Source organism: Neopsephotus bourkii, unplaced genomic scaffold, assembly GCF_033783945.1.
Source record: "Neopsephotus bourkii isolate Nb327-2 ecotype Australia unplaced genomic scaffold, CSIRO-AGI_Nbou_v1 NB_1107, whole genome shotgun sequence".
Taxonomy (NCBI): Eukaryota; Metazoa; Chordata; class Aves; order Psittaciformes; family Psittacidae; genus Neopsephotus; species Neopsephotus bourkii.
In genome coordinates this window covers 307548-449588 of record NW_026901594.1, presented here as the reverse complement: position 1 = coordinate 449588, position 142041 = coordinate 307548, and the positions used below count along the sequence as shown (strand labels likewise).

The window sequence follows — 142041 nt, the reverse complement described above, 5'->3', positions numbered from 1 at the left end:
ACTGGCCACAGCCCATTGATCCAGTCTGCCCAGATCCCTCTGCAGGGTCTTCCTCCCCTCCAGCAGACCAATGCTCCCATCCAACGGGGTGTTGTCTGCAAACCTGCTGAGAGTGTATTTGATCCTCTAATCCACATCAAAGATAAGACCTTGGTAACTTTGATTTACTATAAAATAAAGATATTAAACAGAACTGGTCCCAGTACTGAGCCCCAGGGAACACCACCTTGACTGGCTGCCGACTGGATTTAACTCCATTCACATCCATTCTTCGGGCCCAGCCACCCAGACAGTTCTTTACCCAGTGAAAAATAATGAGCAAGCAACGAGCAGCCAGTTTCTCCAGGCAAATGCTCTGGGAAAGGCTTTGCTAAGGCCCAGGTAAACAACAATCACAGCCTTTTCATCATCCACTGAGCAGGTGACCTTGTCATAGAAGGAGATCAGGTTGGTCAAGCAGGATCTGTCCTTCATAAACACATGCTGACTGGGCCTGATCACCTGGTTGTCCCATATGTGCCACTTATGCTACTGTAAATACTGTTCTGCTATAGCTGGGTGTACAAAGCAGGCTTTCTCCATTACAAGGGAAAGGTTAAAAGTATCCTGTGAGTGTAAAAGTGGTCCTTTGTGCAGCTAAGTATTGTTGAGGCTATTAGTAGTGTTTGAAATTATTGCTTTCTTTGTGAATAACCTTGTTTTCCTAGGGTTGCTTTCAATGTTCAGTATGATTTGTGGTTTGGATTTTTTGTGTGGTTTTTAATTTGGGGGTTTTTAATACCTAGAACATTTCTATCACATGCTGTATCTTACTGCATGACTATACATAACTAGTTCTCTTCAGGAAGTCATGAGGACCTGTTTATAGATGGCAACAAGTGTCCTGCCATCTGTCAAAACAGCACTGTGGGTTTCTTACTCCTGTCTCCTTTAGAAATAGTTTGGTCTGGAAGTGCTGCCTCAAAGGCTATTTTAATGCATACCAGGGCTTGATATAGGGCAGAATTTACTGAGTAAATTCAGGAGACCCCAGAAGATATTAGCCTGGCATCCATTAGGAGAAAGTGCACAGACGGCTATGTTTTATATAGGCCATACCATTTGCGTAGCCCAGTGATTATTTTACTCTTCACATATCTGCGTATATTCATCTTCAGCCGGGAAGTATGCAGACAGCACAGAGTTAAAGTTTGCAATGAAGCTAGGACCATAGGACAAAAATAATACCCAGATGGGCAGAAAATGTATATGTCTGTGATGGCTGACTAGGACAGTCCTGACAGTTCCCTTTACAAGCTTTGTATGGGAAGAGTGACTGTGTGAGAAGTGCCTTGATTTTACAAAGGGATGGATGTGCAAGTTTGACAGAGATCTGAATGCTTCTGTTTCCTGACATGTCAAAAATATTCTTTATAAGAGAAAAAAAAATTATTTTCAATTAACTTTTATGTCATAGGTTACAAATCTACAAGTGTGTGAGTTTGGGGGCTTTTGGGGGGGGGGGGAGGGGCGGGGTGTTGAGACAAAAGCCATAGTAAGGGTCAAAAGAAGACCCTTCTTACCAGGATTTATCCATTTGTATCTCATGGTGATCATCCCAGCATACACTTCCTTGGCTTAGCTCCTTGGGGTTTGTTTACACAAGAGAGTGGCATCATATAAAATATATATATGCATCTAGGTAAACCACTGGAAAAGGTGACATGGATGTTCTTATTACAGTGTAAATGAGGATGACTGTGTCTTCAGCTCCTGAATTCTTTTCTGAAGACCAACATTTAACTCAAATTGGCTTACAAACATACAAGTTTAAAAAAAAAAGGAGCAAAGACATGCTGAACTCTCTTGTCTCTCACTGATTAAAAGTTGTGCCTAGTTGAGTTTATTAAAAACTGGTGGATCTGCTTTACACTGAAATAAGAGCATCCAGTCTGATTAAACAGGTGCTGCTTACAATTTTACATGTTTTGGCTACCTGGAAGCTGCCTGGAAGCAGCTCAGACTGATGCTGGCAGAGACAAGACATCGTGAAGCTTGCTGCTGCTACATGACTTTTCTCTGGCTTAACAAAAGACTCGTCTAAAAGGCAGAGTTGAGCATATTTTTCAGCTTGCAGTGAGGGAGCCAGACCTGATTTTCGTGTAGGAAATGGTTTGTTCACAGTGCAAGGAGGCCTCATTGGATGAAAAACTACACTTGCACAGCATAAGCAGTGTGGCCTGAATCTTGCCCACATGTTTGATTTAAAAGAAAAAAAGTCCCGTTAAAGGGCTGGCTAGTAACTTTTTGTTCTTGCAGGGGTCTTACCACTGTGGCCAGTGCAAACCAGGATACACAGGAGACCAAATTAGGGGATGTCAAGCTGAAAGAAGCTGCAGAAATCGAGCCCTCAATCCATGCAGTGTCCATGCTCGTTGTATTGAGGAAAGGAGAGGAGAGGTGACATGTATTGTGAGTTCATGAATTCATGCTTTTTTACAATGAAAAATAGCCTTTTTTAGGCTGGAACCGGGAAGGTCTTTGTGTTGGGTATTTTAACTGGATCTTAACTGGGCACACTAGCCCAGACCAGCTATGAATATAACCAGGCTAAGTCTATCTTGCAATTGCTTCCTTCTTGCAGCATCTCTGTAAGGCAGCCATGCTCATTTACCGTATTTACTGTGTCTATACAACTAGATTTTTTGGGAATGGCTTTTATAGACTTTCTATAGTCTCCTCAGAAAGACTGTTGAATGTCACCCTACAGAAGAGATCACAAGGACAAATTCCTCTCCTGGTGCTCATCTGCATAGCTGTGGGATCCTCTCCACACACCCAGTGTGCCTGTACTTGCCTGATGACAGAGATGATGTTTTTCTAAGTGAGACCAAGACCACAGATTCTAGACGTAGGTAGGCTGTACTGTGCTTTTTAGCCATGGAACCAGAGGAGCACCAAGTGGCACATAACTTCCGTTGTAAGAATCTAACTGAAGTGTATTACTTAGTTTTTCCAGCTTGCAGGGCGAAACAAGAGACTAATCCTGTGTCCTAAATTTGGATACAGTGCGTGCTTTTGCTGGCACTTGTTTTGGTCTCATTTTTAAGTACATCTGTTTCAAAAAGAATCTGGGATATTTCAAGTCCATACTGTAATGGTAAGATAGCTAGAAACTTATGTTAGGCAAGTCCTCATCTTAAGGAGAGGACAGAGTCTGACATGCACTTCTATGCATCAATCTTCAGTTACAAGACAAATTAGGCGTTAATTTTAAACAGTACGAAGCTAACTGGCTAAGAGAAACTTGCATGCAAATGCACTTGCTTTGCTGATGCAAATTTAGTAACTGTCAGCGCAGTTCTATCTTAAAACTTCCTCCAGTTGCAGACATGTTCTTGAGATACTGAACAAAACACAGTCATCCCATTGAGCTGTGTCTAGATATAGACAGCTTGAAACAAAAGTTTTCTTTCCACATTTTTGAGAGTGGTGAAGTGTATCTCACTGTAGTTCAGTGACTGTCCATTCCTGGTGTACATTTGTGTTTTCAAGACTGTTGTGGGGTTCTCGAATATTGCTGTAGTGTCTCATTAACTTTTTGGTAGTACTACCATGGTGTTTTATTGATAGTGTGGCATTGGCTGGGCTGGTGATGGTTATATCTGTGGAAAAGATGTTGACATTGACGGCTACCCTAACGAAGAACTCTCATGCTCTGCTGAAAACTGCAGAAAAGTAAGAAATTCTTTCTTAATCCTATAATAATTCAGAGAATGAAGGGGTAAAGAGGAAGAGCGGAAAAAACATGATTAGATGCATTAACCTTTTTTCAAGGAATTGAATTTATCTGGCTAAATTGTTTTAAATTTGATTCATTGATTAATTAAAACAGTAATAGAAAAAGTCATTGAAATCATGAAGGCATCCAGTTTACCCATAGAACACTAGACAAGTCTCATTTTATATCTAGGACAATTGCAGATTTGTCCCAAACTCTGGACAAGAAGATGCCGATGGTGATGGGATTGGAGATGCCTGTGATGATGATGCAGATGGAGATGGCATTCCCAATGAACAGGTGCTGTGTATAGATCTGGGTGGGGGAGTCTGTGTAAACAGTAGGATTTCACCCTACTGCAATAGGCAGTGATTTTGAAATGTGGGTCACTACTATTTGCCAGTGATTATCTCATTCATTCAGAGTAAGCAGCTGTCTAAGTCTTGTCTTTTTCTTTTATAGAATGTTCACTATTACAAGACCTAAAAAACCCAGCCTGTTTCACGGAGCCTTAAATCCCTCTGTGGGGATTTACTGTTGTATGCTCCATTGTTATATTTTATCATTGAATTCTAGAGCTTTTTGCATTCAGAACTTGTGTTCTTGTCACACTTTCCTATAGCATGGCCTTCAGGAACATTATTTTTGTTAGTGTCTTTTTAAATAGTAGGTTGACCACACATATATTCCACGAGGGATCCAAGCCCCACGCAAATTAATGGGTGTCTTGCCAATTGCTTGAAGAAAGCTTTGGATCATGGTCTGAAATTGAAAAAGGTTTCCATGTGGGTACACTACCACACAATGTATCAGAGATTAAAATCAGACCATAAAAGCTCTTCCGTGTTCACCCCATACCCTTACAAGCCCACTGTGGTTCTACATGAAGATCTTTCTGTGGTATTGCTTAGCGCACTTCCAAGATAGACAAGAGAACAGTCTATTCAGATTACAAATGTCCATGTGGAGCTAGGACAGACGGGCAATCACAGAAGGTCTGCCCCAGGCTGTTCTGCCACAGAGGCCAAGCCTAAATTCAGGTAGCTTGAAGCAACTGGTTTTATTAATGTTCTACAAGGAAAGATGTTAAATCCTCCTTTAACTGTAAATCTGTATGCAGTTTCAAGACCTTTGCAACCAGTAACTTCTGTATTGTTGCTAAGCTGGGTTCTGCATCCATGGGTGCAAGAGGGTGAGATCATGAGTGTGCTAGATGGCAACGGAAAGTTTACACCAGTTTGAAATAAAGTCTTCTCCATGTGCTTCCTGGTGGTCTTAAGAAAGTCAATAGCAGTTTGTCTGACAAAAAAAAAAAACCAACAAAAACAAACAAACCCCAAAACAACAACAAAAACAACTTGTGCATTTTTGTGTCAGAAAGTCATGTTTTTCAGTGTTTCAGCTTTGGTTTGGGTCTGTACCAGAAGGGGGCAGTGTACTTTCACTGAGAGCATGTGACAAACCCTGTTAGGGTCCCTGAGCTACAGCTTTTGAGGACGACCATGTAAGAAAGCCAAGGCACCAAAACAGGTTACTCAGTTACTCACTATGGACAAAATGAGAACCAGAAGTCAAAGTTATAATTAAAGCCTTATGATCTGCATGTTTATATTTGCTGTTCCCCCAGTGTGATTCAAAGGAGAGCTTTAAGGGACACACGAAATCTTATCTAGAGCTAATCACAGAATCATAGATTGTTTTGAGTTGGAAAGAACCTTAAGATCAAGTTCCAATCAACCTGTCATGGGCAGGGACGCCTCACCCTAGACCATGTTGCTCAAGGCTCTGTCCAGCCTGGTTTTGAACCCTCTCAGGGATGTTCCTGTTCCAGGATCTCAACACCCACACAGTAAAGATGTCTTCCCTATATCTCACCTAAACTTCCTCTAAGTATAAGCCCATTACACCTTGTCTTGTCACTGCAGTCTCTAAAGAAGAGTCCCTGTCTGGCATCCTTGTAGGCTCCCTTCAGGTACTAGAAGGCTGATATGAGGTCTCCACGCAGCCTTCTCTTCTCCAGGCTGAACAGCCTCAGCTTTCTCAGCCTATCTTCATATGGGAGGTGCTCCAGTCCCCTGATCATCCCTGTGGCCCTCCTCTGGACTTGTTCCACCAATTCCATTTCCTTTTATGTTGAGGACACCAGAACTGCACACGATACTCCAAGTGAGGTCTCATGAGAGCAGAGTAGAGGGGCAGGATCACCTCCTTTGACCTGCTGGTCACGCGCTTTTTGATGCAGGCCAGGATACAGTTGGCTTTCTTGCCTACGAGCACACACTGCTGAGCCATGTTCAGTTCCTTTTCTCATCAATCAACACCCCAAAGTCCTCCTCCGCAGGGCTGCTCTGAATCTCTTCTCCACCCAACCTGTAGCTGTTCCAGGGATGCTGTAACAACAAGTGCTGGACCTTGCACTTTGCTTTGTTGAACTTCATGAGGCTGGCATTGGCCACGTCTCAAGCATGTCAAGCTCCCTCCGGATGATATTCCTTCCCTCTTGTGTATCAACCGAGCCAGACAGCTTGGTGTCAGCAATATTTACATAAAATGGAAACTACTCACAGTAATAATTTTTTATGAAAGTAGACGTAAATGTAAGAGTTTCACAAATCCACAAAAGTAGAAATGAAGTATTTGGGACCCAATAATTCATGCCTGATTTGAATCTGTGTCTCTTGCAGGATAACTGTGTCTTGTTTCCCAATGTTAACCAGAGAAATAGTGACCAAGATATCTTTGGAGATGCCTGTGACAACTGCCGCAATGTTCTGAATAATGACCAGAGGGACACAGATGGCGATGGGAAAGGAGATGCTTGTGATGATGACATGGATGGAGATGGTTGGTCATTCTTCACTTCCAGCTTCTCTGATGTTCTTGAAACTTGCCCAGAATGTGCCATGTGTTAGGAGATTTCCTCTCACCAGTTGCATTGTCTTTCCTCATGAAACCTGTGTTTGCACACCTTTTGATTTGCATTAATATGCAACTTTTAGCCTTCATTGGAAGCTCCAAACACTGTAACAGATAAACCTAGCCATGGTTTATGTGTAAGTTAGGGTCATTAGTCATTCAGTAATTCTTTAAAGGTACAAACATGTCCCAGAGTACTCAGCTGCTGCCTATCCCAGATGCTGAAGAGCCACATAATTTGTATTGCTGTAGGAGGCTTAAAAGAAGTAAAAAAATCACAACCCTTCAAACATAACTACAAAGGTGAAATGTTCGATCTTCTAAGCAGTGAAACAGACACAGGATAGAATGAATTATATATAATTAATGAAGCGTGTGTGATGGGGTTGAAAGCTGTTCTTTAGCAAGATGTTTCTAACTTCTGTTAAGTGAACAGATGCACACATAAGAAGGCTCTGCTGTGCAGGTTTATAATGTTGTTGCAAGATGAACTAGCTGCTGAAGAAGAATAGTGTCTTTGCTGTTCTTGATGTTTGTGTTGTCCAGTAACGAAGGAACTGTTCTTAACTAACATCTTGCTTTTCACTAGGTATTAAGAACCTTTTGGATAATTGTCAGAGAATCCCCAACCAAGACCAGGAGGACACAGATAATGATGGTGTTGGTGATGCCTGTGATAGCTGCCCTACAATCAGCAACCCAAATCAGGTCAGCAGGCACAAGGCAAAAATATCCTCATTGAGTGGGAGGTACTTTTGAGGTTGAAAAACAAGATGAGAATGAAGCGCTCATGCAGGGTGCTTACCTTTTTAACAGTAGGCATTTGGGTAGGTTTTATGGAGCTTCAGAGTCTCCTGACAACAGGAAAAGGGAGGTACCAGGTGTATTATCATAGTTTGGGATGTTGTTAGCACTTTTGCCCTGGCAGTATCTTCTGCTGGCATGCTCTGAAACATGGGCGTGCTCCAGTCCCACAGAGTCCAATGCCAGACCCAACACAGTGATGTGATTTAGTTCTACTTGATATTTCTTTATTTAGGACAAAATCCCAGTGTCCTTATTTAGTAAAACTTTTCATTGCTGCTAGGTGAGAACTCAGTGAGACTTTTCATGTTTGGAATTCTGATTGAGCCCCTTGTGACAAACAAAAATTGCTGGAAACTTTATAGAAACATAGTAGATTTTCAAAGCTGCTGAAGACATCAGCTGTGGTTAGAAATGAGGGATACTTATTTCCAGTAGTAGATAAAATTTGCTTCAACTACTCACCTTGCTTGAGCTGCTCCAATCAAGTTTAACCCTGTTTACTCATTGTCTGTTGGTTTTGTTCTTTTCTTCTTCCTTTAAATAAACTGTCTTTTTGGTTAAATGGATGGTGCAAACAAGAACATATGTTTTGTGAAACAAATGTTTTTCCATGCTTTTATTTTAATTGCATTTGATTTGGTTGTGTTTTGGTTTAATACTGCCATTTTAGTAGATACTCTCAGCAGCTGATACTGGAACTTTCACTGTTTCTTTTTGCAGTCAGATGTCGACAACGACCTGGTTGGAGATTCCTGTGATACCAATCAGGACAGGTATGCTGTGTTACGGCTTGTAACAGCAGCAGGGAAGGGGAGAGGCCTGTCTTGAGCTGAATCAAGCTCAGACTTCCTGGAGACCTTTAATCCCTCAGACTAGCCTGAATTTAACTCCAGTACCTCCTCAAAGAGGTGGTATTTCAGAAAACATTGTTAGAACCATCAGCCTTGTTGTGTCACTTCCCTGCAGCAGTACAGTTAAGAGCTTTTCACCTTCAGCCCCATGTTCACACAGGCTTCCTGCAAGTTCCTGTGGAAGTGACATTCAGTGCAGTTCTCGAAAGTTCAGAACTTTAGTGAGGTAAAAGGCTTTTTTCTTTTCTTTATTTTCATTCCTCTTTTCTTTCTTTTTCAGTCCAACAGGAATTTCAGTTAAGGGCTGCATGTTTTCCCGTAAGAATCTGGTGTTCCAGAAACAGAATTTTATTACCAAGTGTAAAATAAAATAAAAAAAGATTAAAAAAAGATAAGTCCCTTTGCTTTAGCACAGCAAGAGTGACAGTGCTCCTTTCTGGTTTTACACACCCTGGGCATTCACAGGGGCATGTCCCGTGGCAAACTGCTCACACCTGCCTGGAAGCAGCTTCTGCATCACCAGCATTAGGGGTGACAAGTGCTCCCCTGCTCTCCTTAAATGAAGAAGAAAGGGAAGTGATAAATCCTGTGCTGGCACAGCATGTTGTCAGCCACAGGTGGCTGGTAGGAGCTACTGCCTGGGATGATAAGTGCAGGGAGCCCACTTCCTGGCCTCCACAGGGAGCATTCCCAGTCTTGGGCCAGCAGCTTCAAAGGGCCCCAGCTGAGAGCTGCTTTAGGTAGATACGGCCTTGTTTTTTTTCTGTTTTAAAAAGGGACATGGTTCCTCTTCCTTAAACCTAGCTAATATGTATGAAGCGTTTCCTGATAGAAACACTATAGTTCTGCCTGAGGTTAACCTTGCAGTAAATGTATGTGCATGGTCCTCATTGCATTTCGTCTTAAGAATGTGCAAACACGAGTTGCTCTGACGTAAAATAAAAGTACTTTTCTTAAGCAGTGAAAGATAGGTGGGAATATGCATAGCTGTAAACCGCAGCACTGCCCTAATTTGGCTGCATGTTACCTGCTCTGCCTGGGTTCAGCATAAAGCTACTGAAAGGAAACATGCCTGCTTATGACCAGGAACTATTTTATTTATGGTGTAAGACACATGTGACTTCAGGCCATTTTTTTTGCACGGATGCACTTAACTGTTAGCATGGAGAAACAATGCAGCCACCCCATAACCTCCCAAACTCTTTTCCCATAGTCTGTCCTCATTCCTTGTGACTCTTTACTGTAACCAGCTGATGTTGGGGGGGTGCTTGGGAGCTACAAACTTCTCTGTTTTCTCTTTGTGCAGCTCGCCTGCTGGACTGTAACGTAGCAAAACTTGATATGCAGGAGGGGGAAAGTGGTGCTTGTTTTTAAACATGTCTGATTTCTCATGTTCCTGCAGAGTCTTCCATAAATTCTTATTCACATTCACACCTACCTGCATGCTCATGAGCACCAAGATACTTGTGGACAGCATGTCTGACAAGGGACACCAGCTGTTAGTACTTGCTGTCTCCTGGATGCCTTTGATTGATGACACTGCACTTGTTGGGTGTGTCTTACATGTCCTTTAGGAGTGGATGTCATTTGAGATCTTGGGCTTTGGTACCTTTTCCCACTCCCTGTAAGGTTTCTTTTTCTTGCCTGAGTATTTTTACAGCTCCAGGCTTAGTCTTCACATTCCTGCTGCCTTATCTATGGTCTGTGTTTGCTGCTTGTCTCCTTGCTGTTCAGCCACCTGAGTGACAAGAGGTTGTGGTGACCACTGGTCTGTTTCCTGTTATGGCAGGCCTCCAGTGCAACTCCTACTTGAGTACTCATGGTGTCCTCCATGCAGAGGCAAGAGCTGATGCTGGCCTGCTGTTTCTTTTCGTTTCTTTGCTCGTAGTGATGGCGATGGGCACCAGGACAGCACAGACAATTGCCCCACCATCATCAACAGCTCCCAGCTGGACACGGATAAAGACGGGTTAGGTGATGAGTGTGATGAGGATGATGATAACGATGGCATTCCTGACCTCTTGCCACCCGGCCCTGACAATTGTAGGCTGGTCCCCAACCCAGGGCAGGAAGATGATAATGGTAAGATGGGCTTTCAGGAGCCATTTCAGTGCTTAGGCACTGCATCCTTCCCCAGGCACTACACATGTGCACCAGGATCCAACACAGTCACTGCATCTGCATACACTAGTGCCAGGAGGGAACCCAACACACAGGGGCCCTTTGGCCCAGGCACACGACCTCGAGTCCCCTCCCCAGGCACTACAGCCATCAGGGCTGAGACTCCAGCTGCTTCTCAAACACCTTGATCCACCCAGAGGTGGCTACTTGCTAAACCATAAACCTTTCACTTCTCTGATGCATTCAGGTGATGGAGTTGGGGATATCTGTGAGTCTGATTTTGACCAGGATGCAGTTATTGATCGGATTGATGTGTGCCCTGAGAACGCAGAGATCACCTTGACAGACTTCAGGGCCTATCAGACAGTGGTGCTGGACCCAGAGGGAGATGCACAGATTGATCCCAACTGGGTGGTTCTTAACCAGGTAAAAATACATCTGGTCTTTCTTACCTAGCTGAGAAAGATCTTTTGAAAACCACAGTAAAACTGTCTCTGTAATTGCTGGACCTCTGGTAAACAAGTGGAAAGTGGAAGCTGTTGGTTGTCTGACTATTATACAGGAGTTATAGCAAAGAAACATTTTTTTTAGCCTATGATAGCTTTGGTGCTTCTAATAGTCTAAAATAACTACAGGGTGGTCAACTTTTTCTGGGTAGATTTCACTGATGCCAAGAAGGCAAACACAAGACTTTTGTGTCACGCTGTTGAAGTATTTGTGTAGCAAACAGTTTCATGAATCCTTCCCAAAATTTTGAAAGTCTGACCTGCTGTGTAGCAGAGCATTTACTCTAGATGGAGTCCAGTAACTGTTACTTATACTAACAAATCTTAGCCGCCAGGAGGCTAATGTGTTCTGAGTCACAGGGAATGTGCAGTTTGTTCCCACTGGCAAAGTCGCTGCCAAGCCAGCTGAGATGTATACACCTTCCTTAACCCAGTCCCAGCAGTCAGTTTAATGCCAAATTCCATGATCAAACTGTACAAGCTAAGTGTAAGAAAAGCTCTCTTTCACCCCAGCCCTCTTTCTGACATCCCACCTGCCCTGTGCTGACTTCTGGTTCAGTGATTTGCAGAACCAAATTTTGCAGTAGGAAAGGCAAATCGTTCCTGACTCAGGGCACACAAGCAGTATTTTATTATAGTCCTCATTGTAATTCAAATTAATTATAAATAAATATATAAATAGATTACAGAATCGTAGAATAGTTAGGGTTGGAAAGGACCTTAAGATCACTGAGTTCCACCCTTCTTGCCTTGGGCAGGGACACCTCGCACTAAACCATATCATGCAAGGCTCTGTCCAGCCTGGCCTTAAACACCGCTAGGGTTATAAATTAGTATTATAATTATCATTTCATATTATATGTTATATTTGTATTTACATGTTTAGATATTTATGTTATTTGTATATTATAAATATATAATATTATAATTTATTATTTGTATTATGTAGACTTATAAATATATACAAAATAAATTAATTAAATTAATTAATTACAAGTGTTATTGTGAGCAAAGGGAGGAGATGAGTGGAGGGAGTGCTAAAGGGAGGCAGAAGGGGCTGCCAGGTGTAGCCGGTTCAGCTCATCACAGACACCAACCAGCCTAAATTTACTCTTACAGGGCATGGAAATTGTGCAGACTATGAACAGCGATCCTGGCCTTGCTGTTGGTATGTACCTCTTCTGAGGTTCAAGTTTCACAGCAAAAAACTTAGAGCATGTGGATTCATTTTCATTAACCCATATGTGTCCCTCAGGTTACACAGCTTTTAATGGTGTTGACTTTGAGGGCACTTTCCATGTGAACACTGTGACAGATGATGACTACGCTGGCTTTATTTTTGGTTATCAAGACAGCTCTAGCTTTTATGTGGTAATGTGGAAACAGACTGAACAGACGTACTGGCAAGCGACTCCCTTCAGAGCTGTTGCAGAGCCTGGCATTCAGCTAAAGGTACTGGTCGTAGCTCCTAGCTGGTGACACAGCAGTCACCACAGCCTGGCTATGCCATGCTGCCGTGGGTTGGCTGTGCCACCAGACCATCTGACTGCTGTGGGCTAAGCCATCATGCTGTGCATTGACCAAGCCATCACTGCACAGTGGCTGTTCTGCGTCACTGCTGTTGTCTCCCTGCAAAAGGTGCAAAACTGCCACATAGCCCTTTCAATAGCAATATTTGTTAAGGAAATACATCTGCAGTCTTGCCCTTGCTTATCAGCTGGAGGGTTTAGTCTCTGCTCTCATTATGCTCTGACTGTAGCTGGTCAAACTGCCTCCTTGTCCTTGGTTTTCCATGCAAGCAGTGGCTCCAGTTATACAAAAGAAGTTAGGAGCATGTGAGCAGGAGGGAGGGTACTTCTGCAGACCTGCTCCCCATTACAGAAGAACTTACAGCTCCTGAAAATCACATTTCTCTGTGATTGGCATTGGCAAATTGTATTTCTGCAGGCTGTGAAATCCAAGACGGGCCCTGGTGAGCACCTTCGCAACTCCCTCTGGCACACGGGGGACACCACTGACCAGGTCAGGCTGCTGTGGAAGGACCCCCGAAATGTAGGGTGGAAAGACAAAGTCTCCTACCGCTGGTTCTTGCAGCATAGACCTCAGATCGGTTACATCAGGTAAGAGAGGAAAGGATAGATATGGTGAGTACAGATACATGTCTGCCTAAACTGTCGTTTCTCAACACCTAATTCAGACAACAACCTGGGAACTTGTGAGATGTTCGAGCTTTACACTGATGAAGCCTTGTAACAGGCTAGACTTTTGAAATTCAGCCAGCAATACTTTTCCTAGGAAACATAATTCCAAGTTATGCCTGTTTGTAACCTGAGTTTTATGCCACTGGCTGTTGTAACTGGTTACTACCCTAGTAAGCCCTTTTCTGGCTTTAATACCTTGTTTTCCAAGCTACAGATGGCCACTTATCTCAAAAACAATGCATTTCAAAATTTCTTAATTTTGATCCTTTAGAGTATTTTTGTTGGAATCATGATAGTTCATTTACAGATTCTGGGATAACAGAATTGGTAAAAGTTGTCCACTTAAAAGGCTGTGATCCTAACTAAGATCAGTAATTATTGTGACATGATAAATCTGACATTACATGGCATATATTCAGAAAGTTTGTCAAAGCTGTGTCATGCACGTTATTTATTTTGTTATTTGAAAAACATAAAAAATTCACCCCTCAGGAAGAAGCATTTCACTGCACCATCCAGCTCAGCGGGAATTATACTTGTAGATCAATGGCAGTGTTAAAATGCAAAAAAACCCCAACCATAAACTGTCAACATCAGCTCAGTTTTGCAGCACTGTAATAGAACAGAAATAGAAGTATGTCAGTTGTTCAAAAAATCACTGCCCTGCAGTTGAGATGCAGTAACTTGATATTATAATTATTCCAGTTTTCTGGCGCAGAGCATCATCTTCATTGGTAATAGGAATGAGCATGTTTGACTTTCTGCTAAAGTGGATTATGAACATTTATTCTGTCAGTTGTGTCCCAGCCACAGGGCAGTTGTGAATAGATCTTGGGTGGCAACTTTTGCTTAGTCCAAGCTGTTTGTGAAGCTGCTTCACAAGCAAACATCTGCCTGTGGTTGCAGTCTGATTAATGCCCCCTGCAACTGGGAAAGCTAGCGAAGTCAGTGTCACAGTCCTTCAGAAATTAAAGGCAGCCAGGCCTAAAGCGAACCTCTGCCAGCTCTCTGTCTACATCTTGCTGTGGTCTGTTTAGGCCATTTGCCACAGACCATAATGCGTCTAGCAAAGGTTTTCTGAGGCATCAAGGAAGCATAGGAAAAAGTCACACTCTCCCACAGAAATGTGAAAGACAACAAGTTCTATTCATTGTACAGATGCTTTTGAACTGCCTCAGCAAATCAGGAAATAAACTCAGGAACATAACAGGAATTGTCGGGGGGGGTGGTGGGTGTTCTTTTTTTATAAAAAGACACAGGAACTTTCTTTCACTTCACTACTCTCTGTTTTCTTGCATGTCAGGGTCCTTGTCCAAACAGGGTCCTTCAGGCTCATCATCTTCTAAGTCACTTACCCAGTACCCCAGAGGCTGAGGACTTGGTGCAGGCAGCGTTGCAGCACCCCAGCTAGCTCCAGCATGGTTCTGCTGAAGCCCTAAATGCAGGGCATGTGCTGGGGAGCTGGCAGGGCTCAGCTGTTCCCAGAACTGCTTGGGAATTTGCAACAGCTAAATGCCAGATCATCAGAACCGTTCCTGGAATTAATCACAGTCACATTTTTAAAGAAACTCACAGTGAAGTTTAACATTCAAAATTGTTTCTTTGAAACTTTGCCTATTAAAAAAGAAAAAAGGTTTAGCTTCAAACTGTGTGAGACAATAGCCATCTGGCCCTCTTCAGCTGGCCTAATCTGGTTCTCCCTTTCTCCTGTAACTGTTGACTGTGGAAATTTTCAAGAGTTAAAGCTCTCAGCCTGACTGACTACACAAAAAAGTATTCCAGGGCTTTTGTAGGATGTGTAAAAAAAAAACCCCAAACCCACCAAAACACCCTCCTTGCCTAGCTCTTGACAGCATGCAGCATTGCTCCAGTCTCCAGCCTCCAAGAGGAGCTATCTTAGCTTCTTTTTCTCCTATGGAAGGAGGGAGAATACCATTTCCAAGGCTGGAGCCACCATCGATAATGAGATTACTTTCATGAATGTTGCAGCCCTGGAAAAGACATAATGGACCTTCTGTTTGCTTTCATTAAGGGCAAGATTTTATGAAGGCTCTGACCTAGTGGCAGACTCTGGTGTAACCATAGACACCACAATGCGTGGAGGACGGCTTGGAGTTTTCTGCTTCTCTCAGGAAAACATCATTTGGTCCAACCTGAAATACCGCTGCAATGGTAATGCTGCTTTTACATCATTTTAGCTAACAGCTAGCATAGCAAATGACCATGAAGTAGTGTGGTAGTGTGCCTGCTGGATGCCATTTTGCATCCCTTCCATTGGTTTTCATTCACAAGTTATTCACAGCTGTGAAACACCTCCCCTGACACCAGCAGCATGCTGCAGCCCAGCCAGACGGGAACTGACACTTCACAGCTGGCCTCCCAGAGCAGTCACTCTGCTGCAGAGATTGTGCCAACTAAGTAGTATAGCTATCATCAGAGAATTAAATACATTATTTAAAACCAACCAACCGTGAGCTGTACACACACAATATACATTCTGAGGCCATTACACATGTAGGATGCCTTGAGCTGTAAATACCGCATGAAAGAAATCTGGAAAGCCACTGGGATCAGTCACCAGGCATCAGTGTCACACGTGTATTTGTTGGTTGCTCCTGTCTGTGGGAGGACAAGATCATGAGATGTGCTTTGTCCCATGGAGAAATCCTTCTCAGAGTGTGTCGGAGCATGCTGGCTTACCCCTCTTGGGGTCAGAGCCTCCCAGTTTAGCCCTAATCTCCCACTGTATAGAGTAACTCAATCCTTGGTCGCTCACACAGAAGCTGTTTGTGTCATGACATTTCTGCCCTGGCAACACTACCTTGCTGGTAGTGAGGTTGGAGGGGCTGCCCCACTCTTCTCAGCATCAACCCTTAACTGACCAAAGCAGCCTTCAGAAAACAAGTTACCAGCCAAGTTGGAATAGTTTCTCTCTCTGCTGTCTGTGGATCCAAGAAGCCAAGACCACGTCTGGAGTGGACACAGCCACTGCACAGCCAGACCCTGGCTCTGTGGTGTGTTCCAATGATCGACCCTGGTTCCTGGGCACTCAATATGCTTATAGCTAGTGCTTGGACATCATGGTTAAACAGGGAAACTTGTGGTGCTTTCTGTTATAAATTACTTGATAAGAGTCTGAAAACAGATTCATGTCTGTGGTTTCCCAGACATAAGTAATTTCCCAGCAATCATGTTTCAAAGCTGCTGCCGAAGCCGTAGATATTGTCCTGGCAGTGAGCAGGTAGTGACTTTCCTGCAGGCACTTCAGTAGGTCAATTAAACCCACTCAGACAAGTTTCTGGAGTCCCCAAGCATCCTGCTTTCATTTTAGAAAAAGCTTAAAAGGAATTTTCAAGCCTCAAAAAAGGTCAACAAAAAGCAAAGAACTTGCCCCTTTTTGCTGTATACTGTGTGTTACTTCCTTTTTGAGTTTAGTTACCTGTCCTGCATCAGGGTGGAAATAACCAAAATAAAGTTCAGGTTACGCAGTTGAGCTTCATTGTTGAGGCTCCATCTTTGGCTGCAGCTTTAGCTCTATGGTTAGCTCTGTGGCTCTCCAGATACAATGGGAGCTGGCAAAGGCACCCTGCAAATTCAACACTTCCAGCAGAACTGTAGTCGCTCTTATGACATTGACCCACCTCCAGCTTACTTCACCAATGCTGAAGTGGTTTGCTTCTACCAGCTGCTATTGGTCCTTGAGTTAATGTTTCAGTCCCTTCTTGTGGCGTGGGAAACCATTACTGGGAAGTTGAATTAGGAGCCATGAGAAACAGAGACGCTGATGTAGAGACATGTCTGGGGTACAGAGCAAGACAACCACATTTTCTGCCTTTCCAGTCAGCATTTACTAATAAAAATATAGATGTGGAAGCCACAAAATTTTTGGATGGAAATGTAATTTGAGAGCTGGTAGTGCTCCATTATGGGCTGGCGCCATAGCATGCACTGTCTAGTTAGCCTCCCTCTGCTTTTCAGTGGTATACAGCTAAAACTGAGAACAGTCCCTGTTCATTCTTAATGCATAAACAAAAGAGAAGGCATAGTACCTAAAGAAGAATGTGCAGGTAATTCATTAATTGAAGTGCTCCCTTGTTTTGTCAGAAAAGGATAAACTTTTGCATATTTTCCTATTTTCAGATACCATCCCAGAGGACTTTCAAGAATTTCAAGCTCAGCAATTTGGAGTTGGGGATATTTAAGAACAAGCAAACTAACACTGCTATTGCAAACAATAAACCAATATATTTTAAATCCTTATATGATTGTTGTTGTTGGAGTGCACACTGCAGCTTGTTCTCATTGATGTGACTATGTCAGACTTTTTTTTTGTATAAAAGTAAAAATAAAAAGGAGACAAAATAGCCTGGAGCTTCACTTGTTTTTGAATTTGCCCTGAAATCTAGGGAGCAGCATGTAATGGGGTGACACGTGGTTTCTCAGCAAAAGTTTGAATCTATTGCCGTTTTGGATTTGATGTTAAACAGGGCGGGGAAGAAAGTGCGATTTTGTCTATCTGGAATGTGTCAGAAACAACAGGTTGCAGCCAGTCACAAAGTGGTTGGGAGCAGTCTGTCAAAGCCAAGGGCTTCTTAGTACCTTTCCAGTCCTGCTAGGATAGTTTTCTCTCCTGTAGAGCAGTTAACTCCTTTGGCAGACCTTCTCTAAGAACTCTATTAGACCTCCCTGCCCTCCCACTCCCAGGAAACTGTGAGTAACACTGTCACATCCTGTAAAAGCCAAAAAGCTGACTGCAGGGCATTGTATTCACAGCTTATTACTTGCATGTGACTAAACAAAAAAAAGGACATAGGGAGATAAATATAGAGTCACCTATATAGTGAAAATGATCCTAATTTTCACATATGCAAAGCCAGGTTTTGACCTGCTGTCTGCACTCAGAGCACTCTCTCAGCAGGTACTGCACTCATGAAGAGTCACCAAGTTAAAAACCCAAACCACTGCATGAAGCGTTAGCAACCGTTAGGAAAGGACTAAAAAATAAACAGTAAAAAAACACCCTATCACAATGCACCCTGTAATTTGAAGTATAGAAAGGTGTTGGATACCATGTGATTTCTCCTATATTCTTCAAACTGAAGTGAGGAAAGGGAGGGTGGGACAAGCTCCAAGGACAGCTGAAGAGAAGGATATTGCAGCCTCTAGAGTAATTGCTTTAAAAGAGACAATGGAAATGGTATTTCAGCAGGTGGGGAGTACGGTGAGGGTTTAGAAAATCAGAAGTAGCCCTGAGGAAATGAACAGCTGTGGCTCCTTCCCAGCATGAGAGCGCAGGGAAAATGCGGAGTTATCAGGTGAGTGCATCAAAACAATAGAAACATTTCCCGTTCTCAGTACAGTAAAAATACCATGGTGCTATCAAAGGCTTGGGCTCCAGGAAGAGTTTTCACTCAGGGCCTGTCCACAATCCCACAAGGGATCCCAGAGTCACAACACTGGAGCACTCGTCTGGCACAGCACTTAATTGTGAAAGGGCCTCCAGTCCTCCTTGCCCCTTGGCTTCACCAAACCCAACCTCACTCACCAGATTTTCAACCGAGGACTGGAAGGCTAATTACTTTGGAGCAACACAGAGGGTATTGTCACATTATGCTTAGAATATGAGAATCACAGAGTCACAGAATCCCAAGGGTTGGAATAAACATCTTTTTCTAGCTGAACATAGGCTGTAACTGCAGTATTGTTTGTTTATGAAAGAGAACACAGACTATGAAGCAAATTTCTGTTTTCCTTCTCATGCACTTGCATTTCATGGGATGGAGCCGCCCTTCACCAGGCAGAAATGCTCTCCGGATGGTTTGGGTGCAGTCTGAGCAGGAGCGGTTTCTCATTCTGTGCTGTGTGAGCCTGCTGCACACACATCTTGCACAAGTCTGTTCCTCACAGTGGGTGTGTGAGATACATAGGAGTGATTCGTGTCAGCAACCTAGGAGTCCTTGTCATCATTGTACTTCGGGTGGAATCGAAAATCCTTGAAATCATTGTATCATGTGTAGAATGTATAAGAATGATCAGATTATGATAGATGTTCCTGTCAATACAAGGATGAAAGAGAAGAAGAAACAAAGGAATAATCCTTCTTAATCAAACGCTTTGTTACTTTAAGGGGTACTTTGTTTAACTACTTGAATGTCTCAAACGTTTTGCTAATTACAGGGGTACTTTGTTTAACTGCTTGAATGCCTTAAGGGGGTTAGGTAACCAAGAGATACATCCTGTTACAGGATGAGGTGAAACTTGTGTATTGAGTAAGTAACTATATAAGAAATGGAATTTAGGGGGCTAAGATGGTGATTAAGCTTGTGACAGACATCCCCTGTTAATGTATTGCCAAGGAATTCAATAACTTTTTAAGAAGTTCTTCACCCAAAGATAAGACCCGAGCAACAGGAGGAGAACAATGAAAAGGAACCACATCGATATTCAGGTGAAGGAGACAACAGGATTGCCTGAAACCCAAGACCAAGGAGTATAAGAGACTGTACCCCAGAAATCTCAGTGTGCATCTTGGGTGGAGCAGAGACTCCCCGGCGCACCCAGCGCTGCTTGCTTATTGCCTCTCGATATTAATCAATTATAATAAAAAATTAATTAAATCAGATCATGGTCAAGATGGAATCTTTATAACAGGTGCCACAGGCCTGGCCCACCGTGCGCTGCCTGCAGCTTGTGCTGGTCAGAGCACACAGCAGCTCCACCAGGAAACATCTGAACTCCTGCCAGCCTCCGAACCTCCACCCATTGTGTCCTCTCCCATGGCTGGAGGCTCTCCTCCTGGTACAGGGGCTGGGAGGGAGCACCCTGGCTGCTGGTCACATCAGTTTGCTACCTTTGAATGTGGCCATTCCCAGGCTCTCTTCCAGTCTATGCCACTCCCACTGGAGACTGGAAGGAAGGAGGCTCTTGTGCTGTCAAAGGCAATTGCATGAAGCTGTGAGCTTCTAACTTCCCCCAGGAGAAAACACACTGCCTTTGTCAACCTGCAGCCACAGAAACCAGTTACAGCTCAAGCAGCCTGAGCTCTTCCTTTGTTTCAGAAGGTGCTGTTGGAACATTACAGCAGGCTGCCAGAGCTCACTGTGTGTTGTGTCGACACACCGACTGCTGGAACTGAGGAACAGCAAGCTGAGGAATAGCGAAGTCCAGCTGTTGCAGACAAACATTTGCCCCCAGGTCATAGTCTGGGCTTGGGAAACCTCCTGCCCCTCACCTTCCCATCAGAGACAGTGCAGTCCTTGTGTGTGTTTAAACAAGCTCCTCTTGCGCCACCACCTCTTTCTGGATGATTCTGCAGCACAGACGTAGCTCCATGTGTGGCCTCTGGCAAGACAAGATGCTGCAATCCTACATCTTTCAAACCCTATGTGTAGCTTCCCCTTGCCCCCACCACCTGCAGAGCAGAGCCGAACTCTGCTGGAGAGGCAGCTGCAGAGTCCTGGGACTCCTGCATCAGGGTCTAACGTCTCACCACAGGTTAACTGTTTCCTGCACGTTACAAACACTGTGACAAACACAATTCAAATGCTTCTGTTCTCCTGGTTTTAAACTCCAGGGGAGAACATCCTGCCGTGGTGCTGCAGGGTGAGGTGAAGGTAGGGGTGGGCACAACAGCGGCAGGCTGCTGAGCAAGGACTTCTTGCTCTCACAGACCCTTGGCACTGCTCAGGAGCCACCTGCACCATGGTCAGAACACAGAGCCTGCCACTACGCGCACCAGAGCTGCATGGAGAACAGCAGCCTCCATTCCACCCTATGAAACTTGGTCAGCAGCTTCTCATTGCCACAGGGAACCCATGTCTTGGTGTGGGTCTATGACACAGGCACAACCAGCCCCAGCAGGCAGGCTGCAGCCAGCCGACACTGGTACAAGACTGCAACAGCCCAAATGCGGATGGCAGGAAGCAAGGGCCGCAGGGTGGTGCAGGGAGATGCAGCACTTTCCCTGGTGTGGATCTAGGTGTCTCATTCAGCTGCTGTCCACGCCACCACCCAGGCAAGTGAGAAAACAAATGAGAAATCCTTGTTTCAGACAGCTCCTTGGGCTTCAGCGCTATCCTTGGCCTGGAAAATATTCTGTTTGTGCTGTCAGAGGTACCCGACACATCTCAGAGGTCGATTGTACAGATGAGTCTGTGCAACCTGTCATCTCGTGAAGGTCACGCTCTGGAGGGATACAAAACCATATGGACAGGGAAGACATGTAATATTCCATAGGCCAACATTTTCATTGCTAAACAATGTCCCAGTGTAGTGAATAAAAATGATCCATCAGTTTACCTTTACTGCCTCAGAAACTCCTTACCTCATATATTTGTATATGTCTCAAGTTTCTCCCAAAACAAATGGACTTTTCAATTTTTACACATCAGACCAATTCATTTCAAATGTAAGAAAAACTTTATTGGTCCATTAAACATTAAATCTATAACAATACATTCACTCAGTATACAAAAGGAAGTGTTCATAAAAACCATTAACATGCTTTAAAAAAGGCAAAGCTGTTGACTATTTTACAATTAAGATCTTAAAACTCTGACGTCTTTACCAACCCTTAAAAGTCAAAGTGTTACGATTACTACAGATCACAAAAACTCACAAAAAAGTTAAATAAACGAGCAAACCTCCACTTCCCTGGGCTACAGCTTAATAAAATAAAAAAACCCCACACTTACACACCAAAAAAGTTCCCTTGAGATATTAAGAACCTTGTAAAAGACTAATTAAAATCCCCTCATCGCTAAGAAAATGCGTTTACATTTTGACTACTTTGCATCCAGTTTTCGAACATGGCATATACCAGACTGGGCACCACTCCTCGTGGCAAACAAAAAGCAGACAGTGAACCCGTATGTTCTCAGTAACTGTTTTCTCACCTTGCATATGGCAAGTTGAACAATTTTCTCTGGAAGTCAACGCTCCTCGCCTTAAGTCTGGCTGTATGGATGTCCAATGACACCTAAGCACCTGGACGTGTGTTGGTTAAAGAAGTAAAGCCCTGGTATGAGTTAAAAGGTATTATTTCCCCATAGCTTTCCAAAATTCTTGTTGGCTTCACACCGAGGCTTCTTTGGCAAACGCGTGGCTGCAGTGGTGCACCCCACAGCTCTGCTGAGCAAAAGCCCTGGAAGCTTTCAGCTGCTGGAGAGGTCTCAAAGCTGATCACTATGGCTCTGAAGAAGTCTGTGCAAATGGCTGCCCAGCACAGCACTGGGAGCTATTGGAGACTGGCACATGGGGTTTGTATCTAAATAAATTCCACCTTTAAAAAATAGCATTATTGAACAGGTGGGAATGAGTCAAAACCAGGTTTGATAAAAAAAAACCAACCAACAAACCAAATCAAAGCTGGATTTAAGACCCCCTTGACATCTACAGAATTTCATCCAGCATTAGAAAGCATGCCAGTCTCCTGAAGTTTCTACTTCAAACCCTGCTCAGTGTGCCTGCACCCCTGGCAGTGTTCAAAGCCAGGCTGGACACAGCCTTGGTTGACATGATTTAATGTGAGGTGTCCCTGCCCATGGCAGGGGGAGGGGGGTTGGAACTAGACGATCTTAATGTCCTTTCCAACCCTAACTATTCTGTGATTCTATCCCCATCCGTGGGCACATGGGCATTCTGCCATCAGGATGTTGAAAACACAGAGAGACACCAGTTCCCAAGTTATGTATTCTGTTACAAGAACAAAAAGCCAAAGCTTTCTAAGCACTCTACCCCTGGCATTCCCTTGTACAGTCATGTGAAATGCTCAGTTCAAACTACTGTTTACAAAATTGAAAACACAAAGTAAGATGTCATGGCACTCATTGTGTGTTTTCCTCCCACAGGAACTCACAGGCCATTTCAAAAAACTAAGAAGCAGCTTTCATAGAGAAAACTGATCCATATAATCAACTATGATCCTTGACTTTAACACTGCAGTTTGTCCTGCTATAAAAGGAAAGGATCAACAAGACATAGCAAAGAATTCTTTGCTAGATTCTAGCACCAAAGACATCCCACTTGACAGGAAGCAGAATGGGAGTGAAGCAGGTTTACAATGCCTTTTAAAACAAACTAAGGAGAAAAAGGCAAATAAAACAGGGAGAGACAACCAGCAAGCAAAAGACATTGCTTCTAAAGCCCAGAAGGAAAGACGAGAGCAAAACTGTAGCTTAAGTTTTAGCTTAAGTCTGCATGGAGACTTAAGCTCGCCCATCTAGCCACACAGGTACAGTCTCATGGTATCATGCTTCAGCAACTTATTCAGGAGAAAAGCCTAACAGCTGATAGCAGAAAATCTTTATAGCATGTTTTAAAACCGTCAGTGGATTATTCTGTTACCAGTGTGTTCACAGAGATGCCCATGATAGCGTGGGCTGCTAGCCAAAGTTCGAGCAGTCTGTCTTCAGCTCCAAAATGTTCCTGATGCACTGGTCAAAACCAGAGAACTGTTAAAGAACAGCTTTTTTTCACAAGTGCAACGGTTACTTCATTAATAGGAACATCCTAGCCCAGAAATGGCCACACCAGTGGCCGATGAAGCATTTGTACGTGCACAGTTTATAATCTCAGAGCGCTTCTACATCTGTAAAAAGGTGCTAAAACACAAAATAAATAAATAGATAGACATGTGGCGTTTATGATTCTGGGGGGGACAAGCCCTCCTTCTGACTATGCATAGATTAGCAACACTGAATTACCCATGTCAGATGAAAGTGGCCCAACCCAGCCACAATTTACCAAATTAGCTGGGCAAGTACAAGCTTTTTGAACCCCACAGAAATGCTTGAAGTGCAGAGCTAAGAATATCACAAGCGTGTAACAATACTGATATGTGATCACAGTGCTGTTCCTTACTGGGCATCCAGCTGCAAGGGCTGCCTGCACGCTTTGAGGAACTAGGTGGTAAGCAGCAAACAAGCACACTCATCTGCTTTCCAAACATTTGTAATGAGGTTTTATGGTATCACTTATTAGTCCACCTGTCTGGATTCAGATATTTGCTCTCTGAGTCCATCCCACTGATTTTACCCCAAATAAGAACTAGTCACGATTGCTGCTCTCAGTTGCCTTCAAAACCGTTCCAGTCTCAGACCGTGCAGCAGTGAGGCTCCAAATATCCTTTCTTATGACAGACAACTTGAAAAAGTAGAAAAGTGCTGATAAAATTATTTCACCTTCCCAGCATAACTAACTTGTGCCAGCAGTTGGCTCTTCCAAGAGTCCAGTACACGACACTGCAAGTATTAACTAGAGGAAACTTAGTACAGGACACGTTCTCTACTCTTCCTGTGTTTGTAACAACAGCTTCCTCACTTCACACAGCCCAAAAATACTAGGAGCCAGAAATGCTGCTCTGCTTACGCCTGAGAATTCAGTGAACAATTATGGCACAAGGCAGGATAGACACCAAGCAGACACCAACCACCTCAAGCAGAGCAGACACCTGCACTTTCAGATAAGGGGAGAGAAAGTTAACTGTTTACAGTTTAAATGTAAATGCAAGCAACAACTACTCATTTACTTACAAAAGCATCAGGCTATTTGTGAGTCTTCCCAGTTCATCTTACACTGTGCAGTAGTATCTGAGACAGTCACCCCTAAGAGGTTTGTCAAGCACAGATTATTTTAGTCTTCCACATGCACCGTGGGTCTGACTTCAGTCTTGTATACACCAGTGTAATGCACAAGGCAGTATTACCCAGTCACAGGCTCAGTTCAGGTTTTCCAGTTCCAGTGCCACCTGAATTATCAGCTATCACAGCAATAGGTATGAAGGCACTTCTTGAGAAGGTTTTAAAAGCCCAATTGTGTAAGTTGTTTGGAATCTATGAACTGGGCATCTGAATCCTTGACCCTTGCTGAGGATTTTGTTAAGTAGTTGCACATGGAAGTTCACAGTACAGATTTTACAGTGAATGGTAAGGCTGTAACACTTGCCTGGCCAGCAGGAAGCCATGCCTGAGGATCTAGGGGTGTTGAACACCCAGATGCCAACAGTTACTGATTTGTTAGAAAGGCCTGTAGATACACAGCTGGATCTGGAACCGCAGGATGGACAAACAGGTCATCACAGTTATTTTCAGGGTGATTTCCCACAATGTTTGCTCAGAAGTAGACAAAGCAGTGTGGTCAGGCACTGGTCCATTCCCACCCTACCTATACCAGCAGATCTAGATGCTTAAGGTCAATAGTGGAAGGAAATGATGAAGGAGCAACTCAGTGAGGCAAGTGCTGTGTAAAAAGAATGGACTTATGCCTCACTATGGACTTCACTCTTAAAACCCTGTTTCCTCTGTGTAAAAACTATTTCCTTACATACAAACTATAAAAAAATTGAGCACAATGAGGTGCAGGAAGTCCCCATGCAGGCAGATACTGCCTACATAAAATAAGTCTTTTTGTAAACAAATAAGAACATCCAATGGCCAAGATATATGTTAAGGTCATCCACAGTTGTGACTGCTATCAGAAAACAGTTACCATTCCCTTCCTTATAACCTGACATAGTGCATGCCTTCTTCTGCAGAGCTCCTTGCCCAGATTGTTCTGTTAGAAAACACATTGCTAATTTAAAAACAAAGTTTAGTTTCTCATAGTACAACACACATGGCAATAGAAGTTAACTCCTGGAAGCCTCTATACTTTAGGGAAAGCCTTTACTAAGGGAGGAGCAAGAGCCTGGACTGTCTCAGCTGCAGCTCACAGCTCTAGCACTAGATCAAGATTGTTTGTCAGAATAACTGCTGTGAGTTAGGTAGGACAACTGTTAGTCATCATTGCACAGCCCATAAGTTCTTATCTTAGAGATGAGATAAAGGCTTCTATATTGACAATGTGTTAACAAAGGCCCTCTTCTGCTGCAGAAGGATCTGTGTGGCTGGACTCTAAATGCAGAGAGACACACTGACGGGCCCCCATGCTAACAGAGCTCTTGGCAAGATTAGGAACTTCCAGCAGAAGCAAAAGGAAAGGAAAACCACTCTGCTTTCCTCTCCAGAGCTATTTGTTGCTCTTCTAACTCCACATTGAAGCTAAGCTTCAACAGCTTTTTCCCCCTAGATACACACAGGAAGAGCAGCAGGGGAGTCACCTCTGAACAGACTCTTCCTTCCCCCAGATCTCATGACATGTATTTTGAGGCTTCTAATCACCAAGGGTAAGTGGTGTAAATACGCAGAACTGCAGATCTGTAGATTTTGTTTGAGGCAAGAATACATGGGATTGGGAAGATCGCATCCTTAGCAAGCTCTAAGCAGGACAGAAGCCTTAAGATAACCATAGCAAAAAGGCAGCTAAAATGGTAATGAAAGCAAGAGCAGAACTGAGATCTGTTGCTTTAGGATTACTCTCCAGGTGTGCATCAGCAATTATTGCAACAGATCAAATAAGGCATGCAAATATTTTGGCCACCGCCCTGGCCTCTATTTTGTGCTTTACTTTGTTTTGCAGAAACTACTGGTACTTTTAAGGCTCCTTCATATATCAAAACAATAACTGCTATATCTGTTGATTTTGTTTATATCCTGCACATTTCACATTCTGTGTATATATATGTAAAGAGAAAGAAGCCAAAACCTCTAAGACTAGCATAAGTCATAAACTCACCCCATTGGAATGTAGACAACCAAACTAGGTTCTATCTTATTCAGCATTTAGGGCATCTGAGCTGTTGTCCTACCACCCTATTGTCTGCTTAAAGCCAATGAAAGTGATACTGTACAGTTTAATATTGTCAAGTCAGTCATATGTACTAAAGCAGCTGCTGTTACATTTGTGTCTTCTGGTTTTGTTTTTCTGATTGCTCACCCCACTGCTTGGAATAGAAAGTCTCCAAAAGAAGTCTAGTCTCCATTAATGGATTGGTTGGCTAAGTTCCACCCCAACAGCAAAACTAACATCAACAGAGGAGTATAAAAATACAGCAGTTAGAAAGAATACTTTCCAATCAACATGCAGGCAGAAAAGGAACATGATGCACCACAGTCCTTTTCTGACCACCAACGCATTTAAAATATTATAAAATTAGTAACAGATACAGAAGTGAAGATCCTGGGAGATCTTTAGACACAAGCTGAAACAGCAAGGTAGGGAAGTAAGTGAGCACTCCACTTTCAAATTTGACAGCAACTGGCAGTGCTCATGTAATTAGCGTTTTGCCAACAGCAAACATCCTGAATAGAGAATGTACCATGTCTTAAATCCTGGTGTACTACATTCAACATGCAATTTAGGAGAGCTGGCAAAGCAAAGTTGGACAAAATTCAGTTTAAGAATTTTTGTATAGAAATCCCCTTCTGTTAACCACTGGACCAGATCTGAATTGCATAAAATATTCAGGTGCCTTTAAAACTTATAACAGAATAAATACTCTATTATCATTGATACATTCCTTTCTCAATCTAGGTAGACAATAACTTAATATATTTAATATTTATCTAAAGAATTTTTAGTAGATGCTTTGGCAATCAAATTCTTACATATTCTCTATTTCTAAAGAAGTATTTAGTTATGTTTCTGGAAAAAATTATCTGGATAATACTTACAAGAATTATATGCTGTATAGAACAGCAGTCCAAATCATCACTGCAAACTGTAAAGGACACAGTTAATAGAAGAGTATGGAAAGGAATGTATATTTGCTAGAAGATATAGCCAACATTCACAGGAAGGAAGAAGATATATCTGCACCATTTTTTTTTTTTCTTGCCAATGAAGCCAGAGAAAGATTGTCAGTTATTTGAAAAGCATTTTCTTACTTCAGTTTATGCAACAACTGTGTTTCCTACACCCCACACATAAGCATTACAAAGATTTAGAAGAGATTTGTAATCTCTTAGGTAATGCTTGTTCATGAAAATTAACAAAGGTAAAAAAAAGTCTTCAATCATGTCTTTAGTCAGACTAAAAACTCACTAACTGGTACCTTATGATAAATGGGGAAATAGGTGTTTCCTCATTACAAAATTACTTGTATTTTATTTGTAACGGGGTGGGGGGAGGAGGGGAGAAAAAGAAAAATACATAAACACAGAAAGACTTTCTGAGCATTCACACTGAGAACTCTCTGGTTGGGCAACAGAGTGGAGCAATGAGAGTCCACAAGTATAGGCAGACGCAAACCCAACATGAGGCCATCTTAATCCAGAAGATGGACCAGGTTCCGGTGAAGAACTTTTCAATCTGAGCACTTTCATAACTGTGAAAGGAAAAACAAACAAAAGCAATAAACTCACTATTCATATCTCAGACTGCGTATCCCCTGTTTTTTTCAAATGGCTCACAGACTTCAACTAGGTTAACCCAGACACAAAACAGGGGAGAGGAGCCCTTTGTAGAGCAATACCTTGCACAGGAGTCACCCAGGAAAGACTCAGAATGTCTCTTCCAGCTTCTTAATTGAGAACAGGAGACACACTAAAGGCAGAAGTTCTGTTCACATCTCCCCTCTCGGTGCAGAGGACCGCTAATTAATTAATTATTTCTCATCTTTACAGAAATATACTTACTGGAACCAGTGAGTTACTGTCATCATCACGTAGAGTGAAGCCAAGAAGAAAACAAAGTGAAAGTAGGCATAACTGTACACCGTGCCTTTCTTCTCATCATAAATCACAGACTGGCCTCCCCTTTTTTCAACGTGCTCTTCAGCATCAGCTGTTAAGAGACAGGAAAAAGAAAGATTTTGCAAATTTGATGAGGAATTAAAGCAACAGCTGCCTTCACCAAGAACACAGCAAAATATCCATGTTGTGTTTTAGGAAAGAATGAATACAGAGCAACACTGTCTTTGCTTTCAGGGCATGAATCTAAGCCTTTAGTAAAAGAAACTGGACTGCCACTGAAAACCACCTCCTATCAGTTTTCTGGCCCACAAGCTAGTTTTTTAGCATTTGGGCCTTTAAAGTGCTCTACCTGCACACACAATACTCTTCTGGCAAGTTCAAGCTGATAACCCTGATTGTATTAAGTCTGTAAACAGGGCACACACGTCCCCGTTCATTCCTGAACTGCAGTCTATGCAGAGCTGCTGAGCCAAAAATCTAGCAGGCAATCACACCCAGAAGCATGCAAAGAGCAGAGATTACTCTTTGTATGCTGCAGTAATGAAACATCCTTTAAGAAATTATTAACTAGCCTGCTGTTTTAAATGGTATTGTTACATCTCCTGCTTCCTTCCCTAGCCTAACTTTGAGCACTTCAGCTGCTTCAGTTGTATATGCAATAGCACAAGCAGGTCTCCATCTGCAGCTGTGTCCTTACTCTCTTGGCTTTGGTCTGAAAACTGTGAGTGAGGTAAACTTTGTGGTGAAAAATGTAATTACCGTCTCCGTCAGGCATGCAGCAAAAGCAGCAACGAGCTACCTGTGGAACAGACAACAGGAAGGGTAAGAGTTGTGCTACAGCAAAGAGGCAGAACAGTTGGTAAAGGAAGGTCTGTTATGTCTAGGTTACAGGCCCTAATGTAGATAAGTCTAGTTTGTATTTCGAGCCAGGACAAAACTCAAATTAGGATTTGCCAAGTAGTTCATAACAGTTTCTAAACTTTGGAAAAACCTACTCCATAAGATTCTGAACAAATTAACTATTCTTTAAGGATTACTCCACCCATTTTGCATAACTCATGGTCAAACACAAGCGCAAATACTTATGACAAAATGGGGGAACAGCTATACTATAGCAGTTGCACATTACTAGTTCAGAGAGTACTTACCTCTTCAGACTTGCACTTCAGTGCTTTTTAAATAAAAATATTCTCTACTGAAATGAAAGGGTAAGGAACTTCCAAAACCTTGCCACATGGGTTGGAAATCAAAACCACACAAGTGTAAGTCAGAAATGTACTTATCTTTGCAAGATTTTGCTGAAAAGGAGCCAGAATGAGTGCAAGCAGAATAAGTAAAATCTGAAATCTGGCTTTACTCCTTTACATAAATGAAGAAAGGAAAAGGAAAGCTGAAACTTACAGTTCTTGTGTTAAGTGGTAATGTAAATGGGAAAAGGATGCTGAACATCCAATAAATATAAGTAAGTGCATTTTCTGCACCATATCACAGTGCAAGTCAGCACCTTCTATATTGTATCACCCACATTATTTGTCCCGATAAAATCCTACTCTGGGGTTTATTTTGATTGTGGTCTGATGAAGATAATGAACTCTGTTAGGAAAATTCCTTTCCCTAACTATTATATCAATTGGGATTTATAATATGAAAGTGTATTAACTTCATTTACTTGTATAAGTTCACAGCATATACTGCAATGTAATGATGTAGTGGAGTTCTACTGGAGGCTTTGGTAGTGTTCATGCTTCAGTAAAATAAACCTCAGGACTGCCCAGCCCTGGAAAGGACTTTGCTTCTTGGAAGGTTACAGCTTGCAGCATATAAAATACCCCTGGACAAGCAAGATAATGCCAGCATCCTAGCCCCTCCAACATATCTTTGAAACTCTCCCAAGCATCCTGGATAAGTAACTATTGCAAGACTGATTCCAGGGATGTCTGATCAATAGACAAGAGGCAAGAACACTGTGGAAACAAAGTTGGTTTGTGAGGTTTTACTATGACTAGTAAAACCCACCACACCCAGTGGTGTGGCTGATTAGTCAAATAGTGCTACACCTGAATGCTTGAAGGGTATGGTAGGAGGACCCTGTGTAAAACTATTTGGGGTGCCCCAATTTGTCTGGGACACCCCATGTGCCTGAATAAATATTGCTTTATTTAGTGCATGTGGAAGACTAAAAATACAGTAATTCTATACTTTGTGTTCTAGCCTCTTTCCTTGATTGGCACAGGCCAGTTGCGAGATTTTGTAAAATGCCCAACTGATACCTACCTTGGAGAAGTCCAAACACCCTGATAAACAGTTACTGTGCCTGGACAAGATAAAAGGAAGCCATGGGACACTATATCCTTGAAACAGCAACAAAAGTAGACCAAAATGTGGGAATCAGCAAGTTTTGAGAAACATAGTAACAGATAACAGAGCATATGCAAGAACCGAGTTCATCTAGTGAACACAGTGGGGGAGACTATCGAAGACCACCAGAGGTCCCTGGATGACCGGCTAAGAGACTGTGTGCACATGTGTATAGAGATTGTATATATAACAATAATGAGTTATAAGAAAATTATGAATATGCCAATGGTTTATTGGAAAAGTAATGCATATGTATGTTTTATCCCAACAAAAAACTCATAGTTAAACTGCCATGCACGCACGTTAGGTGGAGCGATCCCCTGTGTGTCCAATGCTGCAATAAAGGATGCCTGCTTTCTAAAACTCCAAATTGAGTCTTAGAGAGTTCTTCGACTGAGTTTCACAGTAACACAATAATGAGATAGTAAGCTTTTAAGGTAAATTTTCCAATGGGAACATCAAATGGCACTTTTTAGCCTGCATATCCATGATCAAATGTACTCAGAGGTTCACAAACTCATAAAGAGCCAAAAAGCTTATTCTTTTCTGAGTCTGGCTGAGTTTCAATAAAACCTTTACTCTGCACCTCTTTCTCCTACTGTGCCAAGTCTCACCTACAGCCCCACTCAGGTTGCACTCATATGCTGAAGCAATGTGACTTAATTGCAACCTCTTAATCAGTTGTAATTAAGTCCCTGCATACACAGAGTGAGGAAATTAGTAATGCCAACACACATACTGCTAGCCCCTTCTAATGCTTATTTGTCTTGAGCACACAGGCAGACAGACCTTTCTACACCACAAGCAACTGCAAAGCCACATTCAGGCTCCTGTCCAGAAGACAAAAGCCCTTTGCAACAGGGAAGGCAATCAGAGTGCAATTAGTGGCTCTTTACCAGTCATTTCTTTATGTTCATGTTTGGCGGCTCTTGTGCCCCTCTTTAAAATCAAACGATCTGGAAATAATGCTGTCGGCAAGCACTGGGGTGGTGAGCTGCACCTTCTGGGGAAGGGACACACCCAGAGCCCACTGTGTCATCCACCCCAGCCCCATTGCAGCTCCTGCCACAGGAAGGTTAAAAGCAGAAGTTAAAACTGCAGATGTCAGTAACATCAACAGCAAGAAAGCTACGGATTCATCCTCCAAACACACACACACACTTTTGGAGAGTGCCACTAGCAAGCCTAATCAAGGGGCAACTGTTACACAGCAAAACACTACTCGTTTCCCAGTGTATCCTGGGTGTTTCCAGGATAAGGTGGCCAAAGAAAAAGGCAGGTAGAATGAAGAAACCGGTCCTGCTGAAACAGGGACAAGAAACGTAATCCAAGATGAAATCATAGGCAGAAAGACAGGAAGTACTTATGTGTGGAAATAAAAATAAGAGATAGGATCTTGGGATGACTCAGTTGCTATGAGAACAAAGGCAGTAATTACTGAAAACAATCAGGAACACCACCACTTCTTCTGATAGCTTCCTAGCAGATTTTTCCTTTAAATGAGAGGACATGAGCTTGTGTGGGGCACAGAAAGATTTACAGGAAGTGTGCAGGTTGTTAAATAAACTACAAAAGCAGCAGATTATTTGAGTACATAAAGGCATCTCCATGGGACGAGCAAGACCTGCAGAACAGCCAATGTAGGCAAGTATTCTGGTATGAACTCCAGATATACCCTGGTTTGGTTTGGTCTAGCAACCAGAACCTGCATGCTATGAACAAGCTTTTGTTTTCACCTAATTACAGGTTACTTAGCCATGAAAAAAACAGCAAGAAAAGCACATGAGGAAGCCTGCACAGAAATCCTGTGGGAGGAAGCAAGAACTCACTTCACTTTCGGGTGTTCCATATATGCCCCTCAGTGCTTCTGAGCTTGCACGTGTTGTTGAGGTCAAACTAGGAGCAAAAGAAGATAATGTCAAAACCCTCGGCACAAGGATAAGCATAAGCATGATTTTGCAACACCACAGAAAACATAAATAGTTACTTCCATGCCTAAGCTAAGCACTTGCCTGGATATAGCATTGAGCACTAAGCATGTGAAAAGTTTGTTCTGCGTGACAGCCAGTCACTGGCCAACTCAGGCTGAATCATGAGTTTAAAAGTAGGTCACTCCTGAAAGGTGGTGAATTCATCACAATCATACAGCAGCAAACAGCTAAATGCTCCAGTTCAGAAGAAATCTCCCCTGCTGTGCACAACCAATGCTTTTATGTTAACTTTACAGCTGTCACTTTGGCTCAGCATTACTGTAAAGGCTTTCTGGCTAAGGAACAGATCACTGGCAGCAGTTAGATTTCAAAAGTAAACTACCAACAGTGTACCAGTGGTCAGAAATCACTTTCTTGCATGAATGTACTTGTCTGGGGGGAATCATATCATCAATCAGGTTGGAAAAGAGCTTTAAGATCGTTGAGTCCAATGCTTTCTAGTTCCTTCTGAGAATAAACATTTCTTGCCTAGTCTTCCCCTTTCAGAATGTGTAATGCAAAACTTCCTTTACCCACAGGGAGACGTGTTAATGCTTTGCTGCACACACTACGCCTTAGTAAGCAATACTTCAAAACCTTCCCCTTGAAGGCCTTCTTACCTACCTGGCTACATGGTGCACTTCCCCTGCAGGCTATGTGAAAGTTGTCTGCATTCCTGAAATACCTTCCTGAGGCACTGAAAATACTATTCTAATGCAAACTAAACACATGATATCCATATTTTTCGTATCAGAATTAAATGGAACACATGCATATTTGACAGCATAAGAATAGCTGTGCTACCTCTTCAGAAATTCTGGTTTTCACTTCAAAATTACAAAGGAGTTTCAGTATGTGAATTCTGAAGTGGACTGATTCAGAAGCAGAACCTGCTCAAAAATCTGCAGCAGACAGGCAGTGCTGTTTCCTGCTAACCTGCACAGCCAAACAGGCAATACAGGTGACAACACATCACCTTTCAAACAAAAGCAACTCCTCACCTCCCCATCCTGAAGCATGACTGAATTTATTGATGTGAGCTGCAATGATACAAGGTGAGCATCACAGGTGTATCAGCACAAACAGATTTTTTCTGGATAAGGAGATCACTGGCAAATCCTGATGGCAATACTGTACTCATCACTTGCTCAAAGGAAGCCCCAAACCCTCCCAGTTTTGTTAGTTTGAAAAACCCTCAAGGAACAGTCTTAGCCTCTGCCAGAAGGCTACATAAATTTCAGGTACCTTTTCAGATGGTCATAACTGCATAGAGTTTTTCTTGCAGAAACAGTAAATTCAGAATCAAACCACCCTGAGACTGTTTGAGATCCTGGACACCTGGAAACTTTTTCCCCTCCACCTCTAGATGTAAAACGCTCTATTTGGTTTTAATGAAGTGTATTTGTTTCAAAAGTTGTACTATCTTGTTGAACATTTTTGGCTAAAACATCTAACCATTCTGAAACTGGGGAGAATATGAATCTTCCAGCTGAGTTCTCCCTGCTATTTTGTCTGCATGAGGCATGCTATACGCCTTCTCTAGTTAGACTATGACATTGCATTTACATTGAGGTAATTGCAAACCCCCAGACTTACCAAGAATATAAAATGCAGCCAAACAAAATGGTAGTACCCAGGCCAGTAACCAAGTTTTCATCTCTGTGTAGGTCTTGACTAAATTCAGGTACACAGATTGTGATGTTCCGATTGTTTTCATCCAGGACTTCACAAAAGAAAACAAACAAAAAAGTACAGTTAGCAAAGCTCATTTCACTGCATTTCAAAGTAGTCATCAGACTGAAGGTATTCAGCAATGTATCTTTATTAATTCAGACACTGGTATATTTCAGTTGTTTCTATCTTCTAAAAAGTTAATCCAGAAAAAATTACATAAATCTGGCGCAGCATATTCTGTGTTTCAGGCAAAATAAAAATGCAGCTAAGTAGTGTACTTAAATTTCTTGTTTGATGAGAGCAGACAAACAAGGAAAAAGACTGGTGAACTGTGGAACAGGAAGATGGAAATTTACCACCATTTCATCCAGGACAACGTATAAGACCAAGGTAGTAGAGTCTCAGGACCATAAATTTCTTTGGCAGCAGAGGTGCCTTGAGGACAACTGTGAAATTGATACTCAGTGAAAGAGATGGTGTGTAGTTTCCCTGTTCCCAGATGCATATACAGAGGCCCAAAGAAAAGGAGATGCACCACTTACAGGCAAGATTTTATCTGAACATCTAAACAAATACTATTCCTAGGTCCCTGAAATGCAATTAACTCCTTGTTCTAAGGTGCATCTGGCTTTTTGGTGCCTGGAGTCAAGGCAAGGCAGAGGCAAGTCGAGCATCACCACAAAGCAGGAGATGACATCTACACCTTATTTCAAATCAAGAGCTTTTGGAGCCAATGCTGTTTCAGGCAACCTGTATTCCTATCTCCTCTTTTCTCCAGCAGCCATACTGCACAACTGGTTGTAAGAGCAGAGGGCAAAATGAAGTAAAGGCTGCACCTCAGTTAAAAATAAACTCAAAGCCAGTATCCTGACCTGCTGAGGTAGGACTTTGCATGGCCCCACAGAGCTGCACAAACAGCTTTATCAGCAGACAGCAGGGAGAGCATGGAGGTGGGAGCAAAAGAAGGGACAACAAGCCTTGGAAGGCAAGATGGAACATCGTGGCCAGAGATGTGTAGAATCTGCTACCTGTCCATCAGGGACACCTCTGCAGCAAGGCAGATCCACTGTTTAGGAGAACTTTTAGCTAACTCTGGCACCACAAAGCTAAGGCACCTTGTGATAAGCACAGGTTCAGTACACATTACCTTTTGTTTGCCCATTCCTTCTTAAGACATTTGCAACTCTGCTTTTTGGGTGCTGTAAATAAACGCTTGTGGCTTTCATTTACTTCAGGCCTGGTTTACAAAGTGGCTGAATGGCAAGAAGACCAATTTGAAAGTCCCTCCTTGAGGAATGAATCAACATTAGATAAATTCATGGCAAATCTGAGTAACAGGCCATCGACACCCTAGTAAGTGCCAGCACCCCACACACTGTCCAGCACATGCCACTGTAAAAGCTGGGAAGGCCAATATGAGAGTCCTTATCACACAGACAGGGAAGAAAGGAACATCTCATAGAGGATGACAACCATGAGAGTTCTCTGACCAGAGAAGATAAGGAGGAGCAACTGATTCAGGAGGTCTGAGAGAGTGTGCTTGATGCGTACTCTGACCAATGCAGTAACCACACTCGCAGTACATACAAAAAGAATCACAGCATTCATTTAACCGCTGAAAGCTTTGTCTGTCACAAGCACAAAAGAACACAGGGCCTATGATTTAATACCACACATCGCTTTCTTTCTTCTCTTTTTTTTTTCAACATTGTGTCAAGTCTTGTGAGTAATTCAGATGCCTTCTAAATTAACTTCTATGTTCATTCAAAAACACTGCTTAAGCTCATTAAATAAATCTTCCACCTAAATACTGTCTGTCCATCTTAGCTCTAGAAGACATTCTTGTGTGTGCCTGTGCCTATACAAGTTTGAGAGAGATTCTTTCCCCCATCTCTCCCCTTTCTTTTTAAGAGGTGTCTATAAAAACTTCTTCCTGCCAAAAGACTTGTTTTCTTCTAGTTACTATTTCAACTATTCCAGTTGAGCAATAATTAAAGAAGGGTTCAAATTAGCATTACTAATTTGAACCAGAAAAGTCTTCTTCAAGTGAAAAGAATGCTCCCTGTCTAAATGGGTGAATGTTAATGTTAACTGGGAAAATGAAACTTTGACTTGTGTTTGTAATGTCCTGTTGTTTTTTTGTAGCATAAAGAACTTAAAACTCCAGGGAGTTTCCTTCTCCTGGTTTGCAGTGCCAACGGTTAGAAGGCAAGTCAAGTAGAATATAGAAACTGTGCTGAAGAACATCATCTCAAATAACTGCAACCTAACTCCAAGAAGTCCTTTCTCAGAACGTCTTCTTTCAAAATGGAAGATGAGTGGTACTCAAGTTTTTGCTCCATAAGGAGTCCACAGCTAAAGCTATCTAGGGTAACAATTCTAGAAGTGATTTTAGTATCAACTGTGATGGCCAGCACTTACTAAGCACTGGGAACCTAGTAAAATTTTTGATGGAACTGATCACACAGCTTCTTCCAGCGGCATCTAAGAGCCATTTGTTCCAACTCATTCCCCATGATGTGACCAAACACATTATATATTGTACGAGAATATGCACTTGCCATACAAGGAATAGGCTACAAGACTCTGGGAAATCTGACGGTAGGAAACAGGTACATGGAGAGTGCCAATCGCATGGTTTCTCTGCTGCCAGAATTATTTCTAGTGTTTGCAGTTTCTTCTGCATAGGCCAGAAGAAACCAAAGCCAGCACTCCAATATCCCTAATTTTTTAATTCATGTTTGTTGAATTATAGCTTTTAATACATGTCTAAAAGAATTTACGTAGAGCATTACATAACTTACTAGTTTCTGGTGGCTTGCTGGACAGTGCAGAGAAAGTGAGGTACATGACATAGCAGCTTATAACTCCTGACTGCAGCAAACCAGAATGGGGCTGGCCTTTACAACAAAGAGGAAAACAAGTTATTTTTGCAGACAATTTAACAAACTGAAAAAGAAATTCATATCCTTTAAAGAGCAGCACACCAGTACCCTTCAGAAGTGTATCTTTCACGTTTTATGAAAAGAAACGTATCTTTCATGGTTTAGAGCCGTTCATACGTTTTTAAGTCAGTTTAGATACACTTCCAGTGGCATGTAAAGAAAAAAGAGTATCCTTTCGTTCTGATGGCTGTTTTAGAAAGGCATTAGATTCCCTGAAAGTAGTGAATCTCCCTTCTATTCTCACCAAAAGCACCAGCTTTCTAAAAGCTATTGACATATTGACATGACAGTTTTATTTGCCTGTAAATTTTGTGTTGAAGTAACTCAAATTACTATTTCAAAGTCCAATATATGCAAGATAATAACAGCGCACATATATGCTTCATATACTGAAACATAAAATACTCTTGTCAACTCCTCCAGGCCCAAAATTTACAGATGGTAAACCCCAAGCAGTCAAAAGTAAATGGTGGATGAGTTTGTAAGCTATTACTCAACTGCTATCACTGCAAGAGTTGTGTAAGCTCCACAGCACATTACCAGCATAGAACTTTTTTCACACTATGCCTGCCTGATGGCACACCCAAAATGTCTCCCACTTTCCTAGTTTTAGCAGTTGAGCTGATGACCAGCAACAGCACTTCATGGTGTAAATAAAGGACAGGGGCAAGACCAGCATCAGCTTTGAACTATCTTGAGACTTTCTGCCTGGACACAGCTCATGTCCCCAGGCACACACCTGTGGCAGCACCAGAGATCCAAGAGGAAAAACAGATCAGCGGACTCACGATTCTGGACACAGGGTGATATGGCCACCAGTGACACAAAGAGGCACAGGCCACCGTGAACACCAATCAGGACTTTGTTGTACATGCAGCCCTCTGAGTGTGTGTAGAAAAGAGCCATGAGGACCAGGGCTGCCACAGCAATGGAGTACAGCGTGAGAGTGACCAGAGCAAGCAAACCATTCCACATCTGCTTGTGCTTTGCACCTGCAGTCCTGCGGAGAGAGAGAGACAGTACCTTATCTTTGTCTTCCCTTCCCTAAAAGAATTAAATTCTAAATAACCGAATTGCTCATATCCTCTAACACAAAAGACAGTTCTTACTTTCCTGAAATGTGTAGGTCACTACATCAACAAGGCCCTTCAAGGTTCCTCCCATGAAACAGATGTAAACATTCCTTAGCATTAGTGTTTATCTTCTGTATTATCATCGCCAGCTGTTTCTGTAATTATAGCCCAGCATGACTCCTAGACCTTCCAATCTCTGGGATCAACCCATCAGCACATCTCAGCCAAATACTCAGGGATTTCCTCAGTAGGAACTCAGACTGTCACAGGTTTAGCTAGCAAGCAGTGCTCTTCACACAAGGACAGCAAAGGCATGTTGTTTGGCATGGCCTCTCCTCTGCTCCTTGCACCACCTTGACAGTTTTACCACCCCTTCATTCAAAAAGCCTCATCTCCATTTGAGTCTGTCTCACCAATCTCCCTCAACTAAAGCGCAGTTCACCTTGTATTCTTCTCTTCACCTTCCAGACTCCTCTCGCAAATATCATCAGTTTTTTAGGAGCAGCAACTAAAAAAGCTGTTTTGGCACAAAGGGATTTTTGGTGCACAGAAGGTGCTTGGTTTTTTTTTTTTTTTTTTTTTTGTTTTGTTTTGTTTTGTTTTTTTTTGCTTATTGTTATTTTGTTTTGTGCAAACATGACTTATTTTTAAAACAGCATCTAATGGAGGGAGTGCTAAAGTTAAATGCTGCCGCCGGAAAAGAAAAGCAGCTACAGGAATTAGCCATAACAAAATTGTTTGATATAAGGAGTTCTCACCTCTTCCTCCTTGAAAAGAGGTATATAACAAGCCAAAGGTTTGCTAAAATTCTTTCTTAGCAGTCAGTACAATAACTGGGACAAGAGAGGCCTGCAAAGGTTTGTAGAGGAAGAAACGAGAAACAGAAAGGATGGAGGTGGAGGCTGGAGCTCTTGAATGTATGTGGGAGGACAATTTAAATATTTTAAATTTATGACAGGCTAAGAGCTAGGAAGGTAATAGCAAATATGCCTGAACCAGAAATGAAGTTAATATCAAAATGGGGTATATGAGGGTTGATAATGGAATCTTTCATATACAGATGAAAAAAGTTGAAGAGAAAGTAGCAGTTCTCATGTCAAGAAACAATAATAAAATGGATGTGCATTAAAATGAAACAAAAAAAGCAGGATTTACCAGTTTATATCACTGTATACAGTTTCACTGTTACATTTTGCAAACCCAGTTTTATCCTCTTGCACCACTGTTTCTTAGCAGATATGTTTTCATATAAAATATAAAACAACTTCAAGGTTTTTGCACGCTAACATGCTACTGATTATTGGAAGCTAAGCAATTCCATTTAAGAATAGATCAGCAGAGTGGAAGTGAATAAAGACGAAAGATGTGGGGAAGGAAAAAGTGGATGAAGCAAAGGTGACCAGCTCCAAACATTGAAATGAAAGGGTCTTCTTTCAAAAATTACATCCATGCTATTTTTAAATTCCTTGTTACCAGCAATGTAATGTTGTAGAATTTTATGCAAATAACTACTTGCCCAACACATACCAATTTTTATTCCATTTGTGTGTAAACTCAACGAGCAGGATGAGCTGAATGGCAATGAAAAGGAAACCTCCTGTTGCTCCCACGTAGCGCCAGGCTGCAAAGCAGAGGCAGAAAATAGGTCAAACTGCAGTTGCCTTTCCCTTGAGATAAAATGGAATCACTGTCTATGCAGTGAAGCTGTGAATGCTGTTTAAATATCTCAAGCCCACAGATGTAGCAGCAGATTTCAGCTGAAAAGCCAACTCAGCTAACTGAAGATTAGCTCCCTCATGAATTCAGCCTGCAATGTGCTTCACTTTCAAAATAAGCCTGTTAGGACACTTACTGAGTTTCCATAACCTAGGGAATTTTTGCGGAGACTATGAGTTACTATATTCAGACAGAAAATACTGAAACCTTTATTTGTGACTGGTGGCGTGAAGGCATTTCACAGGAATCTACACCCTGAAATTGCAAGGTACTGGAACACAGTACTATAAAGGGCAATTTCTTTCCATCCAGATTCCAGTACCACAGAAAAACAAAGGCGGAGCTTAACTATTTACAAACGCTGTCCCGAGCCACTCCAAAGAAGACTGGAACACTTGGTATTCACTTTTAAGAGAGGTTGTTTGACTACTTAACCACTGACCTACATATACTGTATTTAGGTAGCTGTTTGGATACTTCAGACAATAGATATCTTATGTACAACATCAGATGTGTCTGAGGAAATACAGGTACTTATTTAAATGTTTAGTTGCTTAAACAGCTTGTGCAGCATGCTATGCAGTGCATAGCCTGTACATAACTCCAGGTATGCAGCTGATTTCAGATGACATCTGTAAAACTTTAATTCAGGGTCTGACTGTTTATCAGGATGTACAGCCTACAGCTTCAGAGAGAGAAATCAGGAGGCAATTTCGGGAAGAAAGCTTATTATGCTGTATCTCCACTCTGGGTTAGGCTGGTTTCCCTTTGAGAAACAGCATTCCTAACCAACGTAAAAAGTTCTGCTTTCCCTTTTCCCCAGATGCTTCAGTTCTTGAAGACTTTTCAAAATGAAAAGGGTCACTTGCAAAGATGATAAGCAGTCTTGCTTGCTTATGAGTACAGTGCATTGCACAGTGCATCTTTCTAATCCAAACAGTAATTAGATACTAAGGACAAGTACATATAGCCATCCTGTGACTTCATGGGCGAGAGGAACAGGGATAAGGAGATCTTCACTTCTGGGGCATCTAACTGAGCCAGTACCGAACCATGCCTGTCTGGTGCCAGGGTGCCTTCCAAAACTAGAAATGTTTCAAGGCACAGCATCCTCAGCAGAGCATCCCAAAAAGTCTAATTTTACCTTCATGCATTTATACCACCAGTCTGACAACTAACAACCCAAATTCTTTCGCAGCACTGCAGGTTTCCAGCAGCAAACACCAGCACCCAGAAAGGCACTGTGCTCCTTCGAGAAATGGCACCTCTCCATAAAGACAGCATGAATCTGGCTGCTGCGCTACTGTAGAGCAACATGAAAAACATGAAAAGACCATCTACTTTCATGAGAAGACCATCTACTCTGTACACAGTTTCCCTCAAACTTTGCTTGAAGAACCATGGTCACATGAATGAAGCAGCGCTACAGAACAAGGACATACCATTGAGGAAAGTGTCCTGATCAGGAATGAAGAATGCTCCTGAGCACATTGCTGCCAGAAGTATAAGTTTAATCAGCCAGAATCTAGACAAGAGGAGAGGAGGGGAAAAAAAGTCATTTGGTTACAACAGGCATTAGAGGTCTTCAAGTCAAGTATCATGAGAGAAATTTAAAGTCTGAGATTGAACAAAAGAAACCCCCCTTTGATGACTGACTGATGCTTTAGTTAGTTCTCACTTGACTGCATTATTTCTGACAAAAGCAGTAAAATCAGCTTTCAGTTTGGGTTGGGGTTTTTCTGCTTAGTGCTACATCCAGCTGGAAAGCAAGCAACACAAACTCGTAAAGAGAATTGGAAATTAAGCAGTCAAATAAATACTCACCCATTATGAATGTATGCACGGCAGCTTTTGCTGCTGTTAATTTTGATGGTGAATAAGAAGAACAAAAAGAAGAAACAGGCCATTCCAAAACAGACTTTGTACACTGCAGAGTATCCCACCAACTTCTCACACATCTCACCCGCCTGAATACTCTTGCACATCTGCTTGTAGAAGGGAATCTGAAAAGCACACATGTTACAAGCTGTTAGATAGGACACAGGGCTCCTTGTAACCAAGCATGTCTACATCTGCCCACCACCACCTTTTCATTGGCTTCTTTCTTAATGACCCCCTGCCTGGATTTAAGGTTCAAGAGATATAAATGTAAAACACAAAGGACCGGAGTTGTCTAGAGCCTCCAGTCTCAACTCCCTCCACATGCCTTAGGGGTACAGGTCCATCTTTCTTTCCTTTACTGCCCATCCCCTCACCCTAGGGACCCTCTCCCACCTTCCCATGCTTAACAGAAGACTTTGATTGCTTCAGTAATCAAGGAGGGACATGCACGGGTCTACAAGGCAGGAGGTTTTGGCTCATGCTGCCCTCCATGGATATGTAGACCAAAGTACACCCGAGCGGCACAGGGGCAGCAACCCCCTCCACTCCATCACAGCCTCTGAAAGGGCGTTGTGCCAGCTGCCCTGATTTTGTTTTAAATTAACAGAGAGGCAGGAAAATTCCACCTTTCTGTTGACTCATTAAATATTTGCCTTTGAGGCCCTACTTTTGCCACAAGGGGAAAGCAAACAGCTGCACCTTTTGGCTTCAGTCTCACAGGCAGACATGACACTGGGTGCTCAAAAAATCAGGTCTGTGTGGCCAAGACCCACTCCTGTGCGGTGCCTTCATGCAGACACCCCCCTTGCAGCCAGGGAGCCACTGAGCTGTGTAGAAATGCAGGCATTTAATTAGAAAACCACTGTCAGTTTCTAAGAAAAAGCCTCTGTATGCTCACAGGTCTCAGCTGAGGCTGGTGAGACCAGTCGAACAACACACCAAACCCCCTGGAGCTGACTGCTGCTACCTGCACAGGTCACTGGAGGAGAGAGAAGACATGTCTGCCAGGACACAACATGTAGAAATAAGTAACTTGGGCAAGGGAGATGGGAATCAAACTTCAGAAAGCATTCAGCCAGGCCACATTTTGCTCAGGAAAAATATGCAAAGACTGCGGGCAACACCATCCTTGAACATTTCTAAGAAGACAGCAAAGATAGCAGACACTGCTTCCCTCAGCAGGCAGGTCGGTACACAAAACCAGGACAGGAAAGAACAAACAGGACTCAAGAGCAAGTGATCAGGCAGTTTTCCCAGCTGGGCAGAAAGAAAGCTGAGATGAAGGAAACAAGGGGTAAACATGTAAATTGCAGGCTTTCAGCCACTAGGCTCTGTAAGCCTGCTTCTGTCAGCAGGGTATGCAACTTCTCCTGACATGCCAGCAACCCAAACCAGTCAGGAGCTCAACAGCCCTCTTGCAGCTTCCCAAAACCAGCAAGTATTTTAGCAGCTCACAGCAAAGTTAGGTTGCTATGCTAAGGGGACCAAACATAACTACAGTTATGAGCTGATTCTATATGGGCTAGAACCAGCCAACGAGATGAAAAGCAGGTCTCAACACAGCTGTGCGGTGTTACAGGAATGGTTGAATCCTGGACCACCCTAAGATGCTCTTTCAGGAGTAACTCATAGGTGAGCTGCCACCGCGTGAGAAGCTGGACAGTAAATGAGGAGCTGTGGCTAACTTGCATCCAAGAGTTTTTAGAGAGGTGCTGAGAAATTGCCTGGAGCAGCAGGCTTTTCCCAGGTCTTGAAAGGCTATAAACCATCAGACTGGGCAAACATGCCAGCATTCAAAACAAGCAAATGGATTGACTGGAATAATTAAGAGACCTATCAATGCCACAGCAAAGCCAGGGCAGGCCAAGAGGCCGCAGCAATGCCAAGGAAAGCAACTGGCCTATAAATTAATGCTTTCCAGTTCTTTGCTTATTATAACATCAGTCAGCAGAGACTACAAAGACATATAATTATCAAACTAACAGTATTTCTGAGAAAATTGGGGATTTGTCTGATATAGATGACCAAGGAGACAGATTTCTGCAATATCTGTACTTGGAACCAAGAAGCATTTTGCTTGAGACTTACAGAACAAAACAAAAAACACCTTGGCACCTCATTAATTGACTAAATTACAACCAGATCTTTGTGTAACCATAAATGGGCATCTTCTTTAATTATGTAGATTTCTACAGATGGGTTTTTGACCCTATATGTTCTTTTCTCCATTTAGTAGTAATTTCTTTACAGATCTGGCTGAGAGAAAATGGATGGATTCACAAGAACAATAGCTCAGTTTGTGCCTACACAAGCAACAAAGACCTCAGCTGTCATGTAGTATGCACAACACTATGCAGTAGCAAGTGATGACCACAGGAACAGTCTTGTGGTATTGAGCACCCTTTTTGAAGACCCATGAACCTGAAGGAACAGAAGAATAAAACCAAACTCTTTGGGACCCCAGCAGATAATAAGCATGAGCACAATGCTGAGGACAAAAACGCTGATATAATGAAAAGGGCATGATTTTGTGAGAGGATGATCTACTGCTGGGAACAATTTATCAAGGCTTATGTGACTTTTTCACTGAAGGTTAAAAGGACTAGGTTTTGGGAGGTTTTTTGTTGGTTTGGTTTTTTTGTGTTTTTTTTTTTTAAGTTCTCTGTCTTTGAAATATGTTCAGCTGCTGAACAGCTTGCCCAGCCCATGTGATTTATCAGGCTTACCAACAGCTGGGTAGTTTTGCCAGCTGTTAAATCATGGATTAACTATTTGCCAAGCTTGATATAGTGAAATATTTACTTTAAAACTTTAAAAGCAACATAAGCTAATTTTTTTTGGCATCTGAGTAGGGGACAAAGCATTCTTCCTGCAGAAACTCAGTATCTGCTCAGATAACGTAAATGCCACCATTGCTGCACAAGCAATGATGTTATCATAGCAACGTCAGCAATTTCCTGAGTGCAGTGAAACCCTTTGAGATGATAGCAACACCTACAGAAACAGGGACAGGCAGCCCTGAACTTGCTTTCCCCTCACCATGAACTACTGCTCCCCAAAATAAAGGCAGTTCAAGAATCAATCCAACACAGCAGCACAATGTGCAGCCTGAGGCTTGCTCACTTCTGAGCTTGGGTCTGCCTGCACCCAAGCTTGTGAATGCAGGAGCGCAGGAAATAGCATCGGAAGGGGAATCGGAAGGAAGAAGTGTGTAGAAATGGGCCTGAAGAGCCAGAACAAAACTGCTTTTGTCTGAATGTCCTCATCCAACAGAGGGTGGCAGATGTGGCAGAATGTGGCAGATGAACTTTGCTATAGAAGCAGAGGAAGCATGAAATAAAATCTGTGTAGGTGGGGAGACAAGGGCAAAAACACATGCTTTCTTGCATCTTGATGATCGTCTTTTCCAACCTGGCTGATTCTCTGATTCTCTGATCTATGGCTAAATTCTCATCAGAAATACGCAGTGGGCATCTGCACTTAAAAACCCCATTTTTGGTAGCAAATTTGAATTTTAGCATACTGTAATACAGTTAAGGTCCAAGACATAAACCTGGCTAAGGAAAGAAGCCTGAAACCATGCTCTGCCAGAACACAAAGCCATCTAGAACTGAAATGTTTTGACAAAAGTGAACTGGTTGTTACTGGGTTTGTTTTCCTGAAAACATCTTTCTTAATTTTCCTTTCATTATTCAAGTAGGACCCGGATATTTTCAGTGTAGAACACTGGTTTTGCAACAGGTTTAACAGTAAAAATTTAATTAAAAAAAACCCAAGACACTACTTCAAAAGACCAAAACAATTCTCTTCCTTTTCTTCTCTCAATTACCCTTTTGAATCCTGTCAAATTCAAGGATTTGCTTCAACAGAACATTTTTTAGTAAAGCTGTATCTGTTGGTTTTTTTAAAAACCCAACAGAATTACTGGAAAAAGAAAATTATATATGGATATATGCATAGAAGCACTTCAAGTTGGATGCTGTTTTGCTTCATTTTGGAACAGAATCAAGTCTAAACCATTTTGTGTAACTGAATATTGGTCTTTTGTGTGTTTCTGTCCGCATTAATGAGGCTCTCATGTCTTGACTGGTGCTCTACCCCATCATTTGGCTTGATACACAACCTTGCTCCTCTGAAATCTATTCTACACACCACTATCCAAAATAGTTTCCTGGTCAAAACTACCCACTCCTTCCCTACTCCTCCAGTGCCTCTTACTTCTTCCACAGAAATCAAACACAAATGCCTTAAGTTTCTTCGGACATTTTTCAGAATTTAACCCTTTAGGGCTCTTTTGGTGTCCCATGGGTGCAGGAACAGCTCAGGAGAAAACTCCCCCCACAAAAGACAAGTGTCCAATATTTAAGGCCCATCACAAAATATGATGTCCTTAAAATCTTGCTGATTAGACTAGGAACTAAGGTTTTGAAATGATAACCAGGTACTGCGTCCTCCCACTGACACACGGATTCATCTGCCAGCTTTGGTGAGAATGTGGAAGCTGAGACCCCTGTGACAGGGACTCATTTTTCCAGCCACATTGCAGGGCACAGAGAGGTCCCTAGCTCCAGGCTGGGAGCTGCAGAGTCTGGAAAACTGTCATAAATGTTTTTTAATAGACAGAATGCATGACCATGGGGGTAGATTAATACAACAAAACAAACACAAACATTTTTTTACAAGTCTATTTAAAGTGCCCTTAAAAGATGTACATCCACTGCTGCTTCCTCTCAAAATAATGCCAAAGGACCAAGTGCTACAAGAAATACTTTTAAACCTACTTTAGACTTGGGAATTTATAGCTAATCAACCAAAAAAAAAACCCCTCTCACTGACAAGGGGGAGACTTCTTTCATGTAACATCAGTGTCCTTGAACTCTAAACTGGTAAAGCAGACACATGGTTCCCTGCCAAGATGATGGCTCCATAAAGGACTGCACTAAAATTTTATTTTTTATTTTCATAACAATTTTAAAAATCTTATTAAAATTAATTAGAAGTCTGTCTCCTCTCAACGAAGAGGGTTGAGGTCCTAGAAGCATGATGCACTGTGTTTGCTTACAGCCCAGCTTCAGGACTTAGGAGTGCTCCACAATCCAGCCAAAAGCAGGGGAATCAGTAAGTTCCCAGCACTTTCAAAACACTTTCAAAGCACAGTTCATCACTGGGAAACTGAGGACTGGTTAGTCTGAGTAAATATTTCCAAGGTGCACTCTATTACACCTGGGCTGAATTAGTTTCAGGAGTCTTTGAACTTTCAACAGCCCCAAATATAATTATTAAATTAGAGAGCAGATGAAGAAAGCCTACTTTCATATGGCGCATTTACCATTCAAAAACATCAAATGCTCTAAATTAAGAGGGTGATTATCTTTCCACTTCACACTAACAGCTACTTTGTGCTATTTCTTCCCACACCATGAACTGGAAAAGAAATTTGGCAATACTGAAAAGGATGTTGTTGAAGGCTTCCTGAATCACTTTTCGGTCGGATAAAGAGAGAGTATTTTTTGTTAGGGGTACAAGCTGCATTAAAACCACACTACTGATGGAAAATGACTTTATGAAATTTGTATATGAGCACGTAATTTGTCTCCCACACAGTTGAGTTCCCTGGGTTATTCACTTTTTTGCCAAGCTAAGCATCCAGTAAGTCAAAGTAATTCTTGGCAAGCAAATTCAGCACGCACATGTTGAGCAGTCACAGCTCACAGGCAAGCATCATGCCTGTACTGGGTACTCTTACAGGGCTGTCAGCAACTGCTGGTAGCCAGGGGTAAGAAGGTGGTGGCAGAATAACTCAAGCAAAGTGCTAGTAAAGGAAAGAAAATCAGGACAGAACATACAAAGAGGAAGAAATGGGAAGAAAGAAAGGTCAATGGCAGCACAGCACAGAAACCCTCGAACTAGCCCTACCATAAGCCTGCTGGTTCATCTGTGTTGCAGCCACAGGGTGCAAACACCAGCTTCTGGATCTTGAATGACGAAGAGCTAAGTGTTTCACAGACAACTGCAAGTCAAGCACAGAAGGTAAGCTTGACCAGCAATTGGTTAAATGAGGAAACAGCCTTAACTGTGCACCCACTGGCACTCGGGTCTTGGGAGGGTAACACAAAACAACTAGGTGACCTTCTTAGTGAGGGAACCATTCTGAACCTCCAGGGCATGCACAGCCTCGAAGCAGGCCCAAGGGTGAGTTTGGTGGAGAAACTTCAAGAATTAAGCAATCCAGCCATTGTTCCCTCTACTTAAAGGACAACTTCTCTTCTTATAGTTTGTAGGGGACGAGAGAGAGGATTTGTGCTATTGAGAGCAGCTTGGCCAGCTGAAGAAACCAAGCCAAAGACAAGGTACATCAGGTCCAGTGTGAGAGTGCAAGCAGGCTGCTGAGCATTTAGCTTAGGAAAGACTCTGAAAGAAAGCTGAGTTTTAAAAAGTAATTTTAGCCACAGCTCTTTCATGCTTTAGAAGCTTTTTAATTAAAAAGACAATTAGAGATGAACAATATCTGCTGTGGTTACAGCCCTGTGAATAGGATGACTCAACACACACTGAAGAAAACCCCTTGTAAAGGATCTGCAGTATTATGCGTGGCAGTAGTCTGTCACGCAGCACCAAGAACACAGAATTAAAATTATAAATGTAACACTTGAACAGCTGTTTTCTAATTTGATACTTTTGCTACTAAACAAGTTGCCAGAGGTGAATTCAATGTTGGACTGAATTGATTTGTTCTACTATAACATGTCCCCTAATGGGCTTTAGTGACACTACCTGTGCAGCAAACCTGGGGAGGGCTCACTGCAGTTCAATGAAAGAGGAGGAAGACTGCTTGTCCTGTGTCCCTTGACTCTTCATGTTGTGAAACACACTCAACAGGTGAGGAATTGACAGGAAGAGACCCATTTCCTCCCAGGGCAGCAGTGGGTTCATCTCTCTTACTCACGTGCGTTTTCATCTCGTTAGCTACTGTTGTTGACATCATGACACAACAGATGATAGTCACCAGCATGAAGTAAAGCGCATACATGAAGCGGGTGCTGGTTGACTGTTTGATCTTGGGGCAGCATTTGCAGCACAAGGAACAAGCGGCAATACCGCAGCAGCAGGCCAACTGGAAAGGAAGACAAAAAACACAAGTCATTCCATCACCCCCTTTAGGGTTCTGTTGCAAAAGTCAGTCAGGGAATCTGTGAGACTTCCTGTAAAACTCCAGAATTTCTTAAGTCCTCTCTTCTCAGCTGAGCAGCATTTAAGTGGAAGCAGATTGCCTTGTTTATCAGAAGTCACTAGGTTGAAGCACATAGGTTTCTTTTTTTCCCACACGTTAAAGCTGAGTGAAGAGGATGAGGAAGAATTGATCCAGATTTCTTAATCCTGCTCTTTACTGTTGCTGTACAACTGGTGGTCCTGACATGTTTCACCCAGCAGAACAGGAATTGCAATGGTAAATCTCTGTTTTCTGCAATACACTCTCCCTCCTCTGTAATGATAAATCTGCACAAGAGGGGCACAGACCCCCAGATTGTTTACTTCTAACATAGAGACAAAACAATTTGGTTTTTAAGACAAGCTGGAGGCTTTGTTTCAAAACAAGCTGTGCAGATCCATTTCAATTCACCAGAGCCATACTGTCCTTTTTAGGTCCCATTTCTGGTGCACACACAAACAAAAAACTGTTTTTTTCTTTTCTGTAATTTCTGATACAGAACTTTTTATGCTACCAAAGACTTTGAGCAAATCAAAGTGAACAGGAAAACTGCTGGAACTCTTGGGAAAACTTTCAGCAACACTCTGGGATAGTGGTCTGAAGGCTTTGTAAACAGACAACAGCTACAAAGAAAGCCAAACAAACCCAAACAAACAAACAATAAGCTACATTAAAAGTTCTAAATATTTTGGGCAGTAGAGAAAGACTCTGGAAATACTGGGCTTGCTGTGAACAAAGAGAGCTGAGCTTGAAGGACCCAAAATACAATGGCATCATCCTGTACTGAAGAAAGCAGAAGAAAGACAAATTCACAGTTATTTAGACACCCTTTGCAAAGGTGAAAATGGTGATCCCACATACTGGGTGGCAAGGGAAAAAAATCACAGCTGCAAGGAAAATAACAGCAAATCACACTTCAGCTGCTACTGTCTCCAGTGTTTAATCATTATTAGAGACAGAGTTCCTTGTGTATTTTAGTTCTTTTTACTTGCAACTGAGAGTCCACCAAGTCAAAAACCACGAAGCACAGCAAAAACCACGTAATTGCCTTATTCAACAGGGAAAAGGTACTGGATAAATCCTACAAGGGCTCTATCTTGATGCTTATTATTTCCTAACTGTTAACAGTATCATTAACTTTCAAAGAAGCTGGATTCACCTTCCCTGCCTTCTACATTTAGAAAAGTCATATATAAAAATATAAGCCTTATTTTTATACATAAGGCAGCACTGTTCTTGGCCAAGCCAGTCCTTGCAATAGGCAGCAGCTTCAAATGGCTCATGTGCTTACCTCAGCACCCGTGACCACAGGAGACAGTTTTGGACATCAGCAAGCAGCCAGGAGCAGGGAACCCCTCTTCCAGGTCTCACTGTTGCCAACCCAGAGAGACCTGGGCCTGCAGCACCCCCATTTTTGAGGGTCCCACTGTGGCTGGTGTGTAGCACAGGGGTGGTCTGTGGCCAGTGACAGGGACTCAAGAAGATCGAGGTTGCTTTTTCCCAGTGTTTCCTCATCCCTCAGAGGGACCATGGATCAGAGGATCCCCTGCTGTCTACCAAGCAACTGTACAAGAGGGATGGGTTTCCTTAGCCCTTGACAAGGGATTCAGAATTCACAAGTGCCACATTTGAGTCACCCAGACAAACTTTGCTGGCTTGTATGTGCCTTTTTCCTCCCAGGACATTTCCTCTTCCACCACCAATGACTGACCCAGAAAAGGGAGTTTCATGTGTCTGTTTCCAGACACATATCTGATGTAAGACCACAGTCTCACAACCAACCTGGCTGATCAAACATCATTTGAAGAAGTGTCTTGAAAAGACTCCCAGTTTATTGTTTCCTTGCCATGTCTATCTGCCACAACACCCAAGATCGGGCTTCCTCCCTTCAGCTCTGCAGAAAGCATGTGGCAGAGGCCCTTTTCTCTTTCAACAACAGCTCTTGGGTTTGCAGGAGACATGAAACAGAGAGAGTCCAAGCCTGCTCCCACGCTGCCCTTCCCTCCATCCACTGCTGGATCTCATGCCAGCAGAGATAGGGGCCTCAAAGCACACAGCTGCTAAAACTGCTGCTGCTGCAAAGCAGAAATCCTCCCCAAAACACACAAAGCTCCAACTGTGGGGAATAAACAGAATGGGCTCATGCTGGCACCAAAGCTGGAAATTGATGTGCATAAGCACGTCCTGCAAGTATACTTTCAAAATAGAAGGCAGTGCTGGCAGAGCGGCAATTTCATTTTTTATAGGTAGTGAAATCGTTAACTTTTACAGCATCAATACAATTCCAAGAAACAAGATAGCTATGGTAAGTTACTGACTCAGCAAACAAATGGAATAGTAGCATTTCAAAACAAAAGTGTACCAGAAAAGTATAATCCATCCATTCCAGAATTGGGGGGGGGGGAAATAAAAAAATTAAGATTAAAGGTCCTTTCAGTCTGTACCAGAGAGAGCCAAATATCCCACAGCGAACTTCAACTGCTGGACACACTTGCCATAACGCTAAAAACTACAAACTACAGCACAGAAGTAAAAAGGTATGCAGCTTTGGCATTTGTAAGGGAAACATTTTCCTAAACCAGGCACTAGAGAGCTCTGCCAGTGAAATCCCTTTTGCATCCAGCAAAGTGTCTGCTATTCCAGTCCTGGACATGCTATTTAAAGGAACAAATACTTATATAGAATATATAGCTCAATTTATGCATTGTTCCACATTACTTGGAGAGACTTTAATGATAGTTTCTAATACTGAACATGTACCCTGTAAATTGGCAATATTTGTGAAAATACCAGTGTCTTCATCTTTTTTCAGCACTCTGAATAGCCACGGAAACCACAGAAAGTCAGTTAGGTTATTCAGCCACAGTCCCAGACTGGGTGTTTTGGGGGTTTACCCCCTTTTTTTTCCTTTTTTTTTTTTTTTTTTTCCTTTTTTAAACTCTGGTCATGACTAACTACATTCCATAGCGGGCCACCATGAAATAAGCGTTATCCAAAAAGTAAATCAAAACAGTCTCTGTCCCAAAGAGTAAGATACTGGCCCCAAACCACTGCCCTGAGAGGGTGACAGGCTTCAAAGCCTGCATACACAAGTTCTCTGTTAAGAAGTTGCAGTCAGCATGCAGCTAAACTATACAGCCACCTTTCCATGGGCATGGCCCATCTCGCCTTGCCTCTGCCTTTCGACTGCAGAGAGGGTCTGCTCAGGGGCTCAGGACCCACTGGTGCAGAAGTGCAAGCCAGTAACAAACCCTTCCCACGTCAAAAAAGATGGCTGTGAAAAAATGCAGCTAACATCACAAATCTTTTACAGGTTTAGCTATCATTAAACTAAAGCTCCTCCAAAGGATGCAGAAGGATCCCATCAGTGGTTTTCAAGACACAGACAACCCAAGGCCTGTGATAGCTGCCCTTAGGCAGGCCTTGGGAACCCTGGTCTGTATCTACAGAGCTTCCAAGGCCAGAGTCCCCAGGAGTGCAGGGCAATGGCATCTGAAGGCCAGGCTTCTCTTGTAGGAGTCTCATGCTGCAGTGGGTTCTGGCTTCATCTTTCTCACGCAAAAGCTCTCAGCAGCCAGGCAGCAAGTACAGCCGCCCCAGCTTCACATCCCCTCACCAGGTGAACACCACAGTCTGACAGTCATTACAAGCACTACATGAGTATTTATGCTTCTCACAAATACCTAGGATGAGCTCACACTAACTCACTGCATACACCAGCTGCCTGCTGTGCTTGGTGCTACCCTTTCAGATATCAAGGAGGGTGAAGTGCTAGCTTGCCTGAGATCCCGAAACTTGAAAATCTAGTTAGTGTACCTGAAAGCGGACTGCGCCATGATGCGCACTGCCCGGACGATGGGTGACCTGACTGGTTCCACAGCAGCAGCTGGGGAAGGCTGTGTGGGGAGCGTTCCTGAGGAAAAGGAGTCAAAGCGCAGCTTCACAGGCGTTTCTAATGGTGGCCATGCTGGCTGCACGGCCACTGCTCCCCCCAGGCTTTCTCCTCTGCTGGCCACTCGCTCACTCCTATCCCGGCGTCGCACCTCAGTAGCCCCAACTGTTGTTTCTGCTGCTGGAGGTGACCAAACAGAGGAACCTACTGGGTAAAATAAACTAAAGAAAGTGTGGAAATGCCATGTCAGTGCTTCTCAGCTGCTGGTTTAGTGCACAGCGGTGGGAACCATTTTACCACTTCAAGTGAGGGCACAGTGCACGGACAGGAGGGGAGAGCAGAGGCGGATGTCCCACACCAGTCCTGCGTGCTTTGACCCTTCTCTGACCAGATGTTTCAGTGGCATTTTCCCAGCACCCCATTCAATCTGAGTGCAGTAGGGTACTGCCAATGAAGAGGAACAATGATTTCTACATGCACACAGTGAGGAGCAGAAGCAAGCAGACTGTGTAACAGCCCTAACTGTGCAAACCACTTGTACAAGTATAGGCTGGCCTGAACATATTTGCATGCTCCCCTTTTATGCCAGCCTGGGCAGTTCCTGTGGTTAACAAGAGTTAGACAGGTTAACAAAACAAGGTAAAAGCAGGCTTACCAACCTGAGCACAAGCTATTGGCTCACTGCAATGAATACTCCACCAGCATACACTTAACATCTACCACACACACACACACAAGACTTGATTTTTGCAAGCTGTGATCCAATCTGATAGATCAGTGGAATGAGGTGTGACGGTAATGTTAAGCACACACATAACTACTTACATACAAGACTGAGAAGTGAAGTGAGTGTGTCCTGACTACTACTTTTAGAGAGACAGTGACATTTTTAGAAGGTATTTTCCACAGATGTTTCCAAAAAAGTCTCAGAGGTCCCAGAAAATATTTTGCATAGCGGTTAAAACAAAGTGAGGAGTTTCAGGATCCCTGCCCAAAATAGCCTGTGGTATTTTTAAATTATACAAACCATAGGGAAGTATCAAGCTTATCACAACAAAGCACTCTTCCTTTTGGGAGACTTCAACAGAAATGGTAACAATCAAAGGGAAGAAGAGCATTGGAAACAAAAATACCAAACAAACAAAAAAAAAAGAGTGCATACTTTAATGAAAGGAAGACTCAACAGTGTTTCATCTCTTCCCTCCCATCACTGCCCAGCCTGAGCAGCTGGGTAGACCTCATGCCTTCTGGCTTGTCCATTGAGCACTGCAATGTGCCTTGGTGAATGTTCTTTCCACGGGGGGCCTGCAGCAGCTTAGCTTTTCATGCACTGCGTGATTACTTGACTGCCAGAAGTATGTGGACCCTAAAATGTGCAGATAATGCAGTCACTGAGCTGCTACCAGCAACATCTATCTAAAACACCCAAACACCTACTCTCACAGCTACATGCAGCACCTAAGCAGGCTGGAAAAGCCAAAGCAGCCAGCCCTGCATGAGCAAACATCCTGAAGCAGCTATACACCAGCCCTTGGACTTTTAGTTTCATGCAAGAGCCAACCCTTTTATTAGTGCACTGGTTCACGAAACCAAGATGACTGCTGCCAGGTGTTCCAAGTGTTAGGAGCTGGGCTCAGACTATTATTGAAACCACCCTCTGCTATGCATACACATTTTGCAAAGGTTTCTTCAACCAGACACATGGTCACACATCAGCTTGTCCTCTGAAGTAACTACACTCACCAAAGAGACTTCATTCTGTCCTTTGTTTGACTTAACTGGCTTTTCACTGCCTCTTTACAGCTCAGACTCACCACATGGCTTAAGCCAAGACATCTTCTGACCGTTATACCAGTTGATCAAGTGATGACCTATTTTTGGGAGCGCACCTCACTCTGCAAACTGTGCAAAATTAAAACCAACTTCAGACTACAGTCACGCCAGCTGCTGCCCAAACACTGCTTTCAATGAGGCTTTCCTGCCCTGCGTTTCCAAAGCAAAAGGGCTTGTGCTCTGTACTGAGGGCCAGAACTGCCACACAGCACCGAGCAGCCCTAAATCTAGGTGAGAAAGCAGCATCCAGGACTGCCATGCCAAGAGCTAAACTGCATGTGAGCCACGGCCAGGCTCTGCCAGAGCTGAAGTTAAGCTGAAGTGGGGACAATTCCCTTTTGTCTCCATTACTCAACATTCTCAAGCATTACTAAGTGGTGACTCAGATTAGCACCAGACAATAATGTCACTGCAAAACGTCTAAATTAAAGACTGCACGACTGCTCCTCTCCCGATGATTTTGGAAAAATCAAGACAATTGTTTAGTCTGCCATGAGCCCCTCAATGCATCACATCACCCAGTTCCCCAGCAGTATGGCTATTTTTCATTAGCATAGACCATCTGGATGTGACAGCCGTAGGAGGTGGACTGTCTGTCCCTCTGGTTGCTTACAACTATCACCAAAACCACAAAAAACCCCACCTTTTAATTTGTCTGCTACAGTTCCTAGGCACGGTTCTTGATGCAGCTTTCTCCACTAGCTTAAAGGGCCTTTTAATTACCTGGTATTTTCTCCCCACTCATCAAAGAAGGAACCCAAGCCGTTTACCCTCAGTCTCGTTTGAAGGCTTTCAGGCTTTTCCTCTCAGCACCTTAACTGTTTGGGGTTTATTCCTGCACCCCCCCCAGATTTCTCCTACAAGATCATGGCAGCATCATCAGCCCCACTGCAAAGCACCCAGTCCTGGCTCCTCTCCCCAGTGTGTGCAGCCACAGAGGGGGTGAGGCTCTCCTGCAAAGTCTGCCCTCCATGCACACCTTGCATAGGCAGCCAGTGGCTGTACTTAAAAGGTAAGTTTTATTTGCACTGGGCCATGCCACAGGAGTTACATGTAAGAGCATCTAGCAAGCCAAATACTTTGTTAATAGTTCAATAGCACCCCCTGCTCTACCTGCCCTTCAATCATTCCTATGTGCTTTTGGGAACAATTTTAAACTTACTCTCAGGTCACTGCTGTAAAGAGACCACTATTTTCGTCACTGACTTGATCCTGAACCTTCCTTGCATTGATCCCTTGGCAACCTTCACTAAGAGCAAACTCTGCTGGGTGACAGGTTCAACTGGCCTTTCTTATAATTTTGTATTTCACAATTTTCTCATTCCAGCTCGTGCTGCAGCCGCCTCTCTGCCTTTCACAGCAGAGTTGCTGCTAACAGAACAGCTGGAAGATTAAAAAGACAAGTCAGAATGCAAAGTCTGACAACTTTAGGCCATCACTTCATACAGTGAGCAGGTTTTCCCTAGGTTAGCTCTGATGTTTGAGACCAGGACTCTAGAGGTAGAGTGGCTGATGCAGATGAAATGTGGTGCACAGCCAGGGACAGAGACAGAAGGGCAGGGCAGTAACTGCTTAAGTCCATGTACCACTGTAGTGAAGAAGCAGTTCAAATGAAACGTCTGTAAGCATAGAATTAAAAGCATGTATCTGGAAAAACTGCTCCACTTCTGAGTTAGCTAAAAGCTCTGAGCTATTCCACAAAGATGTTGTGTCTTTAAAAGGTGGTTTCATTACTGAGTCCAAGAGGACTTTAAGGTGGGAGGTGGGTGGGAAAAGACATAACAAAGATATACAAACACAAGCTGAGAAAGTTGGGGCTGTTCAGCCTGGAGAAGAGAAGGCTGTGCTGAGACCTCATAGCAGCCTTCCAGTATCTGAAGGGAGCATAGAAGGATGCTGGAGAGGGACTCTTCCTCACGGCATGTAGTGATAGGGCCAGGGGTAATAGGTTAGAACTTAAACAGGAGAGATTTAGATTGGATATTAGGAAGTTCTTCCCTGTGAGGATGCTGAGGCGCTGGAACGGGGTGCCCAGAGAAGCTGTGGCTGCCCCATCCCTGGCAGTGTTCAAGGCCAGATTGGACGGGGCTTGGAGCAACCTAGTTTAGTGGAAAGTGGTTGGAACCAGACGATCTTAAGGTCCTTTCCAACCCAAACCATTCTATGACTCCATGATTAACACTTTGCACAAAGTGACAGAAGCTGCTGGTACAAAACATGAACTATCATGTCATACCACCACATCACATTAAAAAAAAAATTAAAAATATCTGCCTTCTCAAAGCACTGTCAAAGATATTTCAGTTTAGATCAGTGTCACCAGGAGCCAACTTCATACATTTCCAGATTGGCAGTCTCAAGATGGAGCCTGCTCACATCTTCTATTGCTTACTTCTTGATGAGCATTTTGAAATACAGTGACTACTCAAGAAGTATCTTGACTAGTACTCCTGAACACTGTTTTGCCAGTGACTGTAACATAAGCCAAGGGAAAAAAAAAAACATATAAGATAGCTAAGAATGCTAAGAACGGTTCCTGCTAAAAGTCAGTGTGAGAGATGACAGGGTGACAAATTTTGGATCAGCCCTGCACTAGACAGAAAGAAGTGCAAAACTTTTCATTTTCCAGCTGCGAACATTTGTATGTTTAAATACTTGAGCACACACCACCTCTAATTGCTGGAAGCTCCAACCACTAAACTGCACACATCAGTCCCAGCATAGTTATCACTAATTAAAGTGAAATGAGATTACTGGGTGTGTCAGGACTCCATTAAAAACAAACATGGGGCCACCTTCCCACACATGCTATCATGGATGAACACTATTGTCATCCTCAGCTCTGGCTGCCCCAGTGCCTCACTGTCTCATGCTGTAGCACATGCTGACATTGAAGCCTGTCTCTTTGGTGGCCTGAATAATGCAGTAGGCAAAATTCAGTTGGCAGAATGGTTGATCACAGCCTAAAATTCTAGGAGGCCAGGAAATAAACATGTAAAAACATATTGGAGCCCACACAGTTAAGAAAGAAATGAAAGTGTCATTAATTCAGGTATGCGAAGAACCTTGGAAGCAATCTAAGGTCCAAGCATCTTCACGTGGGTAAGTTGAGAACATCACCTAGCCTCAGCAGGTATTCGGGATGACAGTAGTCAGCAGCAGTTGCCACCTCCATATGAGACCTTCAGCTTATCCTGTAGTCGTAGCTCAGGCTTCCAGGCTCCCCTAAAACAAGAGTGTCTTGCACCACCAGCTGTGAGTGCATCCCCTGTAATGAAAGTCTCAGTGACAGCAAAAGCACCCTGGAATACCTACACTTGTGAAAATTCAAATAAAAGCAGTACTAGGACTTACATCCTTCTGCAGAAAAGTATCCCCTTGCCCTTAAAAGTGAAGGTCTTGTTCTTATATTATACTGCCTTCACTCCACAGCTGTAGAGCCATGGATATTTAAGCTGTTTCTTTAAACCCAGAATGCAACCAAATTGTGGGATGTGAGAGAAAAAGACTAAAAAAAAATATATTAAGCAGCAATGGAAGATTAAACAGGAAGGAGAAAAACTATCTTCTGCTAGAATGAGACAGTCTCTTCTGCTTCTTACGCAGTGCCAAGGCAGAGATTCCAACATAGTGATGCAAGTGTCGAATGATACAACACTTCAAGGATCTCACTGGCTTTTCGTTGCCTTTTCTTCCCTATCTAATCACTTTTGACTCCAGCAGCAAATTTTATCCAGCTACAGCAGGCAGATAGGGGCCTCAAAGATATTACATTATTACGATTTCCTTCAAAATAAGCAAAAGGTTTAGCAGAGAAAAATGATCTCTCAAACCTGAGCAAGGAAAAGGCTGCAACACGAGTTCAGTATTTAACAGGTAGGGAATAGATGTAAGATACCAAGCTCAATGGACAAAGCTGCAGAAAAGTAGGCTTTGCTAACTCAGTTGTTCAGGCAGCCATTTATTTAAAACAAAACCTCCATGTTTCTGCAAACCAGGGGGAAAAGTTCTTCACAAATCTGTTTTTCCTAACTGCATTTAAGTGGAATGCACTACAATACAGAGCACAGACAGCTAGTTTCTTCTTTGGCCGTGATAAATGGCAGTGGCAGTGGCTTGAAAAGGCAGGAGGTGTTTTGGGGAGCACCATGTGGAGCGGAGCCAGGAACCATCACACAGCACTGCAGCATATCACACCACACACATGCTCCCACCAATGCCCCAACATCCCCAGGGGACACAAACCTGGACAAGGATGACAGAGCCACCATTTTCACCCTATGATGAAAAGAGAAGACCACAAGGACAGGACTGCAAGACCCTCCTCAGCCTGCAGATGCAAACAGACAGTACCAGAGAGGCATGCAGCCATGGAGCACATGGCAGGGCTTCCCTCCCTTGCCCCAAAAGCCATGAGCCTCAGAAGTTGTAAGATTGCCTGAGGCCAGTCTTACAAATAAAGCACTTATTTTCTATTAAAAAAAAAAAATATCCAAAACCTAAACCCAAAACCAAACCCCTAAACTCCCAAAACTTAGAATAAAGAAGTCTGGGTATAAATAAAAATCTTACACTCTTATTGCATTTACTATAGCATATGATTTCTAAGTGCCAAATGATACTAAGAAAATCACTCAAGATTTAACAGACCTTCAGAAATGGCTTTATAAGCTTTGATAACTACCAGTTCTTATTGAAAAATCCACCTTCTTGAAAAAATCCAGTTACAAAATACTACCCCCCCCCCCCCCAATTAATGTTAACTATCTAAATTGCATTTATTTAACTCTGGAAAAAAACATATTCATTGTAATAAAGATTTTCTGCAACAGCTGCTTTTCTTAACCATGATCTCAACTTTATTCCCTTGAGAATAACTACTGAAGAAAAGCCAAATGTAAAATCCTGTTTCCCGTCAATTTAAGCAGATGTTTTTATGTAATCAAAAGCATTGTGGAGGCCCAAGCCAAACTGTATTCTCACTGTGTTCTCAAAATAGGCCTACCAATGAAGCACTAGCAAAAGAAGAAACACTTAGCAAGCTTATTACAGCTCAGAAACCTAAAAACTGCAGTTCTCTTCGAAAGATTATACACTTCTTGATAAAAAACAACTTCAGAAATTACAATTTATAAATGGCCAAGTTCCCTGAAACCAAGTTCCCAGGGTCCCCTTGGCAAGGATACAAGTCCCACAGCAACATTAATTAAGACTATTCTAAATAATTCTGAGTGCAAAATCAGCATAACTGAAGTACATTGAAGTTTGGCAGCCTGCCGCTGTATCCTTTAACAACAGGAATCTGGGCTGTGAAACCTGAATTCATTTATTCAGACAGGCATCATCAACTAGATGTTTAGCGTGGTTTGACCCAAAAGTACGGATCACTCAGTATCTACTTCACACCAGGAAAATGTGCTGGCATTACTCAAGGAGAATAAAATGGGTACTCAAGGGATGTTAACTTACAACAGAACTCTAATATCAGCTATGGACATCCACACTGGGTAACTGCAGGTTCACAGCTCAGAAGGACAATACCAGTTTGCAGGCAGTTCTAGGAAAGCAGATCCACAAAAACAGAGATGGATACAAGATATATACATGACAAAAGTACTTTTTTGTAAAAGCCCTTTGCCCCAGGGGATATCAACCCCATTAAACCAATATATTTTAGGGAAAAAGGAGGGACCCAACCTCAGTGTTGGTTTTCAGGACTTGTATAAAATTCCATCTGTCCTCAGGCACACCATCTCTGTTTCTGGAGACAGGGTCAACTTCATCTTTGGGGGAACATTTAAGCAGCAGCCAAATTCCTTCTCAGTTTTCCAGCTTGATTAACACTACCCATAAAATACCTGAGGAAGCTGGGTTGGGAGGGAAAGAAGAACTTCTATCCCTTTTGTTTTTCTGATTAATGTTAAGCAAACATCCCCTCATCAAAGTTGGAATAAATCAAGCCATGAAGCAGACCATTCTTCTTTTAACAAAAATTACACTGCATGCTATCAAAATGTGGTTTATGCCATTTATCATCTTAGCCTGTAAAAAGGTTATCCACACTAAGTTTGCTGGTGTAACTCCAGCAATATGCCATACTTAGCACAGATAAGTCTTACATCCAGAATAGTGCTTCAGCCAGCAGAATACATCTCCCCAGGGTATTACATAATTCTGGCACTATGACTGCATGCACTTCAGGGCTTTTGCTTTCGTTCCAGCACCACTGAGGAGTTCAGTTTATTTACAGACTCCACAGTGACACATCAGTGTCAATAAAGTGCATTACTTTCAGATATTACTATGCAATGGCTTTAAGAATGCCTCAAAGTTTGATCACACTGAAGCTATGCCATTCACCACACGAGTCTCTCAAAGGTTCCCTCCTCTTGGCACTGAGTTACTTCTCCAGGAGTTACACCAAGAAAAAGCCATGCAAATGCAAATGGCCACGAACCACGGCAGTAGCAGCACCCATTAACAGCACTTTGTGAGCTGCTCCAGAAGCTGCTTCACAAGCTGCCAAAATGGACTTGAAGCAGCAGTCAGGGAGGCGCCCTGCTCTAAGAGGAACATCAGCAAACGTGGTTGGTTACTGCTGTCTGCCGAGACCACCCAGGGCTGCTTGGCAAGGCATGGGGGAGCTCCTGGAGGGCGGGCGTGCGGAGGCACGCTCAGCAGTCCCCCCAGCCCAATGAAGACTGGAAGAACCACAGCCAGAAGACCAAAGCTAGCCCAGGATTCAACCTTCAGGAGAGATCTGAGGCTTTCTTCCAGTTGGTTCACACAAAAGCAAGAGAATAATAAGACGCTGAGGGTGGGCAGAGTGATCAAAGATGAAACACCACTAGATTTAAAACCGCGAAGTGTTTAAATATTCAAAACAACAGGAATACACTAATTGGCTAGTCCATTGCATATGGGACATGGCCAGTAAGCAGTACACATGTAGTAATGGGTTTCTATTGCAGAAGCCGAGATTTGGGAAAATGAAGCACAAAATAAAAGTGTCTGATGGAGATGCAGTCTAACACCACACTAGAGAGGCAACTAGTAAGGACAGGAATCCTTCCCTGGAGTGAAACCAAGGAGCAGGTCTGGACACGGCATTGCGACCACCCTTCTCCTGCAGCTCCACGGTCCTTCATTCATGAGAGGTTGTGCAGTCAAGAAACAAGGCGCACCCTGGTAAAACGTGGAGCACTGACTCCTCACCCCATAGATGCTGAAGGTCCTGCACTGCCCTCCGTCACCACTTGCTCTCATCTCTCACTTCCTCCTCCAGCACCTGCACTTGCTGAATCTTCCCACAAGCCAGCTTTGAAAGAGCTCGTGGAAGGCTCTGAGGAGCGCCAGGCAGCCAGCAGTTAAGAGAAATGTTAAGTCCATTCCACTTTTCACACTTCTCACCTCCCCAGCACCAGGCACCAGTGGCAACTACCTGACCGCCTCTCGTCGCTCCGAATGATCCGTCACCCCTCTGGGAGCTGCTCCTCTCAGGGCAGGCTGCAGCGTCCCTGTCCCACCCGCACCCCACTGCGCGGCGCAGGCGGAGATGCACCCAGGGGAGGCAGGTGGCGATCAGCTTTCCCCCCGAAACACACGGGGAATCCACCAGGACCCTCCCCTGAAACACCGCTGCAAGCACTCGAACAGCCCGGCTCTACGGACGGGCACCCCCGCGGCACTCGGCTCCCCGCGTTTAACGCCCGACCTGCGCTTGGAGGACGGCTCCCCCGGAGCCTCACCGCGGAGATCGCCAGGCTTCGGCCGGGGGCAGGGGAAGGACGCGGACCCCAGGCCCTGACCTGTCCGGTCCTGTCCCGGGCTCTCCGTGCCCCGCCACAGGCGTCACCACCCTGGCGGTACCCCGGTTCCCCAGACAGCCGCCGCACCGCCGCCCGGGCCCCGCGCCGTGTCCCGGGGATGTCGCGCTCCGGCGCGCTGCGGTGCGGTGCTGCTGGCGGCTCCCGCACCTCCCGCAGAGCACCTGCCGGCCTCCCGCGCGCCAGCCCCGTACCTGGCCGGCGCAGCAGTGCGTGGACATGCCGGCGGCGCGGTGCGGCCTGGCTCTCCCGCTGCCTCTCTCATGCGGGAGCGGGCCGGGCCGGCTGGGCTGGGCTGGGCTGGGCTGGGCTGGGCTGGGCTGGGCACGGCGCCGAGCGCAGCGGAGCGGCACCGCCTCTGCCCCGCTGCCGACCGCGACGGCCTCAGCCCGGCCCCGCTGCCTGGCTTCCGCTGTCGTCAGCCCGCGCCGCGGGGGGGCCAGAGTCCGCACCGAGCATGACGAGCGGCGTGAGGGTGTCGCTGTGTGTCCCCCCCGAGGCGGGCCCCGCCGCCGCCGGCGGAAGGGCCGGTGCCCCCAGAGCGGCCGGGGTCCGGCAACGCGCCCTGCCCGGCAGCCGGTGCGCCGCGGGCGAGCCTGGCCCCTTCGCTTCCCGAGGCGGCAGAAGCGGCTGCTCCATCTGCAGCTGGCACGTTAAGAGTGAATCCGTGCGGGCCGTCCCCGCCAGGCTGTGCCAGTCGGCCGCGATCACTTGCCTAAAGCACCTGCCTTTTAGCATGAATTCACTGAATAAGGGGTATAAACAGATGGATCTTAAAACACCAGGCATCAAATTTAACAGCACAGCGCACCAGCCTCGGGGTCAAACTGCTTTGCGGCACCCCACGGCCATTAACAGCCTGACACCTCTATGGAAAAGTCAGAGTTGCTCAAAGAGTGGCTTGAGGGCTGTGCTTTCCTAGCAGAAGCTGAGACCTTTCCCGGTGTTTCCAAAATACTCTCTCCAGCATCAGTTACCAGGACCCAGGTGTAGCACTAAACGGTGGCTGAGGATCTCCTCTTCTGTGTGGTGATGGGCATCTTTGCTGAAGGTCTCTATGGAAAGACTCACCCTGTCTGGTCTCTTGCCTCTGTGTATGTGCTCTTTAATATTTAAGAAGATTCTCTGGAGCTTTGTTTATAGTCTTAAACTGCCCTAACTTTAGGAATTCGGTGTGTCTAAAAGCTGTTAAACTGCATGCAGGTACACACATGTAGATAATGTAGCTATACCTTCCAAAAAGGACATTGGTGTGGATTGCAATATGTATTGTGTAAAAACCCTTTCCTCCTTCCACGTTCTGTGTGTGTAAACAAACAGGAAGTCAATGCTTTAGGAAGCGGATCATCTGATGAATCATTGTTGATAGCGGAATAGACTCCACAACTTGGTTAAAGTTGTAAAGTAGGTATGCTTTATTCAGCTGAAGGCGCACGGGGGGATTGGTCCTCCGAAAGGCATGCGTACCTCAGTGCCGTTTTCCTTTTACATTTATCCTGTAAAGTCATACATATGTATTAGGTAGCACAATACGCCTATACATATTCATATTCTAGCCCGTATTATAAAGAGCTAAAAGGCTCTCCACGCATGCGCAGTGCCTCCTGGTGGTCTTGGCCAGGGGTCTTCAGATGAAGTAAGTAGTCTTCCTCTTGTGGGTAGGGGTCTTCAAGATGAAGTAAACGAGTCTGCCTCAGGCTTGAACTTTTTACCTCTGGTCCTCACGCATGCTCTTTAGGAGCTGGATGGGTCTGGTCTATGTCCAGCTGGTTTAATGAGCTATTCCCTTCGTTAGGAAGTTTTATCTTAGTACTGCCTGATAAGGCATCTGCTGAGCTTGTCAAGCCAGCTATGACTTAAGCAGTACCCCTTGTACAACCCCCCTATTCTCCTCATTAGGAGGTTCTGTCCTGGTACTGCCTGATAAGACATCTGCTGAGCTTGTCAAGCCAGCTATGACTTAAGCAGTACCCCTTGTACAACCCCTCTGCCCCGTACATTCTGTCTAACCCCCCTGTACAACCCCCCTGTACATTTTGTCTAACCCCCTTGTACAACTCCCCTGTACACAATAGGCCACATCAGTTTCAATTGTTATGTAGTTTAGTGTTATACTGGGGACCGAAGAGAGCAGCGTTACTTTGAGGGTACAGTTTGTAAAAAGCAGACATGTGCTATGCTTTTACTGGTGCTCTAATATCTGTACACACTCAGATACAGACAGGGTATTTACCACTGAAACAAGATTCATTCTGTCAAGCAGATGGTTATTTAGCTTGAAGGACACCACACCAGCCTGTGGGCATCCCAGAGGACCCTACTGCAGTGCAAGCACTGATGGGATGACACTCTTGCCCTGAAGAAGCAAGAACAGCCCCAGTCTCAGGTCAGGACTAGGGGCTGGAGTCTCAGTACATCAGCTCCTTTCCCCAGAGGCAGGGCTGAAGAGACAGAATCAAGAATTGAACAACAGAGAGGAAAGCAGTGTGGCCAGCAAACAGGCAATGGAAAAACACTGCTGGCTTTAACTTCATAACTTCCTGAAGCACATGGTTAGGCGTGGGTTAGGGTTAGGGTTAGGGCATCACAGCATAGTAACAACTCAGTACACTGCAGTCATCTGCTATTTCTTGTCTAAGCTTCCTACATACTCACCAGATGCTGACTGGTCAGGCTTTGCTTAATTTCCACATCTGCAAAATGAACTCAAAACATGAAGGAGAATTTGAGGTTTAATATAGAAATGAAACTGTCTTGCAAGGAGAGGCTGATGCAGGTGACATATGGTGGAAGAGCCCTAGCTGGCTATTCTACGCATCAGCATGTCTGCAATAGGAAGGAGCATTCACTGGGTGGGGAACACTGTTAATTTCCTGCTCCATGCAGCCCTCTTAAGTGCCACTCAACATTGCTATCACCAACATGAGTAAAGCCAGCCTCTGCAATGAGAAGCAGAGCTCTATAATGCACTTCCCAATCGGTCAGAGCCCCAGAGGCCTGGGATGTGTGCCCTGGCTTTCTGAGTGAAAAACTCATCACCAGAAAGGCTTGAACTTTCCTGCTGTGCTACTGGGAGACATGAAGCAGGCTAATCACAAAGCAATGAGCAGCTGTTGCTGCATGAAAAGAACTGTCACTCTGAAACTATCAGTGCATTTGCAATAAGGTTTACTCATCCAGTACATACTCTGAAACCAGAGGCTAACCTGATTCATTGGCCAGGAATCTTCAACTCGTAATTCCTGCCTCAAACTATTCATTTTGGCAGGGTGTCTCTTTGAAGAGATGCTAAATCCTATTTAGGGCTTTCAAGTGACAGGGAGTCCATAGCATCAGCAGAGAAAGGCAGAGTGCTTTGGCCTTACTTTGTATAAGGAATTTTACGAACATACTTTTAGAAGGATTTAATGAGACAAGCAGAATAGGGGCAAGAAGTGGCCCCATAGAAAGTAAATCCGAAAATCAATCAAGTTAAAAGTCTGGTCTCAGTTCAGGTGCCAGGGAGCTAGAAATGAAAGACAGAACTCAGAAGCTGTAACCACATGGCACTTGCCAGAAATGCCCCTGAGTAAGAAGCCAGTTCGCCCTGGGAGCAAGCCACTTTGTCATTCAGCATGTGCACAAGCAGAGCACAGTGGCAGAACCTGAAGCCCCAGAAGCACTTCCCTTCAAGTCATTTACCTTTGAGCAGCCTACAAAACTCTGCCTGCAAGGTATCCAACCACCTTCATACACACCAGTGACCATGGCACATCAGCTTTGCTCAGGTCACCAGGAAAATTACTACCCTTGGATCCCAACTGCAGTTACACTTGCAGACGTTACAGCTTTACATGCACCCACTTTAGTCATTCCCTAATCATTTCTGCATGGATGACTGTAATAGGGGAAGAGGTTCTCACTGTCATCCTTCACTTGTGAGAAGAATGCAGTGTTACTACCTCTATAGAGAACTTAAAAGTTGTTAGTGGTGAAGCAGAAAGCTTTTTTGGCATAGCACAGGGAAATTGTAATTTACCAGGAATGCTAAAGGACACTCTGCTTCTTCAGTACTTGCATAGTATGAACCAGCTCAGTGTATTTTAGGGTAAGAATATTAAGAATTATGCCATTTTGTTCATACCTTCCAAAAGTAAGCTGCAACTTGGAATGATGTTTTCAATGTTGTGTAGTTTCAAGATTTTCAGTAATTAGAGGATTTTGGTTTGTGCCAACTACTAAAAGGAAGAGCACAAAGAGAGTGCATTCAATGAGAAGGAGAAATCTACCACTTCACTGTTTTTCAGGTGTAATGAGATACAGAAAATCTTTCTAAACTTAAATGTTTCAGAAAGAAAACAAAACCAGATAGTTAAACATTGTGGTGGCCACTTACATAAAATCAGTTCAGTTTTATAGTGTAAATTTAGACTTTTTGTGCTTGTTAAAATACAAAAGATGTGAAATGGCTTTTTAGGTAAAGGTCTATTTTGCTTGAGCCTAGTAATTAGACACTAATCAAAAATGAGGTTGTGGGAGGGAGGGGAAATATCTGTGCAAGTGCATGCACACATTCTGAAAACCGCAGCTCAGATCCCAACTGGACTTTTTTAACAGCTAATGACTTGACTGCTGCAATGTTTGCTGAAATGCTTTCCTGTGGAAAAGGTATTCTGGTAAAGGGAAGCACCGTGCAAAGGCATGATCAGACCATCCTTGGTTCGCAGTCTTTGTGGCTGCAGGCCATGATAAACGCATGACTTTCTCTTTTTTTTTCTAAGCATACACTGGAACCTGGATTATGGACCACTTCTCCCCAGATCCTCTTAGGTAGCTAAAGGCTTTCAGAAGGTATGGCATTTGGACATCTTCCAAAAGCTGGTGTATCCAGGAACCATGCCAGGACCAACTGCCACAGCACAGTCTAGCCCAGCTGTAGACTGACAAAAAGCAAGGGGGGATCCCTTATAGCATATATCAAATATAGCAGTATTCATTACTGCTATAGTCGGAGGATCACCTTCAAGTTTGTGAAGGTCTGGGGAGGAACTCAGAGCAACTGTAATAGCAAAGAGAGCACTGAATGATCTGCCAGTGCATGGCAAGAGCAACCTGCAACTACAGACCTCCTAGATGGGGCTGATAAGAGAGACTGTTGGTGCACGTGGGGACAGACAAGCATGTGCCATTGGCCTTTCTGCAATATCACATTAGTCATAATGCTAAATGGTGGTTTCTTGTATTATCTCTTTATTAGTGGTCTGTAACCCACACTAAAAAAAAAAGAAAAAAAAAAAGAAAAAAAAGCTATGCACTTGAGTAGTCAAATGTAGCTAATTTTGATCAAATGTTTTAAATCACTTACTTGACTTGATAGAAAGCATTTCATAGCATTTGAATATTTTAATATTAAAGAAATCCCCAAGGCTGGTATTTCCAGGTAAATCTGGCCAAAACCCCAAACACCTCACCTTTTATTTTGAGAATGATAGTTTAATAAACTGGTTGCTTAGTTGTTTTTTCACTCCAGTGTTGAAGTGGATTAAAATCTGCACTTTCTATTACGGAAACACACCAACTAAACCTTTCTCATGGGCTAATTTTTTGCTACCAAAGTACAGAAGAGTAGCATTACACAGCTTTGCACTGAACACTCCAAGTGATGCATTTGCATGCTCATTATCGATCCTTTTTAGCACAACACCATGTAATGCCAATTGTAAGTGTAATTCTTTCTGACCTCACAGCAACTGTGTGCAGTATTGCTTTTCATTCCTAAATCAGGATTTTATTCTAGAATGTTTTGGGTTTCTTGATCACAGCTAAGACCCTTACCTTGCAAATAACCGACACAGACATTTGACCCGGGTGACACTGAGGAAACACGGTGCTAGCAGAAGAGACAGCAGCTTCTCCCAGCACATTTACAAGTTTCTGACACTCAGGTAACCAGCCAGCCGCAAGGAGTCTGGTGCTGCCTTGAGGCAAGAAGTCTCACTGGAGTTAATGATTGACAAGAGGCAGGAAAACAGCATGCCCCAGCGTTACAAGATAAGGAAAATTAAAGAAGTTCTGCAAGAATAGGAAGGCTAGCATGATTAAGCTGCATGCTGAGAGGGAGCCCGGTTCTCCATCCTTACAAGGAGCCTCAAGCTGCCTTGATGATTCCGGAGTCACAAGTGTTGGCTTAAGATCAGTTGTTACCACATCCAACCACCTACCTTATTCCTCTGTCAGATGCTGCCCCTAGTGGCATGGAAAACTGATGCGGTTCAGCATTTCAACTCCCGCAGTTAAATCTGATAGATTAAAACTAGTTTCTACCATCATGTATAAAGATAAAAAACATGGTGGCACTTTCTGCACTGCTGACTTCCTCAGGATGCTGTTGTGAGAAAATCAGAGTAGCTTCTGGCACATGGGCAAGTTTCAAGTAATAAGAAACAGTTTGAGATTCGTCAACCCAGTAGCAGACTTCTTCAGAATTGCCAGATTGCCATATTTTATTTTTTGTCAATGAATTTCTTCTGGAGAGAGAGATATTCAGTCACAGATGACAAATCTGTGCAGGCTAACATAAGTATGTTTGGAGGATACCTGCTTACTAGCCTGGCCCAAACTCGAGGTTTCCCCAAACCAAAGCACATTAGCTGTCCTGGGTTCAGCAGCAGCAGTCATTTTTAATCCTTCTTAGTAACTGGTGTAGCACTGTGTTTTGACTTTTGGCCTGGGAACAGAGCTGATAACACCGATGTTTAGTCTGACCGAGGACTTCGTGACATGTATTAAAGTCAGCTTAATATAACTGTCAATGTCCCTAATGAAGTGGCACAAATCTCTTGTGGTAGGATATATACCATGTTTTACTAACACTTTCTAATTACAAGTAGGATGATATGCCCCCTCTCCTCCTCTCTTCTCTGCATACTATTCTGTTCCTATCCCAGTAATGAATGCTGTTGGTATGAAGGTTTCTGGGCACAATTTGAGCTGACAGCGCTAGAGGAAATGGTCGTAACAGTGATGGCCTCTGAGCTGACCACAGAAAGCCTCTTAAGAAAAAAACTTGTTCAGGACCTGTCTGCCTGTGGATTCTGTGGAAGGAAAAGACAGAAACACACACACCACCCGCTGACCTTTTGTCTGAAAGAGTTAAGAGCTTCTAAAAGTAAACAAACAGAAGATTTTCTGAATAAATCGTTTGAAAATAGAAAAATCAAAACAAAAACAAATAAAACTGAACACAGACTATATGAGGCTAGTTCAGTGGCATCAAAACTAAGATTTTATTCCAGCTGTGCCTGGGGAAGCTTGAGAATGAGAAATTGGAATTACAGAATGAACACAGTTTTGCCAAGTGCAGTTCTCAAGCTAGCAAGAACAGGGCTGCTTCTGCACCTTTCCTGGTAGTGGTGGTGGAACCAGGGGGAACACAGGAAGAACAGACCTAATTCTCAGCAGGTCCTTGGAAAGATTGGTATTGATAGAAGGTTCTCTTAGGCAGTGTTGGTTTTTGGAACCAAAAAGAGACTGCAGCCGTGCATGTCTTTTCCCCAGCCTCCCACAGTATCGGGTTATCAGCAAGGTATATGCCAAAACACAGCCTGCCAAACATTTAAAGCACTCAGATTAGTTCTCTGAGAAGTTTCTCTGTCTCAACCTAACAAGCTACATCCCAACCTATTCCTGTTTTATCCTGTGATTTTATTACAGCCTTGTAGAGAGAATACCTTACCTCAGAGACACAGTTGACATAGTTGAGTATGAAATACAAGGTGGAGCAGAGGAATTCAAAGAAAAGGTGGCCTAGCTATAGCCTCTTTTGTAACCATCTCTCCCTTTTCCTAGAGAAGCAAATGAGTATTGAAAGGGCACAGGTGAAACCTGCTCTGTAAAGGAATCGTTACATAGGAGCAGATGTAGTGTTAACAGTCATGCACCAGAAGAAACAGCTGAGTAGGAGTTAAGCAAGCAGTGTACATGCAGTAGGTCAGTAAACTGACTGCAAAGCAACAACTGTATCCTACAACTCAAGCTGGCTCTGAGCCTTCTGTGCCAGAACAAAAAGACTGCAGAGATTACGCAGTGTTAGCACCAGTCAAGAAGCAGGAGGCAAGATGAGGCTGTGATCGTTAGCTGTCCTTGTTCTCTATGCCACCACAATAGTAATATCTGTGAGAAAATTAAATCTATTTTGTTTTAGACAGAGAGCGCCTTCCCTTTCTTGCACTGTTGCCACAATAAATGTAGCAAAACTCGCTGTGTACTTCCCCTTCTGTATTTGTTATACACTGTGGCAAAAAAGTGCAAGAAGAAAACAAATGTTTAGTTGTATAAACACTATCAGTACAATGCATAGAAGTTGCTCAAATTCCATTAAGTCTCCAGGTAAGAGACATGGAGTTTGCAAAGACAAGTACTAACCTTTCAGAGAGAAAGAGCAGTGACTCATGATAAAAAGTTGGTAAGGGCAGAACTACTGTCTTAACTGAAGAGAGCAGGTATTCAGATTATGTTCCAGTCTGTGCAACTGTGCAGCTTAGACTGTTGCACAAGCACATGCAAGAAGGCTCAAGACAAACTAGCCCTGACTGCTGGGGTTCTGAACAGAAGCCAAGTAGATTGCAGCAGCTGTACATTCAGCAAGTTGATGGCTATATTCTGCTGTCTGTTGCAGAAGTCTTGCACATATTTTAAAGTTCTGAAAGTGATTTCATTTGGAGTAATGAATGATGACGCATCTGGTACTTGGATCTTAAACTGAGCACTTGCTGAACAAATTTATTAATACATCCCTGCTCAGCACTACTTACTCAACACTACTACTGAAAACCTAAAGTCTGAGAAACCTACAGTAAGTAGGCAAAGCTCACTCTGGAATTTAATGACATTTTAAGCTACATTATATGTAAAGGTTGTAGAATAACTTGTATTTCATGGGGCATTCAGGAAGTGTGGGGGATGAAGGCTACTTTCATGCAGAGGGATCTGGAAAAAAAGTGAATGCCAGGAGGGAAAAGACTATAGAGGAGGGTGTGATTGCTTTGTAGTGTCAGTTGACTATTCAGAGCTGAAATTATCTAGACTTTTGATAAATTTTGCTTACACATGGTTACCACATTAAATATCTGTAGATTTTCTGATGGTCAAAAAGCCATGACTGGTGTCAGTCAAGTTTCCTATATTCAGAGCTTGTAAGCAGCAGTCCTTCAGGCTCAGTTTTTAATTTCCTCTGAAGAAAAAGCCTTACTGCTGGACTGAGAGTGGTCTGAAAAGGGTGTTAGAGATGATGGTCCAGGGGACTTGCACCAGGGTCTCTCACGAACTGATGCTTCCTTTTGTGGGCCCTTCCATTCTTTCCAACTTTAGCTTATGAGAGAGAATTAGATTTTTAACCCTTCTTTGAATTCACACCAGGCAGCACCCCAGCAGCTGCCATCTTCTCCCCTCAGCTTCCATTCCGTCATTGTGTGCTGATGGATGACGTTTCTGGACCCCTTTTTCCTGCTTCTGGCTTTCCTGGCATAGGATCATGCTCTTCTTCATTTTTCTCTTTTGTATTTTTCTCCTGCTCGCTTGGGGTATTGTGCGCAGTTCTGGTGTCCTCAACATAAAAAGGACATGGAACTGTTGGAACAAGTCCAGAGGAGGGCCACGAGGATGATCAGGGGACTGGAGCACTTCCCATATGAAGACAGGCTGAGAAAGTTGGGGCTGTTCAGCCTGGAGAAGGCTGCGTGGAGACCTCATAGCAGCCTTCCAGTATCTGAAGGGGGCTTATAGGGATGCTGGAGAGGGACTCTTCATTAGGAAATGTAGTGCTAGGACAAAGGGTAATGGGTTGAAACATAAACAGGGGCAGTTTAGATTGATACAGGGAAGAAGTTTCACTGTGAGGGTGTTGAGTCACTGAAATGGGTTGCCCAAGGAAGCTGTGAATGCCCCATCCCTGGCAGTGTTGAAGGTCGGGTTGGACAGAGCCTTGGGTGACATGGTTTAGTGTGACGTGTCCCTGCCCATGGCAGGGGGGTTGGAACTTGATGATCTTAAGGTCCTTTCCAACCCTGGCTATTCTATGATTCTATGTGATAAAAGAGAGATTGCCAATGCTAAAGCATAATTAGCATGATAAAGCTTGCAAGGTAACCAAGTCAGAAATTAAACAGTATTTAGATGACCCAAATACTCCTTCCAGAGTTCTGACCTGCCTTCACTTATAAATGATAGATTTTTTCCACATTATGAAAAATATATGGGCTGGCAGACAGTCATAGGTACATCAAAGATCTAGGTGGAAAGTGTTATTTGTAGTTTTCCTCCATCAGGTATACATCTGTAAGTGATAGCATGTAATTGAGCATAAAGGTTCTGCAGAAATTGAGCTGTGTAAATCTGTAGCCATCTAGCAGTTTTGACAGCACAAGTCAAAGTAACAGGATATCAAAACCAGAGAAAGGAATCTTCTTGTTTGGTTTAAAACCACTTTTATTATAAATGTGAGATTAACTAAAATCACTGTTTCATCAAGGAAATATTAAATTCACATTTTACGTATTGGAATATCACAAAATAACCATCTGACGGCTACTTCAGCTTTCTTTCAATGACTGGGACTTGGGCTATTTTCACTTATTTTCATCCACCACTCACAGCAATCAGAAAATCAGCTTTTTTGGTAGTCCTGAAAAATGTAAATCACACTGTTACCAAAGTAAAGGAGTACAGCCCCCTCATTAAGATTTTAGTATTTATTTGATACTGTTCCTCAGATGTATCTTCTCTGAGCTGCTTAATACTGTTTGCCGCAGCAGTACTACGTGACTTTTCCCAATGAATCAATCTATGACATGATGCTAGAATCCAAGCTTACCTGAATCAGTATGCATACTTCAAATGAGTCCCAAATTCTTTAATTGTGTTAACTGCATTTGAGGTATATGTAAGTATTTCTCCTTGTTGGTTTAAAAAGCTAGCCAGTTAGTTGTACTTTTAAACCTAAAAAAGGCAAGCTATTCTAAGGCTTAACCCTGCCCCACGACACATATATATTCAATGATTTTTCTTAGGTGCTATCATCACCCAGCAATAAGCTGTCGGCAGAAAGTAATAACCCTTTTAGTGTCTGCCTCATCGCTTAATCACATCTTTGTTTAGTATCACCTGTAAAGATGATGAGACCAGTACGTTTTTGATTCTATTCCAGATCTTGTCCTGTCACTTCTTCATATGCTACTTATTTGTAATGTAGGTAGAATAAACCATAGCTGCCTTCTGGGCCGGATATCAAGCTTATTATGAAAGAACCCAACAGTTGTTACCTGCCCTATAGGCAGAGGTCTCCTCTAAAATACACTAACACTTGATCATACCCATGAACTTTAAACGAATGCCCAAGCAACACAAATTCTTAACTTTAGATACAATGTTGGGGTTTTTTCCACAAACCAATATAGAATGGTACTGAAATTAAGACAGGTTCCTTATACCGCATTAACTAAGGAAAAAGTTTAGTGCTGTATCTTTTACATCTGTTTTGTGAACCTATAACTCTGTAGAAATGCAGATTAATAGGACTAGAAACTGTGCCCTGGGGAAGCAATGCTGCTTTTGATTACATGTTTGCCAGAGTGGAGAAGATGGACAATGATGTCACCATAGCATCAGTGTCTCCACATACCTCACTGATAAGAAATAAGTGGTAGCAATACCTAAAAATACTGCATGCTTAATACTTTTTACAGGCAGTCACTCATCTGATGATAGTTTCGTCCTGACAATAAACACACTTTCCTGAGAATTACACCTGCCACACATTTCAGTTGAGTAAACACACCCCACAAGCCACAAAGGCTTGCTCTTGTGGAAAAGCAGCTCTTACACTGATGGCATATATCTTTCCCTCCTGGCAGCCAGCCCCTAGTACCATTTTATAAGAGGGTACCCAGCAGTAATCAGTTCATCATGCTAAGTTCCAGAGTGCTACCTCAACAGGGCTAAGGGAAAGAGAATGTACTGGGCAGGTGTCCTGGGCTCAGCAGTAGCAGTCATTTTTCTCCTTCTTGGTAGCTGGTGTAGGGCTGGGTTTTGACTTTCGGCCTGGGAACAGAGCTGATAACAATAATGGTTTGGTTTGGCCAAGGACTTCGTGAGTCTCATGCTCTGCCAGGGAGGAGGGGAAGCTGGGAGGAAGCAGAGACAGGACACCTGACCCAAACTGACCAAAGAGGTATTCCATACCACAGCATGTCATGCCCAGGATGTAACGGAGAGTTACCTGGAAGGGCTAGTTCACTGCAGGGCTGGACTAGGTATCAGCCGGTGCTTGGCTGGGCTGCCGGGGTGAGTTATCAGTCAGCTGGTGCTGAGGTGTTGTATTCTCTTCCCTTGTTATTTCCTTTATCGTTATTATTATTGGTGGTAGCAGTAGTGATTTGTGTTATATCTTAGTTACTTAACTGTTCCTATCTCAATCCGTGGGAGTTGCATTCTTTCTGATTCTCCTCTCCATCCCCCCAAGAGTAGGGGAGGGCAAGAAGGGGGGGGGGATGAGTGAAAAAGCTGTCTGGCTGGGTTTAAACCACGACAGCAGGATGCAAGCACAGACCAGCATAAAAATTCTAGGGAATGCAATTTATTTCCCTGAAATTACCTTTGCACATTTCTACTCTTAATATGAATAAACATGTGCTGTACTTTGAATTATATTTAAACAAAGACTGTAGGATATTCTTCCAAAGCAATATCCAGATTTTAACTGTAGAAGATAACACCATGTAAGGATGTCATATGAAATCCAGGGTAGATTTGCTAGCTCTAACACTGGCTCTCTCCTTTAACATTTGTTGGCCAGCAGATGATCTACCTTTGAGATTCTCTAATTCTGTCAGCTCAGCTAAGGCAGAATATATATATATATATATATATATACAGAATATAATGGAAAATTCACAACACAAACCCCATCATGTTTCTGTTGCCATTATATTGCTTTTTATACTGATACTTAAATGTCCCAAAAAGTAATGCTGACTTCCTAAATGCCTTTGTTGCAGGCAATCTCGAAACTTCTGGCATTTAACGCACAAGTTTGATTTCCTCTTGCTAAAGATGAGACTTTTGTGAAGACAATAAAGCAGTTAAGTGTTCTAGCTTGATACAGCTCTAGAAACTGCTCACTGTCAAATGCAAGACTTCAAATGGTGAAGTCACAGAATTCAAGGAAGCATTTCTTCCTTGTTCCTGTCCTTTAGGTAACAAGCATATTTTAGGGCTTGTACTCCAAAACACTGATCACAGATCTCCACATGGTCCTTGCAAAAGGACCTAAAAAGCTTAATTTAATTATTTATGCTATGGTAACTTTATGAATTCCAACATGTTGGTTGAACCATGGTACTAGGGTCAGCCAGAGTCAACTGGTTAAATTTTTCTTTGAGATTAGAATCTTAAGACAGCAAAGTAATGCATTTTACTCTTTGACAGACTGAGAAACAACAAGTGCCTAAAAAAGTAAGTTAGATTCTAATAATGTAGCTGTCTCTCTGAATCTGAGAGGAAATGCATTTTCATGGAAGCATCTTCATTCTAAAAATGTATCACTCTCATAATCTCGTACTGGCAATAGCAAGAAGCTGATGCTAACCTGACAGCTATCTATCATATTCTAGCTGTTAAGATGACCAGCTCCCAGTTTAAGAACTAGTATTTGCCATTCCACTAAGAATTCTAGGTAATTTAGCTGCAAATACAGGTCTTGAGTGCTCAGAGCTTTTCTTGCCATGAATATATAAAGCACATTCTACTGTTAGGGGAAGACTGAAGGCTCCATATAGATGTTAGGGAATAGGCTTGCCTTTTAAAAGAGTCACTGAAATGTGCTTATTTTCCTTAACCAGAGCAGTCTTAACAGTTCACTTGCTTCCAATTTACATTCTGCCATTTGTTAGAATAACATGCTTTATTTCTCCCTCACACCCTCTTTTTTTTTTTTTTGTTTTAAGTGATGTAAAGTTATTTCCACCTCAGTAAGATGTCTCAGGAAAAAAACAGGGGTGGGAAACCATAATAGCCTGTGTTTTAAGAGGCAGTACCAAACCCCATTACAGAAATTAACAGAATTGGGTATTTCTCCTAACAAATAGATTCCTAAGCATCATAAGAGATGCTTTTTTTTTCATACTAGCTCTGTTAGAATACAGAACTAAGTCATTCCCACCTTAAGGCATTTATCCTAAATCATAAATCATTAAAGGGCTTCAGCTGGTGCTGGCGCCCACGGGGGTACTGCATTCAGAATTTTTGTTCTGAAACACCAAAGGTATCACATTTTCTCTGAGCACGTAGCAAGGTTACCTTGATCTATTCCATCTGTTCTTTTTCTTTTTAAATTTGAAAGTGCATTTTGTTGCTCTTTCGCAACTTCTCCGGGACAGTTGGGTCTTGGCAGCCTATTTCCTGGTGTTGGTCCTGGTCGGTTACTGAAATACTTCTGTTTCAATGCCTTAATGATAATGAGAGAAAAATAACACAGTAGTTAAAGCGTCAGAACACCACCTATAAAGAGGTTACAATGAAGTTAAAGCACTTGCAACTGGGATTTCAAAACTACTTGGATACTTTTATAGAAGGTCACCTTGGGGCAAACCAAGATTTTGTGATCTCAATGACTACCCGCTGCACTTTGATTTGTAAGCCAAAAAATAATTACTTTTGACTAGTACTCAAGACATCCTCACAAAACTCTAGACAACACTGCAGGTGGTCTTCTACAAACAGCAAATTTCTAGCTCTGAAGAGCTCACATTCTGAATAGACAAATGAGACAAGAGGATAAAGAAGTAGTAATAAAGAAAGATTAGAACATATCCAAAATCTTGATCTGATGTGGGACCTGGACATCAGCTATTCTGCTAGCTTTTAAGATAGGTCTTTCCCCAAACTTTCAACTGTGCTACTTCTCATTGTAAATTCTGAAAAAACTTAATTTGAATTAGATCATAAGATAAACACAGGTGAGCAGGGCTGATTTCATGTACTAGAATTACAAACCCTATTTTAAAATTTTGAAATTCCAGAGCTTCCATAAATGGTGGTTAAGGAAAAGAGGCTAAACTTTCTCTTATCCATCATTACTTTTGCTAATCCGCTACATGGCATTCAATGCCAGCTGTAAATTAAGCTAATACAGTGAGTCCATGTTGTTTCCTGCCTTAAACTGTGGTGTTGTCAATAAAAATGCTAGACTAGAAAAATAATGTATATTTAATATTCAAGTTACTATCCTATTATATGACCTCTAAAATTACTTCATATGTACGAACTAGTACAGAGATGTCCCAGGCATAGCAGAACTATGTACGAACTAGTACAGAGATGTCCCAAGCATAGCAGAACTAACTAGCTGGAATTTTATAGTGAAAGTTCCTAAAGATGGTGACCAAAAAACCCTGAATGTGCTCTGAAAAAGTCTTCTAGAAAAAAGATATGGAAAAGGATATTCAGATTATAGTTCTGGTTTAAAACACCATACAATTTCATTTTAAAAAAGAATCCAAAAAAAGTTTAAATGAAATTGAAAAAGAGACTGGATGAAGTAAGGATGAAAACCTTTCAAACCCAGGGAACAAGACATGCTATGTTAACACTAAAGTTTCAAGCTTTAGGTGGCTGAATTTTGAATGTCAGATATTAGGACTGTCTGAATGCTATGATTCATACACATTTTAGTTGTCTACCTTTGCTATATATTGGAACAGGGATGGTCAGTCACCATTATTCAGGTCTGTCAAAGTTCTTTCTATGGAAATATGTTCCTAGTATTTCATAGACAAAACTATATGACATTACATTTCAAACCTGGCTTACTAGCTTCAAAGTACATTTATATCCAGTATTAATGGTACGTTAACAAACATTAGGATATAATGCAAATATACTATACCTGAGTAGCTGTAAGCCTTGTGCACGGATTAAATGTGAATAAGCCTTGCAGAAGATCAAGCAAATCATCACCAGCTGCACTGAAGATATGGTGAAGGGGCATTCCAGGAAAAGACTTAAATGTGACATAATCTGGAAGACTTGTCATCCCCTAGAAAGGTGTATAAAATAGAACATATGTTTTTCAAGTTAGCAAAGAGAACTGCTATCTTTCATCAGAAACAAACTATCTTTCAAAACACCTTGCTAATTCTTGGTCAACAAAATAAAATTAATTTAAGAACAGTAGGTCCTGAAGACTTAAAAAAACAAAACAAAAAAAAAACAAAACCAAAAAACTGTTACAATTATGTCACACATTCCTGTTCCAAGTGCTTTCATTTCCCTGCTTTAGTGATGACCAGCCCAAAAGGAAAGCTGCAATCATATTATGGAAAACTTTTTTGTGTGTGTGTGTGTGAACTGATATGGTAGAAGAGACAAGATTCACAAAAGAGCAGTCCATATTTTCTTCAAGTTAATAATACACTGTCCTCCTCCTTCAAGTTATCTGATCATCAAAAGCATTTTGAAAGGCACAATCAAAACTTTTTATCTGGGGAGTGGGGAGAGAGAAAGAAAATAGGCCAAGCAGGTAGCAGCAGATGAATTGAATGCTTTTTTCTCCTGTAGGTATGAAATCAATCCCATTGTATTCAAATTCTATCATAAAAAATTATCATGTAGCAGACAATTATCCAAACATAATATTTTAAATCTCTATAGTCACCACACTTCATTAAGCTTACCCAAGCAAAATACAGTATTAACACTGAAGTGGAAAATGTGCTCAATTACAATCTGACAATAAAGCTTTCAATTCTTGAAAGGCATGGGTTTGCAAATTAATTTGGGAATGCATCATCTCTGTCGTGCTACTATCTTCTGTTCTCTCCTTTCCCCACCTACATCTTAACTCTTCAAAGCAAGCAGAACCGTCACTGCAAAAATCTTCATGCCTTTCATTTAGAATCTCAGTGCAGTAACAGAATTGTATTGGGCTACAAATGCCTTACACAGTATTTCTCCATACAGCTATAGCTCCATTTGGTGATTGCTTACTACAGCATTCAAGCACCATTTACACAAAGGAAAAGTGGCATAGAGAAGGAGCAGAGGTGGGATAGGATGACTTGTTAAAAGTCCAGAGGGTGCTTCCATGACTCAATTACAAAAAAGGATGGTCTGACCAGGGAGTTCTGGAGCCCCTGTGCCCATTGGCTCGTCCAAGCTGCCCATCTGAAGAAGCCATGCCCTGCTTCCTGTCAGTCTGCCTAATACCATGGTTAGGTTAGGTCATTGTGTGCCCTGATGCTATGTTTGACCTGGTATTATTGAACTTACTGTTATCTCGGAGATAGCTGTACTACTAATTTGTGTTGGTTTCAGTACCGTTACTCTGAGATAAACTGTTTTCCCTAAAGCTGTTGGTCTGGTGGTTCTTACTATACCCCAAATCTTTAACTTATCCAGGCCCAACTAAGACCCTAAAAATTGCTCCTACTTCTGAAAGCTATTAAAGGCTTTCAGGTTAAAGCAGACTGATTAACCTAGCATCTCAAAAACATAAAGCAGTAACAATAATTTCATACCAATATCCATGGGAAACTGTGGATAAATACAGAAAGGTAACCAAGAAGTTCCATTACTCTTGCTTAATGCTAACAACAGTGCTATACTGACCAAAGATTTACCAAGAGAGACAATATATCTCAGCTGCTTATCCTACTTTGTGAGATCAGGCAGCTGCATTCTGAAAATCCACTTCAGTATTCTGGTACACTCCTTAAGTTTGAAAGCTAAAACAGAGAGTTACCAAGTGAAACTAATGTCAGTCTGATAAACAAAAGAACTTACAGGCCACAGGTCTTCTGTTGGAGTGCCCAGTGTTTCAAATATCTTTGTTAGCTGGTCAAGATCGGAGTCTCCAGGTAAAAAGGGAACCTAGAAGAAGGCAACAACATTTGATTGAATTAACTTCTGAATTTTAGTTCTAGAGAAAAACTGTGAGCTATGCCTCATAACTGCAGGGCAAAACATCTTTGTGTATCAGCTGCCCACAAAGACATACAATATTTAACGGTTTCTAATGATGTCCAAATAGATTCTGAAGGTTTCTTGCAATCCAGGTTTGACAGCACTGACTTGATAGCAGAAAGCTAACTGTAAACTAAACCACCAGCATATTTATGTAAAGTAACTAAACACAGGAAAGGTTTTACATCTCATTTGCCAGTTTAAAGTTGATAGGTCACAGTAATCTTTCCATAATCTGCTCCCTGAAGTAAGGTTTTATATATAATCAAAATATTTAAAGTGAATTGTAGCTAGATTACACAAGCAGCAGTAAGACTGATGGAATGAGGGAGAGTAGTGACCCACTAGGACAGAAGCTGCCTAATCAGTGTCATACCTCATTTAAACTAAGCAGAAGACAGAAAAGGGGTTACTTGCCCTGTTCAACTTGTAGCTTGCATATCAGGTACCCAACGCCAAGAAAAATGAGACTTTGCAGCAAAAGCAAAATTATGAGCAATTATAGGCAGTAATGAACAGAGACTTTCAATGACTGTGATGCTTATGGAACCTTAGTCTATTCCAAACCTTCACTTTTCTTACTGCTACCAAGTTTTTGGAAGCTTTTTTCTCTCCTTCCTTTTCTTCCTTTCCAAAATTGCCTAACTGCCTTTGCCTGCTGCTGCTAGCAGGAGAGAGAAAGCCCCCACACAAAGTTGCAACGCACTGAAGAGCAAATCCATAATGCTTACGTTTCAAGACTTACCCTAAGAAGCAGTTCAGCTAAAATACAACCAACAGCCCACATATCGACACCAACACCATACATTCTAGCACCAAACAATAGTTCTGGGGCTCGGTACCACCTGAAAAAAAACCCACATTTTGGAGAAAACTCGCAAAAGGGAATCCTTTGCATATTTGCAGACCTGTTTTTTAAAGCATATATTAAATAAGCATGCCATAAACATTAATAAATATTTTAATTGGGTCAAGCTTTTGCCTTGTAATAGGTATTGTGAATAGCTACAAAAAGAAGATTCTAAGTGTCAAGAGTAACAAAAAGTAACAGCTGTCTTGCTCTGAAAGCCAGTCTCAGAGGCAGATACATATTATTTTCACATTTCAAAAGAGTATCACACACCACAACAACCCCATGGATGCATGCTCTGGCAGTTCTTACAGAGACTCTGCTAAACAATGCTTTCTCATGTTTCTTTGGGAAGCTCTTGCCACTACAGCCACATCACATGAGATGGATGTCAACTTTCAAGATGTTGATTTGACATGGCACATTTCAAGAGACACTGCAAAACAGCTACACAATCACTATGTAATTAAAAAACAGTGTCTTACCTTGTTACTACCTGGTGTGTATAAACTCTGTTTGGGCTTCCAAAAGATTTTGCCAAGCCAAAGTCAGCCAATTTTAAAACTCCGTTTTCATCTAACAACAAATTATTTGGTTTAAGATCCTGTCAGTACAGAAAGCAAAGAATGACTTTTTGACAGTGTTGATAAAAAACAGGCATATAATGAACCTCCTGGCAAGTGTGCTATCACAGTATTCTAATATACAGTTCAGCTAAAATACAACCAACAGCCCACATATCGACGCCAACACTATACATTCTAGCACCGAACAATAGTTCTGGGGCTCGGTACCACCTGAAAAAAAAAAAACACATTTTGGAGAAAACTCACAAAAGGGAATCCTTTGCATACTTTGCAGACCTGACAGCACCCAAGCATTGTTCAGCTATAGACAAACATTAGTGTGTTACCAGAACTGTTTCAAGAACAAATAAAAAAACCCAAACAACACACACTGCACATCTTACAGGCTGTTTTGAAAGTTCAGTCCATCCCAGCCAGACCCAGTTCAGTGCTCACCAAAGTCAAATTTAACTTGAGGCACTTCTATATAAACATTTAAATAACTACATCAGTAATTCTTACACTTCTGGTACTGCTACTGTTTCTCCAGCTAGCATGCACACCTACAGACTAACAGTGTCCAAACTTCAAAACTATCTTCATTAGACTTCAGACTCAAATTCCATCAAATGTGATTTCTGTTACAGCATCCAGGCTGTAAATTTCGTACATGCTTACCCTGTGTAGAATCCAGTGCTGATGCAAATATTCTAATCCTTGAAGGGTCATCAGCATATATGCCTTGATATGAGACTGTGTCAACACAATACTAGTATCCTTTATAATAACCTGTAAAGTGTTAGATTGACAATAAGTCTTACCATGCAAGATTAACTTACTTCCATTCTTCCAGACCAAAAGTTATTTCATCCTTTAAGATCAAATTTAAATTGGCAATCATGTATTTTCTACCATTCTCACCTTTTTTTTTTTTTTTTTTCTTTCCAAGAAAATGTCTATTCTGGAGATCAGAAATTGAAATGGGGAGTCCGGACATCCTACATGAACTTTGCATAACAGGCAAATGAGAAAACGGGGGTGGGGGGGGAACGCAAGTATATTATCTCAGTTCCAGTCTGATACCCAGACTTTACAAGACAAAGATGTATACACAAAAATTATAAATGTGTTAGTGAAGTTGAAATTATGTTCCCACTTATTCCTTCTCTCTTTATGCAACCTACGTATCTGGTCTTTGTGAATGCAATGGTTTCCTCTTCTATTTCCAAGAAGATAGGAAGTATGACCACCTTACTGTATTTTAACAAATTGCTTAGGTTTTCCACATTCTCTGCTTTTTTAACATGAAAATTCTATGCACACATCCTGTTTGAAAGTATTTTCTACATTACACCCCAACATGCTTGTCAATATTACAGTCCAGTTCAGTAACAGCATTTCCTAAGTTTTAAGTTGTTTGAGACTTATAAAAATAGCTAAGGCTACACAAATTTTCATGTATGCAGCATATGCACAATCACAACAGGCTACAGTCCAAAATGGTGGCCTGAGTAATACCACAATACAGTTAAATGCTCCATATACCATTTTATAGTACAGAAGTATTTTATTCCTCTTTGCTTACTATTACCTTCTTCAGCTCTAAATGTTGCCTAGCTACTAAGTCAACAGAATGAATCCTCTAAAAAGTCAACTCATTAACTTCTATTAGCAAAAACCTGATCTAACCTTTTCAGTCTTGCATTCGTCTGGCTTTCACCTACCTGTCAATGTTTTCTTTTAACATTTTAAATGCAATCCCTAGCTCTTGTGTAATAATCCTGCATGTGTAATAATCCTGCTTAACAACTACATTAATTTCAGTCCAGAGTAGGTATAATGTGTGCATATACACATCTGACATGAACTGCTATCTAAGACAGTTTTCCAAATCAAAAAATCTCGCCTCATACTATCTCATATAAAGGCTTCCACAAAACCAAACTGACTTAAGGCCTTGGAGAATGAAGATACTGATTTGTAAGTAATGAGCATCATTACATTTTTAAGAATGGATCAGGTGCGTGTGACTTTAGCACCAGCTCATCACTTGGTACACTTTAGTATTGTCCTTATTTGACCATGTTTGATGATAGAATGCTTAGCACTTGCACTCTGAGAGACTGATCTATGGATTGAGGTACTAGGAAACTAACACAGTAAAGAATCCGTTTCCTGAAGATCATGCTGACAAGTATTTAAAAGTAAAGGCATTATCAGCTGAGAACTCACAAAAATTATGAAATTCTTCAAACTACTTTTAAGACATGATCTTAAGCAACTGGCAATGTATGTCACCTTTCTCATACGGGCAAATGTAATCTTGTTAAAACAGTATTAAAAAAGAAAAAAACCCAAACATTTGAAGATATGGAAATAAAAGTAATGAAAAATCTTACCTCTAGATCCGTTTCCATAAAATCAAATACCAAACTAATATTGGACTTGTGTCCAAATGCATCTTGAAGCTGTAAAACCAAATACATTATGATGAAGCTACTGTTGTACTTCCGGTTTTCTAAATTCATGCACCATTGTAGTCTGCATGTGGATTTTCAGCTTGCTGAAATGGTTTAAATTTTTCAACTTGCAATACAAAAATTCTTACTCAGTTTAGCTTCTTCATTCAGCCTCACATTAATTAAAAAAAAATTAAAAAAAATTTCACTGTGTCAGCTACACCAGGCAGTCTAACCTTGTCCCCTCCCCAGACTTTGCTGTTCTACAAAACTCCCACTCTTTTGTGAGACCAGACTGAGTTTTCCTATGAATTCAAGTTCTGTGTATCTGCTTCCTGTAAGCATGCAGTACTTAGAAATTTTAAAGTATCTTTAGCTCCAGCTATCTGCAGCTGGAAGTCAACCAAAATGCAACTGAAATGGTACAGGTTTTCCTCTTCCAAACAGAGGTTTTAGATACTAGCACAAAAACCTAATAAGCCACATGAGTCCCACTTTATCACTGCTTACAAAAGCCTGCTTTAGGCTGTCACCAGTTCCATATGAAGCAAACGATCAGCTAAATTCAGCACTGTACTCACCTGTAAGCCTTTCAAGAGAGATGCAAAATCAGGTAATCTAAATTTCCACAATTCTCGTCATCATTAACACTCACACAGACCCAGCCTAAAAAGTAATAGGATTTCAAAGCAAACGACTTTGTCCTTGTTACTTAAACAGTTGGGTTTTGGTTGGTTTTTTTTTTGTTGTTGTTTTTTTTGTTTGGTTGGTTTTTTTTTGGTATAACAGTTGGTTTATTGCTCATTTTGGGCTAGTAAAAATTAGCTCAAATAAAATTAAGCATCATGTCAATGACCCAACTAATTCTAAATTTCAGTCTGAGTCTGTACCAAAAGTATCTGAGGACTGATTCTAGAAGTAGCATTCATTTTACTTACACCAATAATATTTGGATGACTTAGCTCCTGTAACAATTTTATCTCTCTGAGGGCTGTTCTGTTGATTCCTACATTGAACAAAAAAAAAAAAAAAAAAAAAAGAAGAAAGAAGAAAAAACCCCAAAGATGAGAACAGAATAAAATTTAAAACTCTGGATTAGCACCAAAGAAATCTCCCACTCTGTTAGTCAGGGACAATTTAGTACTGCAACATAACTTTCACACCACTCAACAATTTGTTAAACAACAAATATTGCCATAGGTGAGTTTTCTGCAGAATAAAAGTGAATGTACACTTTCTTCCGCAACAAATAAATTCTATACCACAGTAACCTGGTTTATGAAGCAACATGTTCCCCCTTTGGCAAAGAGGGAAGTTTTAAGCAAGAACCTGGGGGTGGGAGGCAGGGAAGAGAAAATCACAACTCTCTGGCAGCCTGCTCAGCTGTGAGGACTCTGGGATTGGTGCTCAGTTTCTCTTAAAAATTCTCCCCTTCGAACAGAATTGGAGAATTCAGTACAAAGATTCTTGACTGGGAAGCTGGTAACCTGATGCAGGATATGTGAAAAATGGCAGCTTACACACATACAAGATTCTACTGGACCACACAGGCTGTAAAAGAAGACCAGGATTATTGGATTTTTACTTGCTATGTCCATGCCTAAAGGTATGTGGCTCGTCAGAGCACACGACCAAAGAACACTACTCTACAGACCAAATTTCTCAACAGAAGACAGACCCATACAGATACAAGAGTTATAAGATTGTTGTTTTTATCAACTTTCGTCTCACCAAAATCACAAAAATAGAGCAAAGGAAACACCTGAAAACAGAGATAAATACTCCCACCCATCTTAAAATATTTAAGACAGGGACATGCATTAATACAAAAAGATATTCTAAACTCAGTGATGTAAAGATTACTATTCTATGTTATATATTCCTGTTTGTGTTCATCTTAAACTGAGAAATTAAGTGGTTATACCCTCGTATTTAGATATTTACCATGCATGCAGATAGCTCTGCTGCTTTTTTCTGTCCCTGCAGTTTGGGAACCAAAGCCCTACTAAGCCTTACATAACAGCTGAGCTCATTTTCCTCAGTCAAGTTGAGGTGTAACAAATTAAAAGGTATTAATTTACAATACCAAAGCAAATAAAGTAGCAAGAATTTGGTTTATTACTCACCATCTTTAGCTTCTGATCTATGCCCCAGCTTAATCTAAAAAGAAATGTTTCGTATTATATAAGGTTCAGCTACCTGCCCCAAGGGTAGAGGGCACATTATTTAGCATTGCTCTTCTAAGACCTTCCTTAAGTTTCAGGACCATGAAGCACTTTACCAGCTAGGGTTGGTTTTGGTTTGTTTTTTTTCCCTTTAAAAACAAATGTCTCTACAGCATTAGTTTTTAAAAAAGCTTAAGAATAGACATGATGGTGCTGAAAACAGACATAACGCAAACTGGCTGCACAAAATGCCTTCTAGACACAAAGCTTTATTATACTACTAACGTGCTTCTCCTTAGGGGAAAATGAGAGTGAAGTAACTGACAGTTGTCTTAGAACGACTGTAGTAAAATCAGCACACTCTGTAAATGGGAGCTGGCTTAAAGTCCTATCTCAGTCATCTACTATCCTGAAATTTTCAAGTCCAGAACCCTACCGTTGATATTTTCAGATTATAGAAGAAAATGTTATGATAAAAACAAGAATACTTTAAGCAACATGCTGCCAGTAGCAGCCATACAGGTAAAGTATTATAATGCTAAAAGAGATTAGTTTATCAAACAAAATTACCTACTATTGATACTGTTTGACTTGCTCAGTAAAGCAGGCTCCTTAACCAAAGCACTGTAATGTCCATTTTTTCATTCCTTACAAAGCACTAGAGCTAATCACCTGGTTTTAATACAAAATTTTCTTGTAGTCTCTTAGAATCATAGAATAGTTAGGGTTGGAAAGGACCTTAAGATCATCTTAGCTCCAACCCCTCTGCCATAACTGAAATTTCAAGTTGCAAAACAGGCTCCCTTTCAGAAACACAAGACGCAGATGTTGAAGACAGGTTATTTACACCATTTGAACAAAACACTCTAGGAACAAGAATACATATTCTCCCATTATCAATCAAATCGGTAAAAAAAATTAAAATAGATCATTAGGCAAACCAAAAGCAACCAGACACTTGATCACTGTCGTAGTTTAAGCCCAGCCAGTAACCCAGAACCATGAAGCCGCTGGCTCACTCCCTCCTCCTCTTCCCCCTCCCACTCCCGGAGGGATGGGGAGAAAAACAGAATGAATATAAATCCAAGCGGCTAAGAACAGTCAGGCAAGTAAGGTATAACACAAAACCAGTACTGCTACCACCAATAATAAGGGAAATAACAAGGAGAGAGAATATAAAACTAAAAGGAGAAAGAAAGAAAACAATAAACACAAGTGATGCACAACACAACTGCTCATGACGTGCTGCCTGATTCCCATCCCAACCCCAGCAGCAATCTGGGCCTTCCAGGTGACTCTGCCCAGTTTATATACTGGGCATGACCTGCTGTGGTATGGAATACCACTTTGGCTAATTTGGGTCAGGTCTCATTTGCTTCTTGCCGGTTTCTTGTGCCCCTCCTCACTGGCAGAGCATGAGCCTGAAAAGTCCCTATCAGAATAAGCATTACTTTGAAACAACTAAAACATTGGTGCGTTAGCAGCGTTGTTCTCAGACTGAAGTCGAAAATACAGCACTGCACCAACTAATAAGGCTAAAAATAACTGTCACAACTGAGCCCAGGACAATCGCACAACGGGAGCTACTCCTACACTCACCTTTTTAATAGCCACGATTCGGTCGGTGTTCTTGTCCTTCGCTTTATATACGGTAGCAAACTAAGAGGAGAGAGACGCCAGCGTCACAGCCGGGCAGGTGAGCCGGCAACCGTGAGGCCTCCGCTGCAGAGCTCCTGGCGCTTTCCCTCAGGAGGCGGTCACGGAACTCTGCTGCGGCTCGCTGCCAGGAGACAACCTGCCTCTCCAGCCGCCTCGTCTCCCCCCCAACCCCACCTCAGCCCTACACGCCCGGCACCCCCAGCCTCACAGCGGGGCTGCCCCGTGCGGAAGGTGAGCCTCGGCTAGGCCTGCACGCAGCCGACGAGGCCCACTCGGTGCCGCCCGGCCCCGCACAGGCCGCTCACCTGCCCTTCCCCCAGGAAGTTCAACTTCTCGTAGCGTTTGGCTCGCTCACGCACATCCATGGTGGTGGCGGCGCCGGCTCCACACTGCGGGCCTTTAACTCCGACCGTTTCCGGCCCGCCAGACCCACCAGTCACAGTGACGGCCGCCCTAAGCCCCGCCCCCGCGAAGCGCGCAGCCAGTGGCTGCATACAGCGCTGCCGGAAGTGGGCTCCAGCTGCTGCCGGTCCCGCTTGCCCTACGGGCGCAGTGGAGGCCCGTATGGCACCCAGAAGCAGATGAGTAACGGGGGTTGCACTGAACATCCGTAACAGCGACCGAGCACAGACAGCGTCCTCTAGAGGGGCCAGATACCGCCGCTGTGCCGGAGCACTGTGCTCCCAACCCCAGGCCTCATGCTTGGTCACTGCCGAGAGCGGCTGCAATGGCTCAGCCACCCCTCAGACCACTGCAGCGTTCCCTCCCTACCCCCCAGAGTCGTTCCTGATGAGATGTCCCAGTCTTATGACGTAGCAAAACAGAATGCTTTAGTTATATGGTCAGGTGTGCAAATGGTTAATTAGGAAAGATTTTAACGGTCTTGAGATCAAGTATACTCAATGCTAGTCAGCCATCAACAGAAAACCCTCCTCAATCATAGACTGGTAATGTGTATTGTGTCAGCCTTCTCACCTGCCATATGAGAGTTTATTAAAGCTATTGGTATACAGTAATTTTTAATCTTAAAGGAAATGTCTTTATTGTGAATACAACACTTCACTCTCCAACAATGGCTCATGAACTATCTTCCATACTTATTCTGGACCTCCACGCTGTAAAAGAAAAGCAAGAGTTAAGTATATTCACTAAAAGGAAGGGAAATAGAGGTAAAATCTTTTACACTGTTACAGCTTAACATACAGTGTTCTAGTTTTAACTTCTGGTGTACATATCGATTTTTAATCTATATAAGAACATGCAGAGTGTCAAATACCTGCACCTACTGCTAACAGCTAATTTTTTTCTCAGGGGAGGATACAAAAAGATCAGCACATGCAACCTACAATTGCAGCTGCATCCACTTCTTCTCTGACTCGCTTTAGAAAGGTCTGGCGATCACAGCAGTAATAAACGTAACTTTTAAAATTATTTTCCAAACTAAAATTATTCCAACGTAAAACCAAAGCCAAAGTCAGCCAGTACAATATTTATGAGAAATCAGAGAGGTATTCCATTCATATTTTCCCCCCAAAATTATTTTATGATCTATCTCACTGTCAGAAAATTTATGCTAGAGGTCAAGGAGTGTATTATTATGGGAAGCAATTAATTTCTAATTATCATACTCTACCCACAAACACACGGGAAAAATGATTTAACCTACTAACATGGTTACACTGAGGGCATCTTTATCATTTAACAAAGCTATGGTAAGCTGCTTCTCACATCAAACTCACAACTATCTCACAATTTTTTCGTATTTTGTGCATTCTCCCTTTTTAAGCATCAGTGTTTGCAGTAGAGAACTGTTACAGAGCAGGTTTTCTTTCATGTACGATACCTTATTTGCAAATATTGCACAAAATATCCATATCAAGTTTAATGAAATGCTTCCACTACTAGAAATACAAGAGTTAACTTACTAACAAATAACTCATAAAAATTAGTTTGAGAAGCATTCTGGACTTAAAGCCTTCACTGGCTTAAGTATGGACTCCTGTCCTCCCATTCAGCACATTCAAATTACACACAAAACAGCTGCCACAAAAAAGCTGCAGTGAGGGTGATTAATGCAGGCTGTGACTATCACCAGGTATCTGCATGTCTGTTTTATGTCTGTATTTCTCTACTCAGAAATGCACAAGTTACTAATTAGTGAAAATTGGGTACCTTCAGGACTAAGAATTTGCAGGTTGGGTATTGTGCATCAAAGCCATGAAAGCTCAGAGCACACACACAGAAAGAATTACGAGGTAGTAAAATATCTGAAACTTTGAGAAAGGTGCAGAAGGAACCTAAATGCTACATACATACAGTCAACACACACTAATAAATGAAACTTACTTGAATATAGCCAATCTCTTCATCTGTCATAAGTTTCCTTCTGTATTTCTGAGGTAAGGTTCTTACTAACTCATAAGTGTCTGGTGTACCTTGTACTCTACTAACAGACGGTGGTGCTCTGCCTCCTACAGACTCCTGTGCTTTTGAAGCATGAACAGATGGCACACTTGCTGGTGAGGATTCCTGTACTGAAACCCAAATTGCAAAACCATTTACAGAAATGTAACAACGCTGTAAAATTAATTAATGGGCAGCAAATAAAAATTACCTGTTACTAAGTCACCTTCATTGTAACAAATACTTAAAAGATTTAGACATTCTACTTCTCACAGTATGTTTTTATTTTTGTTATCTGTATCAAGAGCATAGTGAAAAAATTCTGACAGTAGGAGAAAGCATATTGAAGTGGCAGAAATACTGATTCAGGAATAGAAGATAAATCAGCATATATCCTAACAGGCTTCTTCACTGGGAAGCTGTACTTATCAAAAAAACATAAAGTGTGTGGAGGCAATTAGGTAGAAAGATAACCAAGATCCACTGAGATGATGTTTTTTGTTTACTGCGACTGTAAAGTCAGACGACTGAAATAAAGGTAGAGAGTTGTGAGCTTTATCTTTCTGTAAAAAAGATGGAGCTCACAACCACAACATACCACAACATGCAATGCGGTGTTGTACCCTTTTCTAACATATGACATCCTATCAAATTTTGTTAATGATGTGCAGAATGACCACCAAATACCAGGTATCAACAATCAAGTGTTAATGAATGCAAGGAGTACATAAAGCACTGCACAGGTGAGGGCGAGGAGCTAGGCTTAGGGAATTCACGTTAAAGAATTTGTCTTGATTTTGAAGATAGGAAAAGAGATGATAAAAGGGCAGCATTGTCCAAGTCAGCACCAGAAACCTTAGGTCTGTCCCACCATGGTTGATTGTAACACAGAAATACGCAATTACCCCACCTCGCAGGATGGAGTCTCACAGCAGTATGCTTACTTCATAAACACACAGAGCAGTACATGTAAGGTTAAAACACCTGATAAAGTAGAAAGCTTCCATGGGAAGTCCCTCTCAGCACTCCTGAAAAATGAGCCAGACAAATGCAACATCTAAACAGCTGGGAGGGTGGGCCTATATATGCAGCATCAAGACTAGATGAGTCAGAGAATGCAAGGAGTTAAAATACCACAGTGCTGCCTGCCTCAATCCCTCCTGTCTCTAACAAGGCCAGTGAGGACGCAAGAGAGGAGAGAGTTTTAGTCATAGTGGGCTTGAGTCAGTGGCAGGATTGGGGCATCAAACACCTGTGGCTATGTGATTGAACCACTACTGGTTTAAAATAAACATAAAAAAAAAAGTCACCCCTGAGAGGCATATTCAGAAGTTCTTTGTCAGAGGACTGTATTTGAAAATCCCAGGTTGATCAGGTGGTTCAGGAACAATGGAAGGTCCCAAAAAGCATGGCGGATGAAAGCCCATCAGAAGGTGCATACTTTGAACAGGGGCAAAGTACTTTCGTTTCAAGAAATAATGCATCTTATATAAGAAAAAAACCGCAAGAAACAGTTTCTCCAAATTTGTTCCACACACCACAAAAACGTCTAGAGACTTGCCAAGGACTTTCCTCCATTGTATGTTTCAGTCTGAAGTGCAGTTGGAGTAGATGCATTAGCCAATTAAAAAGTATGAGAGGACAAGTCTCAAAACTACCAGACTTGACACTGCTGTTGCTTTAGCTCAGTCACTACTACATCTTCCCCTTCCCTGTTTGAGGTCATCATGTTGCAGGAGTAACACAGTAACAATTTTGTTGCCCTTTCAAGTACCCAGGCCCTAAAAGTTCAATCTCTATCTACAAAGCTGTGTTTGGCTATGTAGAAGCAACAGGCTGGTACATTGAAATGCAGTTATTGCTACAGCATTCAAGCAAAATGAGGTAGACTGCAATTTACCAGTGAGATGACAGAACATGGTTAAGGTAGAAAAGTCTAACATACTCAAAAGATATGCCACAAAAATCCTCTGATGCCGACATAAACAGGAGGTAAGCAACACATTTTCAAGCCTCTTTTGAGACAGCAGTTCATTGGCATGAGAGGTGGTGTATTTGGCTGAGCTGTGCACAACATACAGAATTCTGACAAAGCTATTGCAGAAAAAAGTTCCTAGAGAGTTTTGATGTGCACTGTAGATGTTTTGGAATGTTAATGAATAAACTAAAGCTAAGTCACGAATGTGATAATGCTGTGGCAAGTATTGTAGTGTGGTACCATTCATACAGAAGTGAGAGGTTCTGTATAAGAGAGGCTCCTTCAGATGCCTCCTACTTTAGTTTCAAATGCTTTGCTGGCTGCAAAGGAGTATTACACCAAATTATCACTCATGTAACTTTAATGTTTAAATATAACAGTATTTGAAATCCTGTAAGTATCAACATAGATGAAGTTATAAAAAATAATAGCAAAGATTTCAATTAATTTTTTTTCTCAGCATTAATTAGTAGCACAAGGAAATACTTTTCAAAATGTACAGCTATAATCACGGTTTTAAATACTGCAGACAGCACACACCCCGACTAGAAAAGATGAGGAAAATGCAACGTAATTTCTGCAAATACAAACTGACTTGGGCATAATCCTTTCAGGCAAATATTAGTATTTGGAAAAATGTGATTCTTCCTGAATCTGCCTTGACCAAGAAATAAAGTCATGCATGTTATTATGTGTATTCCCACGTACAGTCTGAAGAGTCAAAGAGCTACACCTTCAACTAAAACAACCATGTTTCAGAAACTGCTTAAAATCAGTTGACTTGCATTGCTGAAACAGAAAAACTGTGTGCCAATTCTTAAATAAAATAGTTAATGCAAAAAAAAAAAACAAAACAAAAAAAACGTGGTGCAGATTGAACCTACAGTTGAAATACTTACTTTTAGGTCTGGGACCACTCAGTCTGTCAGGGAACTTAATTAACGGAGTATGTGGCTTTACTACCTAGAACAAGGCAAGGTATGGGAGAAACGACAGTAAAATATATTTCTAGACACACATTACCTCTACAATAGTAAAATAGCACATACAATGTATTACACAACCACCTCTATCCTTCTGCTTTCTGCACCACCACTGATACTACATATTTAAATTCTGTATTTACCCCAGGAGAAGTGTCAATTTTAAAAGTATTCCTCCACCCTAATATCCAGAGCAGGAACAAGCATTCTCTTCCTTTTCACACTGCAGTCTGTGTGTGTGCAAAAACTGCTACCGCGGCCGCACAAATTCGAACTTTCAGAACATGGACTTATTAGCTGTGCTCTGTCTGTAGGTTTGTTCATCTGGCTGGACAAAACTGACTACCTCCATTAAAAAAAGACAAACCTGTAAATTATAAAGCTTGTAGCCGAAGCCACACTGCTTATTCTTAAAACATGTCTTCTCAAGAACACTCCACGTCTCACCTTCACCTTGAAGAAGGATGGTTTAGAAAGGAGCTGCCGGCTAGCCCCCTCCCCTCCCGCACACTGCACCACATGGTGCCGGCTGCTCCACAGCAGCCTTCGGAAACACAACCCAGCACCAACAACTAGCGGGCCCTGCCGCTTGTCTCTCCCACGGCGCCAAGGACACCAGCCTCCCCGAGACTCCTCAGGCGCTGGTCGCCCCAGGCCTCAAGGCAACTCACGAAACGAAGCCCGCCTCAGAGCAGAGACGGGCTTCCGGCCCCAATCACCCCTTCCGCGGCCCCCGTTACCGAGCGCTGCTACCTGAACGACCCTGGCTGCTGCCGCCATCTTACTGCCCATGATCGACCCCTCGCCACCGCGCCCCGCCGCCGGCTTCTGAGAAGCGGCGCCGGGCCCCGCCCACAGCGACTGAGGCTCCGCCCACAGCCAGCCTGTGCCCGGGCGTAGGCCTGTGTCGAAGTATAAAGCAAACCTCCTTTCACAGTGTTGACAGAAACAGCGTGTTATCTTTGCTGCATGAGAACACGTCCCGCCCATCCTCCGAAAACTTAAAAATCACAAAGTTAAAAGCGACAGTCTTTTAATATTACATGCTATGATGCGCTCAGTTTGTCAAGCATAAAACAAAGACGAGGGTTATTCAGTGAAAAAGTCAAAATAGCGCTTAACACGAAGTCATCCCTTTGCCCGCGCTTTGCCTAGCATTCACACATTTTGCTACGTGGGATGGCAGGCACGGACTGTATCCAACGCTGGAAACTGGGCTGTAACTAAGCAGCACATAGCACAGTCACAAGTGGTTGCTATGAGCAGAAAACGCTCATTGTAAAATTGAACATACATGAAGATTTAAACCACATTCATTAACACTTTAATAACAAAAAAAAAAAAATAAACCCCAAAGATTCGACTTCATCTTCCAGTTTGGACTTTACACAGGGGTTGGGTTAAGCTGATTTTTACACAAAACCTTGAAATGTATCAATTCTTCTTCTTTTTAACTTGGGAGAGTATCGCTATGAATGGTCTTTTCAGATAGTTTTATCAGCCATGGTTCCTGTTCAAACATTTGCTGTATACCTGGAACTAAATTTCACTTCAAAGAGTTGTATGACTACATTTTCAGTCTCTTCAGTGAACAGACACTCCCAGAACGGTTAAATTGTGTTTTCATAATGGGTATTAATTTATCAAATTTAGGAGACTGAGTATGTACACTACATTAAAAAATTAAAGACCATGTCTCCCAAATCAGATTATATTTTCAAGCTGTAGAACAAGTGCCTTTAAAGATGGATCTTCTGCCCAGTTGACTCTGCTTCCAATTATGATGCACTGTAAGAAAGGAAGATTGGTTAAAAAAAAAAAAAAGCCATGAAAAATGATTATTCCCACTAAATTCTCTCAAAATTCTGATTTTTAATTTTTAATTTGGAAGCCCTTTGAATTCACAGCAGTATTTGAAGTAGGTAGGATGGGGCAAAGAGGAAAAGTAATTTAGATCCTATGGCCAATGCATAGGTAAAAAGTAAGTGGTGCTTCGAACTCCCCAGAGGTGCTTGCACACTATCCGTATTTTAAACATAGGAATTTAGAGGATTTGTTAGTTAACACAAAGTTTGCCTCAAACATAAGATACCACAGTTGACATTTTCACCCTGCAATTCTGGGCTAAAAGGGGTATTATTAAAGTTAACCAATAAAAGATTCACTCTACTTATGGCTCAGAAGATCTCAGGAATACAAAACCAGGAGATCTAATCTAAACCCCGCTGTTTAATTTCTTGTTCTCAGTCTGAGATGTAACCTTGTTATCAACGCAAGCTAGTAGTAGATGGCATGCAACACAAAACCATCTGACTCGCTTTTCTGTCTTTGAAATTCTGATCACTCAAATTCACAGTGTGATTATATCCTGTCTTTACCTGAAGTCCCTCACTATGTCCTCTCCCTTCCCCATTTTAAATCTTTTAAACAAACTTGTGCATGCTTAACTGGGATTTCATAACCTGTTTGCAGATAAACTCAAGAGCACCCCAGTTACAATTTACTGTGTAATTTCAGTGTGCTTCCCATCTTTGTACCTAGGTCACTAATCCGTGTGGCTAGGCAAAGGAAACCGGGACAAGTCACACAGTGAGAGGCACAGTTCCTGACTGTACCACAGCATATGTGACCTTTAGTGAAGTGTCCATCTGAGCACAGGATGCTCCAGGAGGCCCCTCCACCCTATACCAAACCATGAGCTTTTCTTCCTCACTTTGTGTGTCTCCACACTCCAGAAGACCTGCCAGCCAGCTACATGGATTCAGGCTAGTCTGAAGCACCTGATACCAAACGGGTAACCAAAAGACACCACAGAAAGTTACTGGAGATGGACCATGGGTGCAGGCCAAGGCTTTCACAAGGCTGCAGTGGGCAACACAGAGAAAGCATATGTGGTCAGAAGGGCAGAGTGGAGAGCAGCAGCCTGGCTCAGTGGCACCACAGGATTAAGCCCTACCTATTTTTCCTAACCCTGAGATAGGGGAACTGATTTGGGTGGGGTGTAAGTGTGACTTCTGACTTTCAGTATAAGGAAATATAGCCACTGCTTTAACAATCATTCTTTGAGAAAATGTATTGTTTTTATACCTTTAAGGGACTAAAAGAGTAAGACAGATTGATAGACTGTCTTGAAATTCCACAAATAATTATAAAAAAAAAAATAAATCTGTGACAATTTCATGCTTGCAACCTTTAAAACAATAGTTTTCCTTTCATATAGTAGTTTTTCCATTACTATTGTTAAAGTCATTGGAAAACAGAATGTTGCCCAAAGTTATGTTTACTGGACACTGTATTACTGTAACTGTAATGTGAAACTGCACTCTGGCTTTTAAAAGCTGAAACATCTTACCTGCAATACATTTTGAATTACTGAAGTTATCTTTCTCTCTTTCTCGTAGGCAGCATGCATCTCCTCCAGCATTTTCACCTCCCCAGTTGTTTGTTTCACCTTTAGTTTGCTCCTCATGTCATGGATGTGCATCAGTTTCTCTCTCCCGACTTCTTTTAGTACTTTTTCCATTATAAGGAAAATTAAGTGTTAATGAGTAGTAAGGTGATCAGCAGAACTAAAGATCTGCTTTTTATCTCACAAGATATCTAAGGCAATCCCACTGCGATACCCTTAACTTCACACTCCATCTTCTCCCAGTATATATCAAGAAATTCCTTTCACGTAAGAGGCAACATGTCCTGTGGGTACCTGGTATCAAAGTACACTGATTGTTTCCCTGGCTGCTAGCAAAACAGAAAGTACTTTGTACACTGTCTTTTATTTTCATCAGACACAGACTGTAATTCGACTATCTGTTCTATATCTCACCTACAGTTGTCACAATTTTCATAGTCAGATATTTAAGATCTTTCCCCCTTTTTCAGATTTGACTGAAAACAAATTCTAAAGTTGTACAAGAGGTATGTGTACCACATCAATGAATATTACTAGTGTTCTATAGGAAGCAGGCTAAAAAATAGACTGAATAAAGCTATTTAGAGGTGGTTCTTACATTGAAAGAATGCTGACACAGCATTTCTCCCCTTATTTCTGAGGATATTAGGGGTGTTCACATTTTCTAAAAAGACAGATACTTCCTTGCATTAATTTCATTACTGTCAACATACACACCACTCTGTATGCATGAAACACAGTAACTCTTAAAACTGTTGGCAAATGTGGTCATATGACAGAAGGTACAATCAAGAAAATAGATTCTAAAGATTGACTGCATCTAAATTTGATGCACTCTAACAAGCCTACTGAATACCAACATATGTACAAAGGTTCTTTGCAAGTAAATCCCATCCCCTATTCTGCAAACATTTCATAAAGGTGCAATCTGCCAAAAAAAGGTACTTTAGATATTGATTTAAATTACTAGAAGATCTGTAATTTTCTGGGGAGCTTACACTAATAATAAAACACCACCACATTCTTTGACAATTTTCTGTGTCTCCCATTCTAATGGTCAGTCTCATGCTCAAGTAGACAAAACAGCAGCTCATTCTTGCAGTAATTCCTACTCTTTTCAGAAGCTTTATAACCATGTTGAGAGTCTGGTAGTTACTTCAGATGTAAATTAATATTGATACAAGAACCTTAAAACATGAACTGTACATTCAAAGAAAATCAGTATAGCTAACATGCTTACAAAGTCTTTGCTTTTGAATTTCAGCCACTTTCTGTTCCTTTTCACGTGCTTGCTAGAAAAAAAGGAAAAAAAAATATTTGTTAGACTCCTGGCTCCAAAGTATTCTGAAAAATGCTAACTCCAATCACAAAAGCAGTTAAGGGCAGCTCTAGAAACAGACTTTCTTACATACTCATTTTCAGTAATAATTTCAGTAATTTCAGCACCAGTAGGCACTGCACATTTTGGGCCACACATTTAGCTTCAAAGGACTTGTGAAATCTTAATACTTTCAAATTGCGTTTGTGCCCATCATGTTGACCTGAACAACTGCAATAGAAGCTATGACTGCCACCTACCTGCTGATATGCAACTATTGCCTCGCTGAGCCTTACTATGTCGTGCAGAGTATCCAGAATCAGCCTAAGGAAGGAACACAGCTGCATACATTAAGAGTATTAATGAGTCAACAGCATAAATGTTTTAATCAAGGTTATCTGAATTAAACAAAAAAATCCCCAATCCCCTCCCCCCCCCCCCCCCAACTGCATTGTTGTAGGAGCCAAACAGCCTCCTTGATTTCCCTGTTTCAGTTAAGTCTAACATTTCAAATCACAGAGCTTGAAAGGCATCACAGAAGCCTAGCCACTTGAGAATGGCTAACTGAAGTTCCTGAATTCTGGGATGGGGCAGGGACATCATGACGATGCAATGTTTTCAGCTGCATTTCTGACAGAAGTTAAATTTCTTATATTATGCTTCACATGTGTGCACCTGTTCCTATTGGGCAGGAAATTAAAAGCTGATTCTAAATATGTTCAAAATTTTCTGTCCTTTTTCAAGGACATTAAACTTCTACACAACAAATTAATGAAGGCAGGAAAGCAGCGCCAAGGCCGTGTTACAAGCCTGTAATATGTGCTCAGCTATTATAAACGCAGGTAACTCATGTATCAAAGGCAAAAAACTCTTCACTACAAACAGCTCTCGTTAGTGAATAAAAAATTATGATCTCTGTAACCAAAGATTGGTTAGCTCAGATGTAAATCTACCCTGGGTGTAAGAGTTCTGATCATGGAGATTCCAGCCAGAAGGTGGATGGTATATCATTCAGCCAGAACTAGAAGAAAGAAGCTTGCTTTTTAAAAAAAGTACAATGCAGTAATGTAGAAGTGTGTCAGAGAAAACTGTGTAAAGACCATTCCTTTCCAGCCATCCTTTTCCCAAGAACACCTTACTGTGAGTCGTCGTCCCTTTGCTTCATTTTGTCTGTCAGGGCAGCCGTAACCTGCATCCTGCACAGCATGGGGAAAAAATAAAACTGATGAGAACTGACACGAAACTGGGAGAAATAGACTGAGACAAGTAACAGAAAACGTATTTCCTAGGTTCCATTTATAGCTACTTTAATACTGGAATTATACATATAAAATTCTCAGTACCTTTTAAATATCATGCTTCTTAAATAAAGGGGCTTAACCCTCAGGACAAAAAAAGTGTACCTATGATTAGTGGTGAGTGGCAACTCCCTTCTCTCTTGCAAACTCACCAAGAAACCATTAATCCCAGAATCTGTGGAAGGTAAGCTGGGCAAAGGTGGGAATTCAAATGAACAGCCATGCAACACAGGAGATATACAGTATTTATCTTATCAACTACCTTTCCATAAGAATTTGTAAAGTGCAGACTAGAAATATGTTTACCGATTCATACTGTCAGACTTCCACAGTTTTGCAGAAATCTTTGAGTTTACACATTTCAACTTGATTCCTCCTTCCTCCTCTTTCCCCCCAGTATCTCCAATTGTATTCCTACTGGTTCAATGTTATTAAAAATCACTCATGTTTGCACCACACCCTATATCACTTTGGAATCCTGTTTTTAATCACAATTTTATAAATGTGCATGTGTGTATGCACAAACAGAAAACCTCCAAATAAACAGGAAGAAAATTCTACCTTTGCAAGGCTAATGTCTTGCTCCAGAAAGAGACATTTTCTTTCTCAATGCCTTTTTTATAATCTTCTATGACACTGAAGGAGAAAAAAAAACAACAAACAACCCAAAACTAAACACACACACAAAACCACCCCCCCACCCCAGAAAACAGAATCCTTAACACTTTGAAGATATCAAAAAAATTTAAAAGCAGTGTCACAACTTTAACTTGCTCTCTTAAGTGTCTAAAGATTTTTTCCTGTAAACCACAAATTATTAAGGCTAGGAGTCTTTTAGCATGCTCAACTTATATTAGTGCACTCTACCCATCTGCAAAGAGCACTGCAAATTTAGAAGCCACATCAGATACAAAACTACATCAGCAGACTGAGCAGAATATTTCTCCCCCCATACTTTCTCATAATTTCCTTTATTTTCACCAGACTTCTGCAAAGTAATGATGGTTAATCCAGAGATTTACTATGCAGCAGTAGATAGCTAGAATCTTCAAACTCAGTTCTTAGCCCTTCTCTTCACTTAAAATACATCAAAAGTTTTAAGCTATCCAATAACATACTTCCGCACAGACTTTTCCTTGCCAGCAGGACAAGAGTCAGCTGCTTTACCTGCAAAGACAGAATGTTAATAAAAAAGGCACGACAGAGATTTTTAAATGCAATCGACAGAGATTTTTAAATGCAATCTACAGAGCATAAAACAGCCTGATAACTGTATTAACAAAGTATTAATTCTCCCTCCACACCTTATCATATCTTCCACTATTAGTGAGCTATATGGCAGAAATTACTAAGCTTTACTATATTTCCATTTAGCGCTTTTTAGACATCACAAAGCTGGCTAGCAGCACTGCTCTGTCTGTGCAGCCTGGCTGGTTCAGTGGAAGAAGATACAGGCAACGGAAACACGATGGGAACAAGAAAAAACGCCTTAAGTCAGTATTGCTGCCAAGCACTTAAGCACACTTAAATTATCATCGCTTGTCTGAGTGTCAGAGAAGGCGAAAGTGGAAACCGAAGGGGAGAAAGAGCAATGGGCAATAACCAGATGGCAGCTTTATAAGCATTTAAAGATGACTCCAACAGCAGTCCAGAAACTGAAGTCCAATATTCGGCCAAGAAAAACATTTCATTGTTGTAATGAACACTTCTGATAACTTCAAAACATTTACGCTTATTACAACGTTACGTTCAAGGAAGGCAGAGGGGACTGCTGGAGGAAGCCAGCGCAGGGGTAAGCTCACCGGTGTCAGCTACAGCGCTGCACTCAAAGAACTGCTGCTTCAGCTGGTCCTTCAGGCTGCAGCAGAAAGACAATGGTCAGGCCCCGCGCCGCGGCCCCGAGCAGCAGGCGCCAAAGAGGCCCCGCAGCAGCACCCGGCCCCCAGCACTGACCGAAGCAAAAAGCAAACGTCAACCGAGTCTAGGCTCTGCTCCTCGTCCTCCGGGTCCTCCGGCGGCTGCTGCTGCTGCTCCTGCTCCACCGCCGCCATTACTACCCTACGTAAACGACCCGCGCTGTGTTCCACGATGCGCGGGTCAGGATCACCCAGCAGCCCGCGCGCGGCGGCGGGCGGGGCGGGCCCTGGAAGAGCGCTTGCTGCTCCCGAGGGGCTGGTTCGGTAAAACGCGAGCGCCGTAGCGGAGCACAACACAGGCAAAGCCCAGGTAACAGCCTCGGACCCGTTTTCTCCTTCAGGAAGCTACACAGTTAACATAAGTATACTACAGTAAATAAATACTGCGATAACAGAGCTATACTGACACTCCAGTAGTGCAGAAGCCACATCAGCCTCTGCAGCCGAGCCAGGGCTCACCCACCCCAACGCTGCTCACAGCCTCCTCCACACTGCCTCAGCAGTAGGCGATGTTACCTGGGCGACTGAAAAAAACCCCACACACAGAAGAAAATGAAATGCTTTATTGAAGATCCCAAAGTATAAACAAAATACATAATAAAAAAGGGTTTATAAAAACAATGTTGGCACTGACTTCGCATAGGAGTTAAAGCTTTTTAGTCACAGCCAGGGCTAGATTCCAGATGGCATATGAGTTCAGCTGTTCAATGGTGCTTATATTGATGGTTTTAGAGCTGGCGTATTTTTTCTTGATTGCCTGCAGAAGTAAGTTTGATTCAGTTTACCCTGTTCATAAACTTACACTATTCCAGCTTTCCCAAGCCTTTGATGGTCAAGCCAAACCCATCCTGGCACACACACCCGGTTCATGGCTGGCTCACACCACTTCGGCAAGAGCTTCAGCTGAAGTCTGACAACAGTAGCACAGCTAAGCCAGCCTCAGAGCACGACATATTCCCCACACATACTCCCCAACTGTACCACACATACTTTTCACCTGCACCACGAGATTCTTACCATCTGCTTGGTGGTAGCCTTATTCACAAGAACTACATTCTTTGCTATGTGTCGCATAACTGGGAGGAGGTCACTCTCGGTGTAAGATGTGTGGCACTGTAGAGCTTCTGTCTGAAAGGAAGGGAAATCATCAAATAACCTTACCAGAGCAACCCAAGTACACTGGTTTATTTATCTTCTCTTGGGCAGTTGTGGTCTCCTGCCTGCCAGAGGATGGTTAACAAATACTGCCCCTTTTTAATAAGTCATTGAGAGACAAGCAAATACTGAAATACCACAAGGAAGCAGAGGGTGGATACTTGGCCTTTTAAGCTGGTGCAGAGGCACAGCAGGTCCCAAACTAGGTGGTCTGACAAGCATAACTTACCCACTCACATCCCTGGAGAAGTTTCAGAGACAAACACAAAGCAGCTGCTGCAGTCTTGGATGGGGGGAAATGAACCATATCATAGTCCAGAATGGTCAACTCCATCAGGTATTCAGCCAGAACACGCTGTCTTGTGTTTACCTACAGAGAGAGGGTCGAGTATTGACTACCTCCGAGGCAATCATGTCAAACCTTTGTTTAATCAAGCAGGAAGAAATACTTCCTTAGCAAGTGTTTTGAGAGCTAGGGGCTTGAGACTTAAGTGGCTTAATAGCAGAGCAGTTCTGAGCTGTATTAGGCTGCTTAGTCTAAGACCACTCCTTTCAATAGCAGTTATCTGCAGTATCAGGCAGATTGTTTAACTGTGATTTGGGTGGGTTAGGCTCATGTGACTGAAAGCAAGCAAGACCTGTTTCTACATGGCACACAGGCCTTAACCAGGCTTAGGTGCTAAACTTTTGTAATACTCAAGTCTTGAACCTTTTAAACAACCTGCCACAATTGAGAATGGCATTTTCCAGATGCTGCTTATATCAACATGTGTTCTCAGCTATACCTTTGCAACTTCTAAAGCCATAGTTAGGAACTGTGAAGCTAGGGGACAACTCAGATGAAAGTCCAGGGCTTGCAGGATCTGAACCTCCATCTGGATGATTTGGCTGGTTGTATAAGTGTTATCGGTTATATAGGCAAAGTTTGCAGTATGGAAGTGATACATCTCTTCGTATTTGCTGGCAATGAACATAGCTGTGACACCAACCAGCTGCAGCATCTTCTTAGAAACAGCATTGTCCTGTAGGAAGAAGCAGTAGAGATTTATATGAATCATAGGCCTGAGCTCAGAACACAATGTAGCCTGTGTAAAATTTGTTCAATGGCAGGATGTTCATACTTGCATATACAGAGTAACCGTACATCATCTCTTGCAGTCATCTGCAAGGGTATTGGAAGGCTTTGAGATCAAACTGGGTAGAAGAGTAAGCAGCTTTGATACACCAAATCCCTCTTCACACCTGAGGGAGTTATGTGGTGCATACAATTCAACATCAAAGGCCCTTTGTTGATCAGCTGTATTTTGTTACGGGTTACATGTCTATGATGGTATTACAGATCAGTGCTGCCTGTGCTTTTGCTTAGGGAAGAAGAAACTTCCTGACACATGGCAGAGGTACTCACCTGCAGGAAGTAATCTATGATGGCAACTGTCAAGTACAAGGTATCCTGCTGGAGTTTGAACGTTATCTGTACTTGCACAAGCCAGTCTATTAGTACAGCACGCATTTTCCCACTGATTTCTTGCCCAGTCAGGTATTTGGGTCTGATAGCTCGATTTTCCTGTGTGGAAGGAATAGGGTTAATAAATCTCATCACTTAGCTACAGCATTGCAATGTCTAGCCTCTGTAGCATCTTATGGCTTATCAGAGCTCAGTAAAGGCAAAACCTACAGGTATAGGCCACAGGGTTTCCTTGTTTACTAGAGATGGGCTAGAAAAGAGCATGGTATTAGTACTACTAGATGATTCATCTAACAACCAGTGTCTGTTTATGTAATCAGCTCAGTTTAATTTTCCATTTTAAGCTGGGGGACCCCTTACTAGTGCCTCAGGAAAATTCATAGGTGAAAGTGAATACCAGCTCCAAACCACACCTACAACAGGTTCAGTGTGTCAGGAGATGCCCCCTGAGCTCTGACCTACTCCTACCAACCTCAAGCTCTCTCAGATACTGGTAGATGTCCTTTGCATAGTCATGGCAGTACTCTGGGTCGTTATCATCTTCAGCAACTACATTTTCCGCATGAAGCAAGTCACGAGAACAAGATGGACGCGTCACATCATCTGATGGTGCACATGCAGGTATTTCCGTGGGGATTTGGGAATGAGGCTCCAGCTGCAAGGAAATTCGGGATCAGCCCAGGCCAGACTTCCCTCCTCAGCCCAGTGCGGGCCAGGCGAAGGAAAGCTCCTGTGGGGTGAGCTGCACCCAGCAAGACACTGAGCTGCTCACGACCTCTATCCGAGGGCACGACTGAAGGCCCCTGCTCAGCACGGCCCCACCACATACCCAGGTGTGGCAGAGGGTGCAAGGCCCCGGCCCGTACCTGCTGTGGCTGGGGTTCTGGCTTTGGCTTCGGGCCTGTTGGCGGCACCCTCTTCATGGCAGTGGCTCTCCCCTTCCTCCTGACAACTTGGTTCGCCTTGGTACTAGAATCCACGGGTATGCCGTCCGGCTCCCGCCGGCCGCCTCCACGCAGCGCAGCGTTTCTGGTAGTACCCTGTGCCTTTGGCTTGGTGACACGGTTGCCGATGTCCACCAGCGCCGTGCGGGAACACAGCCTTATACTGTGGCCCGCCAATGCGGGTCTGCTGAGGACAGGCAGCCTGGTGCCTCTGCCTGGCTGCTGGGTGTGCTGCGGGAAGAGAGGGAGCCGGGCGGTCAGCGGCACCGGGCCGCGCCCCTCCAGCGGGAACGGGGGAGAGGAAAGAGGGGCTGCACGGCTACACCCCCGGAGAGTCGGGGGAGAGGGATCCGGGGAATGCTGCACGCGCCGCGCTGTCCGCCTGCCCCCACCCCGAAACAGGTGTGTCCGGAGAAGAGCCGCGGGAGGGCTGCAGTGGTACACGAGCTCACACCCACGAAACAGGAGGGCTACAGAGGTACACGAGCTCACACCCACGAAACAGGAGGGCTACAGACGTGACTCCCGGGAGCAGTGCGACTGCTCTTGAGAGCTGAAGGGGAATCCGGGAGGACGAAGGGAGTACCCAAGGAGAAGCGTGAGCCCCACACCTCCACCCTCCCCGCTCACAGGGAACTAGGGCGCGCGGAAGAGCTCAGGAGGGCTGCCCCGCACCTGCCCGCGAGCCCACAGAGCTTCGGGGCGCAGGGAGGAGAAGGCGGCAGCAAGACACGGAGGACCGCCACCCCCGCATGAGAAGAGAGTGGGCACCTAGCCACCCAACCGTGTACAGCCGGGCCCGTCCTGTCCTTACCCGAGAAACCATCTGCGACATGGTAGGGCAGCGGCGCGAAGCGCAGAGCAAAGCAATCCGAGGAACGGAGATTGGAACACGGAGATAAGCAAAGCTCCCGGCCGCCGCGGCCTATTTATAGAACCCATCCGCCTCCTCCTATTGGCTGTCGGCGGTCCCGCCTCAGAGCGTTCTTGTGGCGATCGGCGCCGGACACTGGCGTCCAGCGTGTTAGAGCCTGGGCGGACGGGGGTCTCCTTGTGCCGAGGTTGGGCCCCCCCCCCGCCCTTGGGTGCAGCGGTGAGCGCCTGGAGGCGGCTCGCACCGTGTCTCGGTGTCCTGCCGCAGGCCGGCACTGGCACTGGCCGGAGGCGAGCCAGACCGTGGCATTCATACCGGCGGGTTCTTGCCGCGCTGTGTACGTCCCGCCTCACGTTTTAACCAGAAACGCCAAAGTGCACTGCATAAACCGGTATTGAAAACTACATTTATTCTTTCCTCATTACATGTACACAGATCACTTACTGCCAGTTTGTTGTAAATCTTTGAAAGTGTTCTGTTGCCTCTGTCTGCACACAAACAACTGACTACCCGGAATGCTCCCCCACCACATCGTTTATTAACCATGTACATCAGTTGGCCCATACTGGTGATTTGAAAACCTGTCCTTACAGCACAGCTCCAATACATCTCATGGGGGGAAAGCCTAAACCCTTTTTTTGGAGGTTTACTGCCAGATACAGGCTCTTTTCAAACAAATTTAAGATAGACAATGTTCGTTGCTGTTGTCTTTCTGTCAGGATAGCAGGAAAACTGCTGTGCATGTGCTGGGGTCACATGGGAAGAGCTACCAAATGCAAGTGAAGATGCAGGTTTTTGCTTGCCTGTGAAGTAGCCAGGCATGAGCTGATCTTCACTGCTGTCATCATCCAGTGAGGTCCTAGCCACCTTCATTTGCTTGTAATCCTCCTGCTAGCAGCTGAAGTGTGCAATCAGCATTTGCTCAGAGAAGCTGTGTTAAGCATTAAGGCTTTTCAGTGATGTGACACTAACTTGATTTGAAAAAGGAAGAATCTGAAAAAGGTAGGAAGAAACCACCTACCTATCCCCACAGAGCTACTGCTGGGTTTGTTGAAATGCTGGCAGCTCCAGTCCAGCCATGGCAGCAAACACCAGTGGCACATGTAAATAGTAACTGAAGCTTTTTGTTTGAGAATGGTTTTCAAAGCAAAGGGATCACCCTGCTTACAGGATGAATGTAATTGCAGCACTGTTATTCAAGTGACCCGGGCCTTCTGGAGGAAGTGATGTGAGAAAACCACTGCCAAAGGCAAGAACTGGAAGAAAACAGGATCAAGTTTTGGGCAGTCTGCTGGTTCTGCAACACAAGCCTGAGAAATGAGGGACTGTGATCTATGCGAAGTTCTTCACTACATGCAAAAGCAATGCAACTTCCAGAAACATTCTGAGCAGTTTTTCGTGGGTCCTGTACTGCAGTCATTGTTTAACACAGCACCGGAGGGAGAGAATGGATTGTAAACTTGTTTGTGTAGGAGTCACAGAAGAAACTACACTGTCTGTGTAAACAAGAGCAGACGAATTGCTCAAGGACATTCTGAACTGCGCTGCTGGTGGGTCTGATCATGTAATTCCTACATCAGTCTACCCTTGAATTTCACTAACATGAAGTCTGGCCTTTATAACAATACTCAGGTGCTGATCAGTATATCAGTAATATAGATTTATACCAGAACAAGAAAACAGTATGACAAAGTAAGGCTGCTGTGACACATGGGTGAAAGATGTACTCATTCTCACTAACCACTGAACTGACTTGCTGAATTCCACAGGAAATATTTAAGGGCTTCAGACAAGAAGGGGGCACAGGAAGACTGTAAACATGTAAGGGGAACTACTTCTGAAGACTGGTTATTACCCTGTTGACAGGTTTTCACTAAAGACAGAGATTTGTTTTCTTCACAGTATGAAGACCCCAACACACATTATTTTTTCTTAAACACACTCTTTCTCTTTTGAGGCAAAAAGTCTGAATTTACAGGTTGTTTCTGCAACCTGTCAAGCCCCAGACTGTCACAGCTCACCATTCCAAACCTGAACTGCTTCCTTTGGTAATACTTGAAGGTACATCTGGCTACAGGACATCTGCAGCTCTGCTACAGTATTATAAAAAAATCAAGTCAACACAGTAATGTATGTTGAAGAGGTGAAGTTCAGGTGAGTGCTAGGATGGTCACCAATTAATTACTTTATTCTTGAACTGTTGCATTTGCAGTTTTTCAAAGAAAAAGTACAAAAAAATTGTTTGACAGGGTTTTTTTTTTGATTCTGAGTCTTCTCAGGAAACAGAAAAGTGTCTGCAACTTTCTCCCCTCCCAATTTCTCACTGTTAACCTGTGGATTTCTTTCCTTAAAAAACATAATTTGATATAAATTTTCAATGGTAACACCTATTTGTTCACTAAAATTAAGTTAGAAATCAGATCTGTTTGCCAAAATGTAACATAAAAACTGTATTTATATTATCTAACAAAGACTGCAAAACACATGACTTCACGTTGTTTTTTACTCCCCATAAAAAACATTCTGTTTTTCAGCCAGTCTTCAAGCTATGTCTGCATTCTAATATAAATTATTTCCATTTCCCACTACCAATATGAAATGATAATCATGATGTTCCATACTTTAGACAAAGTATGGAATATATCCCTGCTCATCCACAAGTTTCAAGACTTCTGTTTAATAAACACTACGTACAGTATTTAAGATCTGCATAATTTTCACATATACAGCAAATATTCAAGTCCATCTAATTTACTTTATAAAAGCATCTTGATGCAATTTTAATAAAGACAGTATGCTTAAAAATCTCAAATATATAGTACATTTGTTCCTGTACATGTATGTGCAAGATCTCCTGGCAGAAATACGAACACAGAATCCTATGGCTTCCCCATTTACACCTCCTTTGGCAAACACAACTTTGTATCACATGATGTAAGTACCATCTTTGAAGTATTTCATGGATTCTAGTTGCTGAGTCATTGCAAGGACATCCTGAAACCCTGTACTGAGTCCAGACATGTGCTGAAAATAAGCTTCCTTCTCCACTTGAACAGTTAGGTTATTTACACCAGCATCTTTCAGAATCGCTGTAACCTGAACAGAACAGTATGGTTAACATTAGTATTACATCTCCCAGTAACTTGCAGCACTGTGGCTCTGAAGTACTGTAGATTAAAAAAATATCATCCCAGTTTTCTGGGAAGAGAAGACAAGCTCCAGAGGGTACAGCTCTGCAACTTCTGCATATCAGGTAGCTCTCAGGGTCTTGCATAGGAAGTAAGTATCCTTGTAAGGAAAACAGAAACCCAAGGCGGACACATACTAGTAAGCTAGTTACAAACCCATGACTAACACCCAGCTATCCCTACTGCTTACTGCCTGTTCTGCAGCATGAAATCCAGCTTACCTGCTTTTCTCAGAGCAGATGTAGTACCACTTTCAACAGTGAGGAAAAGAAAAAAAAGCAAACCACCTTTTCAAATAGCTCTTCATGCAATTCCAAGCTAGGAGGCAAGGGGAGTACAGCACTAGAGACCAGTTCTGAGACATTAACTAATAGCTGCAAAAATTAATCACAAGCAGCAACTTCAAACTTCAGTTTACAATTGAAATGAAAACATTAGGCTCTAAAAACCTTGCACTCACCTGCTGTACAATTCTCTGTTCCATCACATCTGATATCACTTGCACATGTATTGTACCTGCCACAACACTTGCAGAGTGACACCAAAAATGAGGATCTCTGTACGATATGACTCCCTCTATTTTTTGAATCTGCAAAGAAATTACATTAGCAGCATTTAAGAGCACATTTTAAACTTGTGTATGTACATGGATATTGGTGACAAATACTTCACAGGGAAACAAAGCTGGACAGCAAAGCAGCTTTCCAGCTAAGATATATTCAGAAATATGTAGAACTGAAAAGTCACCTTGCTACTACTGTCAAAGACTAGAAGCTAAAAGTAAAACTAAATGAAAACCCCAGAAAAATGCAATATTAAACAGGATGGGAAAAAAAACAACCCAAACAAATAAACCTACAATTTAGTGTACAGATCCCAGCCACATCAACGGACAGACTAAAAGAGAAAACTGGCTGGATATTTACCTATTTCTAGGGCATTTGTTACCTCACTATCCAGGATAAGCATAGCTGGACTTAAGTCAGAGATACAATATTTTCCCATAACCTGTCACTTTTTAAAAAATTGATTTTTGTACTTGGTCTGCCTGGGATGGATTGAACTTTTTTTCACAACAGCCAGTAAGATGCTGTGCTCTGAATCTGTGTTCTGGTAGCAGGTGAGTGTTTGTCTTAGCTGAACAATGCTTGGGTGCTGTCAGAGCTTTCTTGCTTTTCAGCAAGCAGCCTGGGGGCAGGCAAGAACTGGGGAGGGGACAGAGCTGGGATAGCTGACACAAGCTGGGCAGAGGGATACTGTATGCCATGCTACACTGTGCTCAGCAATAAAGTCTGGGCTAGAGGAAGAAGTGGGTGTTGGGGTTGCATGGTAGCTGCAGTTTATAGACTGCCTGGGTACTGTCTGCTCTGCAACTTGGTGCACTGCTTTACCCACACCCCCCCCTTCATGTATTACACTGAGTTTAAATTGCTCCCCAATTTTTCTTGCTTTGCCTCTTCTCGTTTTCTCCCATTCCACTGGCAGCAGTGGTGGTAAAGTGGGGATCAAGCAAGCGACTGTGTGTATGGATGCCTGACTGCTGGCTGGGGTCAACCTACATCAAGCATATTGCTTTTCCTGTAATGTACTTTTTTAAATGCTTTTCCTATTATAATTTAATGAACTGCTCTTTGATTGCTTTCAGTAAGTATTTTACTTTTCCTCAGTCTCCCACAATTGCCGTCTTCCCTCATCATAAAGTGCAAGCCCACTCTGCACCTCAGCACAAGCCTCTCATAGACAATTTCCATTTATTCTTTCTTGCCCTGCAAGATCATGGAGCAGATCCTCCTGGAAGTGTTCTCATGCAGACAAGTACACATGTCCTCTACTAATTAAGAGGCAATTACAGGCTCAAGATACAATTCTGTAGCCTGAACTGTACATATCAAGTTTAAAAAGACTGCAGGCTTTTGCGAATTGCTATGTTACTTTCTCAGTACTAAGTCCCTTTCCCACGCTGTTACCATACTTATCTGAAATCACAGTACTACATATAAAAGCAAAAAACTAGTTCAAGTTATTTTAGTTGCAAAATAACTTTTATCAGTAGAACTCCCAATCCTGTCATATCTTTGTAGAATAGACTTAAAACAACTTGAGACATGAAGTTGTCTAAGACAACAAAGGCTGTCATACTGAACTGCTGAAGTTTACCAAGTGTTTGCATCTGAAAACATTTAGAATTGTAGTTCTGACCTTTTCTAAAGCAGCATGCAGATCTTTCTCCTGATCTGGAGGTATCCTCAACAAAAGCACTTGACAGGCATCTTTCAATAGAGGGATAACACTAAGAAAAATCAATGTAGCAATAAAAAGAGAGCAGAGTGGATCAGCTATGAGCCATCCAAATTGCTGAATAAATATTGTGGATACGATAACACCAATACTGCCAAGAGTATCTGCTAACACATGCAGAAACACACCTGAAAACAAAATAAACTGATTAAGTTGAACAGTTCTGTTTAAAAGGTACCTATATATGCTCAATAAAGGAAACACAGTATGGCTTAATAAAGATAACAAACACACCTCAAGCAACTATTAGAGGCAACTATCTTCCCAACCTGGTGCAAAATCACCCCAAAGCATTTATCTTTTCTATATTTAATTAGAAATCAACAGTAATATTTCTAATATTTAACTGGGTATCAACAATATTCAATTAGAAATCAATATTTCAATTAGGAAAAAAAAAATCAAACTACCCATTTTTACTTGCAGTGCAATGATCTAAGCAGGCATTTGCAGATTAAACTGAATGTGAATAGTCTTGAAATTGTGTGATTCACACTACACAGCATATTCATTTAACTCTATACAGAAGGACTCACTGATTCTCAAAGGGAAGGATAAAAATATCACTGTAAATACACTGGCCTGCTAATGTGGTCAGATATTAATGTATCACTTGGATTTTGTATGCCAATTCTGCTCCAGTTTTGTAAGAAGATTGTCTATCTGTTACTGCTAGAACAGTTCAGTGCTTTAAAGGTGGGTGACACTCAATGGGCATAGGAAAGTTATCTCTATTTGTAAGGTCAGTGCCAGTTAAACATCAGGATTTTAAAGAATAATGAAATAGCTAAGAGTATGGGCAGACTTCACAAAAAAGCCAGACAACAGACTAGCCAATTTGAATTTGGATGTAAAATAACCAATGGAATACGAGACTATTCACTAAAATGCTTATGCTCTGACAAGTTTACAGAAAGAAATCATTCCTTTCTAGTTTTTATAAGCCAGGCAGTTGGTAAATAACTATTTTCTAACTACTAGGGCAAAAATTCCAAGAAGGAGCTCTGCTGTAGTTTTACATATATTACTCTTCTTGGTTAGCTTCTGATTTTAGTTGAAAAAGACAGTTTCATCTTTACCACCTTATCTTCCAAGTCACAGACAGAAGCATATTCTAGATTGCTGGTATGCATTTGTTCTTCTACTTCTTATCCCTTATCCCAGTGTTTTTACAACCAGAGGTCACATGCTACCTAGAAGCATGGTAATATCTTTATCGATAGAGACCTTGTACTTTTTTTTTCAAATAGAACTTAGGAACAAGGACTTCAAGCTTATTCAATAATACTGACTATTTATTGATATTAGCGAACACTGCAGATTAATGCTTTCTATTGATCCCCAGGTATTACCCACATCTCAGAAAGCCATGCAAAGAAACATTCCAAGCTATGTTCCTTCAGCTTAAACTCATTAATGAATCAACAGTTTGAGAAATTCATGTATACCATACTAAACAGCTGTCAGATCACTTCTGGAGAGAGATTTTAGGAATGATGTATAGCAATGGGTCTCATTCTGAAAATCTTCAAAAGTCTGCTGGAAATCACATATACCGTTTACAGCCCAACAATCTGTACTTGCCTCTCATGTTGGTGTTCATGCCTCCTCCGGAAGACCCGTGGGAATGTCCATGGCCGTGCCCATGGTCACTGTGTGAATGGCTGTGCCCATGGCTGTGGCTGTGCCCATGGTGAGAATGGCTGTGATCATGTGAATGACAGCCTCCTCGAGAAGCCCCATGGGAGTGCGCGTGGCTAAAGGCACAGATACCAACGAGGTTTACGATCAGCCCTCCAACAGAGACCGGCTGTGAGAGGGAGAAAAGTTACGTACTTCACTGCCTCTTCCCAGGTATTCAAATTTACTTTCTAGAACATGGTAATCAAGAGTCACTGTGCACCTAATTAAGGAAAACCGTGAAAACATTAACATAAGCAGAAGGATTATTCTAATATGGATTCCTCATATTCCCTTCAGTATACAAGCTAGTTTCAAAGGAGTCTTCTTCCCCTCTCAAAAAGATCCACTTCTTCCTAACCCTCTCAAAGCCCCCACCCAATAACCACCACCAGAATGCAAAACCTAATATCCACAAATCAGGGCAAGATAGCAAATTTAGTTTTAAGAAAGGGTGATTGATTTTATTTACTTTCAAGAAGAGATAAAGTGGTCTGAATACAAGCTTTGCTTTGCTTTCACTGGCAAAAAAAAGAAAAAAAAAATTGTATACTGTATCTAGGGTGCACACCCATCTGAAACTGTACTTAGCTGAAGAGTAAACTAATTATTGCTTTACTGGTTGAGCTGTACGTTTTATCTCTCTGCCTATTTTTCTACTCTTCTCTTGAAAACTAGAAAAGTATAAGAGTGACACCAGGTAACAAAGGAGTTAAGCAAGTCCTACTTGGGAATCATTAGGCCTCTCCTTGGCTATGCAAGCCTGTGCTTTTGTGGAGGGGGTAACCTCTCCCATTCCCAAGAAACAAAATCAGTAGTTAAAATGCAGCAAGCATTAAAGATTAAAAAGAACAAAAAATCAGGCCTTGATTCCAGCATTGCACATTTCTTGTTGTGTCTACATGAAAATCTTTCTCTTTGTTACCAAAGACAGCAGGAGAGCACAAATTCTTGTGTATGTGTGGGGAGACAAAAGAAGTGAAGCTGGAATGTGATAAATGAATGCTTGGATTTGCAGACTCAAATAAACAAAAAAATTGAAGAAAATAAGCCATTACATTTGCAAGAAACACATGGAAGCTTGAGAATTTAAGTGGGGAGCTGCTGAAGAGGCTGTGGAAGGAGACACTGGTATAGTTAAATTAACTACACACAGCTTCATGATTGTTTATGTCACACTAACACAGCATAACATTATGAATCCTGTCTGATTTTTCAGCTTTTTCAAAGACTAATACAAAATCTTTTCTGTAATAATTAGAACTGGTATATGTAACAGCAGAACCAAATTTAGTCTTGTACAGATTATTTTTTTAGTATCTCTCACTGTAGAAAGACCACCATCTAAAAAGATTAAGAGTTGTAACGTCTTAGGAAAGAAATCAGTTTAGCTGTCATAATTGAATTACATTCACTGCTATGTAGTTTTGTATTTTAAAACTAGATGTAGTTTGGATTTTAAAATTAGAGTATGTCAAAAAGTCAAGGCACACTTTAGATCTCGAGTATGCAATTTTAGTCTGCCTTTTTCTTTCTACATTAAAATGAACATAAAAGAACCACTAACTGCCAAAAAAAATTCAATCTGAATGATGAAACTTACAGTTAGCATATTTGTATCTATGTCTGGAGGATCTACCAGTCTGGCCACTGATTCCATGAAGACAAAGAAAGCAATTACCATCAGAAAAAGTCCATTAATAAAACCAGAGAGAATTTCTACACGTCCATACCTGAAAGCAAACACATGTATTTTTGGAGTGAAGAATAGTTACTCTTAACAAATTTCAAAATTATAATATGTAAAGTTACAATACATTTAATACAGCATTAAGATGGCTTTGATTTTTTTCCCCTCAAAGACACAGGGTCAGGTGTCCTGTCTCTGCTCCCTCAAGGCTTCTCGTGCCCCTCCTCACTGGTGAAGCATGAGGCTGAAAAGTCCTTGATCAGACTAGGTGCTCCTGAGCAACAACTAAAACATTGGTGAGTTATCAGCATTGTTCTCAGGCTGAAGCTGAAAACACAGTGCTGCACTAGCTACTAGGAAAGAGAAAAATAACTGTTACAGCTGAACCCAGGACAGTATATAAAATATATAAAACTGCCCATTCAGGACTTGAAACTGTGAAACTGCTTATGCAATTTAACCATACAGATTTTGATTATGTCAGCAAAATTGAAAACCTCATATGAATGCTGACTTTCAACACGTAATTTTGTCTGGCATACATACATACATGGAGCAAGTCAATTTCTAAATAATATTAACAGTGATAAAGTTTTGTTTGTAGAGATAAATGAAGATAATATTTCAGACACACTTTCACAGAGGTAAGGGATGAACAGCATGAACACAAATGGAACAGAAGAAACACAGCAAAACACTGACAGACACATGTTCCATTAAAACATTTGAAACATTCTCTATAGCAGGGCATTTTGAAAACGAGCAAGTAGAATAATTTTCAGATAGTCCTTAAGAACCTAATATACATACCCATAGGAAAATATACGAGTTGCTTTCCATCTTGTCATCAGAGCTGCAAAAAGCCCCATTACTAATGCAGAACAATCAAAAAGCATGTGAAATCCATCAGAAATAAGACCAAGGCTATTGGTCCATACCCCGTAAAAAAGCTCCACAAAAGTGAAAGCCTGAAATGGAAAAAAAAAAAGCAAAAAAAAAAAAAAAAAAAAAAAGCTTTATTTTTCCCTTGACTTGAAGTTTGATGTCTTGGTAGCTAGCAGGAAACTCTTTTCATAGGACACTCCACAGTTTTGAAGGGTATCATTCTAAGTACTTCTAGAACATTTTCTCTTTCTCCAACAAAATATAAGTGATACATTTCAAGTCTATGACGAGACATTTCTGAACCTACCCTCTCAAAAGCCTTAGACCTAAGGAAACAACCCTCTGCAGGAGTAAATTTAAGTTTTCATTTAGAATTTTAAACTAACATTGTGCACACAAAATTTTAAGCATTTTGTCATTAAACAGTGTAACATCCCTGATCTCATCTATTATTAATGCAAACACAGTGCTGTCTATACATCTGTTCTGTAACAATTTTCTTGACAATTAGTTGACTGCTTAAATCTTAGGAATTACTTTTGAGAAGGGTACACAAGCAAACATTTTTAATACATACATTTTGCCTATATGGTTTACTATTATTAACTGGTATGCCTATAAACTTTCCAAATTTCATATTCCATAATGGAATTCCTTAAAGTTATCATGAGTACTTCCCCCTATTTTCCTGGATAATTGCAAAGGGAAAAAGAGAGATCTTTGCAAATGAGGTCCTACCAATTTTGCTTACTGAATCATTTTTTCCTACTTGAGAAAGAGAGAACCTAGAAATAAAACCAGCCTCCTCCAAAATGACACTGATTAATCCTACACTTACTGCTTTATTGTCCCCGTCCTTGAAGACCCTATCAGTTTCAGCTTGTCTGCTGGTAACATTGGGATACTTCAGTCTTAAATGTACCACCATACAAGTATTTACTTACTGGTGTAAGAGTTACACAGAGAACCAGACCCGCAGTGTGACAACAAATCAAAATGACCTTCCACTTACTTTAAGATTATCGTAAGAATATTGTTTTAACATTCCATCTGATGAAACTATTCTACCAGGGGTCACTTTAAAGACAATTAATAATGAGAATTAAAGAGTAACTCTTCTTATGGTACTATGCATGTACTACTGTCATTTGGTTTGAAAATAAGAAAACAAAACCCCATGCACTTACCAGGTTTAGGCACAAGAAATAGAAGATCTGCCTAGAGTCATACTCCTCAAGGATTTGTTTCAGTGACTCCTTAATAAACCGAGGTAACGACTGTGAGCTCTGCTGTAATGCATCACCCATGAAGTTATACAGAGGAGTGCCTTCAGGGGAATAGCCAATAAGGGTACCCTTTTGCCCTTTCCTGGAGGGGGAGGACAGGATATTGGCAGCTGCAAGGAAAGTATTGAAGTTTTTGTTGCTGTTTCTAAGCTACTTTATACCGTGTTTTACCAGCAAAGCTTACAGCAAATATGTAGGCAGCAAAGTGATTGTCAACTTCATCTTGAGGTTTATCGTTAGATTTCATTGCTATGTAAGATTAATCATTACTTCCTCAACAGAACAGGCCTATTACTTCTTCATCCAAACGAATTCTGCACACATCCATTTTCTGACTGGCTCCCCAGTCACATGAAAAACAGATTTATTAAAAGATAAATAAGAATACGTACATAAAATGAAGAAGACAGCACTCACTACCACACCTCCAGAGAGAACGTGCTCTGTACTTTCACGGTGTGGTGGCTTGTTCATAGCTCGAAGCTGGTCTGTTATTGGATGTGTCCAAAAATTGCCAAAAAGCAGTGCACTAATGAAAGTAAGAAATGATCCGTATCGAGCACACGTGGAAGCTTCCATCTTGACAGAGCATATGGATTCCACATAGAAATCCAGAATCACAACAAAAAAGATGACTGTTACAAAAGGCATGATGAGAGAAGACCAAGACTCTACTTTACTCTGCAACAAAAAATACATTTCAGTGTTGTTGGCCATTAGATGTGGTTATATGTACATTAACTAGCATTAAATATAGTTCACTTTCATTACAAATGTTTTCAGCAATCCATCACAACATGAATACTTTTATACTTCCAATTTGTCATATAAACCCAGAATTCCAGATATAGAGAGACACATATAACTAATAAGCACCACAGTACTTTATTTTAAATACTTTCATGTCCTTACAAGCAATGCTACATGCAACACCATGTTTGCAAGTACACTCTCCCCTAAGCATGCAGGCATAGCAAACATTTATTTAAATTACAACAATATACTCCTCAGGAATAAGAAAGCCCTGTATTTATGCAGTCATCAATACTTGTGCAATGATAGTATATGAATCCAGGATATAGCATCTGAGCTAGAAAGACGAAATAAAGTTATCACACAAAAAGGGAATTAAGATATCGCACAGATACACATCAAAATACAGAGGGAAAATTTCAAGCAGCTTACTACAAAAATAAAGATGGCAACTTTGGCAATTTTAAAGCTATTTTAAAGGAAAGATTTAAACTGCACTTCACAAGAAGCATTATAAAAAATGACTGATTTTTGTATTTGCTACCTTACCTCTGTTGTCAGAGAGAGGACAATGACCCAAGGGGACAAAAGAAGGACGGAAACAAGATGAGACAAAGCTTGAAGACGCTTGGCTCCACCTAGATCTACAGACAGTTTTCTGGAAGCCATGTGAAAACCAGCCTTACAGCACAATGCCAGTACCAGAAGCAGTACTCCTCCCTGGAAACACAGAGGGATCCTGTCAGTATTTCTTAAGAGCCAAATACCTCACTCCAAAGTGACTGAAAAAAGATTAAAATGCTTTCCTTAACTTATCAATAGAAGCGAAAGGCAGGCTATTTACTGTAATTGTTACTCTAGTTAAAAACAGTAGCACAGCATATGTGGTTATATCTCAGCTGTACATGCTATTATAGGGTATAGGATATATACTATTCACAACAGCCTGGTATGACTTGAAGTTTAAAACTCTCAATAATGTTAATCTGTATACAACAGTGATTTGGTGTGAAGAGCACATGAGGAAAAAGAAAAATCACAAGAAACGTGGCTTTCCATCTTCCATTATAAAAAAAGTGTTGGAAGCATACATAAATCCCGAAAGTGCCATGCCACCTTAGTCTCTAAGTTTCTCTTAACCTTTTCATTCACTTACCTTTAATTGCACCATACCACACTTCTTCACAATATTTCCTTTCAAAATTGTTCTATAAATTAATCACAGGGTACACACACAGCATCTCATCTCCCTTAGGTCACAGTTGCTTTACACACAGTTAAACAGTTTCTCTTAACATATGATTTATTTTTACATAAATACTTTCTCAGCTGCTCCATATGTATTTTTTTCCCCTGGTTTAGTCTTCAGTGCCACCACTTTATCAACAAGACTAAGCCAGGGTTTGGCTTGTGGTACTGAAGCTGCTGAGAGTCAATCAGGATGTAAAAATTACAGTGCTAGTTCAGTTCCAACATGGGGTGGGGACGATGAACATTTTAGTTTTGATTTTGATTTGGATTAGCTCTGAGTTGGTGAAACTGTTATCTACAAAACTTAGATAAATATTAGCCTACTTAAATATAAGACATTTACCTTGTGATCTGCAACACCCAGGAAAGCAATTATTGTATACAGAACATGGGTAAGAGCACTGTCATGATGGCCCTCAGCTAAACAAAAGAAAGTTAAGACAGAATTTCATTTGATGATTTTTTAAAGCAGAAGTAAGCAAACTGAGCTTTAGGGTTTGTCAGATCTTTGAAACTTAGAAAATATTATTTCCACAGAAAATAAGTAGTTAAAAATATGGGGGGGTGGGGTGTATGTTTTAAAACATAAGACCATAGTCACTGATGAATACTGCACAGAGGTATCATGGTACAGGATTTAAGTTAATTTTGGCAACCAAACTTTGAAAAACATACTCAACAGCATTAAAAATTAGATCAATTCTCATAAAAAGCACTGAAACGGTGATGTATCTAAAGTTTCATCATTCCAGTTCCTAAATATTTAAACTTTAAAAAAAAGAAAAAAGAGAGTAATTGACAAGTACAATGCATCAAATATTAAAATCATAGTAACTTTTGGGAAAACTAGAGGGCATTTTAACAATTAATTTACTTACTGAAAAATCAATTGATTAATTGATACTATCCCTGAATATACTATTTGCATGTTTAATTCCATGTTTTCATCCTTTCTTGACTAAGTTTACTGTCACCTTGTTTGGTTTTACTGCCCATTGTTAGATGTACCTAACACTCTTTGCCAGTATGCTTTACCATGTTGAGATGAACTGTTGAAAACTTACTTCAGAATTTACTTCCACTTTACTCAGTGGCTTTGAAAGCATGTTGACCAGATTCCATTTTGCAGCTTAATGTCCACTGTTGGAGCTACTGCAGGCTACTTTACATCACTTTTCAGCCCAGCAGATGAACTGAAATTACCACATCTGCAAAACCACAGCCATTCTTTAAGATATCTGAGAACTCCTGGCAGACAGGAAAAGGCTGGGGACTGGAAAAAGGGAAACACTGCACCCATTTGTAAGAAGGGTAGAAAGAAAGACCCTGGGAACTACCAACCTCTCAGCCTCATCTCTGTGTCTGGGAAGACCATGAAACAGATCCTCCTAGAAGCTGTGCTAAGGCACATGGAGGACAGGAAAGTGATTCAAGCATGGGTTCATCAAGGGCAAATCCTGCCTGACCAACCTAGTGGCCTTCCATGACAGAGTGACTACATCAGTGGAAACCTCATCTATGTGGACTTCTGTAAGGCCTTTGACCAGGTCTCCCACAACATCCTTCTCCCTAAATTTGAGATGGATTTGATGGATAGACTTCAGTGGGTAACGAACTAGCTGGATGGCTGCATCCAGAGAATAGTGGTCAATATGTGATAGGTCTGGATGGAGATCAGTGGCATGTGGTGTTCCCCAGGGGTCTGTACTGGGACCAGTACTGTTTAATCTCTTTATCAATGACACAGACAGCAGGATTAAGTGCACTCTCAGCAAATCTGAAAGTAATATTGAGCTGAATGACACAGTCAGCATGCCTGAGGAACAGGATGCCATCCAGAGGGACCAGGACAGGCTTGAGAAGAGAGCCCATGTGAATCTCAGGAGGTTCAACAAGGCCAGCTGCAAGGTCCTGCACCTGGGTCAGGGCAACCCCTGGTATCAATACAAGCTGGGGGACGAAGAGATTGACAGCAGTCCTATGGAGAGGGACTTGATGGTACTGGTGAATGAAAAGCTGAACATGAGCTGGCAGTGTGCAATTACAGCCCAGAAACCCAATAATGACATGGGCTGCATTAAAAATAATGTGAGCAGCAGGTCAAGGGAGGTGGTCCTGCCCCTCTCCTCTGCTCTCATGAGACCCCAGTTGGAGTATTGTGTCCAGCTCTGGAGTCCTCAGTACAGGAAGGACATGGATCTGTTGGAGTAAGTCCAGAGGAGGGACACAAAAATGATGAGGGATGGTGTATCTCTCCATGGGAAGGCCTGAGAGGGTTCAATATTTTTAGCCTGGAGAAGAGAAGGCTCTGGAGAGGCTTTTCCGTAACGAAAGAGGGATTCTAGGAAAGATGGCGTCAGACTTTTTAGCAGGGTCTGTAGCAGTAAAACAAGGGTTAATGTCTTTAAATAAGAAAAGGGGAGATTCAGACTAGAGATAAGGCGGTAAATGACCCATTCCTGGAAACATTCAAGGTCAGGTTGGATGGGACTCTGATCAACCTGATCTCGTTGAAGATGTCCTGCCATACTGCAGGGGGGTTGTACTAAATGACCTATAAAGCTCCCTTCCAACCCAATCCATTCTCTGTTTCTATATGTCTTCCTGGGTATATAGAAAAGACTGCCAGCCAGCCTGTCAATCATTTACTGCACACACTTAGGCTACAGTCATTACGTCTAGAGTTTCTAATGAAAAAGGATAAAACTGGTTAAAGCTCTAGAGGGCAGGGCGTCCAAGAATGCTGGCTGATATTTAAGGATCACATGCTGCAAGCTCAGGAGAGTTGCATCCTGACTAGAAGGAAATGGAATAAGAAGACCAGGGGCCTCCCTGGATGGATAATGAGCTGAGAAAACTCTGAGGGAAAAAAACTTACAGAAGGTGAAGCAGGGACAGGTGGCCTGAATGGAATACAGGACATTGTCCAGGAAGCTAGGGATCAGGTTGGGAAAGCTAAGGTCTAGTTAAGAGTTGAATCTGGTCTGGATGCCAGGGGTAACAGGAAAGGCTTCATAGATATGTTCAAACAGAAGACAGATAGAGATAATGTGGGCTCTCTCTGGAAGGAAACAGGAGAACTGGCTACCCAGGATTTGGAGAAGGCTGAGGATCAAAATGACTTCTTTGAATCAGCCTTCACTGGCAAATGCTCTGACCATGCTCTCAAGTCCTGGAAGGCAGATGCAGGTGCTGAGAGAATGAAAATCCCACTGCAGGAGAGGATCAGGTTCAAGATCATCTTAGGAACCCGAATGTGCACAAGTCCATGGGACCTGATGAAATCCATGAGTGGGTCCTGAAGGAGCTGGCAAATGAAGCTGCTAAGCCACTGGCCATCATATTTGAAAAATCATGGCAGTCAGGTGAAGGCAGTCAGGTGGAAAAAGGGAAATATAACCCCCATTTTCAAGAAGGGGGAAATGGATGCCCTGGGAATTACAGACCAGTCAGTCTCACCTCTGTGCCTGGCAAAATCTTAGAGCAGATTCTCCTGGAAGACATGCTAAGGCACATGAAAAACAACAAGGTGCTTGGTGACAGCCAGCATGGCTTCACTAAGGGGAAATCCTGCCTGACCAATCTGGCGGCCTTCTATGATGGGGTTGTGGAACCGGTGGACAGCAGCGAAGCAGCTGATGTCATCTACCTGGACTTGTGTAAAGCGCTCAACACTGTCCCACACAACATCCTTGTCTCTAAATTGGAGAGACATCAATTTGATGAATGGACCACTCGGTGGATAACGAACTGGCTGGATGGCTGCACACAAAGAGTTGTGGTCAATGGCTCAATGGCCGGGTGGAAACCAGGAATGAGTGGTGTCCATCAGGGATCGGTGTTGGGACTGGTCTTAATTCAATATCTTTGCCGCTGACATGGACAGTGGGATCGAGTGCACCCTCAGCAAGTTTGCCGATGACACCAAGCTGTGTGGTTCGGTTGATATGCTGGAGGGAAGGAATGCCATCCAGAGGGACCTTGACACGCTTGTGAGGTGGGCTGATGCCAACCTCATGAAGTTTAACCATGCCACGTGCAAGGTCCTACCCCTGGGTCAGAGCAATCCCAGGCACAGCTACAGGTTGGGCAGAGAAGAGATTCAGAGCAGCCCTGCGGAGAAGGACTTGGGGGCGTCGGTCAATGAGAAAATGAACATGAGCCGGGTGCAGTGTGTGCTTGCAGCCCAGAAAGCCAGTCGTATCCTGGGCTGGATCAAAAGGAGCGTGACCAGCAGGTTGAAGGAGGGGATCCTGCCCCTTTGCTCTTGGGAGACTTCATTTGGAGTATTGTGTGCAGTTCTGGTGTTCTCAACATAAAAAGGACATGGAGCTGTTGGAACAAGTCCAGAGGAGGGCCATGAGAATGATCAGGGGACTGAAGCACCTCGTGCATGAAGACAGGCTGAGAAAGTTGGGGCTGTTCAGCCTGGAAAAGAGAAGGCTGTGTGGAGACCTCATAGCAGCCTTCCAGTATCTGAAGGGGGCCTAAAAGGGTGCTGGAGAGGGTCTCTTCACTAGCGAATGTAGTGACAGGACAAGAGGTAATGGGTTAAAATTTAAACAGGGGAAGTTCAGGTTAGATATAAAGAAGTTCTTTACTGTGAGGCTCGCAAAGGCATCGGAATGGGTTGCCCAGAGAAGTGGTAAATGCTGCATCCCTGCTGTGTTCAAGGCCAGGTTGGAGAGAACCTTGGGAGACATGATCTATTGTAAGGAGTCCCTGCCCATGGCAGGGGGCTGGAACTAGATGATCTTGAGATCTTTTCCATCCCAAACCATTCTACAATTCTATGATTAACAGAGCTGATGAAAAAAGTTTCTGCCATTTAATGAGCTATTATGTGCAAATGGGCAGGGAGACTTTACAGTTTAAAATCTATAGCTGTGTTCTAAGTTATCAAACTAAGCAATGCCATTTATTTGGCTGTAAATACTAATATTTAGATGTAAAAATAAGATCTTATGCTAGAACATTATTAGTAGATAAGATTCTTATCAAGAAAAATGCAAGCATATTTAACTCAGTACATTCAACTTTACATTCTCCCTGCTCCAGTAATAATAGGCACTTGCTTTTACACATAACAAGAAAGGATACGATGTTCTGCTATTTTAGCCATGAGGTCATCATTATCAAAAAGCAGTAAGCAGATTACAGCTATGATGAAAAACGCAGCACCTCTTGTCTGTAAAAAAAAGAAAAAAATAAATCAAAATAAACCAAACATAAAAACCAAACAAAGACCACTCAGAATATTTTTATAATGCGCTGTAACAGTTTAACATAAAAAAATCCAGGAAATCATTTCCTTCCTTCTTCCCCTCTCCCGATCAAGATAAAACATATTTTAGTTCTGTAAGAAAACATGAGAAAAAAACCCTGCTACTTAAACCTGATGATTTAATATTTCGTAGCATCAGGAAGCTGTGAAGAAGACCTAGTGGACAAACTGTAGAATTTTGTCTTAGGGGAATAAAGGCTAGAGCACTATACAAAGGCTATGAGTAAGCAGAGCTCTGCAGCAACTGCCTTTATGGGGAATGTACAGAAGCAAGTATGAAATCTCAGCTTGCAGAGCTTCCAACAGACTTAAACCACTGCAATTTTGGTAGTCATCATCTTGGCAAGACACTGAGGTCTACACCTAAAAAACAGTATTACAATTAATTTTCTGAAGCCAAATATAGCTGTCACATTCTTGTTTCAGAAAGTCACCTGTCTTCTCTTTGCCACAGTTCACTTCATAAAGCTGAAATACTCAGAGGATAGGGTTATCACTCCCTTGTTTCTGCTGCCTTACATATGCAGCTTAACTGCCAAGTATGGTCCACTAAGGTACAGATTGACAAAAAAGCTCTCTACACCTTTGGGTGACTGGCTGGAGATAAGATTTGTCTTCTCAATTAAGAAACTCGTGCTGATCGCTATAGTATCTCAGTTTGAGGGGGGGCAGGAGTGTCGGAGCAGATGACTGTGCTATTCACTCTAAGAGCACCCTGAAAGCCATTACGGGACTCCAGCAGCAGTTATGAGACAGAGATTTCAAAATTCCCAGCCTAAGGCAGCACCAAAGCAAGCCTTCCTCTTACACAACAAGTACTCTAGCCTCAGGTATATGATATTGTAAGGCATCCTTCTCCAACTACCACTGTTTTTGAGTGAAAGCAGCCAAGATTCCTAGGTGCTGGGATAAGGTTATTCTATCCTGGGCTAATAAGGCACAGTTAGGGAACACCTTGTGAAACTGCATGTAATGGAACTCAGACAAAGGATGTCAGAAGTACAGATTTCTGATTACATGAAGGACTGTGCCCAAGTATTCAGCACATACAGCCTCATGCAGACATTAAAATACTTAAGAGAACCTTCTGGCAGAAAAAAACATAGTATGTGAAAAGCTACTGACACTGAAAGGACAGGCAACGATATGGAGACTGTACTGTGGGACTGCAGCGCCTGGAGGGCAGGACCACTACACACACACGTCATCTCATCAGTTTGAACTCCAAATCATGTTACAAAGATTGCTGAAGTGCAAAAATAATTCTCAATACTCTTTTCTCCATATAAACAGAGAAACTTCTCAGGCATGTGCTACAGATCACCAACAGCTTCACCCACTGTTTCTCTCTTAATGCTGTGTTTATTATTTCACTAATTAAAGTACACAAAGCACAGTCTCTATGAATATAGATCCCAAACACCATTCCAGGTAAAGAAGTACTTGAACTTTCAGCATTCATTATTTCTTAAATTTGATAAAGTACATTTTTAAATACCTTTGCTGGTCCTCCACCTGAGCTTGTGAACAAGACACTAAGGAGTGACAGCACAACCACATCACTGTGCTCAAACAGCAACAATGTCCTACAAAAAAGTGAAATAAACACTTATGTCCAGTCACAAGGAGTTTCCATCACAAGCTTGATACGATTTCAGCTAAAATTCAATGACAGAGCAGTAAAAGACTTAGCCCGTGATTTCAACACCAAGTTTAAACAATTCAAAAGGATAAATGCAAATCTATTTGCCTTCAGCAGCAATAGCTCTGGATGTGGCCAGCTAGACATCACAAAACAAGAACTTCCTAACTCAAGGAACAGATCAAAATTATTCATTTATAGACTGCTTTAAATTGTACTTTCTTCTAATAACAAGGTACTAACTTGATCAAGATGAAATTGTTACAACACCTCCTCTAAATCAAAGTTTCTGGTTCCCAGAAAAAAGAGGTCTTGTTCTGTTTTATTACATGCTGTTTATTGAGATGTTGATGATCTAGCAGTTTATGCAACCTCAGAATCTCTTTATTGCTGAAAATAAGAAATTCTAACTTTCACACCATCTCCTTCAGAATGCAAAGGCTGACTAACAGGCTATACTGACAGCTTTCAGGAGCAGAACATGAAAGTAATAATCGCTGTCAAGTTTACCAAGTGTTTCTGTCATTCTCTGCATAAAAATACAGCCTGCTAGGGTCCACTTTACTGGTTCTGTTTGGGAAGACTGCCAGCACCCAGAAAGGTGCCACAGTATTAAGAAATCCTGTTATTCTCTGGTACGCCTTTTCCTTTGTTGAGCCTAAACCCTCAACTTCCTAAAATGTACAATTTAAGGCTTTACCTGCCTATCGCTAATGAAAGATGCTTTCTAATGCATTAACCTTCATTTTTTGAATTCTCATGTTATTACTTAATAGTTACTCAACACTGCTAACAAACAACACAAGTGATTTTATCGGGAGTATATATATGCACTAATGCTACCCGATTCCACCACAGCATTGGCACATGACCAGATAAAGAAGCGCCCTGTAACAAATGCAGAAACTGATTCTAGTCAACTGGAACAAATGCAGAAACTAATTCTAGTCAACTGGTACAGGAATACAAGCTGCTACCACTGGCTGTCAAGCCATGGACTTCAAACAGTTAATTCAACAATTTGGGTTAAATTAATGAGACTATGAAATTACAAAAAACACATTCAGTGTAACAGCTGGTTCTCTTGTTATATCATTCACATCAGTAGTTTAAGCACTATCAAGAATTTCACTGGCATCCTGTCAAGAATGAATAAAGAAAATTACAAATTCTACAGAGAATTATATGTAGTTTTTCCAAAGGAAAGCATGACAGAGTTCACAGGAAAAAGCATAAAGATTTATTTACAACCTCAAACATTAAAGCACGAGGCTGGCGTTATGGGCTGATGGACAGAAAATAATAAACAATGCAGCAAGACATGGGAAGATCACAAAAAATAGCTTAAAAGGAGAAAACATTCTTCATTGTAAATATATAATTACCTCAGTGGTCCACAAAGAGTAAGGCCAAAAAACCACAAGAGAGAAATGATACATCCCACAACAGCATGCTTAAAAATTTTGATCCACTGCAAGAGAAAGTTATTTCATTATAAATTTCTCTATAGTTTCAAAATATACACCCCATCATCAGTATTTTTTCAGCAGAGCAGCTGTGGAAATAGAGTGTAAAACATATGCTCTGCAAATTCTGCAGAATTTAGAGTATGATTATCTCCTTTCCTACTTTGCCAGGCAACTAAAGTTTGTTTGGACATATTACAAACCAGAATTACTTATTTCTTTTTTACCACAGTAGTACATTTTCTGTATAGTCTGAAGTCTCTTTAATAAAAAGCCTGGAAAAAAGGCTGAAAAAAAATCAAGTTCATTTATCTGTCAAAGATGCTGATTATTTTGTAAATTATTGTCTATATATCTGATAAACATTTATTGAGCTAGATCAAACATCCAAGACAAGGCGTCTAAGACCTTAAGTCTACAAATATTTATGCATATATTAAATTCTTTTTTCAGGAAGCATGTTCTAATTCAGCTATTCAATACACTATTAACTTTAAATGTAAGTCTTTGAATAAAAGTAATTCCTTTTGGAAATACGTGAGACAAGACAAAGTGCCTATGGCGAACATCATCTTCAAATCCTGGAATAAAAATGTTAGCAACAGTGAAACTATAAAGGGACAAATTTTTCTGAAACAAAAATCAAAGATGCAGTTTATACCTGTCTAATCATGAACACACCTGACATTTGGCAGTCCTTCAGACTCCTTCTACTTAGCATGTACCCCAATAACACTGTGCACAGATCAGGTAGGCAGATGAAGAAAAAATGTTTCTTATAAAACAGCAGGTTCCAACCTCCCCTGCTCTAGCTTCTCAGGATATTAGGAACTGAATACAGATCTGAAGAGCATTTAGACTAGCCCCTCATCACAATGCACCATGCAGAAAGCACTCTTTTGGCACAGGGAACATGACTGGGGCACTCTGACATCCTGGCAGTCCAGAAACCGTCCCACTAAACTGTCAAAGTCAGCGAACTAGACTAAGCTCTTTTTGAAAATCCAGTCCTCAAAACAGATGCTTGTATGGAGCCAAGGACCAATCTTTAAACAATACTCTCAAAAGCAGCTGACAAAAGCTAAAATACTGACTTGAAAAATTTTATTGTGTACTAGGCACAAACTTATTTACACCCCTTCTGGAAACTGCAACCATATCTTCCAAGCAGAGTAATCTTTGTTCCCACTTTCACTTTTGGCAAGAGCCAAGTTGTCAAGAATATCTACGAAGGTGTAATACATAGACCAACTCACCTGGCGCTTGGTTACCACTTTTCCAGAGGAGAATGGTTTTTGAAACAAAACCATTAAAAATGCAGACCTGTTAAAAGGAGAAAATTTTCTCTATTAGTGTATTAGCTCACAGTTTTTTATTCAAAGCAGTTCAAAACAACCAGGTCTCTCTCATCAGGCTCAGTTTACAAAACATCTTCCTCTACATTTTTCACAAGCAGGTCAAACTGACTACACTCATGGCTTTTATTTTCCCTGCCGCATTACATGTGTCAGATACCAGTATAAATGTGTTGCTAAGTAAGCTTCAGTTCTGGTAAACTTTAAAGGCAAGTTCTTTAGAGAACGGCTAATGAGAAGTCTACCTATGCTTTACAGATTTGCTGATCTCAGAAGTTTTGAAGAGAAATAATACTATGGTTTTTTATTAGCAAGATACATACACCCATTTGTATGGAATGTGAACACAGAGTCTTGTTGAAAATGGTAAGAAACAGCATATGTGTCCCTCAAACTGGATCAAGAGTGAAGAGGACAGACTGTGATGCTTGAGAATATGCAGGCAAGGGGAGCATGCAAGCAAGGCCAGAAATGTAAATAAATTTGTAATAAAAGGTAAAAATGAAGTTCCAAATGTTTCAACCCTCATAAGTTTATTACAGAAATGCTCTTCCATATCTTATCAGTTAATTATGAAGTAGGATTGCATCTGCAAAGGTTATTTCTCTATACTTCCTGTAGTTTAGTTTATGGCCATTGCTCCTCCTCCTGTCCCTGGGCACTACTGAAAAGAGGTTGGCACCATCCCCCTGACACCCACCTTTGAGTATCTATACGCATTAATGAAATCCCCTCTCAGTCTCCCCTTAGCTAAACAGGCCCAGGTTCTGCAATCTCTCCTCATAAGAGAGATGCTTCAGAGCCCTGATCATCCCTGTGGCCCTTCGCTGGATTCTCTCCAGTGGCTCCTTGTCTGTCTTGTGCTGAGCAGCCCAGAACTGGGCACAGGACTCAAGATGTGGCCTCACCAGGGTCGAGCAGAGGGGGAGGATCACCTCCCTCAACCTGCTGGCCACACTCCTCTCCATGCACCCCACATTACAACTTGCTGCAAGGGCACACTGACAGCTCATAGTCAACTTGTCATCCATCAACACTCCCAGGTTCATCTCAGCTGAGCTGCTCTACAGCAGGTCAGCACCCATCTGTCCTGGTCCTTGGGGTTCTTCCTCCCCAGGTGCAGTGCCCTACACTTGCCCTTGTTGAACCTCATTAAGTTTATCTCTGCTCAATTCTCCAACCCATCAAGGTCCTGTTGAATGGCAGCACAGCCTCCAGGTGTATCAGCCACTGCTCCTAGCTTCGTATTGTCAGGAAACCTAATCTGGAGGTCTGGGTTGATGGCAAGTTGAAAGTTGAGTCAACAGCATGCACTGGCAGCCAAAAGGACCAACCATGCCCCAGGTTGCATTAAGAACACCATAGCAAACGGGTCAACGGTAGTGATTGTTCCGCTTTACACTGTACTGGTGTGGCTTCACATTAAGTACTGTGTGTGGTTCTAGGTGCCTTGACAGAAGAAGGCCATCATGCTATTATAGAGTGTCTGGAGGAGGACAACTAAGATGTTGAAAGACTTTGAGGGAAAGACTTGTAAATCACTTGGTTTGCTCAGTTTAGCAAAGGCAAGGCTCAGGGGGTGCCCCTACCACAGCCTAAAACTGCCTCAAGGGGGGCAGCAGAGGAGGAGGTGCTGGTCCCCTCTCTATGGTGACTATGAGGAGATGGAACTGAAACTGTTTCAGCAGAAGTTCGGGTTAGACATTAGGAAAAGGCTCTTCACTGAGTGGGTGACTGGTCACTGGAACAGACTCCCAGCGAAGTGGTCACAGCACCAAGCCTGTCAAGAGTTCAGGGAACATGTGGACATGCCATATGGATTAGTTTTAGGTAGTCCTGTGAGGAGCAGATGGTTTTACTGATGTTCTTTATGGGTTGCTTTAAGCTTGAGATATGATTATGAAATTATAGCAAGCAGAGATACAAAGGAAAACCATTGCTATGAACAGAGTATTTCCTGGATAGACTGCTATGCCTTCTCCTTGATTACTCTGTAACAACACAATGCAGGATATAAGCTTGATGGTGACAAAGAATGCCGTGGACAAGGCATGCTGTTAGGGCTGTGGACAAGGCTTCCCCCCCGCACACTCACCCCAGCTGCACTATAAAGATAAACTGCACGAGGTGCACCGCTTTCAGAAGATCGTAAGATTCAAAGAGACCCACGGCTTTCAAACACTTGGTGAAGCACAGCAGCGCGATGTACCGGGTCAGCCTGCAAGAGGAGAGAGGGCAGCTAGGCCCCGCCGCCGCACACTCCCCGCCGCTCCGGGCCCAGGCCCCGCCGCCAGCCCTGCCCGTCCCCGCGGCCCGGCAGCAGCAGACCGCCGGCTACGCGAGGCTAAAGGACGAAGCCCGCTGCTGCCCAGAGGGACATTCGGCGACTGGCAGTCCCCTTGCCGCTCCCCCCCGCCGACATTACCGGGCGCTGGGCGCATCCACGGGCCCCAACACGCCGCCGCCAGCCAAGGCCTGCCCGCTGTACTTGTCCTCCATGGCGGGGCGGCGGGCGGGCGCGGCCCGGCGCTCCTGCGCGGGAAGGGGGCGAGTGCTCAGGCGCCGCTCACCCTCCGCGGCAGCCGCTTCCCCACGGAACCGCGGTAGGCCAGCGGACCGCGTAAGCCACGGCCAAAGGGCAGGGAGCGGAGACGGGAAATCGTTTCCGGGGCACGGGAAGGGGGGAAAGCCTTTCCCTTCCCCCTTTGCACTTTTCCCTCAGTTCCCCCTTTCTTCGCGTTCCCCCCTTTCCTTCTGCCTCTTCCTCCCTTTCCCCCGTTCCCCTGTACCCTGAGAACGGGGCTGTATGATACCATCTGGTATCAGAAGTATAGTGCAGCCGTTCTAACTAATAAGATGATATATACCAGTAACTCATTTTCATAGGACGCTTTTCTGGCAGGGAATAGCAGGAATTGGCTGCAATGAATTATGTCAACCCTTCCTTTCCATCTGAAGAAGTTGGTCAATACATACAGCCTTGCAATTTGTTTCATTAAAAGGGAAAGTGAATTGTGGAATTGCATTTTCTTTTTATGCAAGCCTGTCGATTTTGTATTCTGTAGAAAGCCTTACTGTCCTGTCCTGACCACTATCAGGATCAAGCAGCAGGAGAGGACCTTTCTGCTCATGGCTCTGAGCTAGCAAGTGCTTCCACCAAAAATACATTCAGTTTTTCACTTTTTTTCTTTTCCAGGACCATTGCCGCTTATCATTCACCGAATATCTCTTCTTCTTCTCTCCCTTGAACTTCACCAGTCTAGTATGGTCCTAGTTTCCTAGATGAATTTCTATTTACGCAGCTTGCTGGGATTATATTTTTTGTTTAACACCTATCAACTGAAATGGAGTCCACCCCCAGCAGCCTGGTGATTCTGTCAGTGAGCCAGGAACCTTGGCACATGTGCCTTGTGAGTTGCAGAAGCACTTCCATTGCTTTGAATAACCCATTATTCTTGTGCCTGTGGCAGTGCTTATAGTCATCCTCCTTGCCTTGATGCCACCCTTGTCCACTTTTTGGACAAGGCATCAACATCACCATGCTTCTACCCAAGTCTGATCCTGCTTGCAAAGCCACTGTATGTCTGTTTCTTCATGCATGTACTAGGTTGCTCAGGGTTTTCTGGTAACAGTCACAAATCTGGGAAGTCCTCCACAATGGTGAGTTTTGATGTTTATCATTGAAATGCCTGACATCCAGTCGGTGTCACCTCACCTCCAGTGTGCCACTAGGGTCTCTGCACAGGGATTTTTACTTCATTCACAGATGAAGTGGAGCAACGTATTGAGTGACACACCAAGTGTGTAACAGTTTGCAGAGATGCTACAGGGGAGCACAGGGGACAAATATGTGCAGTTTAAACTTACGGGACAATTAAGGCAGGATGTTGAAGATGTCCGTGTGGAGAGCTAGCAGCTTTCTTCCTGGTTTCAGGACATCCCAACACATAGTTTTGGTCCTTACATCAGCACTGAGGCAGATCAAAGAAATCAGAAATCAACGTGAGGGGAGGCGGAGTGGAGGAGGAATGGCACAGGGAAAGGGGTACAGATAAGTGTTTCAAAGGGGAGAGAGAGGAGAGGTGAGAAGGAGGATATAAATACTGCTTTGCCCATTTCAAGGCCGATTCTCTGTTAAGTGAATCTGAGCAATGGCCAGCTGCATTCTCTTTGATTTCTTTGTAGTAATGAACTTGGGTAACTTTAAATTTAGGGATGGGAACGCAGAAGAGTATGGCTGCTGGCAAACAAAAATTTCAGAATCTCACAGATCAGAAATCAAAGTGGTGGTGTTTGTTCTTTTTTTTTGTGTGTGGGGGGGGGGGGTGTTGTTGGTTGTTTTTTATTATTTTTTATTTGCAGACTTGCAAATTGTTCCCATTGCAGTTGGAGTCCTCTTGCATGGCAAACATAAGCCATAAGACATGCTGGCTCTGCTATTTCAGCCGCCTTGTGAAGACCCCATAAACGTTTAATCGACAGGTCCAAAAGCCTTCATTTCACAGCTTGAAGTTCTCTGAAGCCCACAGATCAGCCAGAAGGTGACAATAACATTCGAAGTCAGAGCAATAAATAAATGAATAAATAGTTACATGCCATATGCGGTGTGTCCGGGAGATGGAGATATTGGCAAACAGCAGAACTAGAGGCAGCGGTGAGTGAGCCGAGTAGGGAGACCCAGTGGATTGAGAGTGGGCTAAGGGTGAGAGTCAACCCCCTGGCTCAGAGCCGTGCACAGAGGTAAAGAGAGAGGCTAGAGAGGAACAGAGGAGGGCTTTCTGGGGCCAAAACTGGGCGAAACACAACAAAATAGATGTGTGAGTTAAATGACAACGTTGCAAAGACTAGGGGATGCAGGCATGGATTCTGAACACTTGGTAAGGCACAACGGCTGTCCTGTCTCACCTGTACATACAGAAGCATACCTAAGATACGAGCTTATGCATGTGTAGATCTGCCTGTGTTCATACTGGAAATCCACCCCTGGCTTGTTAGCCTTGTGCTGTGAGTAGTGGTTTGGTTTGGACAAGAGGTGTCTTGCTGTCAGCGTGTGAACTCTATTATGTGTGAAAACATACGGTGTCTCCACTAGTTGTGAAAATACACATTACTGGACCCCTGCCCAGGGGTCATCGTGAGAGTGATTAGAAGTGCGTATTCATGTGTTAAAGTGGAGGACCACTGCACATGTAGATGGCTACTGCCCTTCTGTAAAGCTGGGAGCAGGTAACTGAAAAACAGAATTGCAGAAGAAAAAACACCTCGTGAAATTGGTTAGGATTGTTCAAGGGAATGATGAAAACAAATGACTCTTAACTATAGCAAAGTTGGAGTCTGTAAGGATAGCTGAAGGACAGAGAAACTAAAGTCTCAGAAAGAACAGACCCAAACCCATAGACTTTCTGATTAAAGAAAAGCCATACATAAAGAGGATATGGGGTTCATGGATAAGGTTTGGAAAGCCTTTTATTTAAAGCCTGCAAAATACACAGAAATGGTGAGAAAATTAAGACATAAAATCAGGTATAAACTTTTATTGTGGAATAATAAACCTGATTGTTGCTGCAACCTAGTGAGACCCAGGGAAACTTGGAAGAGAAAGGCTGAGAGAAATTTGTGAAGGTGATTGATTTCATTTTTTCCACTAAGTGAGATCTTCGGAAAGTTGAAGCAAAAAAAAAAAAAAAAAAAAGGAAAAAAAGACCTGTGCCACATTCTAAGTGATGTGTTTCTTTTGCTGTTTCAAGATTACACTTAACTGTGGTAGATTAAAAAAAAAAACCAACAAAACCCAACCAAAAATCAATCCCCAGAATACCATCTTCCTCAAAGCAAAAGAATTTGTGCTTAAATTTGTGCTCAGTGAATTGCTGCAGTAATTTCAAGATTGGACTTTTGGTCTGTCAAAAGAGATTAAGCATTTTCCTTCTGGGTGGAAGGAAATTATGTGTGTGGGTGCCACCACACTGGACTCAGTGTGGTTATCTGGAGACCACTCTGGACTTGGATCTGAGGGGGAGCGCCATCAGAACAGTGCCAGATGTCCTGGTGGGGGAGCTCTGGCAGAGCTGTGCTGCCGATGGGCATTTGTTCCACGTTGTTCTTTTGTTCAGAGTTTTGTTTAGAAAATATCTTAATAGCTTTGTATTCATTGAGTAATGGCGACACAAATACTGTTCTGGGAAAAGCTCACTGGGATTAACTAAGTAATTGGAGTGGCAGAACAGGTCTTCTCTTTCTGATTTGGCATGAGAGGACAATGACTTTGCTGGGACTTGGCTTCTGCATTTCTTCCTTCTGATTCTAATGCTAGCTTTGCTCTTTCATTTTTCATCTAGCAGAGAACAACTGAGCAGAGAGCATCATGGGGAAGTGCACAGACATCAGTGGTTCACAGATTTCAGTTCAGTCATGACTGACCCACAGTAATTTGCAGAAATTGGTCAGGATTGGTGTCTGAGGATGCGTGGAAAGGAGAGCAGCTGTCTCTGAAATAACAGCATGACTTAAATTGCTGTGAATCTCCATCTCGTGCTGCTGTTGTATATTCATACATATCACTATGTAAATAAGTGGAATTACAGTGAAAGAAAATAGCTTCTGTTGTAGTAATTTTTATAAGATAAATGACATAGCAAGAAAGCTTTATTTTGACTTAAAAATGACTTTTTTTTTCTGTTACAAAGCTGCAGTGTTAACTATGGAGCAGGCGTGAGAAGGGAGAAAAGAACTGATAGAAAATCAGAAAAGCGCCTGAAAATCAGGGTCACTTTAGAGTCTTTACTGATTTCCTGTAATGTGACATAAGCCATCTATTGTGTTTTGCTGGGAAATTTGTAGCTGAGGTCAATGTAGCAGAAAATAAAAGTTGAGAAAACTTGCACAGGGTGGCTATGCTGGAATGAGTGCTGTGTTTCTTATTGAACCGGTCACAGAGGATGGTGCCTGTTCAAATTTACATAAAACAAATGGTAGAGTGTCTGCTAGGCTATATTCTAACATATATTCTAACATGTGCTTCCTGTCAGCTTAATTTTGCATTATCAGAAAGCTTTTGTTTAGCTATAAGCAGCTTTTGTTACTCAGACTCGTTAACACAGGTCTCTAACAATTGTTTTCCCTTCTCTCCCCAGTGCGCATTGTTGGCTGTTGGCAATGAGCAGTGGTGCTCGCTGCAGCCCCTTTGCCATCTTTCTATTGCGGTTTTAGCTCTGCCATGCTTGTCACAGATGGGGCCACTGGTGGTGATGTATCTGGCTCTGGCTCTTCCGGTCTAAGGGACAGTCAACCTTTTCTATCTAGCTCTGCACTCAGGTGCATGTCCCTGCTGAGAATTAGTCTGCCGTCTGATCTGACTTTTCCCCAAGAGAAACAAGAGACCCCAGAGATTGGTTCTCCATGCCATGTTCCCGCCTCTGGGTTTGGCCCTTTCCTGGTGGTGAAGCATGCAGAGAGGTAACCATCTCCCAGGGTCATGCGTGTGGTTTGCTAAAGACTTTAGCGGAGGGAACACATACAGCAAAAGCCAGCAAAGTGAGGTGGCTTCCCAGAGAGCCAGTTGAGCACTGAACCTTGGTCCTAGACCAGTGATTTATCTACAAGGTCAATACCTCATTCATTATGACTACCTAATAATAAAGCTGAAATAAATACTAGAAATAGTCTCAGAGAATTTTTTGCAACTTTCCTGTCAGGATTAATTAGGTGCTATGAGCACAGCATCTGAAACATTAGAAATGATTCACTCTTTTGCTTCCTAAGGATGTAAATTAACACATTCTGTTTTGCTGATAGTGAATTTTGCTTGAGGAAACTCAGAAAGCTTGGCTAAGTGTGAGTAGACAGATGCATGATGCTAACTTTCCATCTGAAAACAGCAACTTCAGTTAGCTCTTACTTTGTATTGTCTTCCCTCCCCTGTGACAGTCCTGACTAACAAGAAACACATGCTGCTCAGAAGCTGAAACATACAAACCTCTTTTAACAGCATTTTGCCTCAGATTTCCCCCTTCCCCAGCATCCTTGAAGGCAGCAATTACGAAATCACAGTCACGTGAACATTAGCAATAAAAACATTGTTCTCTTAAACCTCCTGGATAATATGGAGATAAAAGCATTAATGGTCGGTTTACACCAGCTCACATGTGTTTTCTAGCATTAGTAAAAATTAAAGAGATCTGGTAATGCAGCAGGGGAGATGATGGAGACATGGTGAATTCAAGGCAATAGATGGTATAAACCATAGAATCATAGAATGGTTAGGGTTGGAAAGGACCTTAAGATCATCAAGTTCCAACCCCCCTGCCATGGGCAGGGACACCTCTCTCTAAACCATATCACCCAAGGCCTCGTCCAACCTGGCCTTGAACACTGCCAGGGATGGAGCATTCACAACCTCCCTGGGCAACCCATTCCAGTGCCTCACCACCCTAACAGGAAAGAATTTCCTCCTTATATCCAATCTAAACTTCCCCTGTTTAAGTTTTAACCCATTACCCCTTGTCCTGTCACTACAGTCCCTAATGAAGAGTCCATCCCCAGCATCCCTATAAGCCCCCTTCAGATACTGGAAGGCTGCTATGAGGTCTCCACGCAGCTATGAGGTCTCTTCTCCAGGCTGAACAGTCCCAACTTGCTCAGCCTGTCTTCATATGGGAGGTGCTCCAGTCCCCTGATCATCCTCGTGGCCCTCCTCTGGACTTGTTCCAACAGCTCCATGTCCTTTTTATGTTGAGGACACCAGAACTGCACACAGTACTCCAAGTGAGGTCTCATGAGAGCAGAGTAGAGGGGCAGGATCACCTCCTTCAACCTGCTGGTCACGCTCCTTTTGATGCAGCCCAGGATATGGTTGGCTTTCTGGGCTGTGAGCACACACTGAAGCCAGCTCATGTTCATTTTCTCATCGACCAGCACCCCCAAGTCCTTCTCCGCAGGGCTGCTCTGAATCTCTTCTCTGCCCAGCCTGTAGCTGTGCCTGGGATTGCCCCGACCCAGGTGTAGGACCTTGCACTTGGCATGGTTAAACTTCATGAGGTTGGCATCAGCCCACCTCACAAGCGTGTCAAGGTCCCTCTGGATGGCATTCCTTCCCTCCAGCGTATCAACCGAACCACACAGCTTGGTGCCATCGGCAAACTTGCTGAGGGCGCACTCAATCCCACTGTCCATGTCAGCGACAAAGATGTTAAACAACACCGCTCCCAACACCTATCCCTGAAAGACACCCTTTGTAACTGGTCTCCGGCCGGACATTGAGCCATTGACCACAACTCTTTGTGTGTGGCCATCCAGCCAGTTCTTTATCCACCGAGTGGTCCATTCATCAAAATGATGTCTCTCCAATTTAGAGACAAGGATGTTGTGTGGGACAGTGTTGAATGCTTTACACAAATCCAGGTAGATGACATCAACTGCTTTACTGCTGTCCACCAGTTCTGTAGCCCCATCATAAAAGGCCACCAAATTGGTCAGGCAGGATTTCCCCTTGGTGAAGCCATGCTGGCTGTCACCAAGCACCTCGTTGTTTTTCATGTGCCTCAGCATGCCTTCCAGGAGAATCTGCTCCAAGATTTTGCCAGGCACAGAGGTGAGACTGACTGCTCTGTAATTCCCCGGGTCATCCATTTTCCCCTTCTTGAAAATGGGGGTTATATTTCCCGTTTTCCAGTCGTCAGGAACTTCACCTGACTGCCAATGATTTTTCAAATATGATGGACAGTGGCTTAGCAACTTCATTTGCCAGCTCCTTCAGGACCCGTGGATGTATTTCATCAGGAGCTGTTAACTGCTTCAGTGGCCTCCTGCCTCCCCCCAGATAATGCCCAGGGGCTTAAAGAAAAAAAAGCCCCATGGCATGTGTTAAAAAAGTATAATGAAATATGCTTTAAAATCCCTACATCTGGGCTATGTTCTGGTAGGCTGTGCCTCACTGTATATGGCTTTGTGCTGTTGTAAGCTATGTACAGCTCCTAAGTAGGTGCTTGAACCTCCTGGCTCTGGAGGACTGCAGATGTATGGCATGGACAGAGGGCAAGCCCAGCCTTGGGAACAAACCTGGCCCTATTAATAACTCATAGTACTCATAGGCATATTCAGAAAGCTCTCAGTGCTGACAGAGATAAATGGAAGCTGTAGGAAAGTGATAGAAAGCAGAGTTCAGACTACTCTCTGTGGGTGATATTCCTCTTCATGTTTTATTTCCAGTTATTTTAAAATTAAGCCATAAATTGAAGGCAGAATTCATGTTACGCATTCATCTTCTTTCCTGCAGGCCCCTGGAGGACAGCTGGTCTACTTTATCAAGATGCAGAGCGGAGGGTTTCTGACCATTGTTGAGGTCTTGTGTCTGTGTATATGTATTGCTTGGACAGGCAGGTGTTTTCTTTTATGTTGTCCTGGGATATATCATGCTTTTTTCCCATATTGTTACTTGTTAACATCCATACCGGTATCCCTGAGGTCTTGTTTTGGTAAGATGTAATATAGAGCCTGGTCCCTGGAGAGCCAGGACTTATCCTGGGGATACGTTTTTTGCCCCTATTAGAATATAGGGTTGAATACAAGTGTTATTTGTATTTAAAAAATATCATTATGAAAGCAAGTAAGGTGAGGAGAAGCAGGAAGAAAAATGAAAAAAAAAAGGCACTACGAACAAAGGAATATTTTTATTGCCAAAACCATAGCTATTAATGACATGTAGATTGTCTAGAATGACTTTCTACCTGCTTAATCATTCAGTAAACCTGAATGAAACTTTTGGTGCTATTGAGGCATTTAGGATGGTCTTAATCTATGTGGAATCTCTGTTGTCTGGTAGGTGAGTCAGGCTCATACTGAAGACTCTTCCCTAGTGGGACACCAATGTAGGTCTTTCTCCTCCACCTGGCTGCGTATTTTCACAAACCTCTGGGAACTGAATGTTTCTAGGGCCTCTACTGCTTCATCAGTAGTTAAGGCTGGCCAACAAGTAAAAGTATCTTAGGAGGAGATGAAAGCAAAGCCAGTGAAATTACCTGTAGGCAATGCCTAGGAAAGCAGGCTGGTAGAAAAGCACACATCCAGCAGCAGTGAACCCAGCTAGGAAATTAAGTGGTGAACATGCCTGGGCAGTGGTCTGAAGTAGTGAAATGGTTTGTTTGGCTTCTGGCACATGTGGCCAGGCTGTCTTGTGGTGTGGGCTTGGTTCTTGCCCCAGGGAAACTCATTGTCATGGCTGCTCACTGATAGTATAACCTGGGAGAGCTTGTGGGCTGGAGGCAGGGTGCAATGGTGGCTGGCTGGCTGACCTCCCAAGAAGGGAGGTTTGTGGAGTTGCTGGGAGCCAAATGAGTGAGCTTGTCCTTGTGTTGTGGAAGGAAGAGAACCTGAGGGATAAGTCCTATAACTTCTTGTTGGAGAAGCAATGGAAGTGGAAACCAAAGCTAAAAATGCAGTAGGGGGGATTACAAAGAAAGGATCAGTTGGATTAAGATGGAGGTGGTCTGATGAACTTCTTGCTTCTTTTTCTTTCGTAATCGAGTCCTGCCTACAGCTCTTAGCTCATGTTTTTGTACTCCGCAGCTTGCTCCATCTGCTTCCACTTGCTCTTTGGCAAGGCTGAGTGTTTTTGTGGCTGGGCTACAGAGTACCAGGCTCTTTGGCACAGCTGGTGGCTGGGATCAAGGCTTGTGTTGCATTGCGTGGCTTGGCAGGCCCTGCTTCCTCTTATTGCAAACCCCTTTGGCTTTTGCCACCCAGGCTTGTTCTTTCTTGACTGAGTGTAGCCTCCCTCCACCAATCTAATGGTGCAGCACTACCCTCCCAGCAGTGAGAATTAGCCCTTGTAAGCAGTACTAGCTTCCCTCTCAGACGGAGCAAGAGGAGCCTGTGGTGTAGAAGCTACAAACATATTCCTTCTTACCTCACAAGTGAAAGCCCTCTTCTAACACAGCTTCCTTGCCTTTTGGGGGTGGTCTAAAGCACTGCAACTGTATTACACACAGATCTCTAAGGTTCTCTGTTTTGGGCAGTAAAAAATAGCAAGAAATTACATGGTCAGCAGGACAATTCCCCAGAAACATGTTTAATCTTATGTTGCTGTGAGCCCATTGTTTATTTCTTGATGCCAGTAGTCAGAACATTTATCATAGCTGCTCTGAATTATTTCAACATGTCATGGTGTCATGCAGGGCGAGAGTCTCCCTTTGAAGTGGCCTTTCTTTCAGTAGGTGGAGTTAGCAAAGGAGAAAGGATTTAGTCAAGGTTATTAGAACAGCCTGAGATCACTGAGCTTACTTGTAGTGGATAGTCCTGCATGAATGGTTGTTTTGTTTGCACTAGGAGAGCAGCAGAAGATGGGTAGCCCTGTAGGGTCATGGGTGATGAAGGGCAAGATCTGACACTGGCATCCACAAGTGCACATCCACTGAAACCAGCGGAGTGGCCTATTGTGCCAAGTCTAGGTGCATAGACAGATGGGGTGTGGAAGAAGGAGATTACCAGAATTCAGGAGAAAGCACTTGTCTAAGTAGTTACTTCCTGCTGGAGATGATCAAGCTGCTTTCTGTCTCCTGATAAACAATTACTGTGATTATGAGCTGAGGGAGATGTCATGTCTGAGTCCTTATAGTGCAGCCTATTACCAAGGCTCATTTTTGTCTGGTCTGGAGCAGCTGAAATGTGCCATGACATGGAGAGCTTGAGACTTACAGCTGTGGGGCAGGCTGGAGGGATGGTG

The 142041-nt window shown here is 42.5% G+C and overlaps 7 protein-coding genes and 1 long non-coding RNA gene across 11 annotated transcripts in view; 2 read left to right on the top strand and 6 right to left on the bottom strand.

The window, feature by feature from the left end:
* THBS4 (thrombospondin 4) overlaps positions 1-17533 on the top strand; it is a 43652-nt gene extending 26119 nt beyond the window's left edge. The window contains exons 10-22 of the mRNA XM_061362267.1: positions 2299-2451; positions 3613-3717; positions 3953-4060; positions 6445-6604; positions 7266-7384; positions 8204-8256; positions 10223-10416; positions 10703-10881; positions 12081-12129; positions 12217-12413; positions 12909-13081; positions 15195-15334; positions 17303-17533. Coding sequence (XP_061218251.1) covers positions 2299-2451; positions 3613-3717; positions 3953-4060; positions 6445-6604; positions 7266-7384; positions 8204-8256; positions 10223-10416; positions 10703-10881; positions 12081-12129; positions 12217-12413; positions 12909-13081; positions 15195-15334; positions 17303-17364 — 1692 coding nt within the window. The 3' untranslated portion in view covers positions 17365-17533. The remainder of the gene's footprint in view (positions 1-2298; positions 2452-3612; positions 3718-3952; positions 4061-6444; positions 6605-7265; positions 7385-8203; positions 8257-10222; positions 10417-10702; positions 10882-12080; positions 12130-12216; positions 12414-12908; positions 13082-15194; positions 15335-17302) is intronic.
* A 7449-nt stretch (positions 17534-24982) lies between these two features.
* Positions 24983-63442, bottom strand: SERINC5 (serine incorporator 5). 3 transcript variants are annotated; one of them, XM_061362265.1, is made up of 12 exons: positions 63304-63442; positions 49295-49462; positions 42292-42470; positions 41910-41992; positions 40279-40372; positions 38467-38678; positions 37538-37633; positions 34656-34782; positions 32919-32985; positions 29491-29530; positions 28675-28822; positions 24983-28364 (listed from the first exon to the last, which is right to left on the bottom strand). In XM_061362265.1, the coding sequence occupies exons 1-12, from the start codon at positions 63328-63330 to the stop codon at positions 28217-28219; spliced, it is 1389 nt and encodes a 462-aa protein (XP_061218249.1). In that variant the 5' UTR covers positions 63331-63442; the 3' UTR covers positions 24983-28216. The 3 variants fall into 3 exon arrangements, 2 of the variants coding, with proteins under 2 accessions (XP_061218249.1, XP_061218248.1); XM_061362264.1 differs by lacking the exon at positions 63304-63442 and adding an exon at positions 62499-63055; XR_009726804.1 differs by lacking the exons at positions 29491-29530; positions 63304-63442 and adding an exon at positions 62499-63059 and having other exon boundaries at positions 28289-28364.
* LOC133217119 (uncharacterized) lies at positions 43009-50219 on the top strand. Its single transcript, XR_009726805.1, has 3 exons — positions 43009-43100; positions 43249-43366; positions 50058-50219. It is a non-coding gene; the product is annotated as an uncharacterized LOC133217119 (long non-coding RNA).
* Positions 63443-73595: 10153 nt separating the features above from the next.
* On the bottom strand, positions 73596-88913 carry CDK7 (cyclin dependent kinase 7). 2 transcript variants are annotated; one of them, XM_061362261.1, is made up of 11 exons: positions 88743-88913; positions 87105-87138; positions 85917-85984; positions 84919-84987; positions 83198-83308; positions 82439-82557; positions 81849-81948; positions 80924-81010; positions 79029-79178; positions 77441-77588; positions 73596-73769 (listed from the first exon to the last, which is right to left on the bottom strand). In XM_061362261.1, the coding sequence occupies exons 4-11, from the start codon at positions 84934-84936 to the stop codon at positions 73744-73746; spliced, it is 759 nt and encodes a 252-aa protein (XP_061218245.1). In that variant the 5' UTR covers positions 84937-84987; positions 85917-85984; positions 87105-87138; positions 88743-88913; the 3' UTR covers positions 73596-73743. The 2 variants fall into 2 exon arrangements, with proteins under 2 accessions (XP_061218245.1, XP_061218246.1); XM_061362262.1 differs by lacking the exon at positions 87105-87138.
* Positions 88914-89753: 840 nt separating this feature from the next.
* On the bottom strand, positions 89754-95065 carry KGD4 (alpha-ketoglutarate dehydrogenase subunit 4). The gene is made up of 4 exons (XM_061362260.1): positions 94920-95065; positions 94083-94146; positions 91149-91336; positions 89754-89917 (listed from the first exon to the last, which is right to left on the bottom strand). Exons 1-4 carry the CDS (start codon positions 94956-94958, stop codon positions 89900-89902), a joined length of 309 nt encoding a protein of 102 aa, XP_061218244.1. The 5' UTR covers positions 94959-95065; the 3' UTR covers positions 89754-89899.
* A 719-nt stretch (positions 95066-95784) lies between these two features.
* Positions 95785-99329, bottom strand: CENPH (centromere protein H). Its single transcript, XM_061362259.1, has 4 exons — positions 99154-99329; positions 98816-98867; positions 97519-97679; positions 95785-95954 (listed from the first exon to the last, which is right to left on the bottom strand). The coding sequence occupies exons 1-4, from the start codon at positions 99238-99240 to the stop codon at positions 95871-95873; spliced, it is 384 nt and encodes a 127-aa protein (XP_061218243.1). The 5' UTR covers positions 99241-99329; the 3' UTR covers positions 95785-95870.
* Positions 99330-102727: 3398 nt separating this feature from the next.
* CCNB1 (cyclin B1) lies at positions 102728-105688 on the bottom strand. The gene is made up of 7 exons (XM_061362268.1): positions 105594-105688; positions 105200-105382; positions 104668-104826; positions 104048-104284; positions 103492-103632; positions 103125-103235; positions 102728-102864 (listed from the first exon to the last, which is right to left on the bottom strand). Exons 1-7 carry the CDS (start codon positions 105648-105650, stop codon positions 102754-102756), a joined length of 999 nt encoding a protein of 332 aa, XP_061218252.1. The 5' UTR covers positions 105651-105688; the 3' UTR covers positions 102728-102753.
* Positions 105689-109295: 3607 nt separating this feature from the next.
* Positions 109296-132009, bottom strand: SLC30A5 (solute carrier family 30 member 5). The gene is made up of 16 exons (XM_061362263.1): positions 131749-132009; positions 131419-131541; positions 129225-129291; positions 127888-127973; positions 126359-126446; positions 124677-124764; positions 119920-119996; positions 118875-119045; positions 117965-118253; positions 117474-117682; positions 116212-116369; positions 115315-115444; positions 113616-113841; positions 111933-112159; positions 110194-110322; positions 109296-109641 (listed from the first exon to the last, which is right to left on the bottom strand). The coding sequence occupies exons 1-16, from the start codon at positions 131820-131822 to the stop codon at positions 109471-109473; spliced, it is 2313 nt and encodes a 770-aa protein (XP_061218247.1). The 5' UTR covers positions 131823-132009; the 3' UTR covers positions 109296-109470.
* Between the last annotated feature and the right edge of the window lie 10032 nt (positions 132010-142041).

Bases quoted from the DNA above. Each gene is read 5' to 3' on its own strand.
- SLC30A5 (XM_061362263.1), bottom strand. From the start codon at position 131,822: ATGGAGGACAAGTACAGCGGGCAGGCCTTGGCTGGCGGCGGCGTGTTG. The intron at 126,447-127,887 runs GTAATTATATAT...ACTTTTTTGTAG, and splicing joins ACTCTTTGTGGACCACTGAG to GACATTGTTGCTGTTTGAGC. The intron at 116,370-117,473 runs GTAAGTGCATGG...TTTCCATTTCAG, and splicing joins ATTTCTTGTGCCTAAACCTG to GCTTTCACTTTTGTGGAGCT.
- CDK7 (XM_061362261.1), bottom strand. The intron at 79,179-80,923 runs GTAAGTTCTTTT...ACACCTTTCTAG, and splicing joins CAACAGAAGACCTGTGGCCT to GGGATGACAAGTCTTCCAGA. The intron at 73,770-77,440 runs GTAACCTTGCTA...TACATTTTTCAG, and splicing joins AACAGATGGAATAGATCAAG to GACTACCAAAAAAGCTGATT.
- CCNB1 (XM_061362268.1), bottom strand. From the start codon at position 105,650: ATGAAGAGGGTGCCGCCAACAGGCCCGAAGCCAAAGCCAGAACCCCAG. The intron at 104,827-105,199 runs GTTGGTAGGAGT...CCTTCCACACAG, and splicing joins AGTATCTGAGAGAGCTTGAG to GAAAATCGAGCTATCAGACC. The intron at 102,865-103,124 runs GTAAGAATCTCG...TTACTTCTGCAG, and splicing joins AGGCTACCACCAAGCAGATG to GCAATCAAGAAAAAATACGC.
- SERINC5 (XM_061362264.1), bottom strand. From the start codon at position 62,549: ATGAGAGCAAGTGGTGACGGAGGGCAGTGCAGGACCTTCAGCATCTAT. The intron at 49,463-62,498 runs GTGAGGAGTCAG...CTTCCTTTCCAG, and splicing joins GGACCTTCAGCATCTATGGG to TTGGCCTGCTGCTGCGGTAT. The intron at 37,634-38,466 runs GTGAGTCCGCTG...TTTGTTGTAAAG, and splicing joins ATCACCCTGTGTCCAGAATC to GCCAGCCCCATTCTGGTTTG.
- CENPH (XM_061362259.1), bottom strand. From the start codon at position 99,240: ATGCAGCTGTGTTCCTTCCTTAGGCTGATTCTGGATACTCTGCACGAC. The intron at 98,868-99,153 runs GTAGGTGGCAGT...CTTTTTTTCTAG, and splicing joins CAATAGTTGCATATCAGCAG to CAAGCACGTGAAAAGGAACA. The intron at 95,955-97,518 runs GTAAGATGTTTC...CCTTTCTTACAG, and splicing joins TAATTCAAAATGTATTGCAG to TGCATCATAATTGGAAGCAG.
- KGD4 (XM_061362260.1), bottom strand. From the start codon at position 94,958: ATGGGCAGTAAGATGGCGGCAGCAGCCAGGGTCGTTCAG. The intron at 94,147-94,919 runs GTAGCAGCGCTC...GCCTTGTTCTAG, and splicing joins CAGCAGCCAGGGTCGTTCAG to GTAGTAAAGCCACATACTCC. The intron at 91,337-94,082 runs GTAAGTATTTCA...TTTGGGTTTCAG, and splicing joins GAGTGGTCCCAGACCTAAAA to TACAGGAATCCTCACCAGCA.